At 38.7% G+C, this 144,179-nt stretch overlaps 1 protein-coding gene across 1 annotated transcript; it reads right to left on the bottom strand.

The window, feature by feature from the left end:
- Positions 1-16,699: 16,699 nt before the first annotated feature.
- On the bottom strand, positions 16,700-90,329 carry LOC149198799 (uncharacterized). The gene is made up of 5 exons (XM_089400367.1): positions 90,285-90,329; positions 50,560-50,598; positions 17,195-17,477; positions 16,880-16,952; positions 16,700-16,737 (listed from the first exon to the last, which is right to left on the bottom strand). Exons 3-5 carry the CDS (start codon positions 17,417-17,419, stop codon positions 16,700-16,702), a joined length of 336 nt encoding a protein of 111 aa, XP_089256493.1. The 5' UTR covers positions 17,420-17,477; positions 50,560-50,598; positions 90,285-90,329.
- Positions 90,330-144,179: the final 53,850 nt, after the last annotated feature.

A 144,179-nucleotide genomic window follows, 5' to 3' on the forward strand; every position in this document is an offset into this window, starting at 1 on the left:
GTCGCTGCCAAAACAACACAATACCCTTTCAAAGGCTTCTCAGTATATTCATGTATTGTGTGAATGGTTGCACATACAGTTGATTTCTTGGTCGCTGCCAAAACAACACAATACCCTTTCAATACCTTCTTGGTCGTTGCCAAAACAACACAATACCTTCTCAATCCCTTCGAGAATCCTTGGATGCCAATACCACATATTTCCCTCTCTTTTTTCTTGTTTTCGAAAAAAAATGCCTCCCAAAATCCTTGGATGCCAATACCACATATTTCCCTCTCTTTTTTTTTTTCTTGTTTTCGAAAAAAAATGCCTCCCAAAATCCTTGGATGCCAATATAGAAGACGGTAAATTGTTCCGTCATTTTTTTCTTGTTTTCGCAAAAACTGCCTCACAAAATCCTTGGATGCCAATATAGAAGACAATAAATTGTTCTATAATAAAAGATTGAAGTACTTCAACTTGCCCAATATGGCAAGGTGTATGTCTTTTTCTTTGGAAATTTTAAACAACTCATCATATCTTCCCACAATTTCTTTATATTCAAGTGATCAAAAAAATGACGATGCAGTAATAAGTGCATAATCATTGAATTATGTCCTTGCTAGCCATGAGATATATAATAATAATAAAAAGTTATTCATACCGTGTACGATCATTGAATCCAACTTTCTAGGGCAATATCGTAAGCAAAGTCAATTCACCTTGCCCAAGATAAGCAAGGGTAATATCCTAAGATAAGCCAGGGCAATACCCTAGGAAAAGTCATATCTTGACTAAGATAAACATGTAATACCTGAGAAGGAAGAGAAGATACGGTTAAGGTAGAAATGATATGGTTCAGTAATATCCTAGGCATAATCACTGAACCTTGATTAACAACCCCTACAAACCATCAGGTATACAATAATTTGTTGCTCTACAGCTAAGATTGAAGTTTATGCCTACAATAATTGAACATTGAACCCAACCTGAACTAAAATCCCTTGCAAAGTCATAAGGAGGTATAGATTCTAGAATACAACTCTTGCGAGCCATGAGGTATATAAGGGGAGCCATGAGGTATATAAGGGGGCGTATAATACTTAGGCATATATATGAATATTAAAGGTAAATAATAGGTATGTAAGAAGGGAGCATACATTCCTTAGGAGGATAAATGAATATTAAATGTATATAATCCTTGAGATGACATATAAGTAGGAATTTTATCTTTCCACGCTCAAACAAAACTCTTATGACGAATGGTGAAATCAAGATAAGTGTAATTCTATGATTAAGAGAGGTGTGTAATGCTATGATTAAAGACTCTAGATATTTAAGTGTTTGAAATTGCAAACGATGCTCTTGAGAGGATATCCGAATAGGGAGTTTATGCCTACAATTATTGAACATTGAACTCAACCTGAAGTCATAAGGAGGTATAGATATTTAAGTGTTTGAAATTGCAAACGAGGTATAGATATTTAAGTGTTTGAAATTGCAAACGATGCTCTTGAGAGGATATCTGAATAGGGAGTTTATGCCTACAATTATTGAACATTGAACTCAACCTGAAGTCATAAGGAGGTATAGATATTTAAGTGTTTGAAATTGCAAACGATGCTCTTGAGAGGATATCTGAATAGGGAGTTTATGCCTACAATTATTGAACATTGAACTCAACCTGAAGTCATAAGGAACTCAACCTGAAGTCATAAGGAGGTATAGATATTTAAGTGTTTGAAATTGCAAACGATGTTCTTGAGAGGATATCTGAATAGGGAGTTTATGCCTACAATTATTGAACATTGAACTCAACCTGAAGTCATAAGGAGGTATAGATATTTAAGTGTTTGAAATTGCAAACGATGCTCTTGAGAGGATATCTGAATAGGGAGTTTATGCCTACAATTATTGAACATTGAACTCAACCTGAAGTCATAAGGAGGTATAGAATACAATTTAGAATGAAGAAATTCACCTTCCCCAAGATGGTGTTATAGTCATTGAATCCAACTTGAGTTTAAAAATTCTTGCAAGCCATGAGGCATATAAGGGAGCCTATAATACTTAGGCGTATATATGAATATTAAAGGTAAATAATAAGTATGTAAGGATACAAAGGAGCATATAATCCTTAGGAGCATAAATGAATATTAAAGGTATAGTGTTATAGTCATTGACTCCAACTTGAGTTTAAAAACTCTTGCGAGCAATGAGGTATATAAGGGAGCCTATAATACTTAGGCGTATATATGAATATTAAAGGTAAATAATAAGTATGTAAGGATACAAAGGAGCATATAATCCTTAGGAGGATAAATGAATATTAAAGGTATATAATCCTTGATATGACATATAAGTAGGAATTTTACTTTCCCACACTCAAACATAACTCATGAGGAATGGTGAAATGAAAGACATAATGAAGAGAGGTGTAATTCTATGATTAAGAGAGGTGTGTAATAACATAACTCGTGAGGACTGGTGAAATGAAAGACATAACGAAGAGAGGTATAATTCTATGATTAAGAGAGGTGTGTAATTCTATGACTAAGGACTATAGATATTTAAGTGTTTGAGATTGCAAACAATGCATCTTGAGAGGATATCTGAATAGGGAGTTTATGCCTCTACAATTATTGAACATATTGAACCCAACCTGAATTAAAATCCCTTGCAAAGTCATAAGGAGGTCTAGAATAAAATTTAGAATGAAAAAATTTACCTTTCCCAAGATGGTGTTATAGTCATTGAATCCAACTTGAGTTTAAAAACTCTGTGAGCCATGAGGTATAAGGGAGCCCATAATACTTAAGTGTATATATGAATATGAAAGGTAGATAATAGGTGTGCAAGGATGCAAGGGAGCATATAATCCTTAGAAGGATAAATGAATATTAAAGGTATATAATCCTTGAGATGACATATATGTACGAACTTTACTTTCCCACACTCAAACATAACTCTTATGATGAATGGTGAAATCAAAGACATAATCAAGAGACGCATAAGAGTGGTGTGTAATTCTATGATTAAGGACTAGAGATATTTAAGTGTTTGAGATTGCATACAATGCATCTTGAAAGGATGTCTGAATAGGAATTTTAATTTTGATCTAACAAATCTCAACTCTCAAACATAACTCCAGCTCGATTCTTATTAGGCATTATGCCTAATAAGGCTTCAACATGGAATGCAATTCAAATGAACTCCTGGTAAAGTAAAGATCGTTGAAAGGATATCTGAATAGGAATTTTAATTTTGATCTAACAAACCTCAACTCTCAAACATAATTCCAACTCTAGGCATTATGCCTAATAAGGCTTCAACATGGTTCAGCTTCAACATGGAACGCTATTCAAATGACCTCCTGTTAAAGTAAAGATCATTCAACTTCAACATGGAATGTTATTCATATCAACTCCTTTAAAGTAAACATGGTTCAACTTCAACATAATGCTATTCAAATCAACTCCTTTAAGGTAAACATAGTTCAACTTCAACATGGAACGCTAGTTCAACTTCAACATGGAACGCTATTCAAATCAACTCCTTTAAAGTATAGATGGTTCAACTTCAACATGGAATTAACATGAAATGCTATTCAAAATTCAAATCAACTCCAACTCCGTTCAAGTATTTTTATGGCTAAAAAAACTCATTAGTTTACTACTTCTAGGCAAGTAGTTTCCCTAGATAGTGTAGGTTTAATGGTTTAGGATACATTATAAAAGTTATACTTCTAGGTAACTAGTTTCCCTAGATAGAGTAGGATACATTATAAAAGTTATACTTCTAGGAAAAATGTTGCACAAGGACACGTCCCCACCAAAATTCTTGGTGTTTCCTTCTTCCCAATGATGTGTACTTTGGAACAAGTCGGAAACATCCTCAATTGACCAAGGATGCCATCGAGGACTTGGGGATTTCCAAACCGTCCCTAGGCCATCCCTCGAAAAAATGGGGACTTTTAGAGGACATACCAAACATCCCTAAGCCATTAAGGACTTGGGGACTTCCAAGTCGTCCCCAAGCCATCCCTCGAAAAAATGAGGACTTTTAGGGAACATCCCAAACATCCCTCGATAAATTAAGGATCTTAAGACGTCCTTTGATATCATGAAGATTAAACTTAACAAACACATTAAAAAAAAAAAAAATTATAAAGTTCAAAAAGTAAAAAACAAATTTTTAAACCTAAACCTAAACCCTATCGCAACATAAACCTATTGCATTCTACAGACTACACTACATGGCAGCAGCGAATATAAACATTGTTATAGACATGGTGAAGGTAAACATGGTGGCGAAGGTTGTGAAGTTTGCAGCGCAGGTAAAAACTGAGCTCGGGCGATGGTTGCAGAGCAGGTAAACACAAGTTGTGAAGGTTGTAGGTCGTGCTGAGACGGCGGGCGAACTAAGAACTGAGAGAACTCAAACAGAGAATTGAACATTGAACAAAGAACTGAGAGAACTCAAGCTGAGAGAACAGAGCTTAGAGAACTCAAGCAACAGGGCAAAGTCTGAGATAATGAGCGAAGGTCACAACTCATAGGTAAGACAGTTTTTTCAGTGTATTGTCTAAAGATTTAGAAATGGATTTTTCAATTTGATGTGAGACGATTTAGAAAAAAAAAATTATTTTATTGGTCTGAGATTTTTAATTTTAATTTTTTCTTAAAATTTTAAAACAATCTAATTGCATTTTTTAAAATCGAAAAAAATTTACTCTACTGTGAGATTTTTAATTTCAATTTTTTCTTAAAATTTTTAAACTATCTAATTGCATTTTTTTAAATCGAAATGCCATTTTCTTTTAATTTCAAACCTCACCTCTAAAAACAAATCAAATGGGCAGCAATACTTCACATACTTCACAATTTATCAACCCGAAGGTGAAACATTAGCAAGGACAACAACAACAAAAAATCTATTTCAATCAACACAAAAAACCCTTGCTTCAGTTTGTAAAAAAAAATTCACCAAGAATAAGGAAAAAAACCATGGTGGTTTAAAGGACTGGGTATGCTACCTTTGTGAACATAATTTTAAGGGAAACTACACTAGGGTTTACCAACATATTTTGGCAATTCTTGGAGATGGAGTAAAGGCAAAACAATGGTGGTTTAAAGGATTGGGTATGCTGCATGCAACCTTTTTGGTCATAATTTTAAGGGCAACTACACTAGGGTTTACCGACATCTTTTGGCAAATCTTGGAGATGGAGTAAAGGCATGCACTTGTCCATTGCAAAAGAGAATTGAACTTACTAAATTTCACATGGCTGCCACAGGTGGCAATGTAGAGATGGAGGACACCCATATTGTCTTGAAAATACCAAAAAATTTAAGCACAAAACAAGAGTACTCTCAAACATAAATCAATGAAAAAGATTCATTTGATTTACGTGGGGGTTTACTCTCAAACAAAAATCAATGAAAAAGATTCATTTGATTTATGTGGGGGAGAAATCAATGAAAAAGATTCATTTGATTTGTGTGGGGGTTCCAGTTCTAGTAAATCTAGTTCAGGTAAAAAAGGCAAAGCTGAAGCAAAGTTGTTGTGACAGAGTGGTTCATTGTGCAATGCAAAAATGAGGCAGAGGATGCAGTGGCTGAATTCTTCTTTGCCAATGAAATATCATTTAATGCCACTCATTCCCCTCAATAGAAAGAGATGATGAAAAAATTCATTGCAATAGGTCCATCATTTCAACCCCTTGGTTAAATAAATTGAGGACAACATTGTTAGATAGAGGGGTCACAAAGATGAAAGCTGATGGAAAGCCTTAAAAAATCATGGGTTGATGGGTTGAATATGGATGTTCAATCATCATGGATGGTTGGACAAATATTCAAAAATGGCCTATGTTGAATATCATTGTCACCTCTCCAACTTCACCATATTTCTTAAGGGAAATTGATTGTACCGAAATATGAAGGATGCAACCTTTCAGTATGAGGTATTAAAAGATGCAATTGAGGAGATTGGTCCTACAAACGTAGTTCGATTTATCACAAATGTTGCACCAATTTGTAGGTCTGCAAGGTTGATGATTCAAAGCAGGTGCAACCATCTATTTCAAGCTCCTTGTTGTGTGCATGCTTTAAATAATGCATTCAAAGACATTGGTAAAATTTCTTGGATCACCCGCATTATTTTGGATGCAAGAGGTGGTAAAACTTCTTGGATCACCCGCATTATTTTGGATGCAAGAGGTGCAAATGTTCATTTGCAACCACCATGTCTCTCTAGATATTTATGGGATTTATGCAAAAAAGGAGTTCTTGAAACCAAAAAATACAAAATATGTCACCTACTATATCTTCTTGACCGTATGCTAGAGGTATAACATGCCCTAAAGACAACTGTTATAAGTTCTAAGTGCACTGCACGGGGGGAATCCAAAACAGATCAGGGAAAGAAGGCAAGGCAGTTGGTGTTGAATGATGAATGGTGGGTTGATGTGAAATACATTATCTCTTTCACTGCACCAATAGCAGAGTTAATCAAGTACGCAAATTCAAATTACCCTTTCCTTGGGGTAATATATGAGAAATTGATAGCATGATTGGAAAGATCAATCCCATTCGTCAAAGGGAGCCCTCTTTGGGGTTATTTAATGAACTCCAAAAGTTGATAAAAAAGAGATGGAACAAGTTAAACGCACCTGTTCATATGGTCGTTTATGCACTTAATCAAAAGTGGTATGTGGAGAGGGAAGGCAGAGTTTCACCAATGACCCTGAAGTGGAACAAGGTTTTATTGATGCCATAGAAAAGTTGTATACACCACAAGCAACCAACCATATTTCAAGAACAGTTTCTTCATTTTGCTTTGCTCAATAGCCCCACATTTCTAAAGCTGCAAAGGAAGATTTGTTGGGTATGGCACAAAGAAGTCTGAATGGATGGTGGAGGATGTATGGGGACAATGCACCAGAAATATGCACTCTTGCCATGCGTTTACTATCTCAAGTTGCTAGTTCTTCGGTTGCATAAATGAATTGGTATACATTGTTGAGAAATGTAACTAGTATCGGTCTTCTTAATTATTGTAGAGGGAAGGCAGAATTTCACCAATGGCCCTGGAGTGAAACAAGGTTTTATTGATGCCATAGAAAAGTTGTATACACCACAAGCAAGCAACCATATTTCAAGAACAGCTTCTTGATTTTGCTTTGCTCAATAGCCCCGCATTTCTAAAGTTGCAGGGAAGATTTTGCTAGGTATGGCACAAAGAAGTCTGAATGGATGGTGGAGGATGTATGGGGACAATGCACCAAAAATAAGCACTCTTGCCATGTGTTTACTATCTCAAGTTGCCAGTTCTTCAGTTGCAAAAAGGAATTGGTATACATTGTTGAGAAATGTAACTAGTATCGGTCTTCTTAATTATTGTCTAGCTCAAAACATGATGTAATTCTTATGTATTTGTCAAAAGAAAGAAAGAAAAATTATTGTAAAAATCAAAAGAAAATTATTTCTATAAGCATGGGTTTCATGCTCAATTTATTATGTTTCTAAGTCTAAGCACCCATTGCGTGCTTCTTGGGTTTGTGTCATGAGTCATTGTCATTGTCATCATGTCCTAGACCCTTATTGGGCATTTTGTATCAAAGAAGAAAAATTATTTTCATGTAATTTGGTCATGTAAACCTTCTCCACCAAGTCGGCCTCATTAGGGAGCTTCAACCACTATATATAGTAGTGCATTCGACCTATTGTGAGACATTCAAGCAAGAAGTTCGATCTGCATCCAAGGAAGTGAGAGGGCAAGAAAAAGGCTTGAAGAAGGAAGATAAACCCTAGCAAAGGAGGAACCTTAGCGAAGGAAAGAAGATCATTTTCTCTTGTTTCTAGTCCACATGTGCGAGATTCTTAGTTACCGAAGGGGCTGAAAATTGCAAGTTTGTAGTAGAGGCTGAAATTTTGATGCAAGAGGGTCGAAATCTGTGATTGAAGTAGTTTTGAAGGTTGACTTTTGTTGATTAGAAGCAGACTTTAAGAGAATTGTTGGGTTTTCCCCTAGAAGAGGGGTTTTTCCCTGGCTAAGAGCTGAGCCTACATCATGTCTCCTTCTTGTTTTGATCTTCATGCATTTATATTTTGGTAGTTCTTAATGATAAGAAGATAAAAGAATACTTAAAAGAAGTTAATAAGAATGCTAAGAAATCACAAGTAATTATTGTAATTATTAAGATAAGAAAATCTTTCTACGTTTCTAATTTTCTCTAAAAGAAGATAAGAGAATTGTTGGGTTTCCCCTCGAAGAGGGGTAATAGGGTCAAGTCATAGTTATAGTTAGTTAAAGAGTCAATAAAGCCCATATTAATAACTGTAAGTGGTTGACCCGCATTTAAAGAAGGGACCACAGTTAGTTGCAAATGGGCCATGGTATTAGATAGATGGTATTAATAAGAATCATGGTACTGACCCATGGTATTGCATGTATGAATCCTATATAAATTATAGAGACTCCCCTCGAGGAGCGTCGTGTCTTATTTTGTAATTAAGCCCAGTTCTATTGGAGGTTGCCCCCTCGAAGAGGCAAGTGAACATTGCTTTCCTTTCTGAATAATAAAATACATGTTGTTACTTCTTATTGTTCTGTGTTCTGGGTATATTTCTTCGTATATTTGGTATTCTGGTATCTTTTCGCAGGTCAAGAGCATAACAAGTGGTATTAGAGCACTTTCCAGGGTTGGTGGGATCTCCATTTTTAGCAGAATTTTTTTTGGCTAGAGACGTGTTCCGACAAACCATGGGCTCTATCATTGAGCGCATAAACCTGCGGATTTGGGGAGGCATGCACGTAGGAAATACAAGAGGTGGTCACGCTTGTTGGACTCCCTTGTAACCCCTGTGGGTACCCCTCCGAGTAGTAGTGCATTAGACAAAACCACGCACGGACTGTCTTCCAAGTACCCTCTGGGTATATCGGAAGCCCCCCTAGGCTATCTTGAAACCTCGCCATAGATAAACCATCGGCCATCTTGCTGCTGCAATACACCGAGAACAGCACTCGGGGAGATTACTCGCGCGTACAATAGGGTAGTCGGGTTGTACGGCTAAGGGTACGATTGATCCTCCTTGGTTAGTGCCCAGAAAGTATGGGCCGAATACGACTGTCAGACCCTTATGTATATTGCGATCTGTAGCACCTGACACTCCTTGAGACCCTAGTTCATTGTCTCTCTCTCGATCACACATCATCTTTGCCAGATCAGATCTAGCAGGTTGGATTCGGTTGCAGCCGCAACAATCAGTTCCGCCATTTAGATCTATCAGATCCGCCAATCAGATCTATCAGATCCGCCATTCAGATCCAGCAGTTTGGCTTCGGTAGCAGTTGCAACAATCCAATCCGCCATTCAGATCTAGCAGCAGGGGTTCGATCACTACCACATTTCTACTCATACTCTGCAGTTGAGGGTTTCGCCAACAAATTTGACTATTTGTGTGGCTCCTATACCTGGGCGTGATTCTCGCAGGACATTGGGCAGAATTAACTTTTTCTGGAAATCGGCTACTGCAGTATTCCTAAGCGAGGAGTAAAACTCTTTTCGAAGTAAAGAAAGAAAAAATAAAATAAAAAATAAAAATAAGAAGTCCAAGGCACTCCCGGGACGCTTATAGGAAACTTAGCCCATAAGAATCAGGTCGACGAGCTGAGCAAGGTGGTACCATTCACTTGTCAGCGTCAAAATTTTAGTGGCCCCAAATTTTTTTTTTCACAGTAACAACAAGTGCATTGAAACTGTGCATGTACAAACCAGAGCTCAAGCTATGGCCAATGAGAAGATAGACACCTTGAACACAAGTTGGAAGCATTAACGAAGCAGATCCAGACCTTACAGGACACAATCACAAAGGGCAAGTCGAGGGAACAATCGGAGGCATATGATTTTAATGAAAACCTTGAGGGCGAGTCTAGCCATTCTCCTCACTGCTATGGAAACCACCAACAGTCCCAACCTCGACCACCCAAGCTGGACATATATAAATTTGATGGCTCTCATCCGGCCACATGGCTAGCACAAATGGAGCAATATTTCACATTGAATCACATCAGAGATGATGTGACTAGGCTAAGTGTGGGAAGCATGTACTTGGACCAAGAAAGATGGCAATGGTGGCAGTGGCATCAACGCTGCTATGGAAGGCCCGTGACTTGGCAGATATTCTCAAAAGCCCTTTCTGATCGCTTTGACCATGAATCCAACTTTTTGGTCGTCTTACTAAGCTCCGACAGACAGGCACAGTGCAAGAATATATTAAAGCCTTTGAAGCATTAGCCTTCCACACAGGAGGTCTACCAGAATAATTCTACTTGAAATGTTTTGTCAGTGGTCTCAAAGATGCCATACAAGCCCGCGTCCGACTACAACACCCATTCTCATGGCTGGCAGCTTACAAGATAGCTCGTGAAGTAGAACGCGCGTTAGCGGCACAGTCGACTCGTCCAAATTTCATATAGCCAAGGGTCGCCCCACCCAAGCTCTGAGCACTACCCAAACACTTAAGGTTCAAAAGGTGTCACCAGCGGAAATGGTGGAAAGAAGAAAGCAAGGATTGTGTTACTATTGTGATGAGAAATCCTCCCCGGGAAATAAATGCAAGGAACCCAAATTCTTTCAAATTGATGCTACTGATCACAGTTCATCTGAGGAAGCCCCACCATTTGAGGGACCAGAGGAGGAAGATGAGGACAACCAACCAGACAATGAGCTTCCAGCTACACCTGAAGAACCAGTTATCTCGCTTCATGCTTTGGCAGGAATTTCTTCTCCTCGAACTCTCAAAATCAGAGGTTTTATTAAGCATCGCCCTGTAATAGTCTTGATTGATAGTGGCAGTACGCATAACTTTATCCATCAAAGAGTCACTGAAGCAGTGCATTGTTTTGTCAAAGCAGTCTCTAATTTCCAGGTCCAGATTGTTGATGGGGGGACAATGAAATGTGAAGGCCGTTGTGAAAATGTCAAACTTCAAATGGGGGATTATCACCTAAAGACCCACATGTTTGCCATCAACATGGGTGGGTGTGACATTGTCTTGGGTGTTGAATGGCTCCGCACACTCGGCCCAATCACAATGGATTTCCAGGAGTTATATATGAGCTTTAAGCAGAATAACCACACACATACCCTCCACGGACTCCAGGCAGGTGCTCCTTCTATCATCAGCTCACATAGGATGGAAAAATTGTTAAAAAAGGGCCACCATGGAGTTATAGCCCAATTTAATGCCATCCAGGCCTTCAAACCCACTTCTCTTCATATTCATCCTGAGATGCAACAGGTCTTAAACAACCATCTGTCGGTCTTTGACAAGCCTCATGAGCTTCCACCCTCGAGAGGGGAACATGATCATAGCATTACTTTGGTCCCAGGGGCACAACCACCAAATGTGCGCCCATATAGATATCCTTTCGCCCAAAAGAATGAAATTGAAAAAATCATCAAGGAACTCCTAGAAGTAGGTGTTATTCGCCCTAGCATTAGTCCTTATTCATCGCCTGTGGTCATGGTGCTCAAGAAAGATGGGGAATGGCATATGTGTCCAGACTTCAAGGCCCTCAACAAGCTGACGGTCAAAGATAAATTTCCCATCCCGATTGTTGATGATTTGCTGGATGAACTAAATGGGGCTCAATTCTTTACTAAGCTCGACCTTCACTCAGGCTATCACCAAATTCACATGAAAGAAGTAGACATTCCAAAGACTGCTTTCCGAACTCATGAAGGCCATTATGAATTCCTGGTCATGCCATTTGGTCTCTGTAATGCCCCATCCACTTTTCAGAGCCTCATGAATCACTTGCTCAAACCATATCTCAGAAAATTTGTCCTTGTTTTCTTTGATGACATCCTCATCTACAACCTCACCTGGGAAAAACATCTTCAGCATGTAGATTTGCTCTTACAACTGCTCTGGAAGCATCAATTATTTGTCAAATTGTCCAAGTGCTCTTTTGGCATGGAAGAAGTTGAGTATTTGGGCCACACACTGTGGGGCGTGAAGGTGTCAGGGTGGACCCCAAAAAGATCCAGGCAATGCAGGATTGACCTCAACCAAAGACCTTGGGTCTCATCGGCTACTATCGCAAATTTGTCCGCAATTATGGACCCCACTCACCTTCTCAAGAAAAATTCATTCCTCTGGAATGATGAAGCGCAACAAGCATTTATAGCTCTCAAACATGCCATGTGTTCCACTCCCATATTAGCACTACCCGACTTCACCAAATCTTTTGTGATTGAATGTGATGCTTCAGGTACAGGTATTGGGGTTGTCTTAATGTAGGAAGGTCGACCCTTGGCCTTCACTAGCCAACAACTAAGTGGGACAAATTTGGGACAATCTACCTATGAGAAGGAGATGATGGCCATCTTACATGCAGTGGATACTTGGCGACCATACTTATTGGGGCGGCGTTTCCAAATCCGCACAGACCATCAAAGCCTTAAATATTTTTTGGAGCAACGCCTATCCTCGCCACAACAAAATAAATGGCTAGCCAAAATGTTGGGATATGATTATGAGATAATTTACAAGAAAGGGCGCAAAAATGTCGTAGCAGATGCTTTATCACACCAATTTGAGGAGGAAAGCACCCTGCTAGCAATCTCTCTTCCCATTCCAAAGTGGATTGAAGAGGCTCGCAAAGAATGGTTTTCACATCCTTTGCTCTCCCAACTCATTAATAAATTGCAGGCGGATCCAAATTCCACAGCGGGCCATTCTTGGCAGAATGAGACTCTGCGCTACAAGGACAAAGTAGTGATATCACCAACATCCACCCTTAAAAGTCGCATTTTGGCAGAGTTGCACTCATCTCCCACTGCAGGCCATTCAGGCTTTCAAAAGACTTATGCTCGCACTCGACGTTCATTCTTTTGGACAGGCATGAAAAAGGACATTCTTACTTTTGTAGCTGAGTGTGATGTGTGTCAGCACCACAAAGGAGAAACAGTCAAATCCCCAGGCACATTACAGCCATTGCCCATCCCGGCCTCAATCTAGATGAAGGTTTCTATGGATTTCATTACGGGTCTTCTGAAGTCAGGCAACAAGTCAGTCATCATGGTGGTTGTGGACAGACTTTCTAAGTATGCTCATTTTTGTGCCCTACCCCACCCTTTTACACCAGCTTTGGTGGCTCAATATTTCATGGACCAGATCTTCAAATTGCATGGCATGCCCACTTCCATTGTGTCTGATCGTGACCCGATCTTCACCAGTAACTTTTGGCAGGAACTCTTCAGGCTACAAGGTACCCAACTACAACTCAGTACTTCCTATCATCCCCAAACTGATGGTCAAACTGAAGCAGTCAACAAATGTCTGGAGACCTACCTCAGGTGTTTCACTTCAGAAAAGCAACATCTATGGGTATAGTGGTTACCTCTAGCCGAATGGTGGTATAATACTAACTATCATGCCACCACCAAAATGACTCCATATGAAGCAGTTTATGGTCAACTCCCTCCTTCACCTACTTCTTATATCCAGGGATGCTCGAAGGTACAAGTAGTGGATCAACTCCTACAGAACCGTGCAACCATGCTGGCCCACCTCAAAGAGAATCTCCATCAAGCTCAAAATCGCATGAAGCAACAGGCAAACCAACATCGTTCAAAGCGCAAATTTCAAGAAGGGGATCAGGTATTCTCGAGGCTACAACCATATAAGCGAACATCACTCAAAGACAAGGGTTGTCAGAAATTATCTCCAAAATTCTACGGACCGTATCAAATACTTCAGCGCATCGGAGAAAGTAGCCTACAAGCTAGCCTTGCCACCCACTGCAAAATCCATCCCGTCTTCCATGTCTCATGCCTCAAGAAAATGGTTGGGAACCATTACAGAATTCAAACCAGTCTAGCGGAATTGGATGAAGAAGGTTCAAAATGGGCTCCAACCTGAACAGGTTCTTGACACGCGAGAACGGCACCTGCACGGTCGAACGATCAAGGAAGTCCTCGTCAAGTGGAAAGACACCTCTCCAAAAGATGTGACTTGGGAACCAGCCACTGTTCTTCAGCAGTTTCCGCAGCTTCAGCCTTGAGGACAAGGCTATTTTTATGGGGGAGGGCATGTTAGGGTCCAACCCTAACCCCTTATTTATGTAATAGGGTCGAGTCATAGTTATAGTTAGTTAAAGAGTCAATAAAGCCCATATTAATAATTGTAAGTGGTTGACCCGCATTTAAAGAAGAGACCACAGTTAGTTGCAAATGGGCCATGATATTAGATAGATAGTATTAATAAGAACCATGGTACTGACCCATGGTATTGCATGTATGAATCCTATATAAAGGATAGAGACTCCCCTCGAGGAGCATCGTGTCTTATTTTGTAATTGAGCCCAGCTCTATTGGAGGTTGCCCCCTCAAAGAGGCAAGTGAACATTGCTTTCCTTTCTGAATAATAAAATACATGTTGTTATTTCTTATTGTTCTGTGTTTTGGGTATATTTCTTCGCATATTTGGTATTCTGGTATCTTCTCGCAGGTCAAGAGCATAACAGCCTACATCATGTCTCCTTGTTGTTTTAATCTTCATGCATTTATGTTTTGGTAGTTCTTAATGATAATAAGATAAAAGAAGACTTAAAAGAAGTTAACAAGAATGCTAAGAAATCACAGGTAATTATTAAGATAAGAAAATCTTTCTGCCTTTCTAATTTTCTAACATACATTTAAGTTTTATCCACTCTATTAAGAAGAATATGTTTACCTCTAAAAGAGCAGAGAAACTAGTTTATGTGCACAACAATCTTCGCCTTCTTACAAGGGAGACACCATAGTATTTACAAGGACCTGCAACACAGTGGAATGAAGATCCTGAGAATGCTTCACAGATTGATGATGATGATGATGATGATGATGGACCATCTATCCTTACAAGATTGGTTAATGTACCATTAGATGACATTGAGTTGCAATTGCAAAGCATTCATGATGACGGAAGAGAATAAAGTGAGGCTCGAGCATTTTCAAATAGACTTGATACAGAAGATATGAATTTCTAAGTAGCTTCAGCCTTCATGAGGCTTCACAGATTGATGATGATGATGATGATGGACCATCTATCCATACAAGATTGGTTAATGTACCATTAGATGACATTGAGCTGCAATTGCAAAGCATTCATGATGACAGGAGAGAATAAAGTGAGGTTCGAGCATTTTCAAATAAACATGATGCAGAAGACATGAATTTCTAAATAGCTTCAGCCTTCATGCTACTATGGAGATGGACTCATACTTCCTTTTTTGTTGTCTTGAGACATTTTGATTTTTCCATTTGGCACCTAAACTAGTGACTATGTATTATTTTTCCATTTTGGCCTATAGTCTATGACTCTATAATTTATAAATTTACAATCCACGGTTTTCTAAACTTCCATTTGGCACCTAAACTAGTGACTGTATTATTTTGCCATTTTGTACTATAGTCTATGACTCTATAATTTATAAATTTACAATCCACGGTTTTCTATACTCTTAATTTAGGATTTATAATTAAATTTTGATGACTTGTTCATGTTTACAGCTTCATTAAATTTTACTTTGTCTTTAAAGTTTAGCTACTATTTAAATTTTGAAATGATTCATCATGCATCATAGAATGATTATGTAGACAATAGTAGATTGTAGCTTGTGGCAGAGTAATAGTACTTCTTAAGTTCTTGACAATGGGCAATGATGACAAGATTTGTTTTTCTGATGCGCAATGATGATTAGATCATATTAGTATTTTATTTTCCAATTTGAATTTCAAAATTAATAATAGTTCTAATTTTTATATTTTTTATTTTTAATTTATCATTCATGTTATTGCTGAATTACTAGATTTTATTTTAATTTATTTTTAATAAATATAAAAATTAATTGCCGCACTTGCCATCCCCAACCTGCCATCCCCTGAAAATTTAGGGGTGCGCTCTAGCCGTCCCAGAAACCCATCCCCCCATATAACCCCCGTCCCCACAGCCAGTGCAACATAGCTTCTAGGCAACTAGTTTCCCTACATAGATAGAGTAGGATACATTATAAATTACTGGTTTAGGATACATTATAAATTACTACTTCTAGGAAACTAGTTTCGTTAGAGTACAACACGCTATAAAAATACTAGTTTCTAGAGTCGAAGGAAGTAGATGACTTTTATATTGCATTTAATGTTAATATGGTCGTATTACTGCTTTAATAGTTAAATATTATATTCTGAAGTTATACTTCTAGGCAACTAGTTTCCCTATATAGAGTAAGATACATTATAAATTACTAGTTTAGGATACATTATAAATTACTACTTGCTTAAAGTACAACACTATAAAAATTACTATTACTACTTCTAGGCAACTAGTTTCTAGAGTCAAAGGCAAAAGAAGGAGAAGGCAACTAGTTTCTAGAGTCAAAGGCAAAAGAAGGAGATGACATTTATATTGCACTTAATGTTAATATGGTTGTATTATTGCTTTAATAGGTAAATATTCCATTCTGAATTTACACAGTAAAAATAAGTTATGAATGAATGTCCACAGTAGTAAAATAAAGTTATGAATGGACTTAGAGTCTTAGACTTTCCGTACCTTATTCATATTTCAAGACCTGAAGTTAACTTTTCTATGACGTGTGAAGTGCATAACTTATAAATTTTAGAACAACTTCTCTCTGAAGTGTGAAGGTGCGTAGCCTATAAATTTTAGAACAACTTCCCTCTGAAGTGTGTGAGTGCATAACCTATAAATTTTAGAACAAAATCAAAGCATTTAACTACCTTATGACTAAGTAAAAACCAGAACACAGAAGAGTAAAAAAATAACTGTAATAGCTGGGAAAATTGACCAATAAATAAATGACTGCAATAGCTGGGAAAACAGACCTGATAATGCAAGGTTAAGCATTCTGACAGCAGAACTCACTACCTCCCTTGACTTTCCACATAGCATGATCGCCTGTAACACCAAAGTAATGAAACTTCCATATTAGGTTATATGCATGAGCCCTCGGTTAATATTAATCCGACATAATTGCCTACAAGGTAAGCTTTGTCGAATATAACAAAATATATCTCATAACGACATTAGCTAAGATAGACTTCTTAAATCTAGAATACCTTGCATAACAAATTCAAGGCATGTACTTTGAGACATCTTCACGAAGATAATTACAATCAGATGTAGGATAGCAAGGAGACCTTCAACTGTGTGGCAGTAATTTTCGCTGCGGGTTGATCAATAACAATATTACTTGGAGCACATACCAAAAGCCAAATCACCGTGGCAGCAATTTTCGCTGCGGGTTGATCAACAACAATATTACTTGGAGCACATACCAAAAGCCAAATCACTGTGGCAAAAATTTTCGCTGCGGGTTGATCAACAGCAATGTTACTTGGACCACATACCAAGAGAACAGCCATATGTCGGATAGCAAGGAGACCTTCAACTCTGTGGCAGTAGTTTTGGCAGTAATTTTCGCTGCAGTTTGATCAACAGCAATGTTACTTGGAGCATATATACCAAAAGCCGAATCACAACACCCATGACACTTGGGAGCACATACCAATGTCCAGTCATGACTAAAATAAAATCTACTGGAGGTTAAGGGGGTCGAGCATGGCAAGTCAGCCATAGGATAGCAAGGAGACCTTCTTCAACCCTGTGGCGCTAAGCGCATACCAAAAGCCAAATTACAACAGACATATTAGTTGGAGAACATACCAAAAACTGAATCACAATACCCATGATACTTGTTGCACATACCCAATGTCCAGTCATATCTAAAATAAATCGGAGGTTAGTGGGAGTCCAGCATGGCAAGTCAGATGTAGGATAGCAAGGAGACCACCTGCAACCCTGTGGTGCTAATTTTCTTTGCGAGTTATTAACAGCCATGTTACTTGGAGCACATACCAGCTGAATCACAGTAATGAAATGAAATTGCATAAATGTCCAATGATGACCAAAACAAATCAGAGGCTTGTGGGACTCGAGCATGGCAAATATTATGGCTCGAGGACATCGAGGATAGCAAATAATAATAGAAAACTAGAATTTCCTAGGGCACACCTTCCATAATTATTATTATTATCCAATTTTTAAAGTCACAGCCAAGCTAGACACCACATTGGTGTATGATACCCCTTGTTTGTGGGACAAGGGACCCACCTCCGCGCAGTGATTTGACTGCTAAGTTTACATACTCTACCCCTCTGGTTTTGAACCTGTGAACTCTTAGGAGGAAAAACATGCTCTTAACCCCACTCAATAGAAGTGACAACATAGTCATTGGTGGAAACGGGATTAGACAGCCCTTAAGAATAGAGGTAAGAGAACAAAAGTTCATTTGAATATAAAACCTGTTCACAATTCAATTACCGTTGATTTAACGCTCAATAAAAACATCTTGCTTTTTATCTGGAATTGACCCTGCTTTGCTAAATGGTTTAGAAAAGCTGCTGAAACGATGAACTTTCATGTCCCGAGAGGGATAAACTCAGGCTCCTACAAAATGTTATTAGCAACACTAACCTGCGCATGATATGAATAAGGAAAGAAATAAATTATGGCAACACATAAATCAACCAGACTGCAGTATTCATTAACAGAAAAAGCCAAGAAAGATGTAGCAGACACAGCAAGCTGATTCATGTCTAGATATTTAATATCATATTATAGGTGTTATAGATGTTTAATATCATGGTGAAGCCATTCACATAAACTATGTTTATAATTTCAAATGGCCAAAGATATATGGTGTCATATCTGCCATTGCTACTCATTTTGCTCTTCGTCAGGGCATTCCATACATTGTATCTTTTATGTTCCTGCATTGAACTTTTTATATTCATCTTTTATGTTCCTGCATTGTACCTTTTATATTCATGCATTGTATTTTTTATAGGAGACCGTTTGGTTCTCCCGCATTTTATGGACATCATTGTACTCAACAGTCCCTTTGACCTACTTTGTAGTCATTAGTTGAACATAAATACAAGTATCTTATCTGATCTTATCTTGTAAGTGAAGTACGCATGATTTAAACATGGGTACTTTGCTGTGTTTTTGGTTATAACTTATGGAACCATATACAAGAAGTATCTTGGTTATAACTTATGAAACCATATACAAGAAGTAACTTATAGGTTCAACCCTGATGTCACTCTATAATCGTATCCGGCATACTTAGAGATGAAAGGAGTTTTGCTTGTACCTAAGTGTGCATGACGAAGATGAGCGAAAATATTTGGTAACTGAACACAAGAAAATATGAATCATCTTGTTAAACCTCCAGAGATCTCAACAAATGCATACACATTTGAATACACATTGCTGTGTTTTTGGTTATGGAACCATATGCAAGAAGTAATGAGTTATAAGTTCAACCCTGATGCCACTCTATAATCGTATCTAGCATACTTAGAGATGAAAAGGATTTTGCTTGTAACTGGGTGTGCATGATGAAAAAAGAGAAAAAGGTTTGGAAATTGCAACACATGATAATGAATCCTGTTGTTGAAACTTCTCCAGATCTGAACATGAATAAATAACTAACAACATGGGTACTTTGCTGCACTTTGATTATGGAATCATATACCAGGATTAAAAGATTATGAGATTGTAAGTTCAACAACCCTGATATTGTTCTAAAGAGCAACACATTATAGTGAAAAGATTTTGCAACTGCAACGCATGATAATGAAACGTGTTGTTAAAACCTCTCCAGATCTCAACATCCTAGTATACAAGGAATAAATGATTAACCAGGAACATGATTACTTTGCCGTGTTTTGGTTATGGAACCATATAGAAGGAATAAAGGTTATGAAATTAGTAGTGTTGTTAAAATCGCGATAAAATCGCGATTTTTTCAAAAAATCGCGATTTTATCCGCAACCCGATCAAATCGCGATTTTTACCCGTAAAAATTGCCAAATTTTTTTATAGCCGATTTTTTCGAAAAAATCGCGAGTTTTTCAAAAAATCGCGATTTTTTCGAAAAAATCGCAGAGGGCGCGGGCAGCGGGCTTTTTATATGCAAAATCGATTTTTTTTTTAGTTCATTGTGCTGTCCGCGCGGAGGAGGAGGAGAAGAAGTGAGGGAGAGGAGCTGAAGGGTTGCCGTCGGATTTGGGAGCGAATCCAAGCGTTTTTAGGAGGAATCCAAGCCAAGATCACCAATTTGTCCATAAAAAAGGTATGTAGATTAAATTTTTTTTGTTTTGCTTCTATAAAAACTTTGTTTTTCATTGTTTTTAAAGAATTTTTTGAAATTTTTCATTGATTTGGGATGGGTTATTTGTTATGACTATGAGAACCAATTTTTTATCTTTATTTTCTCAATTTTTTTTAAACATTGTTTATTTTTTTTGAATTTTCATTGTTTTTTGGCATTTGCCATTGGCATTTGGTTGGGTAACTTGGGTTTGGAAATTGGGATTTTGGAAATAATTAACTTGTAATTTTGTAAATGCTAAATTGTAATTTGTATTATGTAATCCTAAATTCTTATTTCCTAATCCTTATTTTTCCATAGGTTTGCAAATTCAAAATTCAAAAACAAACATGCCAAGGAAATTGGATCCTTTCTGGGAATATGGTGACATAGACAAAACTTGTATTGCAAGTTGTGTGGAAAGGAGATATTCGGGGGGGTGTACAGGTTGAAGTTCCACCTTACACAAATCCCTGGACGTGATGTGGTGCCCTGTCCTAATACAAATCCTGAAATTATCCGAAAAGCCATAAGAGCATTGGGAGAATTAGAGCACTCTAAAGAGGCCAAAGAAGAACTCAAAAGGCAACTAAAAAGGTCAGCTGAAGGAAGTGGGCCAAGTGGCACTGGTTCTACTGCAGCGTCAGTCAATCCGGTAACTGCATCATCATTTTTTGTTCCTCGAACCACACCTGGTGCACAACCAACTATCGGTTCAATGCTAAAAAGAACTGAAAAACAACAAGCTGACAAGTTGATGACAAAATTTCTCCTCTGGAGTGATATTCCTTTCAGCATTGTAAGGAATAATCCATTTTTCCAACCTACTGTTGATGCTATTGCCAGTGTTGGCTCGGGGTACAAAATCCCTTCTCTTCATGATTTCAGAGGCCGGCTTCTTCAAGATGAAAAGCGTGACTGCACCCAAAGATTGGAGGATTTTAGGGAATCCTGGGCACAAACAGGATGCACTGTTATGTCAGATGGTTGGACTGACCAAAAGGGGAGAACCCTTATAAACTTCTTGGTTAGTTGTCCTAGGGGGACTATGTTAATCAAATCTATTGATGCAACTCATCAAATCAAAGATGCAAAAAATTTATGTGATTTGCTGGATGTGTTTATTTTGGAGGTGGGTGCAGAAAATGTTGTCCAAGTCATAACGGACAACGCTGCAAATTATGTTGCTGCTGGTAGAATGCTTATGGACAGGCATCCTACTTTATTTTGGACACCTTGTGCTGCCCATTGTATTGATTTGATGTTAGAGGACATAGGGAAAATTCCCTTTGTCAAAGAGACTGTTGACTCATCAAAAAGCATCACAAAATTTATTTACAATCACACATCTGTGCTTAGCTTGATGAGAAAATGCACCAACAACAAAGAGTTGGTGCACCCCGCCATTACACGGTTTGCGACGAGTTTCATATCTCTTCAATCCCTCTTGAAATCTATGTGGGATTTGAAGAGAATGTTTGTTTCAGAGGAGTGGCGTTCTTCGCCAATGAGCCGCAAACCAGAAGGAGAGGCCGTCTGCAGACTTGTTTCATACCAAGAAGACTTCTGGGCGGGAGTGCAGGAGGTGTGCGCTGTCACTGAACCTTTGGTAAAGGTTCTTCGGTTGTTAGATGGTGAGAAGCCCGCAATGGGCTATTTGTATGAAGCCATGGACAGGGCCAAAGAAGCCATTCGGTCCTACTATGATGACAAGGGAGATGATGGGTTCCAGAGACAACTCCTTCTATGGAACGTCATTGATGAGCGATGGAACAACACACTCCATCGTCCCATTCATGCTGCTGGGCTTTTCCTGAACCCTACATTTTCTTATGCATGTGGGTTTGATTTTGATGCTGAGATCATGGATGGATTATTAACCTGTGTCCAGAAGATGGTGAGAACTCCAGAACAATGTATAGAGATCTCTAAACAAATTGAGACGTATAAGATGTCAGGTGGCACATTTGGCTTTGATATGGCTATCTTTGATAGGACGGTCAAAATGCCAGGTATTTTTTAGTTTGTAACTTTGTACTTTGTAACTTTGTTTCAAATTTCATTGTCTCTTCAAATTCCATTTTTTTCTTATGTTTATTTAAAATTTTATTTGTAATTTTGTTGTAGCCGCATGGTGGAAGATGTATGGTGGCAGAGTACCCCTTTTGCAAAAGCTTGCCATACGCATCCTCAGCCAAACATGCAGCTCCTCGGGATGTGAGCGCAATTGGAGTGTATTTGAAAAAATACACAACAAGAAGCGCAATAGGTTAACAACTTAACACTTAAACATTTAAAATATTGCAAATTTCCAAATAAATTTTTGAATTCATTAAACAATATTTTTTTTATAATATTAATTATTAATTATTATTTCATGAACTTTGTACAGGTTGGAGTCCCGTAGACTTAATGACATGGCCTATGTCTACTACAATCTTCGATTGTGGGTGAGGCAACTAGACAAGACACCTGATATGGATGCCATCTCATTGGATGGGATTGACACCACTGCTGAATGGAGGGTTGAGACCGAGAGGCCTCTCATGGATCCCACTGAGGATTGGTTAGTGCAGGATGAGGGGGAGGAGGAGGAGGGGGAGGAGGAGGAGGAGCAGGAGCAGGAGCAGGAGGAGGAGGAGTTGGAGGAGCAGGAGGAGGAGGTGACACCGCCTACCGGGCTACCACTAGAGGACGTGGTCTCTGTCTACCTACAGTAGCTGCTACTTCTACAGCTACTTCTTCAGCTTCTAGAGCACGTCAGACTCCACTGCCATTTCCACCACCACAGGCACCAGCATCTTCATCTAGGGGGAAAGGGAAAGCAGTGACATTTTCTCGCAAGAGGGGCAGAGGAAATCAATAGGATTAGAGTCTTAGACTTTCATTTTATTGTATATGACATTATGACATGATGAGATACATTATCATATTTTTTGTTGATATTTTGAGGCTGAGTTGGGACTCAGGACTTACTATTCAGGACATGATTCAATGTTATGTGTGATTTTAGCGCTAGAAATGATATTAAACATCTTATATATTAGTTTTTTTATCATATTTATGTGTCAATGTATTTATTTTATGTTGTAGATGGTTTAGATATTAAAAAAATTGAAAAAAATTGAAAAAAAATGAATATTTTTGTGCCAAACGATTTTTTCCCGATTTTAACGATTTTTTCCGCTTTTTTCCCGGCGCCGATTAAATCCCGATCGCGCTTTTAACAACATTGGAAATTACAAGTTCAACCACCCTAAGTTCAGCAACTGTGCATGTGCATAAAGAAAAAAGATTTGAAGACTGCAACACAGGAATAAATAACTAACAACATGGATACTCGAGTGTTCGACCACCTTAAGTTCAACAACTCTGATATCATTCTATAATTTTGTATCTAGCATACTTTGAGATGCCTATAAAAAAAGACGTTTTGTACTTTAAGTGTGCATGAGTGTGCGTGATGAAAAAGCTAGATAACTGCAATACCTGTGATAATGAATCATGTTGTTGAAACCTCTCCAGATCTGAACTATTCCATACACGAATAAAAAACAAAGGACATCGACACTTTGCCGCATTTTTGGTTACATAAACATATACAAGGAAAACATATCCAAGGAATAGAAGGTCGAACTTGTAATATTAAATATTTATATTGCTGCTAATTCAATTTCAGATTTTGAATGACATTACTATTTATATTGCCGCTGATTCAATTTCAGTTTTTGTGTGATATTTTATGCCATCCACATGAAAAGATGTTCTAAATATTGCATGACTGCTAAAACATCAACCAACACAAAGATATCCACCACCAATATTTAGAAAAAATATATACATACTTCATTATAAACAATATCAACTACAGAAACAATCTCAGGACTTGACAGTATTCATTAGGTTTTCCCCTTCTTCCAAAAATGCCTGCTGTATGAGATTCAAAACCCGAAACTCTTAGGGTTGAAATTGAAGCAAAGGGTCAACAATCATTAGGGTCCTGCTCAGATTCTCGGTGGGCCTAATTCAAAAGGTCCCAAATTCAAAAGGTCACAAGGTGAAATAGATTAGCAGTTGAGTGAAAAAGATATTTAAAAAAAAAAAATCGCAGAAATAATTCAAGTCTAGCAAAAATTATTTTCATGGAAAAACATCACAGGAAAGTAGGCTGAGTTTAAACTTTAAAGGATGAACTGGATTTGACATAAAAAGAAATAGAAAAAAAAGGAAAAATCATAGACTCCAATTAACACTTTCTAAGGTTCAGTTACACAATACCAAAATCTACAAGGACTACAAAGTTCCTCCCTGGATCTAAAGGAGGGTTTGATTAACCCCAAGGAACCTATGCTTGATATTTAATCCAGGGTAAAGAATTCAGATGCATCTCATGTAGTTACAAGAGGTTACTAAACAAGAAAGAAAATGAAACTGAATACAACCACAAAAGTAAAAAACTCAAAATTTACGTGGTAAAACCCTGACAGGGTGTCAAGGAAACATCCACAGGGCAAGGGATTGGAATTTCTATTCAATCAATAAATGATTCTCCATTACAATAGTTCGGGCATTCATCAGTTTTATATGAGCCTCCTCAGTTACATAACTGTTGTTTCGGTATAAAACTAACTTGTCAATAACTAATACAATTTTACCCAAATTTACATTAATTAGTTGTCAATTTCCAACAAACTCCACCTTGACAACAATTTTCCTAATCCCTTGCCCATGCCCATTCATCATCTCTTCTGCAAGCCAAGAGAAGCTAAACACCATCGCAACTTCTCTACTGGCTTTGTGAATATGTCTGCACAATTCTCTCGTGTATGGACCTTTTGAAGAGCTACTTTTCCACCATCGATCACATGTCTCAGAAAATGATACCTTACATCAATGTGCTTGGTGCTGTGATAAGCAGGATTTGTAGCCAAGTGAATAGCACTATGACTGTCACAAAGTACATTCACTTTCTCTTGCATCCTTCCAATCTCATCAAGTAGACCCTTTAACTAGATTGCTTCTTTACTGGCATTTGAAGCAGCTATATATTCTGCTTCAGTAGTGGAAAAAGCAACTATTTTTTGAAGCTTTAACATCCAACTAATTGCTCCACCTGCAAGAGTAAAGAAAAAACCTGTAGTAGATCTTCTTTTGTCCAAATCACCTGCATAATCAACATCTACATATCCGCACACTGATCCTTCACTACCATTAAAGATGATGCAATGGTCACTTGTGCCTCTTAGATATCAAAGCACCCATTTCACTGCTCGCGAATGTTCTTCACCTCGATTTGCCATGAACCTGCTGACGACTCCAACTGCATGTTAAATGTCAGGTCTTGTAGATACCATCCCATACATTAAGTTGCCTACAGCATTTGCATATGGTACATGAGACATATACTGCTTTTTTCATCAGTTATAGGACTCAAAACCGAAGAAAGCTTAAAATGGGAAACTAATGGAACATTAACAGGTTTCACTTTGTTCATACAGAATTTTTCGAGTACTTTCTCCACATACTTCTGCTGTGATAACCAAAGCTTACCATTTTTCCTATCTCTGTGTATCTCCATGCCCAAAATATGTTTTGCTGCTCCAAGATCCTTCTTATAAAACGTCCTAGAGAGCTGAGCCTTTAACCTGTTGATCTCTTCCATGCTTTTGGTTGCAATAAGCATATCGTCAACATACAAAGCTACGATAATGAATATGCCATTGAAACTCTTGAAGTATACACAATGATCATACTCACTTCTAATAAACTTCTGGCTCACCATGAAGGAGTCAAACTTCTCGTACCATTGTCTGGGAGATTGCCTCAGACCAGACAATGATTTCCTGAGCTTGCAAACTAATCTTCTGTTGCGACATTGTACAAAACCTTCTGGTTGTTCCATATATAACTCTTCATTCAAATCACCATTTAGAAAATTTGTTTTAACATCTAACTGTTCTAACTCAAAGTTAAGTAATGCAGTTAGTGCCAACACAGTACGAATAGAAACAAGTTTTACAACTTGTGAAAAAATCTCATGAAAGTCGATACCTTCAACCTGAGAATACCCTTTTGCTACCAGTCTCGCTTTATACCTTTCGATACTTCCATCAACTTTCCGTTTCAGTTTGAAGACCCATTTGCATCCAAACACTTCTTCCTTCAGGAAGTTCTACAAGATCCCACGTATTGTTCTTGGCCAAGGAATTCATTTCTTCTTCCATAGTCATTTTCCATTTTTCGCGATCCCTATCATCTACTGCTTCCTGATAACAAGAAGGTTCCCCATCTTCAGTAATCAAAGCAAAAGATGAAGCAGAATCTTCATACCTTTTGGGAGTTTTTCTTTCCCTTGTAGACCTTCTTAGAGTGACTGGTTGCTGAACTCGTTTAGAAACTTCAACAGCTTCCTTTGTATCTTCAACACCTTTTTCGCCAGAAGTCTCTTCTTCCTTTTGACTGTCACCAAAAGGTCTAGCCTCCAACTGAATTTGTTGATTTGGCGAAACATGTTCCTATTCAATTCTTTCAACATTTGATTTTAAAAGAGAAGATTCATTAAATATTACATCTCTGCTAATGACTATATTTCGTGATGTAGGATCCCACAACCTATACCCCTTTCACCACATAGTCATACCCAACAAAGACATAACATTCGATTTTGGATCTAATTTTGAACACTTATTTTTAGGAATAAGAGCATAAGCATCACAGCCAAATATCCTTAAATGTGAATAATCACAAGACTGACCAGACCAAACTTCTTCGGGAATTTTACAATTAATTGTTATTGAAGGTGATCTGCTAACTAAATAACAAGCAGTGGATATTGCTTCTGCCCACGACTCCTTTTGTAAGTTAGCATTGTTGATCATGCTTCTGGCTCTTTCCATAAGAGTTTGATTCATACATTCAGCAACACCATTTTGCTGAGGAGTATAAACAGCAGTTTTGTGTCTAACAATTCCTTCATCCTTACAGTATTGTTCAAATTCTATTGAAGTAAATTCACCACCATTGTCAGTTCTTAAACATTTAATTGATTTGCCTATTCTTTTCTCTACCATTGCTTTAAATTGTTTAAAGATATTGAATACATCAACTTTCTTTTTCAGCATAAAGACCCAAACTTTACAGGAGAAATCATCAATAAACATTAAAAAATATAGAGCACCTCCATATGATACAACAGGAGATGGTCCCCACAGATCAGAATGAATATAATCTAAAATATCTTTACTATAATGATTTCCAGTTTCAAATCTCTATTTACACTATTTTCCATACACACAATGTTTGCAGAAATCCAACTTCAAAGATTTCAGATCAGGAAGTGATTTACATTTCATCAGTACCTAAAGACCTTTCTCGCTCATGTGACCCAATCGCTGATGCCATAGGCGAGTACCTTCTTCTTCTTTTTCTGATACAATCGCCGCTTCACTGACCTGAGTACTTCCTTAGAGTCTGTAAAGATTTCCGACGTTTTATGCTTTCATAACAACTAGGGTGCCTTTAGAGACTTTCAACACTCCATTCTGACCTGTAAACTTATAACCATCCGAATCCAACACTCCTAAAGAAATCAAATTTTTCTTCAATTCAGGTACATGTCTAACACTAGTTAATGTTTTAACTGTGTTATCATACATTTTAATCTTGATATTTCCCAACCCAACAGTCTGACATGTTACATTATTACCCATAAACACAGAACTACCATTTACATCATATGAAGTAAACCAATTTCTGTGTGGACACGTGATGAGAAGCACCAGAGTCTAACAGCCGACTTTCAAAACCCTGAGATACATTACATACAGGTAAAGTTTCATCTATCATACATAATTTTTCTGCAAATAAAACTTCCTCTGTCATACCTGAATCAACCTGATTTGGTTCCTTCTTCGGGTTACCAGACACTTTTCGTTTCCAGCAGTCTTTCTTAAGGTGTCCAATTTTGTTGCAATGACAACATTTTGCCTTACACTTCTTTCCCTTTGATTTAGATCTGGAAGACCCCCTTGTTTTTTCTCCTCTTTCCTTTGATCGTCCTCTAGCTATCATGGCTTCTGGTGCAGTTGTTTCAGTACTGGATTTCCTTCGTACTTCTTCAAACAAGAGAGCTCCCACAACTGATTCAAATTTCAAAGAATCAGCGGTGCTCAAATTGATTGAAGTTACGAAGTGGTCCCATGACTCGAGCAGAGAACACAACAAGGTTATAGCTTTGTCTTCTTCCTGAATTTTAACTTCCATATCTAATAATTGGCATATAAGTGTATTAAAAACATTTAAATGCTCTGCAACTTTTGAGCCCTCCTTCATTCGAAGACTGTACAATTGTCTTTTCAAATAAATTCTATTGGTTAACGACTTTGTAATATATAGTTTTTCCAATTTTTCCCATAAGCCTGAAGTTGTACTCTCTCAACAATGTTGAAGAGAACTTCATCCGCCAGGCATAACTGATGGTACTGAGAGCTCAGGCATCCAAGTCTGAATCTCTCATGCTAGCAGGTTTCTTATTTGCCCCGTCCAAAGTTTTGTGCAACCCTTGTTGCACCAGCAAATCCGTAACTTTCAATTTCCAAAGAGCTAAGTTGTTCTGGCCGGTGAATTTCTCTACCTCGAACTTTGCATTCGTCATTTTAGCCATTTCTTTCTAATTTTCTTCTACACTGTTACTTCTAGGGTTGAATTTCTCCACAATCTGCCTTCAACTAGCAACTAGGGTTTCTTTCTTTTCAAAAAAAACCTAATTTTGTTGCCCCTTTTTTAAACCTCGATTTCTGTCTTCAACTAGCTGCCAGAGCCTTCAAGGAGAGCAACATGCATCAAATACCTCTGCGTGCTGGTCAAGGAAGCCAGAGCCCGTGGAGCTGTTGCTGGCCCAGAGACCCATCGAATACCTCTGCGTGCGGCCAGAGCCATCAAGGAGAGCATTGTTGTGCATCGAAGACCTCTGCATGTTGGTCAAGGAAGCCAGAGCCCATGGAGCCGTTGTCGGCCCACAGCCGTCGAGTAGAACCCAAGCGAGGCGGCCATTACATGCTACTGTGTAGCCTGCGTGTGTTTGTTGGCTTGTCAAAGAGCCTGCCGCCAGAGGAAGAGCCATCGAGGAGGAGTTGTTGCTGGCCTTGTCCAGAGCCTGGCTTGTCGAAGAGCTTGCCGCCAGAGGAATTCGATCAACAGAAATAAGTCCAGGTATTTATAAAAAAAAAACAACAGAAATAAGAATTTGTTGCTGAGACACTGGTGAATTTGAAATTTTTTGGGGTTTGAAGTAATTTTTTTCTGGAAATTGAATTGTTTCATGTATATTTGAAGTAATCAATATGTGTAAAAGAAATTCTAGGAAATAAATCAGGTTTTTTTTTTTTAAAGGCAACAAAGTTGAGGTTTTTGTTGAAAAGAAAGAAACCCTAGTTGAAGACAGAAATCAGGGTTTAAAAAAGGGGCATCAAAATTAGGTTTTTTTTGGAAAGAAAAAAATTCTAATTGTTAGTTGAAGGCAGATTGTGGAGAAATTCAACCCTAGAAGTAACAGTTTGGAAGCAAATTAGAAAGAAATGGCTAAAATGACAAATGCAAAGTTCGAGGTGGAGAAATTCACCGGCCAGAAAAACTTTTCTCTTTAGAAATTGAAAGTTAGGGATTTGCTGGTGCAACAAGGGTTGCACAAAGCTTTAGACGAGGCAAATAAGAAACTTGCTAGCATGAAAGATTCGGACTGGGAGGACTTGGATGCCCGAGCTCTCAGTACCATCAAGTTATGTCTGGCAGATGAAGTTCTCTTCAACATTGTTGAAAAGAGCACAGCTTCAGGCTTATGGGAAAAACTGGAAAAACTATATATGACAAAGTCGTTAACCAATAGAATTTATTTGAAAAGACAATTGTACAGTCTTCAAATGAAGGAGGGTTCAAAAGTTGCAGAGCATTTAAATGTTTTTAATACACTTATATGCCAATTATCAGATATGGAAGTTAAAATTCAGGAAGAAGGCAAAGCTATAACCTTGGTGTGTTCTCTGCCCGAGTCATGGGACCACTTCATAACTTCAACCAATTTGAGCACCGCTGATTCTTTGAAAATTGAATCAGTTGTGGGAGCTCTCTTGTCTGAAGAAGTACGAAGGAAATCCAGTACTGAAACAGTTGCACCAGAAGCCATGATAGCTAGAGAACGGTCAAAGGAAAGAGGAGAAAAAACAAGGGAGTCTTCCAGATCTAAATCAAAGGGAAAGAAGTGTAAGGAAAAATGTTGACACTACAACAAAATTGGACACCTTAAGAAACACTGTTGGAAACGAAAAGGGTTTGATAACCCAAAGAAGGAAGCAAATCAGGTTGATTTAGGTATCACAGACGAAGTTTTATCTGCAAAAGAATTATGTATGATAAATGAAACTTTACCTGTATGTAATGTCTCTCAGGGTTTTGAAAGTCGACTGTTAGACTCTGGTGCTTCTCATCACGTGTCCACACAGAAATTGGTTTACTTCATATGAAGATGTAAATGGTAGTTTTGTGTTTATGGGTAATAATGTAACATGTCAGACTGTTGGGTTGAGAAATATCAAGATTAAAATGTATGATAACACAGTTAGTAGAACATTAACTAGTGTTAAACATGTACCTGAATTGAAGAAAAATTTGATTTCTTTAGGAGTGTTGGATTCGGATGGTTATAAGTTTACAGATCATAATGGAGTGTTGAAAGTCTCTAAAGGCACCCTAGTTGTTATGAAAGCATAAAACATCGGAAATCTTTACAGACTCAAAGGAAGTACTCAGATTAGTGAAGCGGCGATTGTGTCAGAAAAAGAAGAAGGTACTCGCCTATGGCATCAGCGATTGGGTCACATGAGCGAGAAATGTCTTCAGGTACTGATGAAACGTAAATCACTTCCTGATCTGAAATCTTTGAAGTTGGATTTCTGTAAACATTGTGTGTATGGAAAACAGTGTAAACAGAGATTTAAAACTGGAAATCATAATAGTAAAGATATTTTAGACTATATTCATTCTGATCTGTGGGGACCATCTCTTGTTGTATCATATGAAAGTGCTCTATATTTTTTAACGTTTATTGATGATTTCTCTCGTAAAGTTTGGGTCTTTATGATGAAAAAGAAAGTTGATGTATTTAATATCTTTAAACAATTTAAAGCTGGTAGAGAAAAGAACAGGCAAATCAATTAAATGTTTAAGAACTGACAATGGTAGTGAATTTACTTCAATAGAATTTGAACAATACTGTAAGGATGAAGGAATTGCTAGACACAAAATTGTTGTTTATACTCCTCAACAAAATGGTGTTGTTGAACTTATGAACTGGACTCTTATGGAAAGAGCCAGAAGCATGATCAGCAATGCTAACTTACAAAAGGAGTTGTGGGCAGAAGCAGTATCCACTGCTTGTTATTTAGTTAGCAGATCAGCTTCAGTAGCAATTAATTGTAAAATTCCCGAAGAAGTTTGGTCAAGTCAGTCTTGTGATTATTCACATTTAAGGATATTTGGTTGTGATGCTTATGCTCTTATTCCTAAAAATCAGTGTTCAAAATTAGATCCAAAATCGAAATGTTATGTCTTTGTTGGGTATGACTATGCGGTGAAAGGGTACAAGTTGTGGGATCCTACGTCACAAAAGAAAGTCATTAGCAGAGATGTAACATTTGATGAATCATCTCTTTTAAAATCAAATGTTGAAATAATTGAACAGGAAAAGGTATTGCCAAATCAACAAATTCAGTTGGAGGCTAGACCATTCGGTGACAGTGAAAAGGAAGAAAAGACTTCTGGCGAAAAAGGTGTTGAAGATACAAAGGAAGTTGTTGAAGTTTCTGAACCAGTTCAGCAACCAGTCATTCTAAGAAGATCTACAAGGGAAAGAAAAACACCCAAAAGGTATGAAGATTCTGCTTCATCTTTTGCTTTGATTACTGAAGATGGGGAACCTTCTTGTTATCAGGAAGCAGTAGATGATACGGATAGCCAAAAATGGAAAACGGCTATGGAAGAAGAAATGGAATCCTTAGCCAAGAACAATACCTGGGATCTTGTAGAATTTCCTGAAGGGAAAATTGTTGTTGGATGCAAATGGGTCTTCAAACTGAAACAGAAATTTGATGGAAGTATCGAAAGGTATAAGGCGAGATTGGTAGCAAAAGGGTATGCTCAGGTTGAAGGTATCGACTTTCATGAGAATTTTTCACTAGTTGTAAAACTTGTTTCTATTCGTACTGTGTTGGCACTAACTGCATTACTTAACCTTGAGTTAGAACAGTTAGATGTTAAAACAACTTTTCTACATGGTGATTTGAATGAAGAGTTATATATGGAACAACCAGAAGGTTTTGTACAAGGTCGCAGCAGAAGATTAGTTTGCAAGCTCGGGAAATCATTGTATGGTCTGAGGCAGTCTCCCAGACAATGGTACAAGAAGTTTGACTCCTTCATGGTGAGCCAGAACTTTATTAGAAGTGAGTATGATCATTGTGTATACTTCAAGAGTTTCAATGGCATATTCATTATCTTAGCTTTGTATGTTGACGATATGCTTATTGCAAGCAAAAGCATGGAAGAGATCAATAGGTTAAAGGCTCAGCTCTCTAAGACGTTTGATATGAAGGATCTTGGAGAAGCAAAACATATCTTGGGCATGGAGATACACAGAGACAGGAAAAATGGTAAGCTTTGGTTATCACAGCAGAAGTATGTGGAGAAAGTACTTGAAAAGTACTGTATGAACAATGTAAAACCTGTTAATGTTCCATTAGTTTCCCATTTTAAGCTTTCTTTGGTTTTGAGTCCTAGAACTAATGAAGAAAAGTTGTATATGTCTCATGTACCATATGCAAATGTTGTAGGCAACTTAATGTATGCGATGGTATCTACAAGACCTGACATTTCACATGCAGTTGGAGTTGTCAGCAGGTTCATGGCAAATCCAGGTGAAGAACATTGGCGAGCAGTGAAATGGGTGCTTCGATATCTAAGAGGCACAAGTGACCATTGCATCATCTTTAATGGTAGTGAAGGATCAATCTGCGGATATGTAGATGTTGATTATGCAGGTGATTTGGACAAAAGAAGATCTACTACAAGTTATGTCTTTACTCTTGCAGGTGGAGCAATTAGTTGGATGTCAAATGGGTCTTCAAACTGAAACGAAAGTTGATGGAAGTATTGAAAGGTATAAGGCGAGCCTGTAGCAAAAGGAAAGCTTCAAGAAACAGTTGCGTTGTCCACTACCGAAGCAGAATATATAGCTGCTTCAGATGCCAGTAAAGAAGCAATCTGGTTAAAGGGTCTACTTGATGAGATTGGAAGGACGCAAGAGAAAGTGAATGTACTTTGTGACAGTCAGAGTGCTATTCACTTGGATATAAGTCCTGCTTATCACAGCAGAACCAAGCACATTGATGTAAGGTATCATTTTCTGAGACGTGATCGATGGCGGAAAAGTAGCTCTTCAAAAGGTCCATACATGGGAGAATTGTGCAGACATATTCACAAAGCCAGTGACAATAGAGAAGTTGCGATGGTGTTTAGCTTCTCTTGGCTTGCAGAAGAGATGATGAATGGGCATGGGCAAGGGATTAGGAAAATTGTTGTCAAGGTGGAGTTTGTTGGAAATTTGGGTAAAATTGTATTAGCTATTGACAAGTTAGTTTTATACCGAAACAACAGTTATGTAACTGAGGAGGCTCATATAAAATTGATGAATGCCCGAACTATTGTAAAGGAGAATCATTTATTGATTGAATAGAAATTCCAATCCCTTGCCCCGTGGATGTTTCCTTGACACCCTACAAGAGGTTACTAAACAAGAAAGAAAATGGAACTGAATACAACCACACAAGTAAAAAAACCCAAGATTTACGTGGTAAAACCCTGACCACACAACTAAAAAAACTCAAGATTTACGTGGTAAATCCCTGACAGGGTGTCAAGGAAACATCCACGGGGCAAGGGATTGGAATTTCTATTCAATCAATAAATGATTCTCCATTACAATAGTTCGGGCAGTCCTCAGTTTTATATGAGCCTCCTCAGTTACATAACTGTTGTTTCGGTATAAAACTAACTTTTCAATAACTAATACAATTTTACCCAAATTTACATTAATTAGTTGTCAATTTCCAACATCTCACAATGGGTTGGAAACAGATTTGCGTAGAGGGGGTTAAAGCTCGAACATGATCATGGAAGGATCTTTTCAGAATCAACAAGTTAGTTATTGAGGGGATAGCCAGTGTTCTATATCTAATTCCGGATATAGAACTAGATTAGGGATAAAGGATGCTGATATAAAGCACTCTTGAGCAATGTTGTCAGACCTGACCTCGAAAGAGTGTAATGGGAGGAAAATCCAGTATATCTAAATCTGTAATGGGAGGAAAATCCAATATATCTAAATCTATTCTTCGGGCTCATATGAATGTAGAAACAAGTAGGAAATTGAGCACTCTTGAGCAATGCTTTCAGACCTGATCTCAAAAGAGCGTAATGAGAGGAAAATCCAGTATATCTAAGTCTATTCTTCATGCTCATATGAATGTAGAAGCAAGTAGGCAATTAACAATTTAAGGGGAAGCCTTGGAGATTCAAGGCCTGAAAACTTGAAAATGATAGTTCTATCTTTTAAATGTGAGATGCTTTAGATCTAACCTTGCTAGTTGTTAACTAAAATTCACTCGCATTTTGACACAGTTGGCTCAACAGCAAATCCAATTGGTCCTACTCCAAAGCTAAGGACTCTGCTTATTAAAATAAATGGGCTCACTCCTCTTCTACCAGGCAGGTAGCACTTTCGAGTAAATGTCTATCAGGCATGTAGGACTTTCGAGGAAATGCTCCTAATTCACTAATTTGCAATTTGTTTTATATGCCCCATTATTATTTCACTAATAACATAAGTCTCTAAACACCTACACAATTGTTGTTGAGCCAATGGTATCAAAATGGGAGTTAATTATTGATTATTGGGGAAATTAAAAAAGCATCTGTGTCAGTGTGGTACTTGTTAGCGCTTGGAATTCACCTAGGCTGAGATAGACAAACTCTCAAGGCTACATCAAACCATTTCACCTCGTAGCTAGCCCTACGAGGTATGAGAAGGCTCTCTCGGGTCAGATTCGATAGATCTTTCAATATGATTAGGCTGACCAATTAATAATAAAGATTTTAGGCTAGTAAATTGATAAGGGGGTTGATTTAATGATTTTTGGGGTTTTTGGTGGCAATTGGTGGAAGTGCAATTCAAGGTGCGGGGATTGAGCACAGTTTTCACAGGGGGATCTAAGGGGCAAGGTAGGAATGAGGGCTGATGCCTTAATCTGAGATGGATGATCAAAGATGATAGAGGAGAAGCTAAAGAGGGCAAACACACAATTCGAATCCTCTCTAGACAGTAGAAAACATTAAAATTGAACAAACTAAAAAGCTGAGCATGTCAAAACATGAGTTCAAACTTTACCACTTCATCTGTCCAATTTAGAAGCATAAGAGAGATGTGAAACACATAAACAAACTTACAAGAACATGTAGAGAACACACCATCAACAATCAGATCCACAAGAATCCTCAAAGATGTCTGTAAAACCCTGGCTTTCCTTGCCTTCAATTGCAGAAATAGATGCACAATATACAATAAAGCTTCCTTACACAAGAGTCCAACCATCAAAATGAGAAGGAGAGAGCATAATATAGACCATCTAGACCATCTAACTCCTTTCCCCACCTCTAGGGGTCGAGCTCAGCTTTCTAGGAGTAGTTTGAACAAATTCTAAACTAAGAACTAGAAAATAGGCAGCCAAACAACTTGCCTCTATTACTTAGCTAACTCATCCATGCATTAATTTTTCACTTTTTACATCATGGAAGCTTCTAGAAGGGTAAAGAAAGATAAAATCTACCAAAGTGCCATGAAAATATTACATTTATCCATCATCTACAAGTAAAAATAGTCAACCATAGTCAAAACAGTGTTTTTTGACCAAAAATGTGAATTCTGGCAAATCTGGAAGTTCTGGTCACGCCCCTGGAAGTTCTAGTCGCGCCCCTTCACAGCTGTTTTTGAGTGGGTTCCACTGGTCCAAATCAGGTGCAAGATGGCTCATTGGAAAGCTTAGCCTGTCTACTTTCCATCCCGAGTGGAATTTCTGAATTTGGTGTTGATTTGACCCCTCAAAAACCATTTCTCCCAAGGTCACTTTCTGCAACTCAAAAAGTGGGCAGAAAGTCATTTTTTTGATGTATTTTGAGCTTTTGGAGGCTCAAAACTCAAAACCAGGCTTCTCCCAAGTATTGGTAATTTTTCTCTTTGCATGCCCTTTCCAAAAATGCCAAGTTTTCAAAATTTCGAGCAGTCCTCCAAAATGGTCTCACCCGGGGTGAGACCATTCCACGGGAAAAACCTGTAATTTTACCAAAAATTCACAAATGACAAAATTTTCTCCAAATTTCTTGAAATTTGGGCTGGGAGTCCCCAATCAAGTACCGTGCTCAGTCAAAGAGGCTTTGGCCAAAATTTGGAGTGGATCGGGCATTTTCCTTCGTTTTTGTGCTTTGGCCAACCGTCCTTAGAGCACCTTCGTTCTCGCCGGTATTTTTGACATTTCTCTCAAACCATGACACCTGTGTAAAAAGTGAAAGAGGTTTTTCTTCCTTGGCATGTTGTGGACAAAAACCTCTCTCATTTTTGCAAAATTCATCTTTGATTGCTCAGAAACAGCTTTTGAGTGAAACTTGTCCCGATGTGTGAAACAAGGGATTTTGTCGAAATGGAGCGAAATGAAGGGGATAGAGGGCTTCTAAATTCTTGGGGAAATTTTTGGGAGTGGGGAGGGATGTTAGGAAGCAGGGAAAGTGGAATCTCAGAGATTGAGTGAGGGGAAGGGGTCGAAAAGGACAAAACACAGGCCAAACCTAGAAAATTGCCAGCTTGTAGCTAGAAACTAGGGTTTGTGCAAAAATGAGGAATTTGGCGGATCTAAGGGATGGGAAGTGTTTGATAAGGTACTTTATGGATAGGGGAAGGTGTATGAACATCAGGAAACAAGTTTTGCCGGTGATTTGACCATCCAAGAGAAATTGCCTTCAAAACCCTAGGAGAGGGAAATGACCTTGCCTGGGCGCAACATGAAGCATAAACAAGGTGTAAAATGATTCATTAGACACTGACAAGATAATGACCACCCTACGAATGATGATAAACTCAGCTGAATGGTGACATGGACTGACATTTGGGCAAACCCTAAACCTAATGCCTAGTGACCAAATTTTGCTTGAAGACTCACTGAAATGACAAAATTTGACCTTGACACTTCAAAATCACTTTGGAAGAGCACATTTGATCACTGTAGGAAGGCTGGAAAGACTGACACTAACAGTACTAACCGAGAGCTGGACAATACCAAAGTAACATCCTTTGTTACAATTAGCAAGGTCTTGCTGCCCCTTGCAACTGTACTTGATTGATTTCATATATAAATGAAAGACAATTAAATAACTTGTTGTGGAGCTCATTTACGTCGGCGTGGTACTAGCCAAGAGCTGGACAATACCGAATTAACTTCATCTTGTCACAATTAGCAATTAGCAAGGACTTGTTGCCCTTTGTATTTTTTTGTTTTTGTTTTTTTTTTGGGGGGGTTATTTGTGTGATAAGACCCTTGTACTTCCAAGTCCGTTAATCGAGACAATGAGCAATAACATCTGTAAATTGATAGCCAATCAAGTTGAAAATAAATAAATTTTCAATCCTGACTATTATTACTTTATAGTATTATACACTTATTATCCTTTCCGGCAGCCAGTAGATAATACATTGAACTTTTTGGTCAAACCCACATAATGACCAAAACAATTTGCAAACTTTCTGTAGTTTAATATTCCAAATTGAAATTCATTATTTGTTGAAAATAATTTAATTTATTTATCTTCAACCTAATTAACTATCAATTTACACTTGTTATATTGTTCATTGCTTGATTAACAAACCCAGAATTACAAGGGTCTCATCACACAAACAACCCAAAAACAAATACAAAAAAATACATTGTTGACATATCAGTACTAGGAAGTGTATTGTTTTTTGTTTTTGTTTTTGTATTGTTTGTGTGATGAGACTCTTGTACTTTTGAGTTTGTTAATCGAGGCAATGAGCAATAACATTCGCAAATTGTAAGCCAATCAAATTGTAGATAAATAAATTTGTAATCCTAACTATTAATACTTCATACACTTATTATCCTTGCTGCAAGCAGTAGATAATGCATTGAATATTTTGGTCAAACCCATATCACTTTGGGTTGACCAAAAACAATTCAAATTTTCTATAGTTTAACATTGTAGATTGAAGATTGAAATTTATTATTTTTTTTAAATAATTTAATTTATTTATCTTCAACCTGATTGGTTGTTAATTTACACTTGTTATTGCTCATTGTTCAATTTACATTTGTTAACAAACCCAGAAGTACAAGGGTCTCATCACAGAAACAACCCAAAAACAAATACAAAAAAAATACATTGATGACATATTAGTACTGGTAAATGTATTGTCAAAGAAATAAACCCTCGCTTTGTATGTACCTTTGCAGAGACGATTCTGACATTACAATGGAAAATTATTGAATCCCTGAATTTCTTGCTAGCCTTTTCAACAAAGGCATCTACCACAAATTACAAGCACATAAATTGTGGCACTAAGAACTCAGGCATCTTGCCTACAGAAACGTTGGATTAAAAACCAAAAAAAACAAATTTACATACTTGTGTCCATGACCTAACTAATATTTTCATAACTGAATTGATATTTGTATGTTTCAAGATGTGAAGCAAACAACCAATATCTATGACACATATCCTCCTTCGTCACTTCCTTCTTCAACATTATTATTGGTCTCTTCCATCTTCCATCTTTAAGGAACTTCTTTTAAAGCGCTCCGCTCCACAAGGAATAACAAAAACTAAATGTTTTTGTTGTTCCTACTCCAAAGCTAAGGACTCTGCTTATTGGGTCCATGACCTAACTAATATTTGCATAACTGAATTGATATTTGCATGTTTCAAGATGTGAAGCAAAAAACCAAGATCTATGACACATATCCTCCTTGGTCACTTCCTTCTTCAACATTATTATTGGTTTCTTCCATCTCGAAGGAACTTTTAAAGCGCTCCACACTTCCTTCTTCAAAATTATTATTGGTCTCTTCCACACTTCCTTCTTCAACATTATTATTGGTCTCTTCCATCTTTGAAGGAACTTCTTTTAAAGTGCTCCACAAGGAATAACAAAAACTAAAAGTTATTGTTGTTCCTACTCCAAAGCTAAGGACTCGCTTATTAAAAGAAAAGGGCTCACTCCTCTTCTATTAGGCATGCAGCACTTTTGAAGAAATGCTCCTAATTCACTAATTGGCAATTTGTTTTATATGCCCCATTATTATTTCACCAATAACATAAGCACTATGAACATTTGTGTAATTGTTGTTGAGCCAAAGATGTCAAAATGCAAGTTAATAATTGGGAAAAGCATCTATGTCAGTGTGGTACTAGCCAGGAGCTGGACAATACCAAAGTAACTTCCTTCATCACAATTAGCAAGGTCTGATTGCCCCTTGGAGTTGTACTCGATTGATTTCATATATAAATGAATGAAAAATTATTTAATTGTTGTGGAGCGCATTTGCGTCAGTTTAGTAGTTTAATACTAGTAAGGAGCTTGACAATACCAAAGTAACTTCATCCATCACAATTGTGTGATGAGACCCTTGTACTTATGAGTTCGTTAATCGAGGCAATGACCAATAACATCTGCAAATTGATAGCGAATAAGGTTGAAGATAAATAAATTTTCAATGTTGACTATTAATACTTCTTAAACTTATTATCTATGCCGCAGCCACTAGATAATGCATTGGATTTTTTCTAACCCATATTAGTTCTAGGACCTGGACAATACCGAAGTAACTTCCTTTGTCACAATTAGCAAGTTCTAATTGCCCCTCCCAGTTGTACTTGATTGATTTCATATATAAATGAATGACAATTTATTTAATTATTGTGGAGCGCATTTGCCTTAGTTTAGTAGTTTAATAATAGTGAGGAGCTAGACAATACCAAAGTAACTTCATCTATCATAATTGTGTGATGAGACCCTTGTACTAATGAGCTCGTTAATCAAGAAAATGACCAATAATATCTACAAATTGATAGTGAATAAGGTTGAAGATAAATAAATTTTCAATCTTGACTATTAATACTTCTTAAACTTATTATCCCTGCCGCGGGCACTAGATAATGCATTGGATTTTTGGTCTAACCCATATTAGTTTGGGTTTGACCAAAAACATTTGCAAACTTTCTATAGTTTAACGTTGCAAATTGAAATTTATTATTTCTTTACATTAATTTTATTTACATATCTTCATCCTAAGTGGCTATCATTTTGCACTTGTTATTGCTCATAGTCTCAATTAACAAACCCAAGAGTACAAGGGTCTCATCATACAAAAAACCCAAAAACAAATACAAAAAAAACACATTAATGACATATCAGTACTATACTTTCAAATAAATGAACTCTCACTTTGTATGTACCTTAGAAGAGTCTATTCTATCATTAGAGTGGAAAATTAGGTTTTTTTTGGTCTAACCCATAATAGTCAAATAAATGAACTCTCGCTTTGTATGAACCTTAAAAGAGTCTATTCTATCATTAGAGTGGAAAATTAGGTTTTTTTTGGTAAAACCCATATTAGTTTGGGTTTGACCAAAAACATTTGCAAACTTTCTATAGTTTAACATTGCTAATTGAAATTTATTATTTCTTTATATTAATTTTATTTATTTATCTTCAACCTGATTGGCTATCAATTTGCACTTGTTATTGCTCATTGACTCAATTAACAAACCCAGGAGTACAAGGGTCTCATCATACAAACAACCCAGAAACAAATACAAAAAAAACACATTGATGGCATATTAGTACAGGGAAGTGTACCGTAAATAAATGAACTTTCGCTTTGTACGTACCTTAGAAGAGTCTATTCTATCATTAGAGTGCATAATGGTCGAATCCATGAATCTCTTGCCAGCGTTTTCAACAAAGGAGTCTACCACAAACTACATGCGCATGAATTTCAGCACTAAGGATTAGGTAAAGAGATGCAGAATAAACTAAAGTTGATTAAGCCGGAACTAATAAAAAAAGTGTATTTATATTACCCAAACGTTTAGACACGTCTTGCTTAGGGAAACGTATAAAAAATGTTAACATCCTTAGAAGTTAGGACCATGACCTATCTAATATTTGCATAAATGAATAGCTATTTGTATGTTGCAAGATGCAGAGCAAATAACCAAGATCTATGACACATATCTTTTGCATAAATGAATCGATATTTGTATGTTTCAAGATAACCAAGATCTATGACACATACCTCCTTGGTCATTTCTTTCTACAACATTATTATTGGTCTCTTCAACTCACTTCCTTATGCAACATTATTATTGGTCTCTCTTGAAGGAACTTCTTTTAAATCGCTCCACAAGGAATGACAAAAACTAAACATTATTGTTGGTCCTACTCCAAAGCTAAGAACTCTGCTTATTAAAATTTAAAACGAAACAGCTCACTCCTCTTCTATCAGGCAGGTAACACTTTCGAGGAAATGCTATTGATTCACTAATTGGCAATTTGTTTTATATGCCCCATTATTATTTCACTAATAATATAAGCTCTCTAAACACCTACATATATGTTGTTGAGCCAACCGTGTCAACATGCGAGTTAATTGTCGGGGGAAGCATATGCATCAATGTGGTACTAGCCACTAATTGAACAATACGAAAGTAACTTCCTTTGTCACAATTAGCAAGGTCTCGTTGCCCCTTGCGGTTGTACTCGATTGATTTCATATATAAATGAACAGCAATTTATATAATTGTTGTGGAGCGTATCAACGTTAGTTTAGTACTAGCTAGGAGCTGGCCATTACTAAAGTAACTTCATCTGTCACAATTAGCAAGGACTCGTTGCCCTTTGTATTTTTTTTACTTTTGTACTTTTGGGTTCCCTTGTATTTTTTTATTTTTGTGCTTTGGGTTCGTTAATTGAGACGATGAGCAATAACAAGTGCAAATTGATAGCTATTCAAGTTGAAGAATAATAAATTTTCAATATTTCCTATTAATACTTCGTACACTTATTATCCCTGCTACAGACAATAGATAATGAAATAGGTTTATTGGTCAAACCCAATTAAAGTTGGGTTTGACAAAAAAAAAATTGAAAACTTTCTATAGTTTCACATTGCACATTGAAATTTATTATTTTTTTGGCAATAATTTAATTTATTTATCTTCAGCCTAATTGTCTATCAATTTGCAATTGTTATTTCTCATTTCCTCGATTAACAAACCCAAAAGTACAAAGGTCTCATCACACAAACAACCCAAAAGCAAATACAAAAAAATGCATTGTTGACATATTAGTAATAGGAAGTGTACCATCAAATAAATAAACCCTCGCTTTGTACGTACTTTTGTAGAGTCGATTCTGTCATTATAGTGGAAAATGATTGAATCCCTAAATTTCTTGCCAGCCTTTTCAACAAAGACATCTACCACAAATTACATATGCATAAATTTCAGCACTAAAGACTAGGTAAAGAGAAGCAGACTATATCGGAATAAAAACTAAACGTGATAAATCAAGTGAAGGTGTACTTATATTACCCAAACTTTCAGGTGCATCTTATGCATCTGGCCTAGGGAAACGTATAAAACAAATGCTTTGACATAATTAGGTCCATGACCTAACTGATATTTGCATAATAGAATCAATATTTGTATGTTTCAAGATGCAAAGCAAATAATCAAGATCTATGACATATATCATCCTTGATCTCTTCCTTCTGCAACATTATTATTGGTCTCTTCCATCTTGAAGGTATTTCTTTTAAAGCGCTCCAGAAGGAATGACAAAAGCTAAACGTCACTATTGGTCATGCTCCAAAGCTAAGGACTCTACTTACTAAAACAAAAGGGATCTCACCTCCTCTTTTATCAAGAAGACAACAACTTCGAGGAAATGCTCCTAATTCACTAATTTGTTATATGCCCCTTTATTATTTCACCAATAGCATAAGCTTTTTGAATGGTCTGCTTCGAGGAAATGCTCCTAATTCACCAATTGGCAATTTGTTTTATATGCCCCTTTATTATTTCACTATGCTCTTTGAGCACTTGCGTAATTGTTGTTGAGCCAACAGTGACAAAATGCGAGTTAATAGTTGGGGAAAGCATTTGCGTCAATGTGGTACTAGCAAGGAGCTAGACAATACCAAAGTAACTTCCTTTGTCACAATTAGGAAGGTCTTGCTACCCCTTGTATTTGTACTTGATTGATTTCATATATAAATGAATGGCAATTTATTTAATTGTTGTGGAGCGCATCTGCGTCAATTTCGTCCATCACAATTAGCATGGACTTGTTGCCCTTTGTATTTTTGTGTTTTTGTTTTTGAATTGTTTGTATGATGAGACATTTATATTTCTAGGTTCGATAATCAAGGCAATGAGCAATAGCATCTACAAATTGATAGCCAATCAAGTTAAAGATAAATAAATTTTCAATCCTGACTATTAATACTTGCACACTTATTATCCTTGCCACAAGCAGTACATAATATATTGGGTTTTTTTGGTCAAACCCATATTAGTTTGGGTTTGATCAAAAAAAAATTGCAACTTTCTATAGTTTAACATCGCATATTGAAATTTATAATTTCTTGATAATAATTTAAATTATTTGTCTTTAACCTAATTGGATATCAATTTGTACTTGTTATTGCTCATTGCCTCAATTAATGAACCCACAAGTACAAGGGTCTTATCCCACAAACAACCCAAAAACAAATAAAAGAAAATACATTACTGACATATCAATACTAAGAAGTGTATCGTAAAATAAACAAACCCTCGTTTTGTACGTCCCTTTGCAGAGTCGATTCTATCAGTACAAAGGAAAATGATCAAATCCTTGAATTTCCTGCAAACCTTTTCAGAAAGACGTCTACCACAAATTACATGCTCATAAATTTCAGCACTGAGGTCTAGGTAACAAGACTAGGAAAAGAGAAGCAGTTTATATCTGAATGAAAACTATAGTTGATTAAGTAAGGGAAGGTTATTTATATTACCCAAACATTCAAACGCATCTTGCCTAGGGAAACATAAAAAAAATGTTTTGACATACTTAGATCCATGACCTAAACATTCAAACGCATCTTGCCTAGGGAAACATATAAAAAAATGTTTTGACATACTTAGGTCCATGACCTAATTGATATTTGTATGTTTCAAGATGAAGAGAAAATAACTAAGATCTATGACACACATCCTACTTGGTAGCTTCTTTCTGCAACATTATTATTGGTCTCTTCCATCTTGAAGGGACTTCTTTTAAAGTGCTCCACAAGGAATGACAAAAACTAATTGATATTTGTATAACAGAATCGATATTCGTATGTTTCAAGATGCAGAGCAAATAACTAAGATCTATGACACACATCCTCCTTGGTCGCTTCCTTGGTCACTTCTTTCTGCAACATTATTATTGGTCTCTTCCATCTTGAAGGGACTTCTTTTAAAGTGTTCCACAAGGAATGACAAAAACGAAACATTATTGTTGGTCCTGTGGTCTTGCTCCAAAGCTAAGAACTTTGCTTATTAAAAGAAAAGGGCTCACTCCTCTTATCACGCAGACAACACTTTTGAGGAAATGCTCTTAATTCACTAATTGGCAATTTGTTTTATACGCCCCATTTATATTTTACAAATATAACATAAGCTCTCTAAAAAATGCGTAATTGTTGTTGAGCCAACGGTGTAAAAATGCAAGTTAATTGTTGGGGAAAGCATCTACGTCAAACTATTACTAGCCAGGAGTTGGACAACACTGAAGTAACTTCCTTTGTCACAATAAGGAGGGTATTGTTGCCCCTTGTAGTTGTACTTGATTGATTTCATATCTAAATGAATGGAAATTTATTTAATTGTTGTCAAAAACGCATCTACGTCGGTTTAGTACTAGTAACCAGCTGGGCAATACCAAAGTAACTTCATCTATCACAATTAGCAGGGACTTGCTACCTTTTGTATTTTTTGTTTTTGTTTTTGAGTTGTTTGTATGATGAGACCCCTGTACTTATGGGCTCATTAATCAAGGCAATGACCAATAACATCTGCAAATTAATAGCCAATCAAGTTGAAGATAAATAAATTTTCAATCCTGACAATTAATACTTCGTACACTTATTATCCTTGTCGCAACCAATAGATAGATTCACTAGGTTCAGTATTACCATATAGTTGTAATCACAAGTTGTTTGGTATAACACACCCCACCTAAGAGAACTGAGATAACTAACTGCTTATCGCTTTCTCTATTCCGCAACTATATTTCTAGCCACATCATCTAGGTTTTGAGCAATAACTTTTCAGTGCTTGCGTGTAATTGAATGAGTCGTTATTACATATATAATTAATGATTGAAATACCCCACCCACCCCCCAGGGGAAAATAAATTACCCATCCAAACCTCTTACCTCCCACACGACCTCTCAATTCCACCACACTTCTAACATGAAGCACCTCTTACTTACCTTAATGTATTGGGTTTTTTGGTCAAACCCATATTAGTTTGGATTTGACCAAAAAATTTGCATAACTTCTAAAGTTTAATATTGCAAATTGAAATTTATTATTTTTTGAGAATAATTGGATTTATTTATCTTCAACCTTATTGACTATCAATTTGCACTTGTTATTGCTCCAAGGGTCTCATCATACAAACAACCCAAAAACAAATACAAAAAAATACATTGCCGACATATCAAAAATGGGAAGTGTACCGCCAAATAAATAAACGCTCACTTTATACATACCTCTCTGTCATTACAATGGAAAATGATCGAACCCCTGATTTCTTTCCAACAAAAGCATCTACCACAAATTACAAGCACATAAATTTTAGCACTAAGGACTAGGTAAAGAGAAGCAAATTATATATTAATAAAAACTAAAGCTAATTAAGCAAGTGAAGGTGTATTTACATTACCGAGACACATCTTCCCTGCGAAAAGGTATAAGAAAAAAGTTTTGACATATTTACGTCCATGACTTGGGACGAGATAAAGAGAAGCAAATTATATATTAATAAAAACTAAAGCTAATTAATTAAGCAAGCAAAGGTGTATTTACATTACCCAAATGTTGAGACACATCTTGCACAGTGTTGCGAAAATCGCGATTTTATCGAAAAATTGCGATTTTTTGAGTTTGGCGATATTATCGCCCGATTTTTACGCAGAAATTTTTTCACAAAAAATCGCGAAAAAAAACGCGATAACTTGAAAAAATCGCGATTTTTTGGGAAAAAATCTTTGAAAATATATATATATATATATATATATATATATATTTTATTTTTATTTTTTTCGACAATGTTTTTGATGAGGAGGAGGTGACACAACCTACCCAGGCTACCCCTGTCACCAGTAGAGGACGTGGTCTACCTCCTGTAGCTCCTAGTTCTTCAGCTTCTAGAGCACAGCAGAGTCCACTGCCAACTCCACCGGCATCTACATCTAGAGGGGCAGAGGAAATCAGTAGTATTAGACTTTAGTTATTTGGTTCATTTCATTGTATATGACATTATGACTCATGATATTTTGCGGCTGAGTTGGGACTCCGGAGTCGGAACTTACTATTCAAGACATGATTCACTGTTATGTGTGATGTAGCACTAGAAATGATATTACACATCTTATATATTAGTTCTTTTATCATATTTATGTGTCAATGTATTTATTTTATGTTGTAGATGCTTTAGATATTAAAAATTTTGAAAAAAAAATGAATATTTTTGTATGTTGCGATTTTTTCCCGATTTTTACGATTTTTTTCCGATTTTTTCCCCTCGCCGATAATATCCCGATAACAATTACTGCAACATTGATCTTGCATGTGAAAAGGTATAAGAAAAAAGTTTTGACATATTTAGGTCCATGACTTAGGACTAGATAAAGAGAAGAAAATTATATATTAATAAAAAACTAAAGCTAATTAAGCACGTGGAGGTGTATTTACATTACCCAAATGTTGAGACACATCTTGCTTGCGGAAGCTTATAAGAAATTTTTTTGACATACTTAGGTCCATGACCCAATTGATATTTGCATAGCTAAATCGATATTTGTATGTTTCAAGATGAAGAGCAAATAACCAAGATCTATGACATATCCTCCAAACGTCATTGTTGGTACTCCTCCAAAGCTAAGGACTTTGTTTATTAAATAAAAAGAGCTCACTCCTCTTCTATCAGGAAGGCAGCACTTTCGAGGAAATGTTCCTAATTCACTAATTGGCAATCTGGTTTATATGCCCCATTATTTTTCACTAATAATATAAGATCTTTGAACATTTGTGTCATTGTTGTTGAGCCGACAATGTCAAAATGCGAGTTAATTGTTGGGGAAAGCATCTATGTCAGTGTGGTACTAGCCAATAGCTAAACAATACCAAAGTAACTTCCTTGGTCACAATTAGCAGTGTCTTGCTACTCCTTGCAGTTGTATTTGATTGATTTCATATATAAATGAATGGCAATTTATTTAACTGTTGTGTAGCTCATATGCATTATAGTTTAGTATTATCCAGGAGCTAGACAATACGAAAGTAACTTAAATCTGTCACAATTAGTAGGAACTTGCTACCCCTTTTTTTGTTTTTGTTTCTGGTTTGGTGGTGTGATAAGACCCTTTTGTACTTTTGGGTTCTTTAATTGAAGCAATGACTAATAACATCTGCAAATTGATAGCCAATCAGGTTGAAGATAAATAAACTTTCAATTATGACTATTAATACTCTGTACACTTATATTCCTTGTCGTAGGCAATAAATAATGCATTGAGTTTTTTGGTCAAACCCATATTAGTTTGGGTTTGACCAGAAAAATTGCAAACTTTCTATAGTTTAACATAGAAAGATTGAAATTTATTATTTTTTGACAATAATTTAATTTATTTATCTTCAACGTGATTGTCTATCAATTTGCACTGGTTATTGCTCATTGCCTCGATTACAAACCCAAAAGTACAAAGGTCTCATCACACAAACAACCGAAAAACAAATACATCGCTGACATACCAGTAAGGGAAACATACCATCAAATAAATAAACCCTCACCCTCACTTTGTACCTACCTTTGTAGAGTAGATTCTCTCATGAGAGTGGAAAATGACTGAATCCTTGAATTTCTTACCAGCCTTTCCAACAAAGGTGTCAACCAAAAATTACATGCGCATAAATTTCAGCACTAAGGACTAGCTAAAGAGAAGCAGATTATAAACCAAAGTTGATTAAGCAGTCGAACATCTGGCCTGGGGAAAAATTACATGCGCATAAATTTCAGCACTAAGGACTAGGTAAAGAGAAGCAAATTATAAACCAAAGTTGATTAAACAGTCGAAACATCTTGCCTGGGGAAAGATATAAAAAAAATGTTTTGACATACTTAGGTCCATGACCTAAGTGATATTTGCATAACTGAGTCAACATGAGAAAGGGGTCAAGTGGGGAACTTGATCTCTACCCTTGATTTAATGAGCTGAGATTTAATCCTAGCAATTAGATCTCTTAAGTTAGGTTTTCCTCACTTTTGAAGAGAAAAAGGAAGAGTTAACAGTGAACACATTCATCCTTTTCACATGGACTTGATTTAATGCGCTGAGATTTAATCCTAGCAATTAGATCTCTAAAGTTAGGTTTTCCACACTTTAGAAGAGGAAAAGGAAGAGTTAACACACTCATTCTTTTCACAAGGACTTGAGGAGAATGTAGGAGCCACTCAAGGAGGCTCAGATCGCAGCAAAATAAAGTAGCGTACAGCAAGAGAAGAGATCATTCTCTCATGAGCATTTGAGAGAAGGGCAGAGAGAGCTAAGAAGGAGCTTGAGCCAGCCAAGGAGAGGAGGAAGAGAGCGTTAGAAACTCAACAGCAGAGAACAATGAACAGACCAGCAGTTTGAATCCCTTAGAGGGCCGAGTTTAAGCCAAGGAAAAGGGTTCGAAATTTTAGGAGGCAGTCACTGCCATTTTAAGCACATAAGTCGAGGGCTTCTGGAGGGGTGAACGAGCAAGTTCCAGGTCTGAAATCCAGTGTACAGGCAGCAGCATACTGGCAGCAGAAAAATACTTCTTCAGTCAGGCACACGTAAGCCTAGAATCTCGGGTCTGTACAGCGAGTTTCTAGGGCCTGTCCTGAGCGTATTTCTGGGCATTATCAGTGTATTTCAGGTCTGTTCTGGAAGGAGAAACTTGTTGCTGATGCGTGCAATCTCTGCCATTCAAATCTGGTTAGTTCTGAGCCTTGTTCAGCATGTGTTCAAGGAAGGAGAAGCTGCTACCCACTTTTTCGGTGAGAAACTCAATAAGTATTCAACAAGAACTCAGCTAAATTTGTAAGGATGAGCAAAGTTCTACCTTATCACTCTATAATCATATACAGCATACTTAGAGATGAAAAGAGTTTTGCTTGTACCAAGTGTGCATGACGAAAATTGATGAAAATGAGAAAAAGAATTGGTAACTGAAGACATGAAATAATGAATCATCTTATTAAACCTTACCAGATCTGTATAATTTAATTGGAAAATGCTTTAAGTTAGGAAATATATATACAAATATCTTTGGTTCATTTCCTTTATTGTAATTTTGGGGACCATTTGTTCTATTCTCGACGTTCAAACATCGGATTCTTTAGGCAAGAGATGTAGTAAGCTGATCCTATGCAAGCAAATCCTCTTTTTGGTGAGAAACTCAATAACAATCCAGCAAAATTTGTAGGGATAAGCAAAGTTATAACATGTCACTCTATAATCGTATATAGCATACTTAGATATTACCGCTCTACAATCGTATATAGCATGCTTAGAGATGAAAAGATTTTTGCTTGTACCCAAGTGTGCATGATGAAAAAGAGAAAAAGATTTGGTAACTCGTTACAGAAGACATGAAATAATGAATGACAATTGCATACACATTTGTATACACATTGTTGTGTTTTTGGCTATGGAACCATATACGTAATGCGTTATAAGTTCAACTCTGATGCCACTATATAATCGTATCTAGCATACTTAAAGATGAAAAGAGTTTTGCGTGTACCTGAGCGTGCATGATGAAAAAGAGAAGAAGATTATGCCACTCTATAATCATATCTAGCATACTTAAAGATGAAATGAGTTTTGCTTGTACCTGAGTGTGCATGATGAAAAAGAGAAGAAGATTTGGAAACTGCAACACATGAAAATGAATCATGTTGTTAGGGCCTCTCCAAATCTGAACATGAATAAATAACTAATAACATGGGTACTTTGCTGCGCTTTGATTATGGAAGCATATAGCATGAATAAAAGATTATGACATTGTAAGTTCAATAAGAATCTAGCAAAATATGTAGGGATGAGCAAAGTTCTACCATGTCACTCTATAATCGTTTATAGCATACACAGAGGTTATCACTCTATAATCGTATATAGCATACTTAGAGATTACTTAGAGATGAAAAGAGTTTTGCTTGTACCTAAGTGTGCGTAATGAAAATGAGAAAAAGATTTGGTAACTGACCACATGAAATAATGAATCATCTTGTTAAACCTTGCCAGATCTCAATAATTGCATACACATTGTTGTGTTTTTGGTTATGGAACCATATCTCAAGTGAAACAATTGTTCCTTTAAATCAGAGGAACAGATCCACTCTCACATTAATTGTCAATCTGGGTAGGCTAGAATTAAGGCTATCATGCAAAGTCTATGCAAGGGCAATGATAACTAGCAAAATGAATCTCAAACCAAGGTCATTGCAAACTCACTCTCAGCAAACATTCAAGTTGTTACACTCTTCAACACAACCAGAAAAGAGTCACACAATTGCAGAATAAACCACTCTGTTACACAACCATTCTCATTTATAAACAACACTCCTGCAAACCTTTTGATCACTCGATCAATGCTGAACACACTCATTCAAAGATTTAAGAAAGTGCAACCCAATATGTAACAGAAAAGTAAATGGCTCACTACCATACTAACAAGAGGGACCGGTCCAAGACTATGTTGTCTCACCATTCAAAAGCTCTCTGCAATCATTTAACTTATAAATAAAATTGACAGTAACAAAAATCACCTAACTAAGAAGAATTAATGCAAATAATTATTGTATGCTACATAACTAGTGATCCCTGCTAAGGAGGCCCTTCCTCCTCAGCAGGGGTTGGTGCACTAAATAGTGTTCCACGGGGACTCACCCCCCCTAGGGGTCTAGTTTCCTAGCTCCTCCGTGCTCCGAGGACTTGGGGACGAGAAGGGGTCGTTTCCCCATGCTCCCAAAAATCAGGGTACGTAGAGGGGCGTGCCAGGGGGTCATTTCCCTGTCCTGAGGAGTCGTTTCCGAAAAGGGGGTCGTGGGGGGAAAGGGGGGCAAGGGTGATGAGGGGCACGATTTTTTTTTAAATTGGTTTAAAACAAAAATTTAAGTTAAATTCTAATATAATTAAGTTTTAATATAACTAAAATTTAATTAACTGTTAATTTGGCAGCATACTATTACGTAGGGTTTTAACTTTTAATATAACTTAGTTATGTTGCCGCCCTCACACCATTCGCTCCTCACACCTCCGTCCAGTAGTGTTCTTCCTGTCGAGTAGCAGTCCTTCCATCGAGCAGCGTTCCTCCCATGAGCAGCAGTCCACCATTTGTCGAGCAGCAGTCCACCGGTCCGTCGCCATTAAGGTTCGATCGCTTGCAAGTTACTACCAGCTGATCATTATTCCGCTGGAGCCTAGAGTCTAGAACACAAGCAAGGCAAGCCACCGTTGCTGCAGCTACCGTTGCTGCAGCTGCAGAAGCAAGGATTCAAACACCTGAACGTTGAACATTGTCCAGTGTCACCTGCCTGAACGCTGACTGCTGCCTCTCCGGTAAGTACCCACGCTACTGTTTGTAAAAAATTTCCATTTTTTTTGTAATTCTCAATCCTGTAACTATGTTTTTTTTTTTCTTTTCTTTTTTTTAAACTTGACTGTGTTTCAAAAAAAATTGGAAAATTGACTGCTTTTTTCATTTTTTTTTTGAAATTTTTAATTTTTTACAATTTTTTAGACCCATGTAAGAAGTCCTGAATCCTGACTGTGTTTTAATTTTTTTAGGCTGCGTTTTTTTTTTTCGTTTTTTTCCAGTTTTCACTATGTTTTTAAAGAAAAAAATGAAACTGCTTTTTCATTTTTTTCGTAAATTTTAATTTTTTTAAATTTTTTAGAACTTTTGACTATGTATTAATTTTAATTTTTTTCTTGTAAATTTAAACAACAACAACAACCAAAAAAAAAATCAGTGTTCAATGTGTGTGTTGTAGCTACTAGCCTATGTATTAATCAACCTGTGTAATGTTTTTAATTTATTTTTATTTTCATTACAGGCTACAACCTATATTTTGATTTGTCATTCAACTTACAAAGTTACAACTTACAACTATGAGTCAGAGTCAGACTTCTTCTGGGAAGAGTGAGAACAGTGACAGCAGCTACAGTGGTAGTGAGCCACAAGATGCACAAAAAGAAGTTGAAAGCGGTCACAAGGGGGCAAGATACCAGATTAGGCATGGTGTAGATTCTGGACGCCCACCAAGAAAGCTGGAAAAATTTGCAAAGGGGACATTTAATCCTCTAAAACCACTTCTAATTTATGCAACCAGACTGCCGAAAAAGAATCCAAAAGTTGGTGGTGGCTCACGTGATTGGGTCTGCAATATTTTTGGGCATCACTTTGTTGGCAGTTATACCAGGGTGAAGCAACACATTTTGGCTATTACAGGTAAAGGAGTCAATATGTGTCCCTCAAAGAACTTGAATTCAGCTCAAAGAGAGCAATTTTGGAGGCTAGAAAGGGCAGCTACTAGAAAAGGATTGTTTTCTAGCAGACATGTTGATCCATCCACAAATATTCCTCCATCCAGTGCTTCGTCAAAAAAGACGAAGGTTTCTACTGGTGCATCTCGTTCTTGTGCAATGGGTGGTACAGTGTTTGGGATGTACAACATTCTAGATCGAGATGACACAGATGATGCAATTGGCAAATTTATTTTTGCCAATGGAATTCCCTTCCATGTTGTTTGTTCTCCTTATTACAAGGAAATGGTCCAAGCAATTGCAAAAATAAAGCCTTCATAAGTACCACTCGGAGAACATAAACTACGAACAACAATTTTAGATAGACAAGTGTCCAAAATTAATGTGCAGAAAGAGAGAAAGAGACAAACATGGTTGAAGTTTGGTTGCTCTATTGTTATGGATGGATGGACTGACATTTGAAAACGCCCACTAATCAACATCATAGTGACATCTTCAGAAGGTCCATTCTTTCTTAAAGTTGTTGACTATTCTAGAAAGCGCAAGGATGCATCTTTCCAATTTGAGCTTCTTCGAGAAGCTATAGAGGATGTTGGGCCTGATAGTGTGGTGCAGATTGTGACAGACACAGCAGCAGTTTGTAGATCAGCTAGGTTATTGATTCAAAACAGGTATCAACATAATTTTTGATCTCCTTGTTGTGTGCATGCACTCAATAATGCACTGAAAGACATTGGCAAGATTCAGTGGATATCAGACTTGGTGACAACGACAAGAGATGTGCAGATGTTTATCTACAACCACACCTCCTTGGCTATGTACAGGGCTCACACGAGGAAGGAATTCCTCAAGCCCACTGATACTAGATATGCCAGTTATTTCTCTTATTGGAGAGGATGATAGAGGTACAAGCAGCTCTACAATCCTTGGTTGTGAGTTTAGAGTGGGGAAGGTGGTCTGAATCAAAGACAGACACAGGGAAGAAGGTCAGGCTTCAAGTGTTGGACAATGATTGGTGGGCAGATTGTTCTTATTTGGTGTCATTCTTGGGCCCTATTGTGGAGATCATTCGTTACACTGATTCAAATGCTCCTAGTCTTGGAGAAATCTATGAGACATTTGATAGCATGTTGGGTCGTGTGAAGGTAGCCATTCAGCAAAGGGAGCCCTCATTAGAGTTCTATACTTCCCAGATTCGACCCATCATTCAACATAGGTGGGATTGCATGAACACACCTTTGCACATGGCAGCATATGCATTAAACCCAAAATGGTATGTTGAGAGACCTGGGAGGGTGCCTCCTATTGATGATCTAGAGGTAAAGAATGGCTTCCTAGATGCAAATGCAAAGATGTACAGTGAGGAGGAGGGGTCAATATTTCAAAGACAGTTTGTTCAATTTGCATCTCTTAGTGGCCCCTTCAACACACGTGGTGCTCGGGCAGATCGCATAGATCTAGCCCAAGATGACCCGATTGGTTGGTGGAGGATGCATGGGGATGGTGCTCCAGAGGATGATGCACAGGTAGATATGGAGAAGAGACTTGATGAGACAAATGGGGTTGGTTGGTGTGCCACTTAGCATGTTTGAGAATGCTAGTGATTCAGATTCAGATGGTGATATGGACCATATGGTTGATCTTCATTTATTCATGCAGCGGCTGGATGCAGAGACTAACGGGGCATTACCTTGAGGCTTGAGCAAAATTATGCTCATTTAACTTTTGATATGTTGATGTTCTTATGTTATTCTGACTCTATAAAATTTTGACTCTTGATGTATCAGACTTGACTTTTATAATTTTATGTAAATATTCATTGTTCACTGTTCAGTATTCAATGTTCATAGTAGGAAGTGGAACATCAATATGGTTTAAACTTTAATCATAATGTATGATATATGATTATAAATTAGAACTTCAAATTTATTATTATATGATATTAGATAATTATATTCATATCAATGATCATGCTTTGCAGCTTTTCAATTCAAACCCAATTGTCATAGTGGATTCAATTTATAAATTATATTTTATATTTATAAGTTTTTAAGACTCTGACGTCCCCCCACGTTTCCTAAAAATTGGTGGGGAGCTTTTGCATAAGTTGCTCCCACGTATCCTCGCCCCCTCGTCCTGGAACCTTGGTGGAACATTGCTAAATAATACACAGACTACTCAAAGGAAGATATAATGCCATATGGTTCAGATTTTCATTAATAAAATATCAGTATTACAAAGCTTGGTGCTTTTCCAAATCCTATTTGTCTAATTCCCTTCGCTGCCCCCACGAACAGAGAACTCTCTTCTTAATAATTTTCGAATACAAGAAGAAGATCATCATGAGAATCTTTTGATTCTCATGTGATCTTAAAATAAGAATACATTTTGGTAATTCATAATAGTTTCCATGGTAAGGGTAAAGTTGTATCAGTTTCCTTTAAATACAAGGATCTTTGTAGAAAATCTCAACCACGCGAGTTGTATACTTTGTGAATATCTCTCGGTGGTTGAGTTGGCTTTGACTTGATGCGCTCCTAGATTCGTTTTAGGTGACAAATGTTGATACCTAATCATCAGGTTTGGGTGAATAAGTGTAACCAATGTAAATAAATAATGGAAAATATGAAGAGTCACCGGGAGATGAAATGAACAGTCTCTTCCTCATGTATATAATAAGGACCAACCTGGATAAATATAATGAATTGATTCGAGGAGTTACTGCATGGTCTGACATGGTATCAGAGCCAGCGCCATTTTTGGCTTCCCTCTGCTTTGTAACTCCCTATTCTGCCTATGATATTCTGAATCCTATGCAGACTGGCTAGCCTGGCAGCTCTGACGCTTCCACTGGCCTGAACGCATTATTCTCTATTATTCCCTGTTACGCTGCTCTTGTCGCTACTCCACCTGCTATTCACTATTATTACTCCTGTCGCTGCTCCACTTGCTATTCACTATTATTACTCCTGTCGCTGCTCCACCTGCTATTCACTATTATTATTCTCTGCTACACAGGGATCAAAGCATACAAAACGCTCATGGTGCATTGCGCACATTTCATTTATATCATTGATATTCAGCGTTACTGTTACTGTTAGCAATGACATTCCCCCTGATCGCTCACTTCTGTTGTTTTTCATTTCACATATAATACCGTGTTGCCTATTCTATCCATAGTGATGCCTATTTTAATGAATCTTGGTGCATTGGGCCTAGTTTGAATACTCTACGTTTTTCATTATAGTACTATGTTTCAATATAGTACTGTCATACCAATGCCCCTTTGAATTGTAATTTTTTTTTTTTTGCAAAATTACCACTAGAAGTGCATTTCTTCCCAGCAGAAGTATTTTTACAGTACTCAGATTTTACAATGCATTCAATCATATCTATTGTGGGAATAGTTCTCACTGACAAGGAGAACTATCTTGAATGGTCCTGGAAGATACAACACACCCTCATTTTCAATGAGTTGTGGAAAGGAGTGTGTGTTGGAGACGGAGACAAAGAGCCAAAACAGCCTACCTCAGACAAAGAGTTCGCCATTTGGGAAAATAAGAACAGCAAAGCCTATGCATTAATTGTAGCATCTGTAAGTGAAGAGGTGAGTCACCATATTTCACCATTTTCAACTGCTTTAGAAGCCTTCCAAAAGCTGAAAGACCTCTATGATTCATATTCTGCACTTGAAGTTGTTCAACTCATGATTAAACTCTTCACTCTTGAATTACAAAATAATGATCCTCTTGTTCTTGCATCCGAAGTAAAATCTATAATGCATGATATCAAAACCACTAAGGTTGAATTGGATATTCCTTTTATCGCTTTTCTCAAGGCACTTTATCCTACTTACTCCAATTATCTTGAGTCATTGCAAGCAAATGGAAATCTCAAAGATATTACCTTTGACTCTCTTGTGAAAAAATTTGCTGAAAGAGAGAAAGCTTTTCGAAAGAAGACAGCCCCTGAATCTTCTGAAGAGGTTGTGTGCCTTGCTCATAAAGAAAAGAATCTTGCCCAAGATTCTTCCAGAGGAAGAGGTGGTCGAAGAGGAAGAGGAAGATATTTCAGAGGTGGGGGGGCAGACACTCTCAAGGAGAAAAGTCAGATTTGCATTGCATACGCTGCAAAAGAAATGGATCACATGATGCCTCTACATGCATGTTACCTTGGGACAAAATTGAGCAGCAAAGAAACCAACAGAAAAGTAAAACTAATGACACAGACAAAGGTAAAGCACCTGAATCCGCTCATTATGTTATGGCACAATGTAATATTAGAGTAAATGAAAACTTATTTAATGCTTCACTTGCTTCTTGGAAAAATGATTGGTTGCTTGATTAAGGAGCAACTTGCCACATGACTCATAGAAAAGATTTTTTTGAAGAATTTACTGGCAATGTTGATGGAGCAGTATTCTTTGCAGACCAATCAAAACTCAAGCCATCAGGGCATGGCACAATCAGGCTCAAATTCACTGGTCTTCCAGACTTTCTTCTATATCATGTTCTATATCTCCCACAGCTAAAGAGAAACTTGTTGTCCTTGGTCCTCATCCACCAACAAGGTCACTCCATTCATATGTTTGATGGCAAGCTTGAGGTGAGAAAAGCATCTGACCACTCACTTGTCATGAGGGGGATAGAAGAAGAAAGGCTTCTCAAGTTGCAAGGTACCTCTGCTCATGCACAACATTTCTCATACAACTCTCATTATGAAGAAGGTACACTTCCATCAAGTTTATTATGGCATGCTAGATTTGGACATTTGAACTATGACAACCTCCGCTTGTTGAAGAAAAATGGTGTTGCTGGTTTGCCTACAATTCCTAGGAAACTTAAGCAATGTGATGCTTGTATTCTAGGAAAGCATAGCAAACAGTCTTTTCATGATTCACATTCAAGAGCACATAGAAAACTTGAACTCATTCATTCAGATTTATGTGGTCCAATGCCCATTCCTTCTGCAAATGGAAATAAATATATGATGACATTTATTGATGACTACACTAGAATGTGTTGGGTTTATTTATTGAAGAACAAATATGATGCTTTTCAAACATTCAAGAATTTTCATACATGGATTGAAAATGATGCACAATCTCATATTGGCTCTATTCGCACTGATAATGGAAAAGAATATACTTCAAATGAATTTGAAAACTATCTTCGCCAACATGGGATCAAACATCAAACAACTGTGCCTTATAATCCCCAACAGAACAATGTAGCTAAAAGAATGAATAGGACAATCTTAAATATGGTGCGCTCCATGATGTTTTTCAAAAATGTAAAATTGATGTTTTGGGCTGATGCAGTTCTATGTGTTGTATATATAAAGAATAGATGTCCATCTAATGCTGTTAGAAACAAGACTCCCTATGAAATGTGGTATGGGCACATTCCCTTAGTAAAGCATCTTAGGGTCTTTGGTTCCACCTATTATGCCTTGATACCAAAGGTACATAGAAACAAACTTGGTGCAAGAAGTCGTAAGTGTATCTTCCTGAGGTATTGAAACACCTCCAAAGCATACCGTCTCTATGATGAAGTCAATAAAAAGTTTGTTGTATCTAGAGATGTAATCTTTCTTGAAACATCCAAAACTGACAATGTTGTTGAGCGGCGACTTGATCGCTTGGATAAATTTGCAAATGCAAAATCATTTCAAGAATTTGATAATCAGATTCCACATCTTCAAGGGGGGGTTCCTATACTAGATCAACCTGTGGAATCTTCTTCTGAAGCACTCTCTCCCCCGCATGAAGCTCCAACAATGGATGATACTTTAAGTGTTGTAATTGATAGAACTGGGAAACACAATCTTGATTCAATCCCAACTCAATCAACAGAGCAGCCTGGACCATTAGAGAAAGGTCCCCCAAAGTGGCTGACAAAGACACTTGAAAGTGTTCATCCTGATGAGGTTGGAAAGACAGGAACTAGAAATTCAAACCGGCAAAATGGAGGTGATGTAGATGACTCTGATTCACCTGTTGATATGGATGTTTCTTATGATTGTGAATTGGATTTGTCTACAAATTTTGAACCAACTTCCTTCAAAGAAGTTGCTTCTCACGATGAATGGAAAGAAGCGATGCAAAATGAGTATGATGCCCTGATAAAGAATGACACTTGGAAGCTGGTTGATCCTCCATTAGGAACCAAACCAATTGGCTGCAAGTGGATCTACAAGAACAAGTATAAAGCTGATGGCTCACTTGACAAGCACAAAGCCAGGCTTGTGGCAAAAGGTTTTGCATAGAAGGAAGGGGTCAATTATGAGGAGACTTTTGCCCCCACGGCAAAATGGGCTAACATCCGGACACTCTTTGCCCTAGCAGCTCAGAACGGTTGGAAAGTCCATCAAATGGATGTAAAAACTGCTTTCTTGAATGGAGATCTAAAAGAGAACGTTTTTATGTCTCAGCGTGAAGGACTCGTTGTGAAAGGACATGAACATAAAGTACGCAAACTTGTGAAATCCTTGTATGGCCTCATACAAGCACCACGAGCATGGTATCAAAATCTAACTGAGCATCTTCTGAAACTCAATTTCAAACATTATGATCTTGATGATGCAACTTTATTTGTCAAGAAAGTTGGCAAATCAGTTGTATATCTTGTGGTATATGTAGATGATCTTTCGATGGCAAGGAACAATGAAAGCTACATTGCATCCATAAAGAAGGAATTGAGGAAAGGTTTTGAAATGACTGATTTGGGCTATGTTCATTACTATCTTAGTATTGAAGTAACTCAACATCCGAAGTCCATATTCCTTTCTCAAAAGAAGTACATTGGAGATCTGTTGAACAGGTTTGGCATGACGGAATGCAATCCCCTTACTACTCCAATGGAACAAAACTTAAAGCTCACCCATTGAAGGAAAAGAATTTGAGAATGCAACAAAGTATAGACATCTTGTAGGAAGTCTCAACTACCTAACTACAACCAGACCAAACATTTCGTTCATTGTTGGAATCCTCTCCAGGTTTATGCAAAAGCCTTGTGAGGGACATTGGTTTGCTGCAAAAAGAGTTCTAAGGTACTTGAAGGGAACTCAAGACTTTGGAATCAAGTATACACAGGTGGACGACTTCAGCTTGATTGGATTCTCTGATTCAGACTTCGATGGAGACAAAGAAACTAGGGTATCTACTTCAGGTTATGCTATGAGTCTTGGATCAAGAGTTGTCTCCTGGAGATCACGCAAACAATCAGTTCTAGCAGATTCCACAACAGAAGCAGAATATGTGGCAGCAGCTAAGGCAACAAAAGAAATTGTGTGGTTCATGAAAATTCTTGAAGATTTGCAGCTAAAATAAGTACAATCAACTCCACTCATGATTGACAATACCTCGGCAATAAAGTTGGCCAAGAAACCAAAGTTCCATGATCGAACGAAGCACATCAATACTAAATATCATTTGATTCGACATCATGTTGAGGCCAAAACAATCCATCTCCGCCATTGTTCCACTAATGAGCAAATTGCAAACATCTTCACCAAAGTGCTTGGAAGAGAAAAGCTTGAACGATTCAGAACAATGCTTGGACTCACCAATATCCCTTCAGATTAAGGGGGAGAATGTTGACACCTAATCATCAGGATTGGGTGAATAAGTGTAACCGACGTAAATAAATAATGGAAAATATGAAGAGTCACTGGGAGATGAAATGAACAGTCTCTCCCTCATGTATATAATAAAGACCAACCTGAATAAATATAATAAATTGATTCGAGGAGCTATTGCCTGGTCTAACAACAAATTAGAGAAGAACAGCATGCCCAAGGCAAACCATTTGTGTATCAACACTCCAAATTGATAAAGGAAACTGTAAGTGCAATCCTATAACAGGAATGCCAACAGACCACTTAAACCTCAAAAAACTCATATGTCAGTTTTATAATAAAAATTGCCTAAGGCAGTAGTTCCTATGCCAGTTTATAAGCAAAATTAGACTAAGAAAGTGACATATGGAAAAGGCCATACTTAAGTGAATAATGGTTATTACAATGGTGAAATGTGGTCTTGTTGGTCAAAAAAGGGAAAAAAAAGGAACAGGAAAATGTGTGCAAAAATATTCCATGGCCCAACATCTCCCCCAGTTTAAGCATATATGCATGTCCTCATGTAGACCCTTAGTGACTAGTTCGTAACATGTTGAGAGTGTAGTTCTAAAAGATTATAGGATGTTGTTCTCATGTAGACCCTTAGTGACTGGTTCATAACATGATGAGAGTGTAGTTCTAAAAGATTATAGGATCCTACAACATCCTCTGCTCTGCCCCTGTAGCCTCGGGAGAAGACCAACTCCATTTCCTAGAGAAGATCAGTAAAATGATATAGGTGCTAAAACTGATAAGTCATAAGCCAAACAAGAGGAAACTTAAACCTAAGTCCAATCCATCCTAGGCCACTTCTCCTAATACAATCCACATATCCAAGAACACTACAAAGGGTTTGCATAAAATTTTGATAACAATAGGGGTCCTCTTCCATCAACTCCTATTGAGGAACATTCCATCTCAACTTACTCCCTTCTAATGCACTTTCTTCTATCTCATGAAAATTCCTGAGGCATCTCCGCAAAACCAAGTTCTGATGCTCCATTACTAATGTTATGGTGGCTCAAGATTTCGACATCCAATTGTATGCCCCTAGCAGCAACATCAACGGAGCCAGGCTCATTTCTAATGCACAACTTTACTCATCCCTCATTGGTTGTTACAGTATCATATGCAACTTTTCAGCTTACTTGGTTGTGAGCAAAAGACAGAAAAGCTCTCAATGGAACATTCCCCACATAAGGTGTCAAATTAAAGGACTTATCCCCAAATAAGCAAGGCCATGCAGGTACAACTCGCACATAAAATGTTGCCAAAAATTAGCACTCTAAAAAGTTTCCAAGAAATCTTGAACTTTCCTTGTTTTATGTGGCCATTTTTCCTTGAGGGTTGTCAGTTGAAAGAGGCAACATTTCTCTTGTAGGTATAAAAGATAAGATGGAGAAGGGAGTTTGCAATTTAATAAACTATCAATAAGCTCATACATAGATTCCTTCTCTCGCTGTAGTAGTTACACCTCCTCTTGCAATTCCTCTACTTGCACCATTGCCTGCTTCCTTTCCCTTTGAATTCTTACAAAATCTTGAACCCTTAACTTTTCAGCCCATTCCTTCTTAAGACTGTTGATTATCTCTTCATGTTGTTTCAGAAAAATAACTTCATCCTTGGGGAAGACTGCTAACTTCTTCCATTTTTCTAATTCCCCAATCAAAGATGTTGTTCTCAATAGTTGGGTTGTTTTGATGTTGTTACAACCTCAGACTCAGCAATCTTTTCTTCACCCCCTTTATCCTCGTACTACGTTATCTCAGTTGTTGGTTCTTGTGTAACAACAACATCGTCAATAGGTTCTTGTGGAGCAGTAGTCAAATTAATTTCAATTTGCTTCCTTAAGAACTCGTTTCAATGGGTGATGTTATTTTTGTTGCTTCCGCTAACACATCTAATGCATTTCCCTTCTTAAACTGGAGTTGTTTCTCAACCAGGGAAAATTATTTCCAATTCTTCTTTTCTTTTTTTAATTCTTCAATTTGATGGACAAGAGGGTCAGTTTCGGTCTTACCTGATAAGGGGGCATCCTCTTGCTCTTTTGTAGATTCTTCTGCTACTAGTTCTTCTTCCCCATGCTTGATTTTGGTGTAACAACAAGGGCTTTAGACATGGAGGCACCTTCCTCTACAGGCTCTTCCCGCTTACTCTTATCTTGTTGTTTCTTAGGTTCCATTGGTTCGGCTGTAACAGTACATTCTTCAGGTGTTGGAGTATTCTTTTGTGCAACAGCCACTCACACCCTTCTCTTAGGGGTTCTTCCACCATTCGACTTCTCCAATCTTGTCTTTTTTACTTTCACCTGTCTTGAGGCATCCTTGGTTTCTCAGAAATTCTTGTTTCTTCAACTACTGGCTTAGGTGGTGTTGTTTAAAGAGTTGCTTCTTTTGGCTTTTCCTCTTTAATAGGACACCCATCATAGCTCTTTTCTAATGATCCATTGGACACCTCGACAGGCTCCTTTATTCGTGTTCTTTTCCCTTTTGAAGATGTACCAGCAGAAGTTTTTATAGAGTTCCACATCTTAGGGTTTCGACGGCCAGGTCTAAGAATTGCATCCACCCTACATTGACTAGGGGTTGCCACTGCTCTACTCCTGGGGTTGTAACGGTCGTACCTTCTACGGGTGTTGTTGCTTTACTTTCATTTGTTGTTTTAGAACTCTCCTCATGCTCCTCCCTTTCATCATCCTTTGCATCCACACATGGCCTTGCTATCAGACTAGCCCATGAACTCCCTTGCCCCTGTAATGAATGAATTATGACCAATTTGATAAGTGAATGGTTGGTCACACAAGTTTCTAGGTGTTTTTCCCCTCACATAGCCTCTGCCATATGTTGTAAAGATTTCAACTAGTAATGCAGATTTATCACTGGCCCTGTCCCATGGTGTGCCCACAGTTGAAAATGATAATTGAATATAATCCCAAAGCACCCTTCACAGGTGATAAATTTTTGAGTGAAGAGAGCCACATCATCCCAAGGGTGGGGAAGAGATGTTTTATCAAAGCCTCTACCCTTAGTCACCAATTCCTCTCCTTCCTGCAAAAACATAGCCTTAGCTGATGGAATAACCACCTTCCTTGAAAACCACCAAAACCCTGTTTGTGGCAGCCTAGTTGCTCTTGCAATTACCCTTTTTGTAACAACAATTTTGAAACCCCTGACTTCAAAATGTTGTTTAGTTAGGGCCTGTGCAAATTCAAGAGCAACCAATTCACTAACACCGTACAACTTCTCAAAATAACTCAACCACCCTACATTTCAAAAAAATTCCAAGGCTTCTGGGTATTGTAACAGAATATTAACAGAGTCTGACTCGTGCCTTACCGCTACTCCTCCCATGGTTGCCCAAGACTGTAACTGTTCAATGTTGCTAAGGACCTGTTACAGAGTTGCCTTGGTACACACAGACACTTGCTAAGGAGACAATGTCGAGACACATCAGTTACTCCCTTTTTACCAAATTGGGTCTTTTGCACTTAAGAGAAAAGACTTCGCATAATCGCATCAACTTCCAAAAATGACAGTGAGGATAATGATGGTAATGATGGTAAAAATAATGGTGGTTACCACGGTATAATCATGCATGATGGTAAAAGATAATGATGTTTACAAAGTCTAATCATGCATTATAATAAAATGAAGCGATTGTTCAAATGATTAATAATAATTTGGGTGAAATCATAGTGTATCGTTTAATGGTATGATACACTCCTCCCCCCACATATTGTAATAGTCATCCTCGGCGTATGTGCATTAAAATAATAAATGACAAAACAACAAACATGTCCTTGGCTTACCGATGTAGTGACATAAGGTTGTACCACCCAAATGATACTGTGAAAATATCCTTGTGGCATATGTGCAAAGGTGAAATTTTATTGGTATGATGAGATGAAAGATCCATTCTTATGACACCAAATCATTGTATCAGCATTAAGACCACACTATTAGCCATGAAGATGTTAAAAAGATCATCAACTGAAGCAGCAACAATAGTTCTCGAAAGGGGTCTTCAACTGTAGCAACAATGTCAGTATGAAAATACAGACATGAAATTATAGAAGCAATGCTGACATTTGGTCATATATTCAACTATATTAGCAAGGTATTAATCAAAGTTGAAATATTATGAACCAAGCTATGATGAGTCTCAAGCTAAATCTGTAACAACAAAAATTAAAATAACAAATCAATAATTAGAAAAAATTATCATGGAGATGTTACAAAAAAATAAGAATTGTTGATCGCTAGCAAGCTGGTTTTCAGTGATCATAGTCATCCAATAGCGCCCAAAGGGGGTTTCACCATTGAACATTTATTTTCTCTTTTTTTATATATATTTTTATTTTTTATTAATTTTATATTTTATTATTATTTTATTAATAATTTTGGGATTTCATCATTAAACATTTATTTTCTCTTCTTTTTTCTTTTCTCTTTTTTAATATATATTTTTTATTTTTTATTATTATTTTTTAAAATTAGTTTATTAATAATTAAATAGTTGGCAGCGCAAGAAAAACCTCCTTTGTGCTAACAACTTCAAGGTCTGAACTTGCAATTGAGACAATGTTCACAAATGAATCCTTAGAGGTTGGTTTATGATACAAACTAAGATGATGTCCATTAACAATAAAGGATATCTAAGAATTATCAATAGTTGTCAATTTTACAGTCCCATTGTCAAAGATTGCTTCTACCTCATAAGGACCTAACCATCTGGTACACAGCTTTCCCTTAAAATCCTTAAACTTGGAGTCATAAAGTAAGGCCCAATCACCCTTCTAAAACAACTTCTTCGTAAAAAAAAAAACTTGTCATGCCATTTGACACACTGCTGCTAAATGATATTTGTCCGTTGCACAACTGCAATAGGCTTTTCATCCAACTCATTTAATTGTTTCAGCCTTTGTTCTTAAACTCAATTAGATTTAAATCCACTTCCAAGGTAAATCTTTAATGTTTTAATCTCAAACTCAATGGGAAAGATGGGATTCTTACCAAAAAAGAGTTCATAAGGGAAAAAACATGTAGTATTTCTCCAAGTTGTCCTATAGGCAGACAATACTTCAGGAAGTCTCTCCACCCAACCTCTTCTATTTCTTACCACAGTGTTTGTAAGAAAAGCTTCAAGTACCTTATTAGTACTTTCCACCTGCCCATTTACCTAAGGACGATAGGGTGAGGCAATCCAATGACAAACTCCATATTTCTTGACAAGCCACTGTATCAGCCGAGGGGTAAAATGTGCTCCTCCATTTGTTACTATTTCCCTAGGCACTCCATACCAAGCAAAAATTTCTTCAAACAAAAATTTTGAAATAGCACAATTCGTTGCTCTAGTAAGTGCTCTAGCCTCCACCCATTTGGTAACATGGTTTGTGCAAACTAGAATGTAAACTTTCTATAGAGATGGGGGATTAATCAGTCCCACAAAGTCTAATGCCCATCTCTCAAAAGGTTCCACCACCAGCTGAGGTGGTAACAACATCTCATTTGATTGGGTAGGCTAACCCATTCTCTAATAGTTGTCACAGCCCTGAACATACCTCTTTGCATCTCAAAATATAGTAGGCCAGAAGTAGCCCATCTGCAACACCTTGTGACAAGTCCACCCAATGTTGCACAACGCAAGGATGTTTTTTTGGAAGCAGATATGCAGAAGCATCATTTCCCAAAAATCTAGGAAGCGAAACATCTAATATATATATATATATATATATATAGATGGTTGATGCTCGAATAATTAATCATTGATGTACAATGGATGTTATATCTATCTTGATTTGTGTACAAATATGCATGTTTTCAGGTCTTCTACAACTAATTTGGTATTTTGGATACTAGTTGTAGAAGACCTGAAAACATGCATATTTGTACATAAATCAAGATAGATATGGCATCCATTGTACATCAATTATTAATTATTCGAGCATCAACCATCTAGATGCATCAAACCATCTAGAATCTAGATTCTTCTCCTCTTGTCTCACCTTTGCCTCTACCTTGATTGTCTAGGGATATTAGTCAACATTGCCCAATTTTGATCAAACTACCTAATCCAAGCCTTAAAATATGGTGGAAAAAGCTTAACATGCTTGATCAATGATTTTGACTTGATTGAAAGGTAATTTTTTGCTAAGGCCATGACAAAGGAGTTCAACAATTAACACCACCAACACTAAGGTACATGAGCACATATAGGGCTTGGTGCTCTTGATTAAATGCCAATCACATACCCTCATACATGATATAAACTAATGAAATGCCACAAACTCATTGATCCTAATTCCTAAAAATTGCTAAGTCTGTTGACTTTTGAATATGTTATGAAATTCTATTTTCTCCATATGAAGTCCAATGAAGCTGGAACCACTTTCAAACATCCCGAGTCATTCCATGGTAATGTTAAAAATTTAAGTAAAAGGATGAAAACAAAAGATAAAAGAGAATGTCACTTTTACTTTAAGAATTTAACATTACCATGAGGGAGCATCTAGGAAGCATCTAAGGAGCATTAAGGGGTCCACCTTAGGAGTGTCCAGGAAGCCCCAACCCAACTTAACACAAAGAAAAAATAAAAATAAAAATTTAGAACCCTGCAAAACTGCCCATCTCCCTCTAGATCCGAGTGGATCTATGCCGAAACCTCCACAAATCCATGGTGGATCCTTTTTCGAATCCACAAATTGGGCTCACGCGGTTTCGGATTTCTAGGATTGCCCAAGGATCTGTACAGGACGAAGTTCAGACCTTGGATCCTGGGGCGAGCAATGATCGTACAACACTGAGTCATGTGTCTGCAAAATGCCCCCCACAAGGTCCATCATGACAAGCCATCATGGATCTCATCCTCCCTCACACATCTAATCTATTGATAAACACTGGTGTGAAAAAGGTTTCCATCCACCCAAAAATATCTTACACTCTATTGTATAATCCTTCTATTTTCTCTAGGAGAAAGGTGAAGCGACAACTATCCTACAGCAAGGTAATTAGCAACATTTGCATACTAGGGTGAATAAGTGGATACTACAAATAGATACTCATCTGGAAAAGAATCTTCAACAAGCATTGTTACCCACCATTTTGTGGGTAATATCCCTAAGAGAAAAAAATTCTCCAAGATGGTTCTCAGCCAGCAGCCAGCAGCTAGCTCATTATGCCATTTATCTGCCACCTGAGCCAACCATGTGATCCCTCGCCCATCTTCCATGATCGTATGTTTGAAGGTGGGCCTCCCAAATCTAAAGGTATGACTTGTCATTTTGAAATTGAGTATTGTAGTTTGCTTATCATGGACACTTCTAGGCATTGCATGGATTCATGGGGGGATTCAACGGAAAGAATGGGCTAGGTTTGTGCTTTCGTCCCCTAGACCCCTTTTAGGAATTAACATTGGATTTTGGTCTCGTGGGATCTCTTTTACTGGCCATCTGGTCTCAGGGATGGTGTTTCACAGCAAACCCCGATTTTGGTTGCATGGTCCCGCTCCCTTATCCGCTTATATTACCCTTTTTCCACTCATTATTATCCCATCCATCATTTTTCCCACCTGGGTCCACATAAGGTTAGCTTGCCCCTTCCTCTTCCCCTTCCCTTCCCCTTGCCCACACCTTGGGGCATGGCCTGGAATGAAGCTCAGAGGTTGATGTAGCTGAAAAGAAAGTTTAAAACATATATGGCCACATTCAACAGGAAAAGTACCACAAAATGCAAAAGATGGCTGGGACAAAAACATTTAACACATGGGAAAAAGCCAATACACGAGCTCTACCCCATCATCATGGCCATCACTATGGTTCCTTCAAGTTCTATGAGCCTTCTTCATCATATCGGAACCCATGATTGTCCCAACCCCTGGTGGGCGATGAACCACCCCACCTTAAAGGGGGGAATTCACTATTATATCTTATACATCATGCTCTAAGCCCTTGAGCCCCGATCGGTTAGTCAAAGAAAATCATAAAAAGGAAAAAGGCATATAAAGAAGGGTGGAAAAATCAAGATCGGGGCACCTCATGTAGCACGATTCCTCCCTCCTACACCTTATAATCCCAAGTGTGAGCTTCCCTCTTATTAGCTACCCTTGTGCCCCAGCATGTGACCCAGGGCTACCCTTTCTCATTCCCTACTTCATTCACCTATCTGCCACATGCCACCACCTTTTAACGAATGTACCTTGACTATATCATCCCCTGTAGAAGGGGAAACCACCTAATAGGGTAATTGGTTAACCCCATTGGGAGTTTAGGAGACATTAGCACATCCCAAAGCCCATTATGGAAGGACAAGCCATTATGAAGTCCCCATTTGTGGTCTAGATTAGGTAAGCTCATTTGCACGATTTCTCAAATGACTTGTTGTAGTGGAAGCCTAGGGGACGCATTGGATCTTATTCAGGATTGTAAATGGTTTCCATTTGGGGTTTAGTCTCCCTATACGAGGTCCTAATCCTCCATAGGGCTATATTGGCACATATAGGGTGAGCATTGAGAGCTATGGACCTCCACTGCAGCAGATTGCACTTCATGGATCCCCACTGTCATTCAAAGATTGCTCGTGGTTCCCTTATTGGACGAGGAGGATGCACCTGATCCATCATGCCCAGTTGGCCCCAAATCTACACCATACATTTGGCAGATGATCCAGGATTTCTACGATGATGTGGCATCCCCTACATTATCACCCTAGCTCCTGAGGGCAACCTATAGGCATCTTCGATTTGTTTGGAGACCCATGAGGACACTTGTGTCCCCCAGAGTCATTTGGAGCACCACATGTTATTACAAGGGGCTAGCCCCTTGTCCATTGTTTTTGAGGGCCTTATTCTTCATTATGGCACCCATGGACCTCATTAGGCCTCTTAAAGGGCCCTATGACATGCATTGATAATTATTTGACCTCTTGAGAGGCTTACTTTTTCTTTTGTGAGCTAGTTTGGTGGGCTTGTCACCAAAAGGAAGAGGTCGTAGAATTAGCACATTATTTTATTTTTGGGGCTTATGTAGGCCAAGGAGGCTAATTCGAACTCATTTGATGTCTATAAATACAAGTGAGGTGAGATCATTTCTCATCATCACTTTGGATTGGATCTCTCTTCTTTAGAGAATTTCGCACTTTTTGTTGGAGGATGAATTGGAGCATTTATGGATGAATTTTGATGTATGGTTATTGGTTTATCTTCTCTTGGAGCTTCGTTATTGTCATTTATGAATGGTTGGATATACTCTACTGCATTGTAAGTATGAAATTTTGATGCTATTCTTGTTACTTTGTCATATATGTTGGATGGGATTTTCATTGTTTTAAGGCTAATTGTTGCATGCAAATTGTTGCTTAATATTGTGGGATTATCTCTATCATAACTTTATCTTCATGCGTTGGCCCTTGTAGTATGAGTGAAATCTCTTAGAGGTAAAATTTGACCTTGACAAGCCTTTCCTCTTGTATATTTGAAGTATAAAAGCTGCAAGATTGCTTTCACTTGACCTAGAGGGTTTGTGAGGTAATTTTGAGGCCTCCTTTATTGGAAACCAAGAAATCCTACACATAATCAGCATAGACTCCATTCTCCCAAGCATTAAGGCACTGATCTACGAAGGGTGGTCACCGAAATTCCTATTCTTTCACCCTCTCTCAAGCCTACCCACTTTGGGGTGCCTAGGGCATCATTTTCCCGACAAGTTATCCACTGAAAAAGTTTGATATCCTAGGGTCTCCTGCGCTAGCCTCTCTTCTAGCCCTCCTCCAGATTTAAAGACATTCCAATAGTAGAGTTGGGAGAAAAGTCAAACCCTAGCTCCGGGACCAAAACTTGCCCTGCCATCCCCAAGGCTAGCACTGTCAGGGTCAGACAACAACATCATTGAGTCAAATACTTTCTTTGATCCTTCCCACCTTCTCTAGGGTAAGAAAATCATTGATTATTTCATACTTTCCTCATACCGTAGTCCAGGTCCACTTGGTCCCGTGTGGTCCCACTCCTTCAAAGGATTATTCTTCAAGAACCATCTGAGATACCAACTTTAACAAGGATTTAGGGTGTGGGAAACTCCTTTCAAAGTCTACTCTCATACACCTAACCCCCAAAATCCTCCTCCTTTCCCTAGGAGCACATAGTACCTTGCTTAGAAAGAAAGCAAGTCCCATTCTTCAAAACCTTCTCGGAAAGGGTTTGAGTCACTCATATCCATTGACTTATCATTCATTAGTGACTCCATACATATGGGGTGACACTGGGCTAAGATTCCATTTGTTTTTCTTGGCCTAGCATTTGCCCTTTAGGGATTCCCCTTAGGTCCCCTGCTAGTTTGAGCGATAACAAGCATATCATCAGTGACATGAGTTAATCTAGAAAGAAAATCTACAACAACATTGTCTTTCCCAGATATATCTATAATAATAATATCCAATTCTTGGAGTAATAGCAACCAACTAGTAATCCTAGCGTTTGTAATAAGTTTGTTTATTAAAAATCTAATAGCAAAATGTTTTGTATGCACAAAAGTTTGATAACCAATGATGTAGTGCCTAAACTTGTTAATAGCATGAAAAAATTCCTTCTTTGTAAGAGTATAATTTACCTCCACAAGAGCCAAATTCTTGTTCATATAGTAGATGGTGTATGGCTTGTTTCCATCTTGTAGATGCACAAGTCCAATGGTTGTATCAGAAACATCAGCAAAGATGTGGAAAGGCAAAGATGTATCAGAAACATCAGCAAAGATGTGGAAAGGCAAATTCCAATCTAGTCCTCTCAGAACAAGAGTTGTTACACGTTTCTTTAACTCTGACTCTGAAAATGCGTTGTTACACTAATCAATCCCTTCAAACTCCAAACTCCAAACTCCTTGTCTTTTGTTAATAGGGAAAATAACAGTAATGCAATCTTAGCAATTATCTCTATAAATCGCCTATAATAACTTGGTTTCCCTAAAAAGACATGTACCTTTTTTGTATTTTAGGAGTAGGAACTTTTAAAATTACCTCTAGCTTTGTCAGATCCACTTGAATACCTACAGTAGAACAGTAATGTCCTAGAACAATACCACCATCCATCATCCTATGGCATTTTTCAATGCTAACACAAAGGTGGGTTTGAATGCAACACTCAAGTACTTTTTCAAGGTTGTTGAAGACCTCATCAAATCCACTCCCGTGGGGTGTAAATTTATAAAATCATCCATACAAAATTCTAAGCAGTAATTAACCATCGCAAAAATTCCCAATACTGCCCGCTAAAAGGTTGCAAGTGCACTGCACAATCCAACGGTAAGACCCTATAAGGCATAAGTACCCTAGGGGCATGTAACGGTAGTTTTATGCTGATCTTCAGGAGTAATCTGAATTTGATTATAACAACTAAATCCATCCAAAAAAGAAAAGAAAAAAATCATTGGACAAAGTGTCTAGTACTTGATCAATGAAAGGTAATGGAAAAGAGTCCTTTTGAATAGCCTTATTTAGCTCCCTGTAATCCACACAGATTCTCCACTTCCCATTTTTCTTAGGAACAATAACTAGTGGAGATACCCATTGACTGTCAGAAATAGGATAGATGAAATTTGCATCCAAAAGTTTCTGGAGTTCTTCCTTCACAATGCCTTTTAAAGTTGGATTCATTCTACGTTGAGGTTACCTGATAGACTGGGATCCTTCCTTTAAATAAATATGATGAGTACATAAAGTAGGATGGATACCCTTCATGTCTTTATAACCCCATCAAAAAGCTTCCTTATTCTTTCTGAGTAAGATCACTAGTTTTTCTCTTTGTTCACAAGATAAATTAGGATTAATGTTAAGGGTTTTTCCAAGCTCAATTTCTATAGGTATACTTTTAAGACCAAAGGTGGTAGGTATATCATGTGTAACAGACTCATCAAAAAGTCCTTCCTCACCAGATTTGTCTATTGCGACATTAATCAACATGGATGTCTAAAGCGTAACAGCAGAAGGGTTACTAATAAAATTATTCATGACACTGTCTTCAGTTTAATTTTTAAGTTGTAAGGCTTTACTTATAGTGGGTACTGGATGATCATCAGTTTTTCCAACTCATATTCCAATTATGGGGGGTTTTCAAGTCCAAAACTCCACTTGGCAAGAGGGTAACGGACAAGGTTCCTAGTAGTATGTCCATTCGAGATAGTCATACACCCAGATCTACATCCTATATAAGCACCAGCAATGGCTAACCATGGTCTTCCTAAAATCAAAGGATATCCACCTAAGCATGTTTTGGGCTGAAGCACCATGAAATCTACCAGATATTGCCAAGAATCAACTTCGATGATAATGTCTCCTAATATCCCCTCAGGTTGGATTTTAGACATATCTGCCAACTCTAAAACAATAGGAGTTGGTCTTAAATTGATAAGCCCAAGTAGTTCCACTATTTCCTTAGTTATTATGTTGATGACAACCCCTAAATCAATCAAAGTATTAGGAAGAGTTACCCCACCAATGTGAACAGTCACAGTGGGATTCTTGAGGTCCTCATACTTAGCAGGCACGTCATTTCCTAGTATTAACTCAAATAATTTACCAATGACATGTATAGTAGGAGGGTCCCGACGTTTTTTACCTAGCTTTTTACCACACAATTCCTTAATTGTTTTAGCATAAATAGGAACATCCTGAATTGCTTGAAGCAAAGGAATTCGAACATGAAAATTCTTTAATTTTGTCAAGAAGTCAGATTCATCTTGAAGAACATTTTTAGCTTCAACCAGTCTCTCAAGATAATGAGGGCATAAAGATGTCTCACTTTTAGTAGTTGTCTCAGGTTTCACAGCTGGGGAAACATATGTTGTTATAGTGGCATTGGTTGTTACAAGAACACTAACCATAGTACCGACTGTTACAACCTTATCAATTGTTTCAGCATTAAAAATATCACTTCTTGTTTCAACCTGTTGCTTTCCCACTAAACCTTGAATCACATCTCCTCCTAACAAATTTTCTTTCTCATTTTCTATTATAACCGAAGGAATGGGGGCTATTGTCCTACCTGAGGAAAGTTGAATCTCATTACATTCTACTGATGAAATGCACTAAGTAGGAATTTTTTTGAGGATTTTACCTGTTGTACTACCTTATTATTAGGGTTAGGATTAGGTTGTGCAGGCAACTAAGGTGCAGTAATGGAGCACTCACAGGCACATTAGAAGGGAGTTGTAACTGTTGTTGCATTGGTAATTGCAGTGTTGAAAATATATGTATCGACAAAATATGGGCAAGCATCCTGAAAACATCTTATCAGCAATATCGGCGAAAATATCAGGCAAAATATTGGAAAATATCGGCAAACATAAAAAAATCAGTTTTTTCCAAATTTTTAAACATAGTCGATATTTTCAAATTATATCGCAATATTTTCAAAATGGAAAATATCACGATATTTACTCGGCGATATATCGTTTTGCCAAAAATATCGCGATTTATCTGGGTAATTGCAAAAAACATCTAGTTTCGGAGAGCAGGTCCTTGCCAAGGTTGAGGCCATGAGGAAATAGGCCACTAGGGCCAAGGCATGGATATTGAACTAGAGAAGGGTTAGAGGGTTGCCATGAAACTACTAGGTATTGAACCTGTTTGGGTGGTTGTTGAACATTATATACATTAAACAAAAATGAGAGGAGGAAAACAATCTTGCATCATACCTAGTTTTCTAGATTGTCATGGATTCCTTTATCCAACAAAGTAAGTTGCTTCAACATCTTCCCCCACTTATAAATTGCCTTGAGTCCAAGTAGTGAAGGACATTGTTCTCTAGAATGATCTCCTTCACATATGGTGCAACTATTAAGTGGGCACTCTCTCAAGAGGTGCTTCTTTCGACATTGAAAGCAAAAAATGGCTAATGCTTACTCAGCCTCTCTCTATTTTTGGTTTTCCTATAATACATCAAGATAAGAAGACATTGAACACATGATGTCAGTTTTGAATTTCTCCAACAAATTCCCAATTTTTGCACGAGTTGCTCTAGTATTTGTTGACTTCAAAAACCTGGCAAAGGCATCATGTGTCACGGTCCGACTTCTAGTAGATCCTCTAGAGCTCCTTCGACAAAGTTGAACTATGTTATCATAAGACTCCTTGGATATATTTCCTTTCCCCAAAAGATTCAACATATTAAGGCAATTATCCCTCATTCCCTTAATCAAGATTGTCTTAACTATCTCCTTATCCAAATTGTTGTGTTGAGACCTTTGCAAATTATACTGAAGGCATTCAACATATTCCTCCAAATTCTCATCTGGTGTCTAGGTAATCCTAAATATCTCATCCTTCAAGTCCCTAAAATGATAGTAATCTCGGTATTTTCTAGAAAAACTTTCTTCATTGCATCCTAAGTACCAATAGAACCCCCACCGAGTCCCATAAACCATTTCAATGTTTCCCCCTTTAATGTGACTAGAAGCAACTTCAGTTTTTGTTTCTTAGTGGTGTAGTCATGACTTCTACAAAGGACATCAAATTCAAAAAGGAATGCATTGAGGTCTTCTTAAACCATACCTTGAAAAGTAGGGAGTGTAGATAAGAGTATGTTTTTCATCGGGGCTTGCCCTTGAAGATTCCTAATGGGAAAATCAAAAGTGGTGATTGAACTTCCTGCCACGAGATTTTGTTGAAAATTCAAAGCAATTGTTACAAATGGTTTTCCTAATGAAGGAAATTGTCCTTCCTTCGATGATGGACACTACTCAAGTTGTTCGGGTTGTTCAACCTACTCAGGTTGTTCAGATGGCTCTGATGATCGTAACAAATCCTCGTTATTTTTTGTATCAGTAAGTTGTTTCACTGCACTACCAAAATCCAGAGTATGATCACCAAACAATTGTTCTTCCGGAGTCGATCCCTGGTCAATTAACCTTCCTTCAGAATTTGATCCTCTCCTCCTATTGTTATAGAAGGACAAGAGATCCTAGGGCTTATTTCTGAAGATTCCTCAAACTCTATTTCCTTGCCTAATACAAATGTATCAAGAGTTACTGACTTCTATGGGGCAATTTTAATAGGTTCTTTCCTTTTTATCACCCTTCCCCGAGTGGAGGATTCTTCTTCAACCTTCGAAATAGTTTCTTGTATGTAAGTTGTCCTTCCCAAATCTCAATTCTTTTTCTTCCTTCCACATCCTCTTCCACTTGCACGGTTAGTTTGCTTGGGGGCACCGTGTTTTTCTTCTTAACTACTCATGTAATGCAATCATATGTGCCCTGATCCAAGTGAGGCCAAGCCCACTTCAGTATGTCGAAGCGATCTGCAGGTTCTTATCTATCTTTTGTCTTATTGGCCGAAGACCTCTGAATTAGGAATACATATATCACACTTCCAATCAATGCATGCAAATAAGCTAGTCACACATATGCACCTCTGAATTAGGAATACATATATCACACTTCCAATCAATGCATGCAAATAAGCTAGTCACACATATGCACCTTAATAGCCTCCCCAGCAATGATGCCAAAATGTCGGGCGAAACAATTGTTCCTTTAAATCAGAGCAACAAGTCCACTCTCACATTGATTGTCAATCCGAGTAGGCTAGAATGCAAGGCAATGATAACTAGCAAAATGAATCTCAAACCAAGGTCATTTGCAAACTCACTCTCTGCAAACATTCAAGTTGTCTTCAACACAACCAAAAAAGAGTTACACAATTGCAGAATAAACCACTTTGTTACACAACCATTCTCATTCATAAATAGCACTCCTGCAAACCTTTCGATCACTCAATCAATGTTGAACACACTCATTCAAAGAAAGTGCAATCCAATCTGTAACAAAAAAGTAAATGGCTCACTACAATACCAACAAGAGGGATTGATCCAAGACTATGTTGTCATACCATTCAAAAGCTCTTTGCAATCATTTAAGAGCAACAGTAATCACAAAACTGAGAAAAAGTAATGCAAATAATTATTGTATCTACTTAACCAGTGATCCCTACTAAGAAGGAAGGCCCTTCCTCCTCAGCAAGGGTTGGTGCACTAAATAATACACAGACTACTCAGAGGAAGTATAAAATGGCTCACTACAATACTAACAAGAGGGATTGATCCAAGACTATGTTGTCATACCATTCAAAAGCACTTTGCAATCATTTAAGAGCAACAGCAATCACAAAAATGAGAAAAATTAATGCAAATAATTATTGTATCTACTTAACCAGTGATCCTTGCTAAGAAGGAAGGCCCTTCCTCCTCAGCAAGGGCTAGTGCACTAAATAATACACGAACTACTCAGAGGAAGTATAAAATGGCTCGCTACAATACTAACAAGAGGGATTGATCCAAGACTATGTTGTCATACCATTCAAAAGCTCTTTGCAATCATTTAAGAGCAATAGTAATTACAAAACTGAGAAAAATTAATGCAAATAATTATTGTATCTACTTAACCAGTGATCCCTGCTAAGAAGGGAGGCCCTTCCTCCTCAGCAAGGGCTGGTGCACTAAATAATACACAGACTACTCAGAGGAAGTATAATGCCACATGTTTGAGATTTGCATTAATAAAATATCAATATTACAAGGTTTGGTGCTTTTCCCAATCCTATTTGTGTAATTCCCTTCGCTGCCATCGCACACAGAGAACTCTCTTCTTTAATCTTTCAATTCTAATGTGATCTTAAAATAAGAATACATTTTGGTAATTCATAATAGTTTCCATGGTAAGGGTAAAGTTGTAACAATTTCTTTTAATTACAATAATCTTTGTAGAAAATTTCAACTACTCCAGTTGTATACTTTGTGAATATCTCTCGATGGTTGAGTTGGCTTTGACTTGATGCACTCCTAGATTTCATCCATTGACAAATTAGAGGAGCACAACATGCCCAAGGCAAACCATTTGTGTATCACCAACATTTCTCGAAACCTTTGTCCAAATTGATAAAGGAAATTGCAAGTACAATCATCATGGGAATCTTTCAATTCTAATGTGATCTTAAAATAAGAATACATTTTGGTAATTCATAATAGTTTCCATGGTAAGGGTAAAGTTGTAACAATTTCTTTTAATTACAATAATCTTTGTAGAAAATTTCAACTACTCGAGTTGTATACTTGTGAATATCTCTCGATGGTTGAGTTGGCTTTGACTTGATGCGCTCCTAGATTTCATCCATAGACAAATTAGAGAAGCACAACATGCCCAAGGCAAACCATTCGTGTATCACCAACATTTCTCGAAGCCTTTGTCCAAATTGATAAAAGAAATTGCAAGTGCAATTCTGTAACAGCTACTTCAACAAACCACTTAAACCTAAAACAACCCATATGTCAGTTTTATAATAAAAATTGCCTAAGACAATAGTTCCTATGTCAAATTATAAGCAGAATTAGACTAAGAAACTGACAAGGAAAAGCACATACTTAAGTGAATAATGGTTGTTATTATAGTGCTAAAATGTGGTCTTGTTGGTCAACAAGAGAGAAAAAGGAGTAGGAAAATGTGTGCAAAAGGTAGCAATTCCATGGCCCAACACCATCCAACATCATATACAAGAAGTAATGAGTTATAAGTCTAACTCTTATGCCACTCTATAATTGTATCTAGCATACTTAAAGATGAAAAGGGTTTTGCTTGTACCTAAGTGTGCATGATGAAAAAGAGAAAAAGATTTGGAAACTGCAACACATGATATAATGAATCATGTTGTTGAAACCTCTCCAGATTTGAACATGAATAAATAACTAACAACATGGGTACTTTGTTACGCTTTGATTATGAAACCATATACCATGAATAAAAGATTATGAGATTGTAAGTTCAATAAGAATCTAGCAAAATTTGTAGGGATGAGCAAACTTCTACCATGTCACTCTATAATCGTATATAGCATACTTAGAGATTACCATTCTATATTTGTATATAGGATACTTAGAGAATACCACTCTATAATCATATATAGCATACTTCATACTTAGAGATTACTTAGAGATGAAAAGAGTTTTGTTTGTACATAAGTGTGCATAATGAAAATGAGAAGAAGATTTGGTAGCTAAACACATGAAATAATGAATCATTTTGTTAAACCGCACCAAATCTCAATAATTGCATTCACATTTGTATACACATTGTTGTGTTTTTGGTTATGGAACAATATACAAGAAGTATTGAGTTATAAGTTCAACTCTAATGCACTCTATAATTGTATCTAGCATACTTAAAGATGAAAAGAGTTTTGATTGTACCTGAGTGTGCATGATGAAAAAGAGAAAAATATTTGGAAACTGCAACGATAATGAATCGTGCTGTTGAAACTTGAAACCTCTCAAGATCTAAACATGAATAAATAACTAATAACATGGGCACTTTGTTGCGCTTTGATTATGGAACCATATACCATGAATAAAAGATTATGAGATTGTAAGTTCAACAACCCTGATATTGTTCTAAAAAGCAACACATGATAATGAAAAACATTTTGCAATTGCAACACATGATAATGAAAAATATTTTGTAACTGCAACACATGATAATAAATCATGTTGTTGAAACCTCTCCAGATCTCAACATCCTATACAACGAATGAATAATTAACATGGAATAAATAACCAACATGTGTACTTTGATGGGTTTGCTATGTTTTGGTTATGCAACCATATAGAAGGAATAAAGGTTGTAAAATAACAAGTTCAACACCTTTCATATTGTTCTAAAAAGAAATTTTCTTGTACCTACATGTGCATGGTGAAAAAAAAATTGGTGACTGCAACACAGGAATAAATAACTAACAACATGGGTACTTTGTCATGTTTTGGGCAGGAATAACTAACTAACTAACATGGATACTTTGCGTGTTTTAGTCATGGAACCATATACAGGGATCAAAAGGTTATGAGATTATATGTTCCACCACCCTAAGTTCAACAACCACGATATCGTTCTATAATGTTGAGAAATTAAGGGCAATGCAATTGTTATATTTCTCTTTCTTAGATAACTGCTCGAGATATTATTTTCTTCATATTTGATCAATATTATTACTATGTATAATTATCATCAACCAACTATCAAAACCAAGTAAATCAATCATACACAAGTACACAAAATATTGGCATCATGTCAAGGCAAAAACCTCTCCAAAATCTGAGAGGAAAAACCCTTGAACTCTTTCTTATAGAATATGTATTGACGAATTCCAAGACCTTTACAATATACACTAGAAAGCCTTCAACATCAAGATGACAAACCTTCCGAAATGTAGCCAAGCGTAGAATCCCTTTCTGCAATTTTTCACCGTATGGTATGGTTGCACCAACGTGAAGACAATCATCAAATCAGCTTCATTTAAACCCCTTCCACCTTCGCTTTTCATGCCAGCTAAACAATCATGAAACAGCTCCTTGAATTGAGCTTGATTCACATCAATATATGCTGAAATGTATATTGTCTAGGAGCAGCGAAAATGTTACAGTCACCTTCGGATTGCGGAAGCACGTGCGAGGGGAAGAGAGGCTCTTCTAGCCCTTCATATACTTTGATCTTCAAGAGACTAGATCTGCCTTATAGATTAAGGCTAGATCTATCATGAAACCCAACCAATACACCTTCGCTATGATGCTCTAGCTCAGAAACCAGACCTCCGCACGTGTGAAGACAATCTCAGGTGAGGGAACAGACTTCCTCTTGTTGCGGCTCTCATTCTTTGTCTCATCTTCCCTTGATCTAGATGCGAGAATGAGAGATTGTATCTTGTGTTTCAAGGTAAGATCATAGTGGCCTATTTATAGGCTTGTATCCCCTTCTCCAAGCTAACGTGATCCCTTCTCTTAGGCCGACATTCCAAGCGGATACCATTTCTTTTGATTTCGGTGGGCATGAATTCGATGGGTACATTTTGGTGGTTTTCATTTAGTGATCTGGAAGGACTCTTTAACAATTATTGACTTTACAAGTGTAACAACTCATGGTTGTCTTTTAAACTTCAAAACAAACATTTGAGCATGAAACCCATGATCAAATAATAATAGCGAAAATTACATTGTTACATCATTTGACATAATGAAGACCGAACCTAGTTACACTATTTTCAACACTCCCTCTTAACTAGGGAGGTATTCATACATACCTGGTACATGGACATTCTCAATAGAAGAGTTCTCATAAGCAAAGAGTCAGATTATTATCCATCTGTTATAGCATCATTTCAACCAACATTGTTTCTATTTAGCAAGGCTTGACTAACAGCTCTATCTCTCACTTAGATTAGAGCACACAACGTTGGTGAGACCAATGACTGATAGACATGCATCATCATTGTCTCCCTTAGGGTCATACCCACCCGAGTGTTCTCCGAGTATACCCTAATAGGACTATTCTCATCTTGGGTTCCCAGCCCTTAAGAATATTGGTCCTCTTGCCCACTCTTGTCTTGGATGCCTTACCACATCCTCAAAGAGTGTCGGATGCCAGATGATTACACAATCCTCCATTCTTTCTTCCAAACTGAAGACAAGAATGTCGTGTCTAACTCTCCCTTTTACCTAGGGATTAGTTTTGAGTTTCTCTTTGTTCAAAAACTTACTCAAGTTCCTTTACTCATGGGAACCTTCCAGAGCTCCTTCTTAAACAGGGACTCTATCATCAGTGCTTTATAGGGTCTTCTAGTTGCCTGATGATCCATAGCCTCGATGTCATCAATTTCTTCACATGTAGGGTCCAGCCATCCATCATTTTCCTTGATCATGTCATTCATTCTTTCCTGGAAAGTATCTTCCTTAGATCTGCATCTGGGTCTTTCTTCATATGGCCATCTAGCTTCATCTCCTCTAAGCGGTGATTGCTCTAGATCACGAGGTACACAGTTGTGATATCATTCACAACTCCATGGCCCTGCATACATACCCAGACTTATCAAAGGTTAGAAATCAAAAACCAAATCATATATATATATATATACACATACATATATATATATATATATATATATATATATATATATATATATATATATATATATATTACCTTTTAGGTGATGGCCTTCTTTCAGTGACATCTTCTTGTAGGCATCAATTATCCTATATACATTTTGACACATCTCCCAATGATATCTGTTTACCAAGGGGTCTTCATTCTTTCAGACTTATATCAGTCTTTCACATCTTTCTGGGAGAGTTCCTGGTCAAGTCTTCTTGACCCTCTGGATGTTGATTTCCTTCATCATGGTTGCATATCCCACGATCTCCTCACATATTTCATTCCCAGGAGCTTTCAATCAGAGTTCTTCAACTGTAGACAACTACCTCATAATCCATATGAGGACACATTATGTTGATTTCATCTAGATTGACTTCTATCTCTTTGCTTCTTTCGGAGGGGGAGATCCTTTCCTTTTGATCATGCCTGATTTAGTCTGCAACCACATAATATGTTATCATCATATCAAATATAAATACAACTACATACCTCAGATTCTGCACTCATCCTATTTAGGAACTTTTTGACCTGCACTGAGGTTGACTGGATCCTTACAGATTCTCTTGGTGTCATAACCTAGATTCTCTACATAGAATATTTGCTTGTAAAATCCTTCAAGGATTCGGAGAATCGAATTGTTCTCATCTTAGCATTTTACTATACATAGCAATCTTATTTCTACCTAGAATCCATATATCAAGACCAAGCCATCAAGATCGTGATCCTTGACACACTCTGCCTCAAGCCATCAAGACCGTGATCTTTGACACACTCTGCCTCAAGCCATCAAACCTCTTCGTGTCACTGCTGAAATCATCATCTTGCTGCACCTCCAGCTAAGTCACTGCTGCACTATGATAGCTCCAATAAGATCTTCATTATTGTTGTAGCCTTCATCTAAATCATGATCTACAAGAACAAGATCATAACTGAAGTAGCATCATGATTGTACAATCTTATTAGATCATGTTGAGACACCAAGACCTTCATACTGCCCCTTTTTCATTATGACGTGGCTGCTCCTTATTACACCGAAATTGAGATCATTGATCTACGAGATCAGCATCTATAGTTGTTGTGATCATAGCTCTAGTCACTGCTCTTTGTAGCACATCAAGACTGCTTCATATTCAATTTAAGTACTATGTTAACCAGTGAGACTGCAAGTATACCGAGGGTTTCTATCATCATGTAGACTTGAGATAGTATAGATTCATATTACTGTAATTCATTATGTAGGCTTGCGATAGTATAGATTCATATTATTGTAATTCATTATGTTGCTACCATGACTGTCCCTTGAGGTTGCCACAGAAGTGATCTTTGTATCTTAATCGAGATCATGTTCTTTCAAGAACAAGATCGTCATCATCATTGTTACTACAACCTCTTTTATTATGCCAAGAGTGTAGCAATCTCTGACATTACTATTTCCTTTTTATCATGCCTACATTGCAGTCCTTAATGCTGCTTGAATCCCTTGACATTGTTCCTTGTTATGCCTATACTCCAGTGGCTACTGAAATTCTTTTCAACATGACCGAGATAACATCTTTAGGATCATCGTGACCTATATTATTGACAACAAGAAGGGTTCCAAAATTCTTTATATCATATATACATTGACTGCGTATTAAGTAGATCCACCGAAATAGTGATCTAACCTTTCATCTAGGCCGAGACTATAATGGTTACTGTTTTTGTCATGAATCTGAGATTACTTATCCTTGTCATTGTTGATATTGTGGCCCATCAAGACTGAGATTATATTCAATGATACAGTGATCATCAAGTATGCAACAGAGATATCATATGATGCGTCTCTTAAGGGTATGTCGAGAGGGTATATCATCGAGATATTAAAACTGAGACCATAATAGTTATGCCAGGAACGTAGATCTACCTCTCGTAGCCTTAACCACTGTTGTTCATTGTGTCTAGTATGCTACAGGGAAACCACCGAGAACTATATGCCATGACTCCTCCTAGTCATGTGAGATCAATCTATCACTATAATGCAGAGAGTGTCATGATTAGATCTATGCTAAGAATGAATAAAGTTCAGTCCTTATGTCAAAACAGTATCCTTATCCAAGATCTTCTCTGCCTCATCCATCCGAGTTCAGTGCCTTCAATTCATAAGTATGTCGAGGTGAGATCTTTGCTCCGGAACTTAGATCAATGCTGCGTCCTTATTCATGCATCGAGATCTGGCCATGACTATGCCGAAGGTATCTATCTCAGAACGCATGTCAATACTGTATTTATATCCACAGTCTTCTCTGCTCTATCTATTCGGGAACGTCACCTTCAAATCACAGGTATGTCGAGAGTAGATTAACATGGGTTCTTCTGCTCCTTATACCCATCCAAGGTAGTAGTTGAACCCTAGATTTATCTCTTCATTTATGCGGATATCTGCTCCTTCAATCACCCGAAAATTCAAAGAGGAATGTGAGTTTTTCCTTCTACCTTTTTGCGTTGACCCATACTTGCTTATTGCTGCATGAGGGAGTTGATCTTCTTTACGCCCTTTGTTGAACCTGCCTCTGATACCATGTTGAGAAATTAAGGGCAATGTTATTGTTATATTTCTCTTTCTAAGATAACTGCTTGAAATATTATTTTCTTCAGATTTGATCGATATTATTACTATGTATCATTATCATCAACCAGCTATCAAAATCAAGAAAATCAATCATACACAAGTACACAAAATATTGGCACCATGCCAGGGCAAAAACCTCTCCAAAATCTGAGAGAAAAAACCCTTGAACTCTTTCTTATAGAATCTATATTAACGAATTCCAAGACCTTTACAAAAGACACTAGAAAGCCTTCAACATCAAGATGACAAACCTTCCGAAATGTACCCAATCGTAGAATCCCTTTCTGCAATTTTGCACTGTATGGGATGGCTGCACCAACGTGAAGACAGTCACCAAATCAACTTCATTTAAAGTTTAAACCCCTTTCGCTTTTCATGCCAACTAAACAATCATGAAACAACTCCTTGAATTGAGCTTCATTCACAACAAGCTCCTTAGTATTAGCTTGCGTAAGGAGACTTTACTCTTCCCCCTTCCTTTCCCCTTACCGCTCTCCTTCCATCCTTCCTTACCGCTATAGAGCCCCCCAAGCAGCCTACGAACCCAAGAGGTTAGGCAGCCAGGGGACAGGCTTACCTCAACACAATGGTGCCACTCGTCCTGGTGATACAATTGGTGGACCTGAGGGGTTCATTTTCCCGACAATATCCACTCCCCACATCGAAAATGGCCTTGAAAGGCCTTCCCGAAGTATTCACCGCATACGAGTATAACCAATTTCATTCTTGAGATGGCGTCAAACCTAGGAACACCATGAAGAAAGCGTAATAGCTCACTGGTCTAGCTCCATGGCACCGAAAATGTATCATAACCAATTTCATTCCTGAGATGGCGTCAAACACAGGAACACCATGAAGAAAGCGTAATAGCTCACTGGTCTAGCTCCATGGCACCGAAAATGTATCAGGGCTCAAGTGATTCACCAACTGGATTCTTCATAGGAGAACCTCGCTGTTAGCGCAAGGACCTTTTCAAAGAGAAGGGTAATATATGCCGAAATGTATACTGTCCAAGAGCAGCGAAAATGTTACAGTGAGCATTGGATAGCGGAAGCACGTGCGAGGGGAAGAGAGGCTCTTCTAGCCCCTCATATACTTCGATCTTCAAGAGCCTAGATCTGCCTTATAGATTAAGGCTATATCTATCATGAAACCCAACCAATACACCTTCACTATGATGCTCTAGCTCAGAAACCAGACCTCCGCACGTGTGAAGACAATCTCGGGTGAGGGAACAGACTTCCTCTCGCTGTGGCTCTCATTCTTTGTCTCGTCTTCCCTTGATCTAGATGCGAGAATGAGAGATTGTATCTTGCGTTTCAAGGTAAGATCATAGTGGCCTATTTATAGGCTTGTATCCCCTTCTCCAAGGAGACGTGATCCCTTCTCTTAGGTCAACATTCCAAGCAGATACCATTTCTTTTGATTTCAGTGGGCATGAATTCGGTGGTTTTCATTTAGTGATCTGGAAGGACTCTTTGACAATTATTAACTTTACAAGTATAACAACTCATGGTTGTCTTTAAACTTCAAAATCAACATTTGCGCATGAAACCCATGCTCAAATAATAATAGCAAAAATTACATTGTTACATCATTGGACATAATGAAGACCGAACCTAGTTACACTATTTTCAACATATAATTGTATCTAGATATCGTTCTATAATTGTATTTATATATCGTTTTATCACTGTATCTAGCATATTTTGAGATGCCTTTTAAGAAAGGGTGTTTTGTATGTAAAGTGTGCATGATGAAAAAGCTTAGATAACTGCAATACATGTGATAATGAATCATGTTGTTGAAAACCTCTCCAGATCTCAACTATTCCATACACAGGAATAAAAAACAAACAACATGGGCACTTTGATGCAATTTGGTTACAAAAACATGTACAAGGAATAAAAGGCTAAACTTGTAATATTAACTATTTATATTGCTGCTAATTCAATTCAGATTTTGTACGATATTAACTATTTATATTGACGTTGATTCAATTTACGTTTTCAATTTCAGTTTTTGTGCGATATTTAATGTCATCCACATGGAAAGATGTTCTATACCATTCACATGAAAAGATGTTCTAAATATAGCATGACTGCTAAAACATCAACCAACACAAAGATATCCACGACCAATATTCAGACAAAAATATATACATACTTCATTATATAATATAAACAATATCAACTACAAGGATTAACGATATTCATTAGGTTTTCCCCCTTCTTCCAAAAATGCTTGTTGTATAAGATTCAAAACCCAACACTCTTAGGGTTGAAATTGAAACAAAGGGTCAATAAGCAGAAGGGTCCTGCTCAGATTCTCGGTGGGCCTAATTCAAAAGGTCACGATATGAAATAGATTATCAGCTGAGCGAAAAAGAAATTCAAAAAAAATAAAAAGAACACGCAGAATTAATCAAGTCTGGCAAAAATTATTATCATGGAAAAACACCTTAAGGAAGGTGGGCTGAGTTTAAAGGATGAGCCGCATTAGATATACAAAAAGAAAATAGGGAAAAGGAAAAATCATAGACCCTTTTAACACTTCCTAAGGTTCAGTTACACAATACCCAAAATGTCTAAGGACTACAAAGTTCCTCCTTGGATGTACAAAAGGAGGGCTTGATTAGCCTGAGGGAACCTATGCTTGATATTTAATCAAGGGTCAAGAATTCAAATGCATCTCACAATGGGTTGGAAACAAATTTGCATAGAGGGGGTGAAAGCTCAAACATGGTCATGGAGGTGTCTATTCAGAACCAACAAGTTAGTTATCGAGGGGATAGCCAGTCTTTTGTATCTAATTCCAGATATAGAAAAATATCACAAACAGGGTTGAAGGATGCCAATATAAAGCACTCTTGAGCAATGCTTTCAGACCTCACCTCAAAAATTTAATGGAAGGAATATCCAATATATCTAAACCTCTTCTTCAGGCTCACGTGAATGTAGAAGCAAGTAGGAAATTAAGCACTCTTGAGCAATGCTCTCAGACCTGATCTCAAAAGAGTGTAATGGGAGGAAAATCCAATATATCTAAATCTATTCTTCAGGCTCATATGAATGTAGAAGCAAGTAGGCAATTAACAATTCAAGGGCAGCCTTGGAGATTCAACACCTAAAAACGTAAAAAAGATAGTTCTATCTTTCAAATGTGAGAGGCTTAGGATTTGAGCCATACATTGAGTGGCTAGAAGTTCAGCAGAGAGAATTTGTTATTTTCCTTGAAAAAAACAAAAGGGAGAGGTGACTTGTAATTTGTCAATCATAATTAGAAATATTCTCTCGAGGTGGGACTTCAAAGCTTATCTCGAAAGTGAAATGGGAGGAAAATCCAGCATATCTAGAGCTATTCTTCAGTCTCATATTGATGTATAAGAAAGCATGCAATTGACAAATCAAGGGGAGACTTGGGGATTCAACTTCAAAACAGTTAGAGAATGATAGTACTATCTCTAAATGTGAGAGGTTTAAGATCTGGCCGTAACAAAAATACATCAAGTCGCTCGAGGTTAAATAGTGACAATTTATTATCTTTTTCAAAAAATCAAAATAATGACAGAGAGGGTTGGCTTATGAATCGTATTATTCTTGTAATATCTGCATTAAAAAACTAAATCCAGATCATTATTCTTGTAGTATCTGCCCAAAAGAATTTAATCCAGATCACTGTGAAATTACAATGAAGACTTTCAAGATCATCTCCATCTCATAAAAGGAGAAACTTTGAAAGGCCAAGTAACAACGAGGACAAAGTAAAAAGTTCCGGATTCTTCTACTCAATTGAATTAAACTAGAACAACAATGGGAATATCACATGGGAGGCATTCAACGAAATATTTGATTTGATTTGTTTTTAAATAAATGTTTAAAAGACAACATGGCCTATGAGGTAGGCAATTTAAAGTTCAAAAAGTAGGAACTAAGCTATTGGTAGGCTATTATAGTTTGCAAGGAAGCAAGTAAAGGATGAAGAGTGAATATACCTATCTATAGGAAAGGACAAATACCAACTTTTTTCCTACACAACATGGTGAATGTACAATGTATTTGTTGTAGATTGCTACAATTTTGAAGACATGGCCATGGAATCAAATTGCAATTACGCTCTACTAAGACGTATCTGCCAAGGCTTCTATTATCATAGACAAAAAAGAGATGCATCAAATTTCTGTAACCGAGAATATTGAATGCAGCGGGGTATCACTAGTCAACTAGTGAAAGGTATCCAAAAGCCAAAAACGTTGGAGTCTCAAACACAAATCCTTCTTTTCCAAATCTCTAGCGCAGCAAGGGGTTGGTGCCCAAGGATTAGACAACAAGGAAGGCCTATGGTAGAAAATCTCAACTAGCAAATATTAGTTGATGGCATCAAGTTTATGTAAAATCATTAATCGACAAGGAAGGCCTAAAGTAGAAAAGCTTGATTAGTAAATATTTAGTTGGTTGCATCGTATTCTTGTAAAATCATTTGACAAGAGAGGAGGTTTGTGGGAATCTATACTTTGAAAGACTTTAAAACAAGTTTTTTATTTAGTTGGCAACCACATCGATGGCCTATCGAGGCTGGAAAATAAGTGCACACTAGATGGTCTATTGAGGATGGAAAATATGCGCATGTCGACACCAGTGCAGAGTTAGGGCTCGATTAGGCTTCAGATTGTCTAGCTTTTTGTGAATGAGTTCCATGGGAAGAAAAAAATTATGTAGCAAATGTATATAATAAAACAATGATAACAAGCCACAATATGGTTGGGCAAGGGAATGGGACTTAAGTCTCGGGGAAGCTCTAGTAAATGAATGGCCTACATTCAAGTCCTACGGCACACTGAGGGGTGAGTCTTTGCTTTGGTTTGGTTAGCGTAGTTTACTTTGGTGCTTTCACTTGTTTCCATACTCCTTATACAAACAGGGCAAACAAAAGGATTCACTGTGTTGGGCAACTAACACTCTAGTATTTTGCAATGTGGAGGTGTGCTATTAAGCACTTTTCTTTCCAACTGATAAAAGAAAAGTAATGACAATGGCAATATCTTTTGAGAACGTTGGCACATCAAAAAACCAAAAGATTTTATGTGAGGTTTACACATGGTAGAGGAACATTGAAAAAGTTTTACATCTCTTCTTACAATATCACAATGAGACATATATAGTTCACTCTCCGTTTGTATCACAATGAGACAAAGGGGTTGAGGAGAAACAGAAGGAAATCAGTAAGCACCACTCTAGATTTGCCTTTGAACAAAAGCTTGACAGGGGATGATGAAGAGAGTACATATCAAGACAAAGCGAATATTGTAGAGAAAAATGCCGACCAACCATGTAGCCAATTTCAATCATAACGGTCACCCCAAATATGAATAAAATGGACCTCCCAATTGCATTTCCTCTACGCAACATGTAGAGGAAGAAAAGCGCATATCTAAGGAGTTTAATAGAAGTCACAGTGGAGGGAGTATTGGGCTCTAGGGCAAAAATGGATTCTTGGTCCAGAAAGTAGACTCCCAGAAGATGTTAAGGGAGTGGTGAAGCCACACCCACCTAGACAAATACAAGCCACAATGGAATAGTTGCTTCCACAGCCATTATTTCGAAACATAAAGAACTTTTCTCATATAAAATTTGCACATGTATACATAGACAAAAACACTACAGCTGACAGATTGTAACTACATAACAGTTACAAAACCAAGTTACAAACAGCATTCATTACAGAGAACATTAATAACTAATCAACACACTGATACTTATAAAGTACATAAATTCCACATTAAGAAATAACTCTCTTATAGAGAGATCAGCGAGCTAAATGTCAATGAAATATGGTACAGCTTTAGTAAAACAATAACGCATGCCAAACAAAGTTTCCAAATGAAAGGGGGTAATCTTCCTACCCACTAACACTTGTCTCGTCTACAGCAAAAACGCCTTCTTGGCTGCATGCAGAACAAAGTCCATGTGAAATACATCTATCGGAACTCACTGTGAATAAAAAAACGCATATGCTAGACAAAATCAGTATTAGAAGTGACATCCCAGAAACACAATTACAAGAGGGAGCTGCAAATATATATCACTTTAGATCACTTACTCAATTTGACTGGCAAAACGGAGCTGCAAATATAGATCAGTCATTCAATATGAGTGGCAAGAAAGAGCTGCAAATACAGAGCACTCATTTCAACTTCAGCCCTATTTTCTTTGCCTTGCTCTGGATATAGACATATAGACAGACGAGATTTTGGAACAGAAATGGGTTTGGGATTTTATTTGAGTTGAGTTTAACCACGCCCTACGGATATGTTTAAACCTAGGCTCGGGTGTTCGGGTTAAGAGAAGCTGCTTTGTCGTGATGGAGGTCGCGTGAGACAGTTGAGAATGGTTAAAGCGTGAGCATTTATTAGGGAATTTGCATGCGAGCCTCGTGGCTTATGCAATGAATTAACCATGGCATGTAGTTAGATTCTCACTGCAAATTGCAGTGTGCATAAATGAAGAAATTATACGGAAGAACAAAAACATTAAAGTGTCGATTAAGAGTTGTGTCATGGATGCACTTATAATTCTTGTGTTATATAGATGAGAAGTTTTTTTTCAATGTTTTGGTTTTTTTTTCTAATTTAATTTAATTAGTTTAGAATTTGGTAAAGATTTATTCAATTTACAAATTTAATAAATGATTTTTTTAATTCAAATTTTTTTTAAAAATTTAAAGTGCATTAAATCTATATATATATAAAACAATTAAAATAATACAAATTAAAATTTCGAATCTTACCAATTCCAATAAAAAAATCTATAAAAATTCAAAATATCTCACATATAAACAACTTCATTTCATTTTAAATGCATGTAAATTCAACTCCATTTCATTTTAGATGCATGTAAATTTTGGCATCTTACTATGTCATACCTTTTATTGGAGACATAAAACTTAGTTCATTGTTGACGGGAATAGAATGGACATGGACATTTGGGAAATGCTTTGTATTCCCGTTGCATGTTTATTTATTTACCCCCTTATGATTGTAAATGGGTTTTTATTGATGATAAATGAGCAGTGGATTTATAATTTTGATGCAAGCTATACGTTGTTCATTTTGTAATGATTAGTGGAACAACAAAGTTGAGTTAATTTTCGTATTATCATGTAAATTATATAAGTTAGATTTATAAAATTATTTTTGTGAGTCAAAATTTGCATTATTATAATTTAATAATTATGTGTATAATTTGAGTAGTTTAATAGTTAAGAATTTGTGTTTTTTTTAGAGATTATATATACAACTTGAGTGGGCCTAATGGTTAACAGTATGTGTTTCCTCTTAAGAGGTCATATGTTCAAAACTAGAGGGGGGTGGAGTCTGGATGCTTTGTAAACTAAACAAGGGGTCTCATACACCAATTTGGTGTCTGGCTTGGCTGTGACCATTAAAAATGGATATTATTATTATTATTATTATATAAATTTTAAGGAGAATGATATATGTACAACTTTATAGATTAAGAAGTGATATTTATCATTTTTATAAAAATCCATTTCCATATAAAATTTCAAATAAAATATCAAAAAATATAATATGTTTTCCTCTAACAAGTAAAGGAAGAAGGTTTGTGTTTTTTTACTATTATTGATTTACTATTATTAATATTTGATCAAACAAATTTTGTCAAATTTATTTTTGATTAATGAAATATTGTTTTTTATACAAAAAGGATTCACCACCCTTGAATACCCTAAATGCAACCTAATTGTATAATATGAATATCTAATACAAGCACTTCCATGAATCCAAAATAATTATTATAGTATTTTAAGCTTAAAATGTTGATTTCCATTCTCTTTATTTTGAATGAACAAAAAAACCCATTCATATTTTGAATGGACCAAAAAAACTAATTTATAGCACTTTTAACCATGACCAAGTCATGGCCCAAAATTGACATGGTTTTATTACACGTCTTCATCCATTTTTGCCACATATAACACACATTTTTCACCAAGTGATGTCATCCTCTCATGCATTTTCCACAAAAAGTCAATAAAAGAGACCTATGAGGTAACTTGTTTATATTATACATTTATTTCAATGTTTTAGCATGATATGAGCCTTAATTAACAATTTATGCTACTAATGATGGTTTCTAGTAAATCTAGTAACCTCCATGGGTTCTTGTAACTCACCTTTAAGTTTTTGATGGTTCCATACTTCTGGACAAAAAGGGAAATATGGGTTTCCTTCCACACATTGCCAATATGCTTTGATGTCCATCGGATCAGATCAGGAGTTGTAACAAAGTGAATTGGCCATAGGTCAAACTTGCATTGACCAAACCCAAAATTTGAGGATGGGAACGATGTTATTAGGCCTGCACAAATCAATTTTCCAAGTCACACACAAACCACCAGTTAGTTCCAGTCTTCGTAGCCTGTCACTAGCGATCAAAATGGGCTCTTACTATGTCTGGTTTTCAGAGATGTTTTGCACATGATCTTCAGTGCAAATCATATCCTAAGTATTTCCATCGTAAGAAGCTTGGAAAAATATTTCCAACGGTATATCACACTCCCGTAACCGGTTTCTGGATCAAAAGATATGATCGAAATGAATGAGTGATTCTTAGTTATGCATGTTTTGAAGTCAGTTGCTGCACACAACGACAAGTTTACTACTTGATCAGTTTCTGAAATAATGGTGAGGAATTTTTCAAAAGTGAAAGAGTTTTTGTCCATCACATACCAAATAACAAAAACCTCCTTTAGTTTATGCACAAGTGCTACTATGTGGGAGAAATGCAGTGATATTTGGAGCCTACATTAAAACAAAGCAAAATTTTTTATTTATTTTATTGTTTTAGTCATTTTAGTGTGGTGCCATTTTACAACAGATGGAAAGTAATTTTGCAAAACCCAAGGAGGTTTTTGTTAACCACGAGCCATATAAAAAAAAACCTCTTTCAGTTTATTCACGGGTGCCATGAATTGGGATATGTGACTAGATCTTTACAGCTCATTTTCACAAATTTAAATTTTTAATGATTTTTTGTTTTAGAGATTATTTTGTGGAACAGATTACGAGCAACTGAAAACAAATTTCCAAAATTTGAGAGAGATTTTTCTCCAAAATGACCTTATCCACAAAAACCTCTTTCAGTTTTGTAACAGGTGTTATGGTTTAGGAGATACGATTTCATCTTCAACACCTATTTTCATAAATTCGGTCCAAGTTTAATGTAACTAATTCTATTTTGAAGAAAATGGTTGAGCTCAATTCCCTTAGTACAAGGATGAGAAAATGTATATATTTTATTAATTTCACAGTGTAGAGGTTGGACTTTGGCAGAAGGTTGGACTCTTGTGGATGCATTGAGCTACTTTGTACATTACTTCTGCAATTTGGCAAGGAAATAAACCAGGGTTTTGCAGCATTCTGTGGGATTCTTGTGGTAATGTGATTTAGCATTGTTTTCTTCTCTGTAATTCAGTTGATCTTATGTTTATGTGTGCCATCATCTCTCTCTTTCTGCATAACTAAATGAATCAAATTTAAAGCTGGAATTCATTGGTGTTTCAGTGCTCTACCTTGGGGTTTATTTAGTTCTACATGTTTTCTATTGTTTGAAGATGACTCATGACACTTGCATGCCCTCTCCAGCTCCTCACCAGTCTTTAGACTTGCCATTACACTCATTTCAAAGTGCTAAAACACTTTCCTACCTCGCCCCACCGAAACCTTTGCAAATATGTGTTCATTTCCCGGACCCAAAACTATTTTCCCCATCTGATCTAGCAACCCAACCATTGAAATCAATCAAATTCTTCTGAGCAAACATACCTAGCCTAAAATTAGTATTTATATCAGTCATCTCAAGCCTTATTTGCTAAATTCTCAGTGAGATTGACAAGGAGAGAGCCCTCTCCCGACCTGGTAGGGCTCGCTACTAGGTTAAGCGTGGTTTGATGTTACCCTAGACCTGCCTTTCTCAGCCTGAGGTAGATTTAGGCCCTAACATAGTGGCGACCATACTAGGGAAGAGGTGACAGATTTTCTCTGGGAAAGATCATTCAAGTTACAGATCTGATCGCTGATGGTGGACAACAGTCAGACACATATGAAGGCTGAAACATTCACCTGGCGACTCCAACTCAATCCAGAGATTCCAGCGCTCACTGATCCGTTCATGCACTAAAATAAAATGGTAGGGTATGTGGCAAACCCTGTGTTTTGTGAAGTTTTAAAAGAGTTAGAGATCAGTTAGTGGATATTTACCGTGCTTCAATGTTTGAGATCTCTTAAGTTTCCTCCAAAAGCTAAAACTGGTATCTTTGAGTTAGTTGTTGAAAAATTTGAGAAGGAGATTCAGTATTTAAATGATCAGATCCAATCATATGAATTCCGAGATCCCAAAAAGTTCTTGGAAACTCTCCCTCCTTCAAAACAAGAAACAATAGAGCTACCCGTGGATGTTTGCATTGACAGTTTGTAGTTGGAGGTCTGTGTTGAGGAGTTAGGGCAGCAAACAGAGTCTGGTTTCTTTGATCCTATTGTCGCATATATGGAGTATTTTTTCAGTTTGAATGATAAGTCAGATTGTCTTTCACACAACCAAATTCAGTTTGTGCATGGATGGCTGTCAACATTTCCAATTGTGTCCTGGTTCGAGCACTTCCAAGCAGCATCCTTGTCACAGTTACTTGATTGGTTGATCTGGCATTACAGTGTTACTTGATCTATCAATTTTGCAGCAAAGTAGGTTAGATTTGTACATAAATAAGTTGCCTGAGGCAACATTTCAGTTTTCGGTATTTGTTTATGTACAGGTTGCAATATGTATATTTTTTTGGATTGGTATGAGTTGTTTTGGGTTTGCAGTTGTTTGACCGTATTTCCCAATGGATGAGGCACTTGGTCTACAGTGTTCTTGACACCTCCAAGACCTCCAAGGAGCTGCCATCTCTAATAAGGCCGATGTTAGTTCCAGTCTTTGCAGCCTGTCACCAGGGATCAAAATGGGCTCTTATGTCTGGTTTTCAGAGATGTTTTGCACATGATCTTCAGTGCAAATCATATCATAAGTATTTCCATCATAAGAAGCTCAGAAAAATATTTCCAACGTTATATCACACTCCCGTAACCGGTTTCTGGATCAGAAGATATGATCGAAATGAATGAGTGATTCTTGGTTATGCATGTTTTGAAGTCAATTGTTGCACACAACAACAAGTTTACTACAAGATCAGTTTCTGAAATAATGGTAAGGAATTTTTCAAAAGTGAAAGAGGTTTTTTCCATCACATACCAAATAACAAAAACCTCCTTCAGTTTATGCACAGGTGCTACTATGTGGGAGATATACAGTGATATTTGGAGCCTACATTAAAACAAAGCAAATTTTTTATTTATTTTACTGTTTTAGTCATTTTAGTGCGATGCCATTTTACAACAGATGGAAAGTAATTTTGCAAAACCCAAGGAGGTTTTTGTCATATGGCTCATGAGGTTTTTGTTAACCATGAGCCATATAAGAAATACCTCTTTTAGTTTATTCACAGGTGTCATGAATTGGGATATGTGACTAGATCTTTACAGCTCATTTTCACAGATTTAAATTTTTAATGATTTTCTGTTTTAGAAATGATTTTGTGGAACAGATTACGAGCAACTGAAAATGAATTTCCAAAATTTGAGAGAGGTTTTTCTCCAACATGACCTTATCCACAAAATCCTCTTTCATTTTTGTAACAGGTGTTATGGTTTAGGAGATATGAGTTCATCTTCAACACCTATTTTCATAAATTCGATCCAAGTTTAATGTAACTAATTCTATTTTGAAGAAAATGGTTGAGCTCAATTCCCTTAGTACAAGGATGAGCAAATGTATATATTTTATTAATTTCATAATGTAGAGGTTGGACTTTGGTAGAAGGTCGGACTCTTGTGGATGCATTGAGCTACTTTGTACATCACTTCTGCAGTTTGGCAAGGAAATAAACCAGGGTTTTGTAGCATTTTGTGGGATTCTTGTGGTAATGTGATTTAGCATTGTTTTCTTCTCTGTAATTTAGTTGATCTTATGTTTATGTGTGCCATCATCTCTCTCTTTCTGCATAACAAAATGAATCAAGTTTAAAGGTGGAATTCATTGGTGTTTCAGTGCTCTACCTTGGGGTTTATTTAGTTCTACATGTTTTCTACTATTTGAAGAGGACTCATGACACTTGCATGCCCTCTCCAGCTCCTCACCAGTCTTTAAACTCACCATTAAACTCATTTCAAAGTGTTAAAACACTTGCCTACCTCGCCCCACAGAAACCTCTACAAATCTGTGTTCATTTCCCGGACCCAAAACTGCCTTCCCCATCTGATCCAGCAACCCAACCATTGAAATCAATCAAATTCTTCTGAGAAAACATTCATAGCCTAAAATTAGTATTTATATCAGTCATCTCAAGCCTTATTTGCTAAATTCTCATTGAGATTGACAAGGAGAGAGCCCTCTCCCGACCTGGTAGGGCTCGCTACCAGGTTAAGCGTGGTTTGATGTTACCCTAGACCTGTCTTTCTCAGCCTGAGGTAGATTTAGGCCCTAACATAGTGGCGACCATACTGGGGAAGAGGTGATAGATGTTCTCCAAGAAAGATCATTCAAGTTGCAGATCTGATTGCTGATGGTGGACAACAGTCAGACACATATGAAGGCTGAAACATTCACCTTACGACTCCAACTCAATCCAGAGATTCCAATGCTCACTGATCCGTTCATGCACTAAAATAAAATGGTATGGTATGTGGCAAACACTGTGTTTTATGAAGCTTTAAAAGAAGTTAGAGCTCAGTTAGTGGATATTGAAATTGATGAAGTATTTTTCATTACCTTGCTTCAATGTTTGAGATCTCTGAAGTTTCCTCCTAAAGCTAAAATTGGCATCTTTGAGTTAGTTGTTGAAAAAATTGAGAAGGAGATTCGGTATTTAAATGATCAGATCCAATCATATGAATTCTGAGATCCCAAAAAGTTCTTGGAAACTCTCCCTCCTTCAAAACAAGAAACAATAGAGTTGCCCGTGGATCTTTGCATTGACAGTTTGCAGTTGGAGGTCTGTGTTGAGGAGTTAGGGCAGCAAACAGAGTCTGGTTTCTTTGATCCTATTGTCGCATATATGGAGTATTTTTTCAATTTGAATGATAAGTCAGATTGTCTTTCACACAGCCAAATTTAGTTTGTGCATGGATGGTTGTTACCATTTCCAATTGTGTCCTGGTTCGAGCACTTCCAAGCAACATCCTTGTCACAGTTACTTGATTGGTTGATCTGGCATTACAGTGTTACTTGATCTATCAATTTTGCAGCAAAGTAGGTTAGATTTGTACATAAATAAGCTGCCTGAGGCAACATTTCAGTTTTCGGTATTTGTTTATGTACAGGTTGCAGTATGTATATGTTTTTGGATTGGTATGAGTTATTTTGGGTTTGCAGTTGTTTGATTGTATTTCCCAATGGATGAGGCACTTGGTCTATGGCATTCTTGACACCTCCAAGGCGTTGTCATCCCCAATAAGGCCGATGTTAGTTCCAGTCTTCGCAGCCTGTCACCAGGGATCAAAATGGGCTCTTACTATGTCTGGTTTTCAGAGATGTTTTACACATGATCTTCAGTGCAAATCATATCATACGTATTTCCATTATAAGAAGCTCATAAAAATATTTCCAACGGTATATCACACTCCCGTAACCGGTTTCAGAAGATATGATCAAAATGAATGAGTGATTCTTGGTTATGCATGTTTTGAAGTCAGTTGCTGCACACAACGACAAGTTTACTACAAGATCAATTTCTGAAATAATGGTAAGGAATTTTTCAAAAGTGAAAGAGATTTTTGTCCATCACATACCAAATAACAAAAACCTCCTTCAGTTTATGCACATGTTCTACTATGTGGGAGATATGCAGTGATATTTGCAGCCTACATTAAAACAAAGCAAATTTTTTTATTTATTTTATTGTTTTAGTCATTTTAGTGTGGTGCCATTTTACAACAGATGGAAAGTAATTTTGCAAAACCCAAGGAGGTTTTTGTTAACCACGAGCCATATAAAAAAAACCTCTTTCATTTTATTCACAGGTGTCATGAATTGGGATATGTGACTAGATCTTTACAACTCATTTTCACAGATTTAAATTTTTAATGATTTTCTGTTTTAGAGATTATTTTGTGGAACAGATTACGAGCAACTGAAAACAAATTTCCAAAATTTGAGAGATATTTTTCTCCAAAATGACCTTATCCACAAAAACCTCTTTCAGTTTTGTAACAGGTGTTATGGTTTAGGAGATACAATTTCATCTTCAACACCTATTTTCATAAATTCGGTCCAAGTTTAATGTAACTAATTCTATTTTGAAGAAAATGGTTGAGCTCAATTCCCTTAGTACAAGGATGAGAAAATGTATATATTTTATGAATTTCATAGTGTAGAGGTTGGACTTTGGCAGAAGGTTGGACTCTTGTGGATGCATTGAGCTACTTTGTACATCACTTCTGCAGTTTGGCAAGGAAATAAACCAGGGTTTTGCAGCATTTTGTGGGATTCTTGTGGTAATGTGATTTAGCATTGTTTTCTTCTCTGTAATTCATTTGATCTTATGTTTATGTGTGCCATCATCTCTCTCTTTCTGCATAACTAAATGAATCAAGTTTAAAGGTGGAATTCATTGGTGTTTCAGTGCTCTACCTTGGGGTTTATTTAGTTCTACATGTTTTCTACTATTTGAAGAGAACTCATGACACTTGCATGCCCTCTCCAGCTCCTCACTAGTATTTAGACTCACCATTACACTCATTTCAAAGTGCTAAAACACTTGCCTACCTCGCCCCACAGAAACCTCTGCAAATCTGTGTTCATTTCCCGGACCCAAAACTGCCTTCCCCATTTGATCCAGCAACCCAACCATTGAAATCAATCAAATTCTTCCGAGCAAACATACCTAGCCTAAAATTAGTATTTATATGAGTCATCTCAAGCCTTATTTGTTAAATTCTCATTGATATTGACAAGGAGAGAGCCCTCTCCTGATCTGGTAGGGCTAGCTACCAGGGTAAGCGTGGTTTGATGTTACCCTAGACCTGCCTTTCTCAGCTTGAGGTAGATTTAGGCCCTAACACCACCAATTTGCAATGAAAAAAGTTTTATTATTGTCTTGAATTAGATGGGAAATCCACTCACATTTTCTTTTCTCTTCTCTTATTAAGATCTGGCATAGTAATTGATGAGCGAGATAAGAGATCTCATGGTTCCACCTGCTCACTCCTTTTCTCATGTATATGTATAAATCTCAACCCTCTGTGATCACGTAAGAGGAGGAATGAGTGATCGATCGGACTTATATATATATTTTTAACCCTAGATCAACCCATTGTTAGGGTTTACCTAAACTCAACTCACATGTAATTATCTGGGATTAAGCTAATACAAATGTAATGTATTGATGTTGTTTCACCTATCATCTTTATATAAACTCTATGTGCAGTTTAGATCCTTATCATAGGTAATGTATGTAATAGCCCTGGTTGAACCTCTCATTACTGTAAATAATTGTAATTACTCCAAGACTGAGAGAAGGGACATAGATTCTAGTTTGCTTGGGGAGGGAAATTTCTTGAGGAATTAACAAAATCAAATACACCAATCATGGGTTGGATGAGAAAATTAAATGAGTGGATTGTGCATTAAATTTAACTGAAGAGACAAGGACAAGCTCAAGTGTCCTTCAATTTTCCAATCATAACCGAGAAAGGGACAAAAATTTAAAGACGAGCATGGGTTGTGTTGTCTTGGAGTTGATTGCATGGAGCCTTGGGAAAAGGCAGATAGTTGATTTGTTAGGAGGCACAAAAACAAGTCAGCAAACAAGGAGGAACACACTGGAAAATGTCGTAGGTATGTGAAGCAAAAGAGAACAGAAAAAAGCACTATGAAAATTCCTCCAGGGATTGGAGGTGTAGAGAGAGCAGCATAAGAATCAAATTTTGGGAAAGAATACCAACTCAGGAATCCTCTAAGAGAGGCTTGCTGGGTGAAATATTACAAAGAGCAGAGGCTTGCATGAGGGTTGAAAAACCCACCATAAGCTTGGGATTGAAGAACCTATTATATTGGGAAAAATCATTCAAGTGCATGAGAGGTTGATGAACCACCAAGAATTACCTTGATGGCTAATGCTCTGGTGTTTGTCTCATTAATGAACCACTTGGAGGGGTGATTTCTTCCACCTATCAATATTTCAACCACTAATGAAACTTCCTTTAGTGTGGACTCTCTTCTCCTAAAAATGAGATGAGAATTCTTTGTTGTATGGTATCTTGGCATGGACGTAGTTTTTGTATGTAATGCTTAGAACACTGAGTGGAAAGTTGGGTAGTTGGTGGATGAAGGTTGTCTGACCTTGTGTCATCTTATTTCAGCTAAAGAAACTATTTGATCTCTCTTCCAACAACACTCCACCTCAAGCATTGGAATTTGGCTCAAGGGTGATAGTTGCAAGTAAGACTTGACCGTAGTTGTCTATGGTTGTGTGGAGAGTCGAAGTCCCACTCGCAGTTGGAAAACTTTGTATTGTATAAGATAAGTGATACTCCAACTCTTGTAATTAAATGTCTAAAATGTGGGTTATGCCTATGAATCAAATCGATATTTCCTCTAGGAATTTTGGACATTATATTGTTTCTTGTTCACTTTCACCTGTTCATTATACGTTTATTAAATTAGTCTTAGGTTGGTGTTGAGCGCTTTAGGCCTTTGCACAGGTGTATTAACATATATATGCATATATGCTATATAACACACACATATCACAATCAATTGCTAGGGAGCACCAGGAAGTTGGGGTGGGTGTGGTATAGAAGTGACCAACATTAAGCCAAGAGTTGAAGCTCACATGCATTGAAGTAGAGGCCTTAGCCTTAAGGGCTAAGTGGTCAACCCATATAACTATGTGCCATAATCGAGGGAAAAATTCAGGCTCAAAATGGACGGTGGAGATTGCATTACCCAATTGATGTTCAAGGATTTGGCAAGGCCTCACTGTTGGGTAGCACAAGCCCCGCGGAACAAGTATGGGGTACGAAGCCCGGAATTTTGGGTAATATTAGGATAAAAGACTTAGCGGAAAGCACGAAGCGCGAACTATAGGAGGTTGAGTTAAAGGGTAGTCCGCCCGAAAATAATGTAAATAAATAGTAATAGAGTCGGCCCGCAAAGGGATCGTGGGCCAAGGGAAACTATAAATAGAGCATGGCTCTATGAGGGAAGTAGTTCGTGGGAAAGATGGAATGTAATGTATTCTGAAAGGCAATAGCTTGAAAGCGTCTATAAGTTCGAGTCAAAGGAGTAGGGTAGAAGGTAGAGTACAACTGTGTGCGCAGAGGCCTGGAAAGTCCGCAACTATGTGCGCGGACCCCTGCAGTTGAGTGCGCAGGGTGGATCTGTATGTATTGTTAAAGATTGATAATAAAGATAAGTTTCTTCTGAATTATGTGTTAATTGCGATTTTACTCTTTTATGATAAAAGAAATGTTATGATCTTGGCATTTGCTACTGTTGAATAAATGTGAATTGGGTTAATCTTGATGCGCGAAGTAACCAAAAGTAATAAATGTTTGCTTAAAGACTGTTTTAACTAGATCAAACTAGTAATAAGTGATTCAATATGTAATAAGCGCGCTAAGGGTATTCCGATCTACGCGGATTTGGCACAGCGCGAGGCTGTAGAACAGCGCGCGAGCCCCAAACCACATCCAAGACATCCCCAGGGTGTGGAAACCTAGTTCCAGCACCCTCCCCTGCTACCTCGGGTGAGACCTCAGTCCGCACTTCGTGAACTGTTGCCGAAAGGGCCGGTAGCTGCGGGATTTGTTTGGCTAAATAATTCTTCTGAACCTGGGTCAAGCCCAAATAAGCCAACAAATGGTTCCATTGTCGGGATCGGGATCTGCCTAAGGGGTGTCTAGTGTGAAAGGCAGGGACGCTAGAGAAAAGAGTGACGAAAGATCAGGACGATAGCACACTGTAGGACCGAGCACTAACATGGCATATGAAGTATTCAGGCATCAACCCAATAGCGGGGATAGCGGACATCCACATGGAATTAAAAAAGGAGTTCAGCCAGCCAAAATCGGAATCGCAGTCGGTCGTGGGATTCAAATAGATCACGATGATGCCTGGTGAGATCCTATGGGATCTGGATCAGAGGTTAAAAAGCACTATTCGCGAAGCCAACATGACCCTAACGGATGCACATCACCGTGCTTGGCTTATCGCATCACTAACGCCATATCTAAAATCGGCTTTGTCACAACAGAAGATCTCAACCCAATCAGAAGCGCTAGAGGCAGCAATGCAGCTGCACGAAACCCTAGTACTGGACCCAGGGTTGGGAGTTCAGCAAATCCAAGCGTTGGTCCAAATTTATGTTTGGAAATACAAAAGTTAAAACAAGACTAGGCGCCGGAAGTTCAGGAAGAAGTTTGGTGCATCAAGTGTAGGGGCCAGGGACATGATAAAGACCATTGTCCAGTCGTGGTGAATCTTGTGGTCATGGGGGGACCAACACCATTGCGACCAGAGGCACAGGCAGGGCCGAGCGTGATCGCCCCGCTCTGGTGCACAATCTATCAAGTAGGAGGAAAACACAACACGGATAATTGCCACCTGTTGCCGAAATACAATCAGACCCCCCAGCAACTCTTTTGCAACTTTTGTAGATCGGTGGGTCACGAGGACAGAGATTGTTGGATGTTGGTGGATCAGGCATCTGCCTACCGAATACAGATTGCGGGGCAAGGTCAAAACCCAGTTGCAACGTTTGCGCGTGGTGGATTCTAAGGACGAGGTCGAGGATAAGGTGGAATGGGACCAGGAAGGGGTCGAGGACAGCTAATTTGTTACAATTATGGAGGACCAGGACATTACACGCGGGATTGCACAAATCCAACTTGAGTATCATGTCCCTATTGCGAGCAATTCGACCATGAACTGCTACATTGGCCTATGCTGCTAGCACAGATTCGCGAAAAAAGGACAACATCTCCTACGACGACACAGAATGTCCAGATGATAAGGGCCGAACCACGCGATGAAGAACCTAAAGTAAATATGGTACTAAGGAGCGGTGCAACCTTAGAAGGGGATCAGTTTAAGCCGTATAAAGGTCCCTCGATGTTGACAACTTTCATAGAAACTTGCATGAAGTTACTTCGCGATAATAGGGCAGTGAAAGGATTGCAGGAGGTAATTAACAAATACGCAGGATGGGGAGAACCTTACATAGTCCGACGAATAGGGAACCATACGTCTCGAACCGGACAAGAAATGTGGTTAACAGCACAAATTGGCGACTATGAGATGGATCAGGTCATTCTAGACCTCGGTTCGGATGCAAACGTCTTTCCCAAGTAGACATGGGAGTGTATCGGCAAGCCCCCACTCCAATGTTCTCTGATCCAATTACGGATGGCAAATCAGCAAAAGATCTTGCCCATGGGTAGGCTGCAAGGAATCACCGTAGACTTGGATGGTGCAAGCACTAGAACGAACTTTGAAGTTATTGAGATAGTGGACGAAAAAAGCCCGTACCCCGCGTTGTTGGGAATAGACTGGGCCATCGACATGAATGGGATTATTAATCTCAAGCAGAGGAAGATGATATTTGAGAACAAGTGGCACCGCGTAGTTGTTCTGCTAGATCCAATCGAGGGACCCCGCTACACGGAACCTGCGCGCGACGACAAGCAAGACGAAGCATTAGATTGCATCTACCAAATTGCCGCTCAAAGGCCAATAAAGGGTAAGGTAATGGAGGAACGAAGAATTTTACAGGGTTACACAGAACCATACACCAATGATTCGGAGGAAGAAGACGAGCAATGGCAGAACAGAATGAACGGGGCAACTACTTTAAATTGCAATATGCTGACAAAATCTGTGTACTGCGTTAAAGCTCAGGACCACGAGCTGCTGGTGTATGACAGGTTCACAATAGTAAATGAATTCCTAGAGAAGTTTGAGAGCGCAGTACCAGATTACCAGTGGTTTGATGCGCTCAAAGGGGCATTACGCGTGACACTGGCGCGATGGTGGGGTACCCATGAAGGAACCTTCGCAAATTGGTGAAGTTGTAAGCGCATGATGCAGATACGATTTGGGAAGCCAACACTCCAACTAACGGAGAAATATGATGGACGAGAGAATCCGCACATACACATGAGAAAATGGACCAAAGCCTATGGCAAGGAGCCGCAACTAGAATGGGTGCACGTATTTCATCATACCTTGGATGTCATCCCAAGGAAATGGTATACTAAAACAGAGCTCCGACGTGGCACAAGTGAGTGGGATATCTTGCGCGAAAGGTTTCTGTCAACATTTCTTTTTGAGGATCAATGGATGGATACAGTGGAAGACTCATTAAAGCTAGTAAAGACCGCAATTTTCACGATGCAGCTAGAACTGGAAGAAGTCATGCAGCGAGACTGGCTGCGACAACTGAACCGGGCCTTGGAATGTTACAATGTAAAAGTAGAAGGTGACGAGGATGGTCCGCGCGACATCAATATACCAGAATCTGAAGGAAGTTGAGAAGTGCGCGGCCCCAAAATAGAAGATCCAGACATCGCAGCACCATTAAAAACAAAGCAAGTGAATATCGGAACAGAGGAAGAACTGAAGTATGCTATGCTTGGGGATTACTGGGACGACGCTACAGTGGAAAAGGTCGTCGAGCTGCTCCAGGAGTATCGAGACCTCTTCCCTACCAAGATTACGGAGCTGAAAGGGATTCGAGGTGAACTAGGAATGATGAAGATAACTTTGAAGCTTGACACGAAGCCAGTAAAGCAGTGACCTGGCCGATTGAATCCAAAATACAAAGCAAAAGTACGAGAAGAACTGGACAAGATGCTGGAAGCCGAGATCATTGAACCAGTCAAGGATTCCGATTGGGTAAGTCCGATGGTGGTATAGGAGAAGAAATAGAAGGGTGAGATCCGCATCTGCGTGGATCTATGGAAACTCAATGATGCTTGTGTTAATGATCCATTTCCCACACCTTTTACCAATGAAGTCTTAGAAAATGTGGGCGAGCAAGAAGCGTATTCCTTTACGGATGGGTTCTCTAGATACCATCAGATCAAGATCGCGTCGGAAGGTCGAAGAAAGACAACGTTTGCTACGAAATGGGGTTGTTTTCAGTATACTGTGATGCCATTTGGGCTGAAGAATGTGCCGACAATATTTTCCCGCATTGTGGTAGCTGCATTCAAGGAATTTATACATAAATTATTAGAAGTCTATCTTGACGATTGGACCGTCTTTGGCCTAGTTAAGAAACATACTAAGAGCTTAAGATTAATGTTGGATACCTACCGTCGACACTAGATTGCGCTGAATCTAAAGGAGTGTACGCTCCTTGTTTCTTTTGGGAATTTGCTGGGTTATGTAGTTTGTAGGCAAGGCCTTATGGTGGATCTGGCAAAGATCGATGTCATACTAGGTCTACAAGCACCGCGCAGTGTCAAACAGCTGTGCGCTACACTGGGACACATGGGGTACTATCGGAAGTTCATAAAAGGTTCCCAAATCACGCCTCCAATGGAACAATTGTTAAAAAAGGATGCCATGTATTGCAGGAACGAGGAATGAAACAAAAGCCTAGAATTGCTGAAGGAAAAAATGGCATCTGCCCCTATCTTGATCTTTCCAAAATGGGACGTGGAGTTCCATGTGCATGTCGACAGGTCATGTATCGCGTTAGGAGCAGTGCTTACTCAAGAAAGAGCGGAGGGAGTTGACCACCCGATTGTGTTTGCAAGTCGAAGGTTGTTGAAAGATGAGAAGAATTACTCTACTACTGAGCGAGAGGGATTGGCGATGGTGTACGCACTCTAGAAGAATCGTCACTATTTGCTTAGAGGACATTTTAAGATGTATATTGATCACTCTGCGCTAAAATACCTAGTGAATAAGCCTATGTTGGGGGGGCGCATCTGTCGATGGTTGTTGTTGTTTCAAGAATATGATTTTGAGGTTGTTGTAAAGCCAGGACATCTGAATGCGGGTCCAGACCACTTATCCCGGATTGAGATGGGCGAGGAACCCACGAATCTAGAAGAAGGACTCCTGGATGCCCAGTTGTATGCAGTGCGCATTGTGGATGGCCACTTTGAAGATATAATCTATTTTTTGACTACCAGCACTGCGCCGCAGGGGTATTCTGTGCAACAAAAGAAGGAATTGGTGACACGAGCAGTAGATTTCACTGTGATTGTCGGCCATCTCTACAAGATGGGCCATGATGAGATATTACACAAATATGTACTAGAGTTTGAGCGAGAACAAATCCTTGTCGAAGCACATGGAGGGGTTGTTGGTGGACATTATGTGGGCCGCGCCACAGCCTAGAAGGTTCTTCGCGCCGGATTATGGTGGCCCACCCTACATCAAGATTCAAAAGCATACTGTCGGGCCTACGATGTATGCCAACGAATGGGCAAGTCGTCGCAAAGGGATGAAATGCCACTTCAGCCACAAGTAACACTACAACCATTTGAGAAATGGGAGATCGACTTCGTTGGGCCTATTGAACCGCGAGGGAAGACGGGTGTGCGCTATATTATCACTGTGACCGAATACTTGACCCGATGGGTAGAAGCACAACCAGTTAAGGATTGCACAACCACGACAGCGGCAAAGTTCTTGTTCGAGAATGTGTTGACCAGGTTTGGGTGTCCTAAGATTCTCATGAGTGATCGAGGAACGCATTTTTTGAATGAAACCATCAGCGCGCTCACTGAGGAATTCCAGATATATCACCAACAGAGCACGCCATACCATCCGCAAGCAAATGGGACCGTTGAGGCATTCAACAAAATTTTGGAAACCGCACTGACTAAGATCTGCAATGCGCAACGGAATGATTGGGACTTGCGCATCCCTGTTGTGCTATGGGCATACTGAACCACGTGCAAAAAGTTGACAGGCCAAACACCGTTTCGACTAGTCTATGGTAAGGAGGCCGTGATGCCTATGGAATATATCATGCCCAGTTTGCAGATTGCAGCAGCTACAGGAATGGCAGATCATGGGGCCTTGGAGGAAAGGCTCGCACAACTCGACGAACTGGACGAAGAACGATTTCTGGCGGGATTTCATCAGCAGGTACAAAAACAGTGCGAGAAAGCATGGCATGATCGCCATATCAAGGTGCGCACGTTCAAGAAGGATGATCTCGTATTGTTATATGACAGTAAGTTCGAGAAATTCCTAGGTAAACTCTGCATGCATTGGTTGGGACCTTATGTCGTTAAAGAAGTAACTGATGGGGGCGCAGTTCAGCTGGCTAAGCTCAACAGAGACCCCTTCCTGGGAAGAGTGAATGGCAGTCGCCTGAAGCTCTATACGGGCAGGCCAACCGCCTGACTAACTGTTCCAAGGAGAGTCTCACCGCTCCGACCAGTTGAAAGAGAGCGAGGGACGATAAAGCAGTCTGGGGGACAGATGCGCAGGTATCAGGGTGCGTGTACATTTGGCCAACAATTAGGGGCGTGGTTCCGCAGACAAAGCCACGCAGGTGCGCCACTCCAAGGAATGATGACTGTTAATACCACTATTCGTGACAAGAGGGCTGCACTATGGCAAAAGGGAACGGGTGGCAGGCAATTAAGAGCAACAATACAAGCCATATATGAAATGATCGGCCACAGAGGAAGGTCACATGAGCTGAAACGAGCGGAAAACTGGGCATTTGAAGTTCGCATGGCTTATAAATCCCTAAGGGGAATCCGTTGGGCAGCCTATGTTGTGTGTGGAGCATGATTGTTCAGAGGTCTTTGTTTCAACCGGATGTATACCCCAGGAAGTTTGTACACCCCTCCACGCGGGGGGGACTTGTCCCCCCTGCGGGGGTCCGGGGGCCAGTGGTCCCCCGGCGGGGATTTGGGGGCAACGCTCCCGAAGCTAAAAACAGATGCAAAATTGCCTTGTAAAAGTATAGTAATTTCTAGTCAATCTGGGCCGTTCATTAGGTAGATGATATGACTGTAGAACTTATGTTTAGTTTTGGGTTTTTTGCCCTAGAAGGCAACCCCTCTCTTTGTATGAGGGCATTGTATTGAGTCTGTGTAATATATGTGTATTCTCCGAGCGAGAAGCAGAGAGGTGAGACTATGAGAGAAAACAGAGGATATTACAGCGGATCTATTGTAGGTTGTGTCTCTTCATTTTGCTGGATAATAGAAAGGAAGGACTGGTTGTTCGGGGTGGACGTAGCCCAAACTGGGTGAACCACATATATCTGTGTCTCTCTTGTTTTATGTGTTTTCTTTGTTTATATTTCTGCAATATTTTATGTGTTCCATTGCTTCGTAATATATAATTTTATAACAACTGGTATCAGAGTCGAAGGTCTATTTGGCTGTTAAACTCGCAGGAAAGAAGGGTTCCTCATTCGAGTGGGAGCAACGGCGGAAGATGGTAAGTTTAGGGTCGAGAAATTTAACGGCCAAAACTTCTCACTGTGGAAGATGCAGATGGAAGATTATTTGTATCCGAAAGATCTATACCTACCATTAGGCGGAAAAGCAAAGATGCCAACGGGTATGACAGATGAATAATGGAACCTTCTCGATATAAAGGCACTCAGAACAATACGGTTGTGCCTCGCAGCGTCGGTCGCCTTCAACATTTCAAAGGAAACAACGACAGAGGGTTTGATTAAGGTGTTGGAGCCTCAAACAAGGTATTTCTTATGAAACGATTATTTAATATGAAGATGTCGGAAGGTGGATCTGTTGCAGACCATTTAAATGATTTTAATACTGTTACAAGTCAGTTATGTTCTGTAGGGGTAAACTTTGATGATGAAGTTAGAGCTCTGTTATTCTTGTGCTCATTACCAGAAAGTTGGAATGGTTTAGTAATGGCCATTAGTAACTCTGTCTCTGGATCTAGTACTTTTAAGTTTGATGATGTTGTCGGTGCTATCCTTAGCGAGGAAATGCGACAGAAAAGCTCCGATGAGACATCGGGAAATGCTTTGAGTGCAGAGTCTAGGGGAAGAAAAATGGAAAGAGGAAAGAGCTTAGGATATCGCAGTAAATCAAGGAAAGGCAGATCCAAGTCTAGATCGGGGATAGTGTGCTGGAAATGTGGAAAGAAAGGACATCTAAAGAAAGACTGTAGATCTCGGAAGGGAAAAGAAGGAGATGCACAACAAGAAAACAATCATGAAGCAAATGTGACAGGTGAGGTGTTACAAGATGCTTTGATTCATTCTTTCGAAAATATTACTGATTCCTGGGTGGTAGATTCAGGGGCCTCATTCCATACCACACCTGATAAGAAATACTTTCATGACTATGTTCAAGGAGATTTTGGACAAGTTCGTTTGGGTGATGATAAACCCTGTAAAATTGTTGGAATGGGTAAGGTTCTTGTAAAACAGCAGAATGGAAACCAATGGCTACTAAAGGAGGTAAGGCATGTTCCAGATCTAAAGAAAAATCTGATTTCAACAGGGCAGTTAGGCGGTGAAGGTTGTGTGACAACTTTCACAAATAAAGCTTGGAAGGTCACCAAAGGAGCCCTGGTAATAGCAAAAGGTGAAAATGTTGGTACATTATCTTTATGCAATGGTATTTCTAACTTTGTTAATGCTTTAACTTCCAAAGGAGCAGATGCAACATTATGACATCATAGGCTTGGACACATGAGTGAAAAGGGGATGAAGGTTCTTCACTCAAGGAATTTGTTGCCGGGTTTGAAGAATGTTGATTTGGACTTCTGTGAGAATTGCATTTATGGAAAACAGAAGAGAGTCAGATTTCTTAGAGTAGGGAAAGAAAAGAAGAGTGAAAAATTAGAGCTTGTGCATACAGATGTATGGGGACCTGCTCAAGTATCATCTCTCGGTGGCTCTCGTTATTATGTTACTTTTATTGATGATGCAACTAGAAAAGCTTGGATTGATTGTATTAAGAATAAATTTGATGTATTTGATATTTTCAAGAAATGGAAAGCTTTGGTTGAGATTGAGACAGGAAAGAAATTGAAGTGTCTTAGATCAGACAATGGAGGTGAATATTACAACAAAGAGTTTGATAGGTACTGTTCAGAGCATGGAATTCGCAGAGAGAAGACAGTTCCAAGAACACCACAAGAAAATGGTGTGTCAGAAAGGACGAACAAAACAATCATGGAGCGTGCAAGGTGCATGAGATTGCATGCAGGACTGCGTTTACAGTTTTGGGCAGATGTTGTAGATACCGTTGTTTATCTAATAAACAGAGGGCCTTCAAGTTCCTTAGATGGTGGTGTTCCAGAGGAAGCATGGACAAGTAAAAAGGTAAATTACTCTTTTTTTAAAGCCTTTTGGTTGTGAGGCGTTTGTCCATATTGATAAAGAAAATAGAACAAAGCTTGAGGAAAAGTCAAAGAAATGTACCTTTATTGGATATGGTGTTAATGATTTTGGTTATCACTTATATGATTACGAAAATCACAAAATCATTAGGAGCAGAGATGTAATATTCAATGAAAAGGTCTTGTATAAGAATCAGTTGCAGGAAAAGAAACAGGAAAAAGAAAACAAGGAATACGCAATCCTTGACGAAATCACTGAAAAAGTAAAGGTGCCTGAAAATAATAATAATCAACAACCACAACAACAACAACCACCACAACAGCAATAGGCACCCCAAACACCTGAAAGTGGTATTAGAAGATCTACCAGGATAAGTAGACCCCATGAACGATACTCTACTTCATTATATTATTTATTGTTGACTGATTCTGGTGAACCCGAATGTTATGAAGAAGTAATGCAGGTTGAAAGCAGGAAGAAGTGGGAGGTAGCCATGGAAGAAGAGATGGACTCCTTAATGCATAACCAGACTTGGGACTTAGTCAGGTTGCCTGCAGGAAAAACTACATTGAAGAATAAATGGGTTTACAAGTTGAAGGAAGAAGATGGAGGAAAACAGAGGTACAAAGCTAGACTTCTGGTGAAGGGGTTTGCACAGAAGAAAGGTATTGATTTTGATGAAATATTTTCTCATGTTGTTAAAATGACTTCAATCAGAACTATTTTAAGTCTAGTAGCAGCTGAAGATTTGCATCTTGAGCAGTTAGATGTAAAGACAACCTTTCTCCATGGGGATTTGGAGGAAGAGATATATATGCAGCAACAACAAGGATATGAGGTGAAAGGGAAGGAGAAACTAGTGTGCAGGTTGAAGAAGAGCTTGTATGGCTTAAAACAGGCTCCAAGGCAGTGGTATCTAAAATTTGACAAGTTTATGTCTGAACAAGGTTATACTAGATGTCACTCTGATCATTGTATTTATCTGAAAAAGAAAAATGATGGCAGTTATATTATATTGTTATTGTATGGACATGACATGCTTGTTGCAGGGTCTAACATGCAGGAAATAAATGTGCTCAAAAGAAAATTGGCAAATTCATTTGCAATGAAGGATTTGGGAGCTGCAAAACAAATCCTTGGTATGAGAATCACTAGAGACAGGAAAAATCGCAAATTAACATTGTCTCAGAATGAGTACATACAAAAGGTGTTGAAAAGATTTAATATGCACAATGAAAAACTAGTTAGTACACCTTTTGCTAGCCATTTCAAACTTAGTAAGGAAATGTGCCCAAAGACCCAAGAAGACATGGATTATATGTCTAAAGTTCCATATGCATCAGCAGTTGGAAGTTTAATGTATGCAATGGTCTGCACAAGGCCTGATATTGCACATGCAGTAGGAGTTGTAAGCAGGTACATGAACAATCCAGGAAAGGAACATTGGATGGTAGTGAAATGGATTCTCAGATATTTGAAAGGTACCACAAATCAAGCATTATGCTTTGGTGGTTCAAACATTTCTCTACAGGGATATGTTGATGCAGATATGGTAGGTGACATAGATAACATGAAGAGCACTACAAGATATGTATTTACTGTTGGTGGAACAGTGTTGAGTCTTGAAAATGTCATTCATTTCCATTACACTTTCACTATTATGTCCATTATATCACCTCTATTTCACCTCCATTTCACTACTATGTCACCACATCATCCCACTTTCATTATCATTGGGCCACATTTATGTTTTTCCAATCTTTATTAATTATAAGCCTTTTAAGTGAATTTGTGGTTAAAAATTAGAAAATAATGTGCATATGCTTATACCTAACTAATGGGTTGAGATTGTTGACATGTGTAGGTTGAAAGGAGGCTTCTAGAAGACCCTTATGTGGCACCCCAATGCCAAATTCGAATTTGAGTGGAAAGAATCATGGGATCATGAGGATATGTGTCACATCTCCTAATTGTATTGTAACTCTAAGAAGACATGTGTCTTATCAGTTCCTATTTTGATTAGGACTCTAGAGGTAGAGAGAGAGAGATTCATGGACCCTCATTAATGAGATGGCTTCTCATCTTTTTGTATAAATAGGAGATCTCTCTCCTTCATTTGTTAGTCTTTAGCTTGTTAGTCTTTTAGCTTGTGAGTTCTTAGCTTGGAGTTTGTAGTTCTTCCTTGATGGCTTTTGAAAGCTTTGGAGAGCTTTGTTGTACTTTGTAATTTTGAAGAATTTGAATAAAGCTTTGATGTTCTCAACATGGAAGGAGATGTGAAGTAGATGTCATGGAGCATATTAGAATGTAAGGTAGAGTAGATTTCATTTTGTAAATTTTGCTTTGATTTCATTATGTCATTTGATTGCTTTCAAGTTGGTAGATTAGATTTTTCATTCATGCAAGTGTGTTCAACCGGTTGATTGTAGGTTAGTAATGCACATAGCTTTTTAATGACTAATGACATGACGGAATCATCTTGTCCTTCTGCTGATTTATTTTTTTTGAGTTCTAATTCCAGCATTGTTATTTCAATCAGTTTTGTTTTGCTCATTTACTTTCCTGCAATTTAGATATCATATTGCTTAACTTGTTCATGATTGCTTCCCATAAGGTAGATTGAGCTGAAGGGTAAAGGATCAGAAGAGTTGAAGTAGTGTGATTAGTTTCCTTTATGCAATTTAATTTCTTGCAATTTAGATATCATATTGCTTAACTTGTTCATGATTGCTTCCCATAAGGTAGATTGAGCTGAAGGGTAAAGGATCAGAAGAGTTGAAGTAGTGTGATTAGTTTCCTTTATGCAATTTAATTTCTTGCAATTTAGATATCATATTGCTTAACTTATTCATGATTGCTTCCCATAAGGTAGATTGAGCTGAAGGGTAAAGGATCAGAAGAGTTGAAGTAGTGTGATGAATTAGTTGCTTTGCTTTCAGTCTTTGAGTTGCTTTAAGTTCAGTTTTTACTTTCTTTTTATACAATAGCAAGGATACTGGGTCTCATAGTCACTAGCTCATTGATTGGTTATTGCATTTTATTTTGATTGAAGTAACTGCATATTTACACTTTTGTTTAAGTACTAATTCCATCAATAACATGTTTTAAGATCTTTTGAAGTGCTAAGTTTTGGATAGTTACCATTAGGGACATAGGCCTTGTTTTGAAATTTCTATCCATACTTGTCCTTTAAAATAGGATTTCCATTTGCATTAGACACTTTAGGAAACCAACAAGAACAAAACCCCAAAAACAACATAAACTATAAAACAACGAAGTAAGAAAAATGTTAACTAAGCACATATGGTGCACTACACTTCATAAGTTTACGATACCCGGATTGATAATTTATGTAGAGCAATTTAAAACGTTAAATTGACTAGACAAACAGCTACCAGTTGGGTTTCAAAAATCCAAAGTGTTGTTGCACTTTCAACAACAGAGGCAGAGTATGTTGCTGCTACAGAGGCTAGTAAAGAAATGATTTGGTTACAAAGGTTTATGGGTGAATTGGGTAAGAAGCATGATATGGGCACGTTATACAATGATAGCCAAAGTGCCATTCATCTTGCAAAGAACTCAACATTTCATTCCATGACTAAACACATACAGCTCAAGTACCATTTCATACGATCAGTGTTGGAAGATGGAGAGTTGAAGCTGGAAAAGGTACACACTAGCCAGAATCCTGCAAATATACTAACAAAAGTTGTAACTAGGGAGAAACTGAGAATATGCTCAGTTTCAATTGGTCTTCAAGGATGACGATGAAGATGAGAAACATCCAGGTCCAAAGAGGAGTCATTGTCCAGCAAATGAAGCAGCGGTGGAGTTGCTACAATCATTCTCCAAGTGGGAGATTATTGTGTGTGGAGCATGATTGTTCAGAGGTCTTTGTTTCAGCCGGATGTATACCCCAGGAAGTTTGTACACCCCTCCACGCGGGGGGGGGTGTCAGGGGCCCGGCGGGGGCTCGGGGGCAGCGCCCCCGAAGCTAAAAACAGATGTAAAATTGCCTTGTAAAAGTATAGTAATTTCTAGTCAATCTGGGCCGTTCATCAGGCGGATGATCTGACGGTAGAACTTATGTTTAGTTTAGGGTTTTTTTCCCTAGAAGGAAACCCATCTCTTTGCATGAGGGCATTGTATTGAGTCTGTGAAATATATGTGTATTCTATGAGCAAGAAGCAGAGAGGTGAGACTGTGAGAGAAAATAGAGGATATTACAGTGGATCTGCTGTAGGTTGTGTCCCTTCATTTTGCTGGATAATAGAAAGGAAGGACTAGCTGTTCAGGGTGGATGTAGCCCAAACTGGGTGAACCACATATATTTTTGTCTCTCTTGTTTTATGCATTTTCTTTATTTATATTTCTGCAATATTTTATGTGTTCCATTGCTCCGTAATATATAATTTTATAACAACCTACGCTTTGGAAATACAAATGGAGTTGTTCATCATCTCTGCACCAGGCATGCGCCCGAAGGTAGTAATCTGGCCGAGGGAGGAGCAGGACTCTCTAAGGAGTCTGGTATTGACAATTGCGGGTATCTCGCAGGCTGCAGCATCACTAGCAGGGGATGTACCGAAAAAAAGGGAATGCGAAGTAGAATTGGTCTGGATGTCGTCACCTCGCCTAGGGGCAGGATGGCGCACTACAACAGAACAATAGAAGGATGGACAAATGGTGACCATGGGTGGAGATGCAGTCAATAAGTCGCCTTTGATGGTTCTCGATGATTGGGATCCTGCGGACAGTAGCCAGGGTCTTGCAAAATTGCAACACAGGTTGCAGCGGACGGTGCAAAGAGAAGATACGATGGTCGGAAAGGGCTACGGTGGTACCAAGAGGTCCCGTATGCGGCTCCCCCGCTCGCACTAAAATCCTTGGAGGGGGTGTTCTGTGTTAACCGAGCAGAGCAGAATGAGCATCATTGGTTGCGAGATGTGGTAGAAGCACTAAAGCAGGAGGCGAATGAAGCATTGCAGGAGACAAAGCAGGAGCAACCAGATGACAAGCGCCACTCAACGGGAGGTGAATTGCGAAGCCAAGGTAGAGCGTCTAGCCACGCCAGTGAGTGACTCGGGATGAGTCATGATGATTGTGTTGGGGGACTGTTGGGCAGCGAAAGCCCCGCAGAACAAGTATGGGGTACGAAGCCTGGAATTTAGGGTAATATTAGGGTAAAAGACTCTACGGAAAGTGCGGAGCGCGAACTATAGGAGATTGAGTCAAAGTTTAGTTCGCCCGAAAAGAATGTAAAGAAATAGTAATAGGGTCAGCCCCCGGAGGGATCATGGGCCAAGGGAAAGTATAAATAGAGCATGGCTCTATGAGGGAAATGTAGCTCTTTTGGAAGATGGAATGTAATGGGTTATTAAAGGCAATAGCTTGAAAGCATCTATAAGTTCGAGTCGAAGGAGTAGGGTAGAAGGTAGAGGCTCTACAACTGTGTACGCAGAGGCTTGGAAAGTCCACGGCTGTGTGCACAGACCCCTGCAGCTGAGTGCACAGGGTGGATCTGGATGTATTGTTGAAGATTGATAATAAAGATAAGTTTCTTCTTAATTCTGTGTTAATTGAGATTTTACTCTTTTATGATAAAATAACTGTTATGATCTCGGCATTTGCTGCCGTTGAATACATGTGAACTGGGTTAATCTTGATGCGCTAAGTAGCCAAAAGTAATAAATGTTTGCTTAAAGACCGTTTTAACTAGATCAAACTAGTAATAAGTGATTCAATCTGTAATAAGCGCGCTAAGGGTATTCTGATCTGTGTGGATCTGGCATAGCGCGAGGCTACAAAACAGAGCGTGACCACAAACCACATATAAGACATCCCCAGGGTGCGGAAACCTGGTTCTAGCACCCTCCCCTGCTACCTCAGGTGAGAACTCAATCCGCACTTCGCGGGCTGTTGCCGAAAGGGCCGGTAGCTGCGGGATTTGTTTGCCTAAATAATTATTCTGAACCTGGGTCAAGCCCAAATAAGCCAACACTCACCCCCTGTGATGTCAACAAGGGGAGGGGGGAGTCTCACTTCAATCAACATAATATATCAAGTAAGAAATGATTAACGGTCAAGTATTCAATGGGGCATCTCGCATTGTGACATCAACAAGGGAGGGGGAGGTTGCACTAACCGTTGGATTAATTAAGTGGCAGAGGACCATGGATTTCCACCCCAGAAATGTGTAGAAAAATTATGATAACAAACCCCCCATGTAAGGTCAGCAAGGGAGGGGGGGTGCAGGTGAGCCATCGAATAAACCAATTGAGTGAGGATCGTTGAATTGTGACCTTGGAACCAAGATAGTGAACCCCCTTTGTGACATCAAGGAGGGGGGGTGCTTTATTGAATAATGATTATTGATTGCGCTGGTTAATGTGGTTTGTTGGATGGTGGTGGGTCATAAACACACACACACCTGTGTGTGTGTGTGTAATATTACATGGATGCGCCACCATATTACATAATCGTGTGTGTGTGTAAAATTGTTGATGGTACACCCACATGTAATGGTGGGGAGTAAATAGAGAATAAGGTACTGAGTCATGCCACATGGGGACCATGTGTGTAACACCCCCTCCTCCCAGGTCCACCCAAGCAACCAACCAGCCGAGGTAAACATGCGACGAGAGAGGTCACTATAAGGGATTCAACTTCCTTGGTGGCCTTAAGGAAATGGAACTGACAGAACATATCAAACAAAGCCATCCACATCAGCAACAACACACTCATGAGATATGTCAGCCACTCAAACATCTTGTCTGTGAGTCTCGCTAATGATTTAAGCCTTTTAACCCCTGGTCGCTCTCATTTTATAGGCAAGACAACATCTAGAAGCCAAAGTCGCTCTCACAAGCCTATGTGTCAGCAGACATATGCCAATGACCCCTAGTTTTGAACCACTTTTCTAGCCCAGAATCTCAGCCTCTGCCCAGAACTTTTTACAACCTCGAGAGTCAATCAAAGACATGATGAAAAGATAAACAAATAAAAAATCAACCTCAAGGCTAGCCTGAGCATCCCCAACCGGGACTGACATTATGTCAAACACTTGGCATCAATGCAACCTACAGGTCTAGGATACAAGACAAAGCATAAATGACTGAAAGAACTTATGAAACATAACCAGAAGGATAACCTCCTTCTCCATTGAACTATTATATCATCAATTAGGTCTTGCATCCATCCATTTAATAATTACAATTAAATACATGAAATAACCATGACATGAACTAGTCACATAACCATGCTTATAACCAGCATTAACCCATGTAAATATCAGAGATGTGATAGCCATTAAATTCACATATAAACAAGTGCAAAAGTAAGAGAACTTAGCTTTTATTGATCATAGGCAAATCTAACCAGGTTCGAGACTTCCACGTACCACTCGACCATAGACATGGTGGAACCAAATATCTCTTTTGACCAGTCACCCCCATGCCATATTTCAAGCATGAATGTGGGATCTCATAGAACAACCAATACAAGAATAACCAAGAGAATCCAGAGGTTAAGCCACCTCCACCCTCATCAAATCATCATCACACCAAAATCGATGTTCCAATCACAACCGAACCGAACTTGGAATGCCATCCAAAATCCGTCACTATCCTTGAGGACCGCTGTCATAACTTGGAAAAACCATGACACCGACAGCAAGAGAACCATACACCAACATGCAAAGCCATGCATGTCCAAACTAGCTAGGAAATCACACATGCAAAAGGTTACATGCAAGTATTCCTATTGAGGTTGCCTGATCTTGTTTTTCCTTCCTTGGTCCTTGCTTTCCTTCCTTGATCCAAAGCTAGAGTGCTCCAAAACCTCTAAGTGACCAAGAGTGAGAGAGAGAGAGAATAATGAGAGAGCTCTAAACTTGAACTGATAAAAGGTTAGCAAAAAATCTTGCCAATTGATCCTCAGTAGCCTTTTTATGAATGAGGCCTCTATCTTCTTCATTTTCCATTATTTTCCTCCTCACATGCAACATGTGACTTTTCACCTTAAGTTTCTCCTAATTTCCTTTATTTTCATGAATAATTGTGCCAAAATGCCTTTTGCCTTTTAATGCCTTAGCCTTAGCCTTTACCAATTTTCCTTAGCTAAAACACACATCTAGTGATGCCCACTAGGATATATTTTCCCAACATTCAGCTTGGAATACGTGTCACTTACTTGTGGTCTTATTTTGCCTTTATTAACTTTTATTACATGAAATTTTCACCAGAGTTGTTAAAATTTGGGTACCACGTGGAAGGAAAAGAGAGGTGGTGCTTTTAAAATTAATAAGATTCTAAAGGACCCTAATTTGCAATCTTGGAGTCCAAATTGGACAAAAAATTATATACTAGGAAAGTATCGCAAAGACAAATATGATGATGACATCCAAACTAGGTTTTGGAAACTTGGAAGAAAGAAATAAATAAATTAACCCAGTTATCTAACTGGACCAAGGGAGTTGGGCGAGCATATTAGTCATATCCCCAAAGGTAAGGGGATGGGTTTATAACGTAGATTGTTGGGGGAGCCCTCCAATACAGTCACAATTTCCTTACAATTCATTGTGTATCCTTTCTTTCAATATGTGCGGTAATACTCTGTTCTGAATACCCTATTTTGGTTTGCTTTGTGGTGATATCGATATATGAGTTGTATGTTTGTTGTGTGGTGTTTCTCATACTCATATTTCATATTTTTATATGCCTATTATGTATTGCTTCTCACATTGTTATTTTATATTATTATATGCCTATTGCATGTTTCTCATTGTATTATTATTTTGTATATGTATTGACGTGCTAACATTTGTTGTGTCGAAGGTATATAAAAACAAATATATTACCTTGTCCAAAATAGATTATAAATTCATATGACTAGTTTGTATATGAGCTCATGAAATTGAACCTTGGCTAACCCTCTCTTTTCCATGCAAAAGTAGATAGGTTTCGTTTCCTTACATAGTTTGTTGTGTTACCACCTAGATTTGCTTTGAATTGCAGATTGTGAAGGGTGCGAGATGATGGTAATGTTATGCTTTGCTTCCCTCATGGCTATACAATGACTCTTTAGTCTAGTTAGCTTGACAAATAAGGTATTGTCAATCAAAGACATCATAGGCAACCCTAGTGGCCTTAGTAGACTAATAATTCTTTCCCTTTCCCTATCTTTGCTTGTGGTTTTTATATTCACAGTGAACCAAATCCTTCTAAGATTGAGTTTAAGGTTTCTCTAATGAGATAAGAATGCTACAGTTGTACTATGCAATAAGATTGTTTTGTGAAATCCATATAATGATCTTCCTTAAGCTTGTTGTCCAAAGGATGAGTTCCTTGCGATTTTACTTTTAGTTTGGTTTGATTTGTCATGTCATTTCCTTTCGTAGTGATAACATAGGAACCTATTAATAGTCTAACATCTACACATATATTGCAGTATCTCAAATTTTTTGAACATCCTAATTGACAATTTAATGTCGAATATTTAAGTAATTAAATTGACCAACATTTTTGGCATCATTATTCAGGAGATACTAAGGAGATTGATGCATTGATGGTTTGGTTAGATTTAATTTCTACAATTAGTTATCTGAATTTATTAATTTATTTTTACACTATTGTTCTAGATCTAATAGTTTATTTCTTGCTTAAAGCAATGATAGTATTGTATGAATAAGAGTAGAGTTAGAGATATTAGGGGTAGATTTATAAGTAGAGAAAAGATAGTTACTTTTGATAAGCAAACCCCTTTGAATCCTAACTCGCTAGAAGGTACATCTAAAGAAATATAAGCAAGAAGAACTCCACTGTCAAGTCCAACATTTGGGGCAAGTAGTTCGAGGGTCCAAACGCAAACAGTTTCAAACTCCAAACACCAACAATTAAGACCCCATTAGCAGGTCCAAATTGGGAGCCTCATAGTCCAAAAATATGAAGATTCAAGGCAAGAAAATCCACGAAAACTGTGAACCTTTAAAGGAGACCCACAATAGAGGAAACAATCATAAAGTGAACTCTAGTTGGCAGAACTTGAAGTAAGCTCCAACCCAATCAAAGATCTAGAGACTCCTCCAACATGCATAGAGTATAGCTCGATCGGAAGATTACTAGAACCATTTTTTTAAGAGGGGTTTTTGTGAATCAATTAACCTTCTTAATTTGATGGGAGCAATATATGTGTCACAACTAACCTTTGAAGAAATTAGTTATCTTTGCATAAGATACTCAAGGAGTCAAGTAGGGATTTTTTTAAGAATTCAAGTATTGTGCTTATTTATAGTATCATAGGTGACTATTATAGTTTGAAAAATCATACGTAAAAAATGTAGGCAAATATTTAATAAAAACATGTAATTTACAATTAAAATCGATAACTTTTTGGTGAATATCATCCATTTAATCATATATATGTTAAAAAATGGGTGAAATTTTCATTAAACTAGGTAATTTTTTTGTTCAAAAGAAATTTCTAAAAAATAACCAATTAGCAAAATTTCGCCCTTAAAATTTTCTGTGGAGTCAAGATCGATATGATAAGGGAATTTTAAATACTTTTTCAAAAGTTACGAAATCAGTGACAAATGGTGTTATTAGAGCAGAGTTTGGACATTTATTATAAATTTTCAAAACTTACCTTCTTGGCACTCTTAATATTCAGTTAAATATTGTTAGTGTCATATATTATAGTAGTCAAAACATAAGTTTTGGTATTTTCAATTTATTTTGGCAAATGTGTAAAGGTTAGGCTATGATCTTGTAGAGATCAAGCTATGTAGGTTTCATCATTTGATGTAATTATGTCAGAATGTGTGAAATATTATGTAAGTAGTTATTAATTCCCTAAGAAGTTGAGTTAGGAAAGTCTAAGGTCATGTCTCACAAAAAGGTCATGAGTGAGATCATAATGTCTTGCCTTATTATCATTAGCACAGATTTGTAGGGTCAGTGTGTGTTTGTCAATTTAATTGTCTTAAATTGATTACATAAATTATCAACCAGAGTTGGTAAACTTGTGAAGTTCAAGTGCACAATATATACTATAAGCATTTTTATTAAGTTGGTTTTATTAATTGATTGAGTTATTGGTAATGTGTTTTTAAGTTTTGTATTCCTATTTAAAAAATGAAATTATCATTGCTATCTAGTGAAAATAAAATGATTGTGAATTTAAAGCAAAAAAAATGAAATTATAAAGAACTCACTCTTGCAGAATGAAAACTAAATTGAATGAAAACTATATAAATGCACACTTGCTGAATGAAAACTATATTAACTCACACTTGCTTCAAGATTGAAAGTTCAAGAAAGTAACTACAATCAAACCACACTTCTTTTTGAAATTAAAGTACAAAAATTTTTGAATAAAAATGCTCTGAACATAAAGTTGAGAGGAATCTATATACCTAAATCTATAGAGAGAAACATATTATGCTATGAAATTGAAATGCTTTTTGATGAAATTCCAAAGAAATCACAAGGAAACCACTAGTATTTTAATGGGTCAAATCAACTGCACAAACTATAAAAGCTAGTTGTAATGCTATCATAAGAAGATCAAAACTATAAATGGCCAAGCTTAATATTCGATGATCCAAAAACAACCAATGGATAACTTCACTACTGCTTTTCTAATTCAAAACAAATATCACTGCTGCTATCCAATCTAAAATCAGACTAAGAATTATGAAATGAACATATGCAAAAATACTACAACAAATAATAACATAAAGGGAAATCTATAAGTTAAAAACCCTCACTGTTTGCAGGGGCCCTCCACAAACAGGCGGTCTCAAGCTCCAATGAACAATTAATTGTGCATCAAGTCTTCAAAGACGCTTCCATTAAATAAAAAACACAGAGTTTTAAAACGATTACAGTCACCAAAATTCATTCACATCGTCCCCTGTTTTGTCTTGCCTTACGATATTTGTAAAAGCCAATTAATAAATGTTTGAGGCTTTCATGCCTACTTTCGGCTAACAGAGTTCTAATTTAACTATCAAACTGAGAAATAGATAACGATTATCTCACAATTTTCTATTCAACAAAGCAAATCGTGAGGTGTTTTCATCTCGGACTCTCGCTTGCTTACTCCAGCTATGTGTTGACTTTTGCCTTTGTCCACATGATTCAGGCTTTCTTCTAATGATTTGGTGCATATGAATAAGAGGAGATCATTGATGGGATCAACCTCTTTCTGCCCATATCTCTCTTTCCTTAAATGGCACCTATGACCTTGTTCAACAATGGAGTTGGCTGCAGAAAATGGATGTTAGCCGCAGAATTGCACGAATCTGGTAACCAATGCAAAATTTAACTTAATAATAAGGAACATTTAGGAAATATGAAAAAAAGGATAATTACTACCTTACCTATGTCAAAACTTGCAATTTGATGCTTATCAAGTTAAAATAAATGGTCAAGGAGAAGGAAAATGAGTGAAGAAGAGTGTCAAGATGAAGCATTCACAAGGCTCTACATTCCCCCACACGGAGGCCATTGTATGCCCTCATGCAAAAATTCAAATATTAGTGCCCTTGTCAATTACTTCATCTCCTTTGAAACTCGAGCTAACACATCTATATTTTTCTTTTTCACCTTTTTCCTCGCCGCTGCCATCCTTGGCTTCTTCATCAGAATTTTGTATTTCAGATTTATCACTTTTCTTTTAAGGACCTTATTCTTTTGTTTCAACTTCTTATTTTTTCTATACCATAGACTCAATTGTAAGAGAATATTATCATTTTGGGTCCTTTGGATTTCACTCTGCATCTTCAAGGCTTAATGTTTCCTTTGTATGTGTCTAATTAGTGCCTCCAGTTCAAAGATTGCTTGTTTTAAAATATTTATGACTGGAGGTTCTTGTGGGCTACTGGACTGATCTTCTTTTTCATGCATTGTTGAGCCAGATTTCTCTTCTGCAACTTTCTTTTCTGAGATTCGATAAATCGTATATCTCTTGTTGTACTGGATCTATCTCTGGTGTTTTCCAGCCTGGGCTTTGAATGGGTGAAATGACAGTAGGTGAGGGAGTCATTTGTTTCTCTGTTTCCTCTGTATCACATTCCATGTCTTTTAGAGATGGTTCCTTTAGTGTTGGATTAAGCTTGGAATAATTTGAATTCTTTTCTTTTATGTTTTGATCTCTTTTATCTCCTTTGACACGTTTTCTTCCTCTTTGTTGATTTTCTTTCTTCTAACAGTTTGCTTTTTGATGCCTCCAAAAATTTTTGCAATAGGAATTTCATCCTTTGATTGTTCCTGGGACTGTTGTTGAGGTAACTTTTGAATAGGGCTTTATGATACTCTTTTCCTCCCTCTTTTTCCTTTACTATTACTAGCATGTTCCTCTTCTTCTTCCTTAAAATGGTCTAAGTGAGAATTTTTCCCAGTCATATCTTAAACCCTTAAGGTGGAATTCAATAAGCATTTTGATGAGGCCATGATGATTTTTTTTCCAAGAAAAAAGGCGCAATTTTCATTAATATATTAAGAAAATTACATGTTGTATAATGTTGCATGTATTAGATGCATTCACTGTAGAGAGAAGTTCAGAAGAGTTTAGAAAAACTATATACAAAATTACATCATAGTAGCCCAGGTAGTTATATCCGCAATGATAAACAAAAATATTGAGTCACTGTCCCAATAGTAATAACAGAACTGTAACAAACATAGAACAAAAAACCCAAAAAATAATGATCTGTGAGATCACTCTGAGAGATGCTCGTTCATCTCATTGAACGACCGGTGGAAAAAAAAACGGTAGAAAACGCCCTCCCTAAATTCCTAAATTTTCCATTGTCCCTTGTTCAGCTGCGCGGTCGCTTTCGAAAGACGATCAATGATCTCATTCCTTTCCATGTATATATGTGAGCATACAATAAAATCAAATTGTGATTTTAATGTAATGATATCATCTAGCGTATCTCTAAGTGTGTGAAAGTGACAGTGATATACACCGTTTATCCAATTTATAACAAGATGTGAATCCCCGTTGTTACACAGTAATTTGTCACCATCCCTGTTACTCCTCTTGTCGTACCTTGGAGTACCCATCCCGGGAGTTATAAGAAGTGACAAAGGCTAAAAACACTTGCATTATGTTCCCCTGAGTATGTACTCCATGTTCCCTGAAGACACCTTCTGCAGATCATCCCTAAAAAGTGCTCTTTTTCCATTGGCGCAAGTCCACAGTATCCTACCCGCGCCAATGATGGAGATCCTCAAAAGAGGGCGCGACCATTGGCGCTCTGTCTTAGAGCTACAGTCGTGCCAACCAAATTTATTCGTGCTTTTTGCCTTAACGCACATCCGACTGTTGTTTCCTTCATTACATGGAGCTTTTCTGAGGATAAAAAGTCTTTTGTCGAGCTTTATCCATCTTTATGGCTTTTGCTAATCCGCGAAAGGTGTCCCGATTCATTGTATCCTCCTCCCTTCTTCATCTATATAAGCTTGTCATTATGCATTGGACAAGCTAGTGTTAGTGCTAGTGATTTAGTGATTGAGTGATAGTAGTGATGATTATTGGTCATGGAGTGTTAGATGTTGAGTTCTTGAGTTCTTGGAGGAATGCCAGTGAGTGCTAGAGAGGTTATGCTGCCGGAGAGGAGATGCATGGCAAGACACATATAGTTATTCGCCCAGCCAGGAGAAGGGTCGACGTCAGAACAATGGTTGTAACTTTTCCTGTTTATTAATTGATGAACGACTGCTATTATAGTTCCAATCTCATTATCTATCATGGTGATGTGTTTATTTATTTCCTTTCTGACTGAAATATAGTTGTGCCTTGGTAGTTTTATGTTGGTATCTGTCTCTTCCTTTGCATGTGCAGGTGTTCGTTTATGATCTGTTGGAGCAAGGGAGCGAGGATATCAACTTTGCTTCAATCATAGCGTTGGACTCTAGGTTAGTCTTCTTGATTCACCTTTGATGCATAACTAGGAACTTGCGTAGCAGCGTGGTTTGTTTGTGGCTAGTTCTGTTATAGGCTAGTGGGATCGCCTCTGTCCGCAGAGGGGATTTACATGACCAACAAATTGGCGACTCCACTGGGGACGAACTATTTGATTTTTGTCTTGCATGTTAATTTTCTTTTGCTTGCTTGAGTGAATGAGCTTCCTGAGTCAGTTTTGAGTTTATTCTTTATTGTTTGACCCATCTGAGCATTGTCAACTCGACCTGAGGTCGTATCATTTATTTTTCTAGTTGGCAAGCTTAATTGGCGCGGTTATTTCTCTGACAGTCGCGCCAGTTGGCGCATTTTGCTCAAAAGCAACTCGCGCCAATCCTGTGGTAGCGCAAGATGCAGGCTGATAGTCGCGCCAGCTCTGTAAATTTTGCCTGTGTGTGGGTGGAAAGATCATTCAGTCTCTTTATATATCTCTTTCAGCCTCTGGAACTGTGTTGAACCTCTGCTTGACTGGTCTTAGCATGTATCCCTCAGTTGTTTGCTCATTTCTATTGATTTTCGTCTCAGCCCTAGGATATCTAGTGACTTTGCATGTCTAGCCTTCTGTGGGAAGTTTCGATCTCTTGATTATCCAGTCAACTTATTGGTTGTGTTCTGCACCTATCCAGTGCTTTGTTAAAGCTTGATCTTCTATACTCTGAATATTTCACTTCTAGCCTCGTTGGAGTTCACTAGTCTTTGTGTTTTTCCTTGCTTGCATGGTTCATTTTAGTGTTTCAGAATTGGTTCTATTTCATTGACTGAACTTGGATCGTGTATATCTCTTAGAATTTGTTTACATGCATCATGCCATCTTAAAGGAAAGAAAAACAAAAAATCTCTTGCATCATAGTAGTTAGCATTTATTGTTATTTGTTGCTATTTAAAAGAAAAAGACAAAATTTCGTTTCTTGTTATTAGCTGCATTAAGATCTTTGTTGTTTGTTGAAATGATCGTTTCGTTTGTGAAAAAGATCTCAACCCTCCTGTAGATAGAATTCATCGAATCAAATGATTTAATTTCGGCATATAGTTTGCATGTAAGAAGTTTTTGAGACATCACATACGGTAGGACCAAAAAACTGAAACATAATCAAAGATAAACTTTAAAATGAACTCAATGAACATAACAACGCATTGGAACATAACGCAAACACTCTAGAGGTCTAGGTTAGAGACATGTTACGGCGTCTTTAAACCTGGTAGTTTATCGTCGAGTGGTTGGGTGATTCCTCCATGGTGAAACGATAGCTGCCAATACGGACTGTGCTCCCACGTACCGTCGAGTATATATTGGGAGACCCCTATAGGAATAAAGCCTTTATCCATAGGAAGCCGTGTCAGCCGCCCTACGATTCGCAATGCAGTGAACACAGCATTCACGAAGATCGACCACCCGTACCCTAAAAAGTATTCTGTGGTTTTGCCAAAAGTTTGGCACACCCTATACCTAGAATTCCAGAGCAGTCACTTTTGATCCTTTTCGGACTCCCTAAACGAAAAGGTGCCTGTGAGCATCTTGTCACTTCGTGCTCATTAAATATTTGAAGGAGACTAGAGTCATCTTTTATCCTTTTCTCGACTCTTAAAAAATGAAAAGGTTAAGTTCAGTGTCTTAAAAATTATTGGCCACGATAACATTACCCAATTAGCTTTCGTTTGTGTCAGTCCGAAGTAGGAGTTATCTCGATAAACTTCTCAAGTTTCATCCTGGCAGAATTACCGGTTTCGTCTTCTACCGAAACATCGGTGGTGAGTCTTCCTGTGGTTCTAAGTATACAACCACTTAGTTCTCGTGCCCCGGGTGACGAGACTTACCAGTTTCATTGGAACCCTACGTCGAAACCTTTTGAGGACGGTATCCCTTTTTGGGACCATCCTTCTCCTCGTGGGTCAGTCCCACCAGTTTCCTCCGACATGGATGATCTGTCTCCTACAACGACTGATGAGTCCGTTGCAACGAGCGGTGAAATTCCCACCTCAACGGACCCTATACATGTTAGTAGTACGCCTACTACTACAAATTTACCACTGGGCTATAAAGCTTTGAGAGATGCTACGCCTTCTGGAACTCCGTTCACAGGTCCCATTTGGTCATCACACACTTTTCCTACTACGAAGCCTTTTACTCCACCAAGTCGCAGTCTATCTGTCACCTTCGTCACAACCGCTCCAACAGTATGTGCAGCCCCCTTGACTTCTATTTCTAGTCGTCCCTTAGCTTCTTTGTTTGGAGTCTTTGACCCCATGACAAATGTCCCAATGCAGGAGCCATATGATCCATATTTGTCATCTCAACCGGTTGTTGAGGTGTTGGTCCCATTGTCAATTGATTGGACCTCCACCTCTTTCCATGGTGGTCAAGTTTTATCTGCGCAATCTCCAATACAACCCCCTCAAGACCAACTAGGGCAGTCCGTTCATGGAAACCCTTTCGTTACTGTTGCTCCTTTTTCCTCTTCTTATATGCAACCTTTTGGTAACTCAGGTCAGTCGTCTTTTCAACAAGTCCAACCTGGTATCCAGCAAGGTTATCCCGCTGGACAAAGTGGTCAACAAACTATTAACCCAAACCAATCCAATGTCCAGTATAGTCCAATGTCTGGACAAGTTACTCAACCACTTGGTCAACCTACTGTCCAGTATTCACAACCCTCTGGGCAGATTGGTCAGCTTCAAACACAGTTGGGCCAACCAACTGCCCAGTCTCCTCAACCATCTAGTTTGCTAGGACAACCTTCAACTGCGCAACAACAGTTCCAGCAGGTAGGCCAACCTCAGTATCAGCAGGTACAACCTTCTGGACAGATCGGCCAACCTCATCATCAACAAGGTTTTCCTTCTGTCCAGATAACCCACCCTATAGGACAGTCCATTGGCGCTGCTCAATCTGGTCCATGGCCCCAAATGGGACCCCAACACCCATCTGGTCCTCAAATGCAGGCTGGGTCTCAATCACAAACTTTTTATCCAACCCAGCCTGGTCCTTCAACTCAATTCGGAGCCCCACCACTGTATGGCTACCAACAACCTCAAGGGCAATTTCCGTTTGCCCCGTACCAGAACTACCAGCAACCGCAAGCGAATCCCTCGCAAACTTATCAACAGCAATACGGCACACCTGCAGCATCATTTGGTAATCCTTATGCTGGGGGGCACTATACAAATCCCTACGGCCAATCCACTATGGGGCCAAATCCTTCCGGACAAACTCTATGGGGGCAACCACCACCTGGCTGGAACCCTGGTATCCCACCCTACCAACAGCCCCAGATGTCTTTCAATCCTCAATTACCATTCTTAGCAACTTTAGAATTACCATATGTATCCAAATTAACCAATGATCCTATTCTTCATAATCCTTATTGGCCTCCAGTTCCAACTAAAATACCTGGTGACTGTCCAAAATTCGATGGTAAAGCCAATGAATACCCACAAGCCCATATTATGACCTATCATTTGTGGTGTTCATCTAATTCATGGCTTGACGATTCAATCCGGCTTCGCCTTTTTCAAAGGACTCCCACTGGCTCTGCCGCTAAGTGGTATATCGAACTTCATCGCGCGTCCTTTCAAGATTTCAATTCCTTGGCTATGGCATTTCTCACTCACTTCCAGTTGCCCATTCGATACGAAACGGGTACGCACCTCCTCACTTCCTTAAGACAAGCGACAGCTACGCATATCTCTGATCATATCCATGAATGGAGACGGCGTAGACGTATGATCAAATTTTGGATTCCCGACCAGCTTCTTACCGATTGGTTTACGACTTCGTTCGTGCCTCCAATAGCTCGGGATATCGCCATGGGGGCGTGTGTCACTGAAGAGCAAGCTATTGCTCGAGCTCAGTACCTTGACTTGGTTTATTCTCAGTCAGGTACATTATATGATTATCTGCCTGATGTCCCAAGACAAGGAACATCTAAAGCCCCGCCAACACCCACTGTTGACGGTATCATTGGTTCGGTTAATTCATCCTCAAAGAAAAATACGAACCCTGCAAAGCAAAAAACATCTGCTTCGAATGGACAACCTTCCCAGGCATCGCCTGGTTCGAATGTTACTTCTGAGGTTAATGCCGTCCAATCTAATACGGAAAACAAGGCTTCGAAAGAGAAGAAAAAAGGGAAAGCGAAAAATAAGCCGGAGCAACCTAAGCAGGAAACCCCAAAACCTCAACCTGAGGACGGCACTAAACGCAAACCCAAATATCCTTGTCTTATTTGCGATGAAAATCACTTTACCAAGGATTGCCCGAGGCGGTCCGAAGTTAGTCGTTTATTAAAAGGCACCTCTGGGACTCCTGCGGTGCTCAAAGAGCCCTTTCCCACCCAACACACTCAAAAAACTCAAATGGTGGCTGACCCTACTCAGCCTCCCTCTTCCTTTGGTTCTCAAGTGTTTATGGCTGGTACAATACCCATTAATATCAGTACTCGAACGAAAGATTATTCGTCATCTGCCGGGAAGGAGCCTGAGGTTCCCCCAAGTGCTCCCCCGTTCAGTTCAGGTCCGCTCCACATCGAGAGACCTACCACTGAAACGCCTCTTCGACCCCCTCCAAAAGGAGTACTCCGGAAATCCTCGTATAATCCGAATGCTCATGCTGCACAACACTACAACATCGTTGAGGACTTAGCACAGACTCCGTCGGCTATGTCCGCTTTAGAGGTTCTCCAGAGCTGCCCTTCTCAGAGGAAGTCCATGCTATCTGCCATTGGTGGCATAGATCTGGTCGATTCGGATTTAATAACTTTTGACTTAGAACGCCACACTCTAAGACTACCTCCCCAAATCGCCTTCCTCATACAGGTAATTATTGATTCCAAGACGATTCATCGTACAGTTATTGATGAAGGTGCCTCAACTTGAATCATGTCCGTTGCCTGTTGGAAAGCTATTGGATCTCCGACGTTGAGTCAATCTCCCACTACCTTGGAAGATTTTGATGGAAGAGCGTCCCGTCCTTACGGTATACTCCAAAGTTTACCAATCTCTTTGGAAGGGAAGACGGTTGAGATGGAAGTTGAAGTCGTTGATGCTACTCTAACCTACAACCTCCTTCTTGGATGTAGCTGGATATACGCAATGCAAGCTGTTGCTTCATCTTTCTTCCGAATCATTCATTTTCCTCATCAAGGGAAGATCGTTACCGTTGACCAGCTCTCTTTTTTTGCTTCTTCTTCCGAAGGCACCATCCCGTTCGTGGACCATACCTTCACATTACCTAAGACTCTGGGAGCTGGAATTTTCAAAGATCCTGATCTTATGGGTGTTTTTCCACTCCCTCCTGTACGCTTACTCCATCCTCAGGACTTCTAGATAAGGCTTCGTCAGATTCTCTAGGAGAAATATTCCTCTTCGACGAAGCTATTATTGAGACTATGTCTCTAGAGGAACCTCCCTGGTACAGTTCTCACCATCGTTCCTCATTTCTCCCTGCCTCGCAGCATTTCCTGACGTGCCTCGAGCGGTTTGCTCCTTGTCTACCATCACAAATCCTTCAAACACCTATACAAATTGATCAGGTTTTTTCTGAAGGAAATATGGCAAACATTACACGAAACCAACCCCTCGACATCTCTGTTAAACCCGGGATAGTCGAGCATCTTCATATCGGCGTCACTTGTACTCCAGCGAAGATTCAACTTTATTCCGAACTTTTTCGCGAATTTCGTGATGTTTTCGCTTGGTCCTATGAAGAAATGCCTGGCATTGATTCTAGTATAGTGATGCATGAAATAATCACATACCCAGATGCTAAGCCTGTTCGTCAACGTCTACGCCTTGTACGCCCTCAGAAGGTTGCGGCGATTAAGGCCGAAGTTGAAAAGCTTCTTAACGCCGGTTTTATTTACCCTATTCCTCTTACAGATTGGGTTTCTAACATTGTCCCTGTAACTAAAAAACAAGGTACAATCCGGGTTTGTGTTGATTACCGTGATATAAACAAAGCCTGTCCTAAAGATAATTTTCCCACAACATTCATTGATCAGATCATTGACGAGTGTGCCGGCAGTGAAATGTATTCTTTTTTGGACGGTTTCTCCGGTTATAACCAGATCAATATTGCTCCTGTTGATCAACACAAAACCGCCTTTATTTACCCGTGGGGGACTTTTGCCTATAAGAAGCTCCCTTTCGGTCTTAAAAATGCCGGTGCTACCTTCCAGCGCGCAATGTCGTATGCATTTCATGACATTCGGCATATTGTGTAACCTTATATGGATGATCTTCCTGCTCATTCAGCTAAACGTCAGGACCACCCTAAACACCTTCGCGAAATCTTTCTTCGCTGTCGGTACTACCGAATCCGGCTAAATCCCCACAATTGTGTCTTATGCGTTGAATCTGGCAGACTTCTCGGTTTTATCGTATCTAGAGAAGGCATCCGTTTGGATCCCCTTAAAGTCGAAGCTATCATCAATCTCCCTCCCCCAAATTCTTTGCATCAGTTGCAAAGTTTGCAGGGGAAAGCCAATTTTTTACGCCGTTTTGTTGCCAACTATGCCGAGGTAGCTAAGGGTTTTACGCGATTACTGAAGCGTGATATCCCTTTCCATTGGGATGCCACAGCTCAAGAATCTTTTGAACATCTCAAGAGTTTTCTTGTTTCTGCTCCATTGCTTCGTCCTCCGAATTATTATCGCGACTACACCTTGTATTTGGCTGCCGCCGATACCACTATCGGCATGGTTCTTGTCCAAACTGATGATGATAACACTGAACATGTTATTTACTATCTCATCCGCAACCTATTAGACACAGAAACTCGATATGCTTATATCGAAAAGTTGGCACTAGCCGCAGTTTGTGCTATACAACGCTTCCGTCATTATATTCTTTTGCGTACTACTACTGTGATTTCTGATTGCAACCCCATGACGTATATATTGTCACGCCAGTTACTAGGGGGCAAATACTCAAAGTGGATTGTTATCCTCCAAGAGTTTGACTTGGAATTTACCACTGCCAAGTCTAAGAAATCCCTTGTGTTTGCTGAGTTAATTTGCTCTTTGCCATCTTCTTCCTCAACCTCACCTGCAGAAGACCAAATACCAGATGAAACCCTGTTCCTAATTAGCACCCTCGATCCATGGTACGGAGATATAATCACATATCTGCAAACGTCCTCCTTCCGCCCGGGTGTGTCTAAAGACGCTCGGCGAAGGATTCGTCATCAATCTCAACCCTACCATATCATTGGAGATACATTATATCGTCTTGGTGCAGACTCCGTTCTCCGCCGTTGTCTTACTCTAGAGGAAGCTGAACGGGTTCTAAATGACTGCCACTCTGGCGCTTGTGGCGGACATATGTCCGGATATGCTACAGCCCAAAAAATCCTTCGTGCTGGCTATTTTTGGCCCTCTATTTTTAAGGATTGCATCCTTATCGTCCGTTCTTGTCATGAGTGCCAGATATACCAGCGGAAAATGTGAGCGCCTTCTGCTCCGTTGCACCCTGTCGTTTCCGTCGGTCCCTTTGCAAAATGGGGAATTGATTATATGACCTGTAACCCTCGCTCGGCCGGGGGGCATGGGTTTGTCATCGTTGCCGTCGATTACTTTACTAAATGGGCCGAGGCGATGCCTACATTAACTGAAGACGGTCACACTGCGGCGCAATTTTTATTCAATCATGTTATTTCGCGATTCGGCGTCCCTCAAGCCATTGTCACTGATCACGGAAAGCATTTCCGTAATCATATGATGTCGGAATTAACAACCCAGCTAGGCTTGCAACACGATAGTTCAACTCCATACTACCCTCAGTCCAATGGTCAAGTTGAAGCTGTCAATAAAATCTTGGTTACAATGCTTCAACGTATTGTTGGTGTGCATAAATCTAACTGGCATTTGATGTTATTCCCTGCCTTATGGGCTTACCGAACCTCCGTGAAGGATGCCACTGGTTTCACTCCATTTCAACTAGTTTATGGACTAGAGGCTACCCTTCCAATTGAATGTGAGATCCCTTCATTGAAATTAGCCATCGAACTGCTTCCCAACACTACCCCGTTAGAAGAACGCCTTCTTTACCTAGAACAGTTAGATGAGACTCGTCGCCTGGCCTCTTTGGCCATCGAAACACAAAAGAAGCGAGTCAAGGCTCACTTCGATCAGACTGTCCATCCGCGTTCTTTCGTTGAGGGAGACTTGGTCCTACTCTATGATCAAGCGAAAGATAATCTAGGCGCAGGAAAGCTCGAGTCTATGTGGCTAGGCCCTTATATTGTCAAGAGAGTCCTGCAGAAAGGGGCCTACAAGCTGATTGATTATGAAGGAAACCCTCTTGGGAAGCCCCGAAATGGGCTTTACTTGAAAAAGTACTATGCGTGATGCTGGTACATTTTATTGTGTACATACATGTACTTTGGTGTATTGTGTGTCGGTTTTCGAGACATAGCTACCACTTATTGTGTTTTTCGCTTCTTGTGCAGATGCCGGATGCACCTTATGCTGGTTTCGCTGATGGTGCCTACCGCAGTACCCGCAATTTGTCTTCTGCAGCATGGGTAATCTACGATCCTCATAGCGAGCTAATAGATTGCCAGGGTGTGTGTTTAGGCCGTACTACTAACAATGTCGTCGAATACTGTGCTGTAATCGAGCTACTTGCTAGAGCAATTAATTTCGGTATTCGCGCATTGATAGTAAACCTGGACTCTCAACTTGTTGTCCACCAGCTCAACGGGCAATATTCCGTCAGAAACCATCATATACTAAGGTTGTATTTACGTGTAAGGTTGTTAGAAAGGCATTTTGATTTTATTACATATCAACATGTTCCGAGACAATTAAACACATTATCTGATGCATTGGCCAATCATGTATTAGATAGACATCTGCATAATTTGTAATTAAAACATTATGTAAGCAAGCACATGAAAACACAATAATGAACCATGAACATATGTATATATATATATACGTGTGTGTCAAAATGTTTGCGCCCCGCGCATTACATAATCCAAAAAATAATACATGTCCAAAACTCATACAGCTGTCGACAACATGTCTCTAAAAAACGTGCAAAATGAAACCTAGGCGTCTAATCACGGTGATGCTCGTGATAGCATGTCACCGCCCGCACCAAACGTCTCAACAGACGATGGAAGCGAGTAGATACTCCCACCGTATGCCTCTGGTACGCTCTAGGCACGTCCGCCAGTCTGCCATAATCTGGGATCCCTCCAGTAAGTGCCTCGAGGTTCTGTACTAGGTCATCATCGTCACCCTCTGCCTGAGGGTCCGCTGCCGGTTGTACTCTTCGTACGTTGTGAGGCAAGTCGGCTGGTCATTCTGCACCAACGTCTGCATACATATATAGGTACTGTAAGAAACAGACATGAATTATAAAAACTTGAATATGTTAAAATATTAAAAACATAAAAGGTCCTTACCTAGCTCCTCGTCCCAGTCCTCTCCCTCAGGCAACGGGAGGTCTGGATCTCCAGTAAAATCAGTGCCCGCATAGGGCCAGTCTTCCACGACGATCAACTGGTGTTGGAGCCAAATGAAGAACTCGGGCCTCCAGGACATCTGCTGGCCCCCACCTCCTCTGGGCATAAGTGGTGCCCATCGAGCCAACCTCGGCTCCCGTGGCACTGGATCTGCCACTATACCTCCTGGGATCCAGAATATCGGTAGCCGCTCCAGGAAAAATGATACTATGATGGATCCATATCCAAACTGTTTATTGCCATCACGCTTACATTTGGTAAGCTGCCTCTTGATATTTGTTGTTACTGCCATGGCCCAATCAAATAATGTAGGGTGTAGGCACTCAGTTGCCAGCAGCAAGTGATTCTTGCTGGCCTCGTGGGGTGCCTGTACCCCAGCCATCCGAGTGATAGTGAATAGTACCACTTGTAGCACCAAATCTGGGATAGTGACAATGTCCACCTTGGCACTATTGGATCCAAAATGGCCCCCAGGACAAACCCTGGCCATTACCTCCCCCATCCTTTCCCCAGAAGGTCTACTACCGGTCAAGATGGGTCGTGCGCCCCGCCGAGATAGTCCAGTAATAAAATAGACATCAGAGACATCCAACTCCAATGTCTGGTCTTTCAGGCGGAATACCTGATCCTCAATATCCCAAGCATCCACAATAAACCTTAGTAACTTGGGTTGTGCACGTAGATATGAGGTAAGGAAGAATTTTTTCAAGCCACAATCCCGCAAAGCATCCATGCATGCGTCATCTTCCAATGCCAAAGCATCTATGGCCTCATGTTCCCTTTCTCTCCATTCTATAGCCATTTTGACCAATTCCTGCAACCAAAACACCAAAATGACATCATGAGATCAATGGTGAAACCAAAAATCAAAGAAAATTGCAGGTTCAATGGTCAAAATTATGGGAAAATTGGTTCGCGCGGTTGGCGCGACTGTTTTCAAAACAGTGGCACCAATGGCGCGTCTCCTTTAGAGAAAATTGCCCATTGGCGCGGTCCCGTGAGGAAAACTCGCGCCAATGGGCGCAACCCTAATTTTTGCAATCCTCCTTGCAGAAGATAATTTTGTGGAAGAAAAACTAAATAAATTGAATAGAAATGGAGCTAAAGATGAGGTCTCTTACCTGTTTCAAACGGCGGCTCGAATGGTCTCCTGGATTGGTCGCAATCAGCAGTTGAAGTTTGCACCCAAAACCCTCCAACGATAAACTTACAAGGTAAAAAGTGAAAAGTTATTTTATTTTTTACTATTTCACTATTTATAACTTCTTTTGGCTTAAAAAAACACGTTAAAATCATGTTTTTGTGAATATTTTTATGTCAAAGTAGGATTTTACGCTGTTTTTGTATGTTGACAGGGATTAGTGCCACTCAAGCAACTCAACGAGCTCCTTTTTTCGGTTTTTCGAGTTCGGTAAAACACGAAAAAGTTACTTCAAGGTCCGCTTTCAGCTCTTTTCTGACCATTTAAAGAGGAAAAGATTGCCGAGTCGCTCCTCTTGACTCGTTAAATGGTGATAAGGGGCGGTCGTTTTAAGTTCTTTTTGTCGACCGTTAAAACATAAAAAGATTATCGGGTTTTTGTCGTTTCAAACTCGTTAGTGGTTACGAAACGACGTGGTTTTGACCGCTTTTTTACTTTTTCAGGTCGAAGTCACTAATAATGAAAAGTACTCCTCGATCGTAATGATCGGGCGGTTCTTTCGGGTATTATTTTATACTTTTTCGAGCCCGAGAGACACAACTTTACGAAAAAGGACATCCCTGGAGTTTCCTTTTCTGCTGTCTTTTCAAACTCTCTAAACATGAAAAGACGTCGAGTTCTTCCTTTGTCAGACTCGTTAAAACTTAATGACATCGGATTTTGTCACAACACAAGCATATGCTATCCCCATCAAGCTTGTTAAAAACAACTGGGGTACTCGCCAGAAATGGCGGGGGGAAAAGAAAATTTTTGAACCATAATTATTACCGTAACGGCAGTATGTCGCTCTTGAACATGGCACTTTTTGCTTTCGTGTCTGGGGTGGGGATATTTCATCTCATATCTTTCACTTGCTTCCATGGACTTCGGTACCCTATTTGACCTCTCATTCACTCATTGCCTCGTCATCGTGACCTTTGATACATTGATGTCAAATACTGCCAATTCCGTTAATGTGCCGCCGATATGTTCAAGAGAAGTTGACCTCTGAAAAACAACCTCCCTCTGATAGTTCGCACAATTTTGATTCACAACTTCATCTCTCTGTCTCGTGTCGATGATGTGGGAAACATTATGGCCCACCTTCGATCAAGGTCACTCCCTGTCGACTTCAACTCATCATCCAGGGAATTGATCTAGAGACTCCTTTCCGGTGCCTTGGAGCCTGCATGCCTCAATGGCAGGTTCTTCGTGTTCGACGTGAGGTTTTCATCATTGGCCTCCGATCGAATGATTCTACGGGTGTTCGACTTCAGACCATTGATTCACACGCCGTAGATTGTACCTATACTACCTTGAGGGCCATTGTCATTATTGGTGGTACCTCTCGCGTCTGTTAACAGTTTCCATTATTGACTGGTAATCAGACGATGTTCATGCATGTTCGACTTTAGCTCATATATTCACATGCTTGGACTTGTACTCTTGTTCGGGTCGAGATGGAGCGCAAGACCCTGGATTGTGTCTGTTGTAATCCAGGCGTGATTCTTGGTACTTGACTTATTCACTGGATGGCTGCGACCATACCTGAGTCAGTTCATTGATCCTAACCAGATGGCTGCGTCCATACTATGGATCCAGATTATTTATGTACTCTCTTATGGATGGCTGCGACCATACCACGTACATCATGTAATTGAACTATCAGTCATGTCTCTTAATACAACTCCTCGGCGGCAATAACTATATGTGCTCTTATGTGTTCTTGTGTGTGTTCTTGTAAAGCATTTCACCCCTCTCCACCTCTCGGACTTCATACTTTAGGGGGCATCTGTTACACAGTAATTTGTCACCATCCCTGTTACTCCTCTTGCCGTACCTTGGAGGACCCATCCCGGGAGTTATAAGAAGTGACAAAGGCTAAAAACACTTGCATTATGTTCCCCTGAGTATGTACTCCATGTTCCCTGAAGACACCTTCTGCAGATCATCCCTAAAAAGTGCTCTTTTTCCATTGGCGCAAGTCCACAGTATCCTACCCGCGCAAATGATGGAGATCCTCAAAAGAGGGCGCGACCATTGGCGCTCTGTCTTAGAGCAACAGTCGCGCCAACCAAATTTAGTCGTGCTTTTTGCCTTAACGCACGTCCGACTGTTGTTTCCTTCATTACATGGAGCTTTTCTGAGGATAAAAAGTCTTTTGTCGAGCTTTATCCATCTTTATGGCTTTTGCTAATCCGCGAAATGTGTCCCGGTTCATTGTATCCTCCTCCCTTCTTCATCTATATAAGCTTGTCATTATGCATTGGACAAGCTAGTGTTAGTCCTAGTGATTTAGTGATTGAGTGATAGTAGTGATGATTATTGGTCATGGAGTGTTAGATGTTGAGTTCTTGAGTTCTTGGAGGAATGCTAGTGAGTGCTAGAGAGGTTATGCTGCCGGAGAGGAGATGCATGGCAAGACACATATAGTTATTTGCCCAGCCAGGAGAAGGGTCGACGTCAGAACAATGGTTGTAACTTTTCTTGTTTATTAATTGATGAGCGACTGCTATTATAGTTCCAATCTCATTATCTATCATGGTGATGTGTTGATTTATTTCCTTTCTGACTGAAATATAGTTGTGCCTTGGTAGTTTTATGTTGGTATCTGTCTCTTCCTTTGCATGTGCAGGTGTTCGTTTGTGATCTGTTGGAGCAAGGGAGCGTGGATATCAACTCTGCTTCAATCATAACGTTGGACTCCAGGTTAGTCTTCTTGATTCACCTTTGATGCATAACTAGGAACTTGCGTAGCAGCGTGGTTTGTTTGTGGCTAGTTCTGTTATAGGCTAGTGGGATCGCCTCTGTCCGCAGAGGGGATTTACCTGACCAACACCCGTATATCTGAATCTTTTGGCAATTTTGTTCCCTCGCAAAAAGGAGAAGATGTTTTAGATTGTTTAGTTCTGCAAAATTATTGGTGCCCCTGCCCAGTCCGACTTGGATTCTGTAGGACACAAGATTATTGACGTGCAATATAGCGCGCCCCCCCCCCCCCCCCCCCCCCCCCATAACCCTCGGCTTGGGCCGAGCCATCAAAATATCCCCAAGGATAACTGGTGTCAATGCATTCTGGAATGATGGCCCGAGGAGGTTTGTTGTCAGGGTCATCTGGGATCAAATTATAAATGGCCACCGAATTTATACAGGAGTTTAACCAGTTGATCGGGGTATCTAGAAAGATATTTCTGTTCCGGTTGATCCAGATACCCCAACAAACGATCAGGGGCAGATTCCTGGATTTGTGAGATTGTGCCCCAATCCACCAATTATGCCAAGCATCCCCAACATTGAGACCGGACCAAATTGTCGGCAGATTCAGACTAGTTGTAATACTTGACCAGAAATGGATCGTCATTGGATAGGAAAGAAACAAGTGGTTTGTGTCTTCCACATGCGATTTGCAAAAAAAACATCTTGAGGGCCCATGAAAAGCCCTATGCATAAGGTTTAACTCAGTTGGGGCCTTCTCCGTGAGTATGCACCACATAAACAGCTAGATTTTGGGGGAGCTTTTAATTTCCAGAGGTGGTGCCAACACCAACTGATGTCACCATTTTCCCAGGCAGCCATAGCGGCCGCATATCCAGCTTTAGGGGTGTATCTTCCATGAGGGTCTGAGGCCCATATGAGAACATCTTCCTGATCAATTAACCTGACATTGGCTTCCTCGAGGGCCCCAATCAGGAATGTTTAAGACCCTGTGATCCTTCTAGCATTGTGCCAGCCACTGATCATGTCCAGTAATTGCAATCTGAGTGATATGAGTGATACTGGACCTGGAGAACTGGATGAACAAACCCCATTGGTGACCTAATCACACCTTATTGCCTTTCCCTATTTTCCATGCCAGCCTGTTCTTTATGAGGGGAAGGGATTGGGATATCACCTTCCAGATAATGGAAGCACCAATCGAGTTATTGATAGGACTACAGATCCAATCCATTACTGATAGGGGATGAATATATTTGTAGTATATGACCTCCTGCCAAAGGCTTCGAGATTTGACGATGTGCCAGCCCATTTTTGCCGCAAGTGCCATAGCAAAAAGCTGAAGGTTTTTTATGCCCCATCCACCCAATTTTTTGGGTTTTCCAATCCGGTCCCAGCTTACCCAAGCAAAAGTATGCCCTATTTTTTGACCCCTCCAGAGGAAGCGGCAGTAAATTTGTTGTATCCTTTTTAGGATACCTTTGGGGATCCAAGCCAGCGTCATCTAGTAAACTGGGATAGCCTTGAGGACCGATTTTATCAGGGTGAGCTTGCCCACTCTGGAGAGCCAACATTGTTTCCAAATGTTGATTCTGTTTTCGATCTTTGCAATGAGCCAAACCCAGTCTGCTATACGATATCCATTTGGTTTTAGTCTGAAACCCAAATATTTTAATCCAACATCCAGATCTTGTCTAACATAGGCAAATTGTTGAGTTGCAAATCTTGCCTCGTTTTGCAGGCATGTCATAAAGATGATTGAGGACTTCTCATAATTTGGTTCCATACCTGTAGCTTTGCAAAAGAGAGATAAGATGTTCTTGAAATCATGTGAGTCACGAAAGGAACCATTTAGAAAAATAAGTACATCATCTACAAACAAAAGGTGTGAGAGAGTGGTCATATCTGATATCTGGACACCCCCCAGATCTCCCGCCTCACGAGCTTTTTTAATCAGTCTGCTAAAACCTTCCATAATGAGAAGGAAGAGTAAAGGGGAGAGTGGGAACCCCTATCTAAGCCCTCGTTCCGCATGAAAGAAACTAGAGGCAGCACCATTAATAAGAATACTATATGAGGTAGATGAGAGACAACACATAATCCAAGATATGAAAGCATGTGGGAAGCCGATATGAGTGAGAGTGAGCTGGAGGTAAGACCAACTAGCCCGATCAAAGGCTTTGGAGAGGTCAATCTTAAGGATGATCGACTTTTTATGTTGTTTTTTTATCGAATGAAGGGCTTCCTGAGCTGTCCCAATAGCTTCATGGATCTGGCGCTGACTGAGGAAAGCAAACTGTTCCATGGAAATCATCTGAGAAAGAATGGGTTTAACACAAAGAGCAATAGTTTTGGAAATGATTTTGTAAATGTTGCTGCAAAGGGAGATGGGGCGATAATCATCAAAGGATGTAGGATTGTCAGTTTTGGGGATGAGGGCCAAGAAGGTCGCATTAAACCCTTCGTACATTCTGCCTGTGCTTTTGCATTCCTCAATGGCCCTTAATAGATCATCACCAATAAGTTCCAAGAAGGAGTTGTAGAATTCCATCGGCCACTCATCCAGGCCTGGACTTTTATCCTTTTTAAAGCATTTCAACACTGCTTCTAGTTCCCCTCTAGTGACCGGGGAGTTTAAAGTCTCCATCTCTTCGGGCTCAACAAATCTAGGTAGTGCTTCTGTTGTTCGGATGATTTAGGGAGAGTAATACCAATAGGGGCCTTATAAATTTTAGAAAAATGACGAACACCCATATCGGCCAGCTGTGCATATGTATTTGCCTTTCTGCCATCTTGATCTTGCAGCTCCCAAATTGTGTTAATTGACTTTCTTCCCTGGGCATATTGATGGAAAATTTTTGAATTTTCATCCCCTGCTTGTAACCAGAGAGCTCTGCTCTTTAGCCTCCAGTGCTCTTCTTTCTGTCGTAGCAATCTAATTCTTTCCGATTCCAGGTAGGTTAACTGTGCCTTTGATTCCACCGAAGCATGACAGATAAGCCCAAAGGCTTCCAGGTCTTTGAGAGAAGCCTCTATCCTATGGAGATCAGCCTCATCTTTCCTCCATTTTTCCTTTGCCCATTTGATAGTTTTTGATTTTATGCATGCCAATTTTTTTGATATGACCACAGCTGGGGAGGTTAGATCGTCCGGCCTATAGTGAGTCTAAGAGTGCAACTAATTTGTGGAACTCTGCATCAGGTAACCATGATGAGTTGAATTTGAAGGGCGTCGGGGGTTTGAAGTTATTATCCCTGATCTCCAAAAAGATTGGGGAATGATCCAAGATCTCGCCCGAACCCACCCACTGGTGAAAAAGATTCAAACTGGCAAGGAGAGGGGCCTTAATCAGAAATCGGTCCAGCCTCCTAGCCAGTGCCCCTTCACCTGTTCTTCTATTCCTCCAGGTCGGCATGTTCTTGGCAGAGTCAATGTTCAGGAGCTCATGAGAGTCCAACAGATTTTCAAAATAAGCCGAGAGGTGATCACATTGGGCTCGACTACCCCATGATTCTGCCAAACCTAGAGAGAAATTTAAATCTCCCCCTATAATCAAGTTTTTAGATTGCATAAAGTCGGCTTCCATAAGTCTGTTCCAAAAACTTCCCTATTGTGACAAGGCCCATAAATGTTGACGAGCCTGAAACGCCTGTTAAGATCTGAGGAAGATATGTCAGCACCCAGAAAGCCCTCACCCCCCCAGGCATTGAGTAGATTTATGGATCTTTTATTAAAGCCCATGGCACAACCGCCTGAACGGCCCCTGACATCCAGAAAGTGGAAATCCTAGTCTGGTAGAAAACTCAGAAGCAAAAAATTTACCAGACTCCCTTCACCCAGCATTTCTTGCAAAAAATGACATCAAGTCTTTCCAAAAGACATAATCTCTTAAGAGCCAATTTTTTGTCCGGGCTGGCTAGACCCTTGCAGTTGAAGGAGAGACATTTCATGGAAGAACGTTGTGAGGGTTGCCCTTTGCTCTAAGGACCCAATCAATGGGGGATTGAACCCCCGAAGCCACTTCAACACCGACCCTCTTAATGGATTTTGAGAGTTTGGATTGTCGGCCACGGGGGGGTTTTAAGGGGATGGGGGGAGAGGATCCACTTCCAAACCATAGGACGAGGGACATGCGTTAGGAAGAGAGCGGAGGAAGTAACGATGAGATCCACTGGAAGTCAGGCTGCCCCCCCGATTAGAATCGGGCGGCTCTGTGCTGGTAGATGGATTGGAAGCTAGGAAGGAGGGAGGGGCCGAAAGAACAGGACAAATTGGGGAGCACATCTTGCTAACCTCAAAAAATGACCCAGACAAACACATAGAAGCAGAAACAAATTTTGAAACCATACATTCATTTGATAATAGAGGAGAAGGGGTGGGGGGAGTACCTGCAAAAGCCGAATCTCTTGCCCATGCTCTGGTGTGGGGAGCCACCGAGATCATGGAGTCCAGTTGTGTGGTAGGCACCCTCAACCCCTACAGGTGAGGCTCTGAATCTTCTGGAGGGTTCTCCAGAGAAAGGAAATCTGACTCCATCGTTTGTGTGCTAGTCAACACCATTGATTTAGGAGGATTCTGATGTTGCCCAGACAGAAGGGGGCAATCTTTATATAGATGTCCCACCTCATGGCACCTTTGACAACAGAAGGGGATGCCTTCGTAGTCTAGAATCTGTCTTCGAGTGATGTCACCCATCTGGAGCAAATAGCTCTCCACCAGGCCCTCTCTGGTATCAAGATGCACCAGTATGCGAGCTAAGGCCATGCAACCAGTATCTTGGTATGCCCTGTCATGGTCTAGATACACCCCTAAATCATCTCCAATGAATTTGAATATCTCCTCTGCCCAAAACTGGAGTGGAAGACCCGAAAGACGGACCCAAATTGGACCAGCACCGAGGTTTTCTTTTTCAGGGTCGAACAACGAAGACCATCTCTTTAGCAGCACTGAGGTAATTTCGATGTGCCAGTACCTCGTCATCACCCAATCAACCTGGTCTGGATGTGAAAAAATAAGGGCGAACCACCCCCGAGACAAGGTGA

The sequence above is a fragment of the Pinus tabuliformis genome, chromosome 2_1 (genome assembly GCF_031772625.1).
Source record: "Pinus tabuliformis cultivar Carrire ecotype Pingquan chromosome 2_1, CPIR1, whole genome shotgun sequence".
Classification (NCBI taxonomy): domain Eukaryota; kingdom Viridiplantae; phylum Streptophyta; class Pinopsida; order Pinales; family Pinaceae; genus Pinus; species Pinus tabuliformis.

Bases quoted from the DNA above. Each gene is read 5' to 3' on its own strand.
- LOC149198799 (XM_089400367.1), bottom strand. From the start codon at position 17,419: ATGGCTGTTCTCTTGGTATGTGGTCCAAGTAACATTGCTGTTGATCAA. The intron at 16,953-17,194 runs GTCTCCTTGCTA...TTGGTGTTACAG, and splicing joins TTACTGCCACACAGTTGAAG to GCGATCATGCTATGTGGAAA. The intron at 16,738-16,879 runs GTCTGTTTTCCC...TAAAATTTATAG, and splicing joins GCTTAACCTTGCATTATCAG to GTTATGCACTCACACACTTC.